The 144,179-nt window shown below is 42.0% G+C and overlaps 2 protein-coding genes across 2 annotated transcripts; both read left to right on the top strand.

Moving 5' to 3' along the window:
- Positions 1-14,896: 14,896 nt before the first annotated feature.
- LOC147889268 (cyclin-dependent kinase-activating kinase assembly factor-related / CDK-activating kinase assembly factor-like protein) lies at positions 14,897-76,340 on the top strand. The gene is made up of 5 exons (XM_087391728.1): positions 14,897-15,040; positions 52,950-53,023; positions 63,531-63,634; positions 72,979-73,053; positions 75,829-76,340. Exons 1-5 carry the CDS (start codon positions 15,000-15,002, stop codon positions 76,072-76,074), a joined length of 540 nt encoding a protein of 179 aa, XP_087247854.1. The 5' UTR covers positions 14,897-14,999; the 3' UTR covers positions 76,075-76,340.
- A 31,297-nt stretch (positions 76,341-107,637) lies between these two features.
- Positions 107,638-109,011, top strand: LOC147889269 (zinc transporter 5-like). The gene is made up of 3 exons (XM_087392025.1): positions 107,638-108,165; positions 108,362-108,514; positions 108,616-109,011. The coding sequence occupies exons 1-3, from the start codon at positions 107,638-107,640 to the stop codon at positions 109,009-109,011; spliced, it is 1,077 nt and encodes a 358-aa protein (XP_087248151.1).
- Positions 109,012-144,179: the final 35,168 nt, after the last annotated feature.

A 144,179-nucleotide genomic window follows, 5' to 3' on the forward strand; every position in this document is an offset into this window, starting at 1 on the left:
CTTTCAATCCCTTTTGCTTAGGGGACCTCAACAGCAATACGGTCATCATGTAGGGTATGCCAAGTGTGTGGCATATTGGGATCCATGGGTGTAAGAAACTTTATGATATATACTATTGAATCTTGCACAAGCTAGCCCTCTACCATGCTTGCTTCATGTCTTACTCTTTGCCTTATAAATCCCTTCAAAGTTTCATTAACCATTCAAGGAAAAACATCCAATGATGATTTCTAAAATGGCGACCTCATCAACTATGTGTACAAGCAAGTGCACTTGAGTCATCATTATGCTTGAGGGAAAGTGCTTCTCAAGAAAAACCAAAGCTTCGATGGAGTCCACCCTAGCCTTCTCAATGCTTGATAAAGAGATCTCTCTTTGAGGGATGTGGCCACCTATTTCATGTGTCCATGTAGGATTCACAATTTTCTACTGATCATTCAAAATTGAATGAAGTATAGTCAAGGTGATATGACAGTAAGCATACCTCAAAATGCCATTAATCTTGTAGATGGTTATTCTAACATCTTTTGATAAGAATCCTTTCACTGTAATTGGGACGATAAACTATCCAAGCAACAAAGGAAATATAATAATGCATCAAAGTCATAGCTATAATAAGCATGATGACAATCATAGTTCTAGTAAGCATTCAAGCATGTAGAATACATGTAACTTGTGCCAATCATAAGACTTGAGGCCACTAGGCTTATTGTCCTTTGGCAATGCTCCTTTCAAGAAACACATGTGTCTCATCAATGTTCAAAAGGAGGAAATGTCTGCCTACCTCCTCTCTCTTGGAGAGGATCCATGGTGCTTTTGGGAGAACCACTTTTGGACCACACATTCGGGGCCACAAGTCAGGCATCCTCTCCATGGCTCACAAGTCTTCTCACACTCGTCTTGTGCCTTTGCAACCAACCAACTGTGCCTAAATGAATGCCTCCACATTCTTGAAGATATGCATGGCATATAAGAGATGATTAATTTGCAACTGACCCTAATGTGAAAGCTCATGAAATATTGATAGCCGCTTCATACCATGACGAGGCTCCTCTCCATTCTCCCTCCAAGAGGTAATCCAATCACTTGCAAAGACCCCAAAAACCACATCATTTTTCTTTCTTGCAGTGCCTCACACTCTATTTCCATCATTTTGCCCTCCATTCGACTTCGTTTTGCATCCCCAACAATCCCTACAAACAAATATCTCTACCCACCTCCCACTTCTCCATCCTCTCCACAAATCTCCCTCTCTACTTCCAAGTCTTGCAACAAACCTCTTTCTCCCTTTCTCCTCTTTCTTTCATTTCTAAGCTCATGCTTTCTAAGTTATTCTTTTGCTATGTCTTCCCTCTACTTTCCCTCAATTTCTACTCTCCCTATAGTTTCCCTCGAGTATTTTTCCTCTAAGAATAACCATAAGGAATAGCAAGATGTGCTAAAGAACCATACCTCTTGTTTTGGTTTTTTGATTTCTCCTTTGCTCTAGTTTCTTGCTTGTAGTAGGGCTTTCCATTGCAAAGTTGCTCCATTCCCTCCATTTGTTGCTCCCACTAGTTTTTTCTTCACCCACTAGTTTTTTTATAAATGAGGTTTTTTTGCTTTGTCTTATAGGGGAGCCAGTCAAAACCTCTCTCTTCTCTCTCTCTCTCTCTCTCTCTCTCTCTCTCTCTTCTTCTCTTAATATCTTCTCTCTCTCTCTCTCTCTCTCTCTCTCTCTCTCTCTCTCTCTCTCTTCCTCTCTTTCTCTCTTTTTCTTGCTCTTCCTCTTTTTTCTCTCACTCTTTCTCTCTTTCCTCTTCCTCTCTCTCTCTCTCTCAGTCTTCCTCTCATTTTCTCTCCCTCTCTCTTCCTCTTCCTCTCTTCCTTTTTCTCTCTCGGTCTTCCTCTCATTTTCTCTCCCTCTCTCTTCCTCTTCCTCTCCCTCTTTTCTTGTCTTTCTCTCTCTTCCTTTCCTTCTCTCTTTCTTTCTTCCTATTTCTCTCTTTTCTTCTCTTTCTCTCTCTCTCTTTTCTTGTTTCTCTCTTCCTCTCTTTCTTTCTTTCTTTCTTTCTTGCTCCCTTCCTCTCTTTCTCTCACTCTTCCTCTCTTTCTCTCTCGCTCAATTTTCTCTTTTCTCTTCTTCTCTTTCTCCCTCACTCTTCGTCTCTCTCTCTTTCTCTCTGTTCATATTTCTTTGTTGGGGTGCGACGAGCTCCAGCGATGCTAGGGTTTTTGTGATAGAGTCAAACGTTATGAAGCTCAAATTGAAGTAGGTCTCATAATTTTTTGATCTTAGCACCGATGCCCTTTCATACCACATCCTTGTGTCACTTGTAATCCACAATTGTTCGTAGTATTTCAACCTTTGAGGAAGAGAAAGAGAGAGAGAGAAAGAGAGGACGAGAAATCTCAAGCGATGCTAGGGTTTTGGTGATAGAGTGATGCTAAGGAGAGGGAGTTGCTGCTATGGGGAGGAAAAAGTATAGGGTGCAGCTATCAATAGGGCAGAAGCAGAGGGAGAGACGGGGCAGAAAGCGAGGGTTTAGGGGAGGCATAAAACTTGGGTGTTGTCATTGAGTACCATGTTTGCGAAGAATTCTCTCCTTGTCTTTAGGGGCTCTTGAAAGACATCACAAGAGGATCCTATTCCATCATAGCATTTCACACACACGACATCGGCGGTGGAGGACCTACTTGATGAGGATTTCCTCCACTAATGTCTTCTTGTGTGTGACATCATCTGAATGGAATAGAATCCTCTTGCCATGTCTTTTGAGAGCCCCTAAAGACAGGTTCTTGAAAAACATGATGCTCAGTAATATGCAAAAATCAAGCTCTAGGCCTTCCCTAAACCCTCGCCCTTCATCTCGTCTCTCCCTTGGCTTCTGCCCTCTTGATAGCTACACCCTCTTTATCTGCCCTCCCCATAGTAGCACCTCCCTCTCCCGAACCTACACCAAGTGATCGAATGAATTGATCAGATGTCTCAAAGGTTGAAAACTATGAAAAGTTGTGGATTACAAGTGGCAAAATCATTGAATTTTCTCCCTATAATCGTGCTAAATTGCTTGAGCTCACTCTTCCTTGCTCTCTCTTCCTCTTTCCTCCCTTTCTCTCTTCCTTTCATTCTTTCATTCATTCATTCTTCTTTCTCCGTTCTCTCTTTCTTCTTCCTTCCTTTCTTTCTTCTTTCCACATTCTTTCTACTTTTTTCACATTCTTCTCCCTACTTCTGCACTCTTTCTGCATTTTCGCATTATATTTTGCATTTCCGCATTTTTTTTCGTATTTGCACATTTCTTCACCCTTTTCCTTATTTTCACATTCTATTCGCATTTTTGCATTCTTTTTCACATTTTTGCATTCTTTCGCATCGTTTTTCATATTTCTGCATTCTTTTCACATTTCCACTCTTTTTTGTATTACCACATTCTTTTCTACATTTTTGTATTCTTTTCCACAATTTTGTAATCTTTTCCGCATTTCCACATTCTTTTCCATTCTTTTATGCATTTCATTCTTTTCCATTATTTTCCTCTCTTTCTCTATTCTCATCTCCTCTCTTCTCCTCTCCTCTCATCTCCACTACTCTTTTTTGCATTCTTTTCTTCTCCTTTCCTCTTTTCTCTTCATCTCCTCTCTCTTTCCCCTTCCTCTCTTCTTATTTCGACATTATGAATTCACAATGCACATCTTTTGCTTTAGAGCAGCCCAGTCGTTTTAGGGCAGGCTATGGACTAATGAGTCCAGAGGACTTTGTGGCGTAGATGAGCCTGATTGACCTAGAGAGATATCAATCTCTTATCCAATCCAGATTACCTCATCTTACACCTCTCCTAGGGCATCGAGTCTCCTAAATGTTGGATCATCAGCATTGCCAACCCGACAGGGGTTGCCTACCACATTGAGTTAGGCATCGTTGACCTGGGGCCAACGTCTTGCCTCTAGGAAGAGTAAGAAAGGTAGTTGTTATAGTGGAGGTGCAGCTGTGCAAATGTGGATGAGACATCGCAGCTTACCACCGGCCCCTTCTCCACCCCTCGCTCCACCACCCCTAGCTATACCTCTCATCCTAACAATAGTAAGAGGGGCTCTTGTTGTATTGGGAGTGCAAATGTAGATGAGTCTACTCATTCCCTCCTCCCCACCCATGATGAGACACATCTTGTTAATGGCCTCATGTCCACCTGCTCCACTACCCCTGACTCCACCCTAGGTCGATTCGCCACCCCTTGCTCCACTGCCACTCCCAGCTCTAGCATTCCTTTCATACTAGGGTATCTTGACCCAAGGACCTTTCATACACTCTCAATGAGATGCAAAAGATTATTGAGGATAAGATGGAGAAAAAAGTCATTGGTTATATGAGGTGCTTGATGATATCATATTTTCATAGGGGTCATAGAATGGCACACACAGGATGAGACAATGAAGAATGTTGCGCTTAAGGATAGATTTCCAAACCCTCCGAGAGACAAGTTTAATGATAATTACATGAAAACCCGCATGGGCCTCATACTCCAACATCATAGGTTGGAGATAAGAGATAGGCTGAAGGCTGGTCATAATTAGCTTTTGTGGGTACACAAAGAAGATTGGATGCTTGCCAAGAATGAGCTCAGAGAAATGTTGGACAAGTTTGAGAATCTAAGGACGGAGGTGAGGAGACGTCTTGACACCATAGGTGCTTCGTACCTCAAGAGTAGTGAAAGGGCAAGCTATGAGGCATGGGTGGTAATTCTATTTCTTTTATAATTTATTTTTCTATTTTTTAAATTACCATATATGGCACTTCATCTAGCTCTCTTAATTTGGGTCTATAGGAATGTGCGATTCACCATTGTCTTACAGACAAGAAGGACAAATACGCATGAGTAGAAGTGAGGGCATTTTTCATCATAGAGTTAGATACGACATTGATTGGGCTACGATGGCCACTCATAGTGTAAGTCTACTCCAATCATCATTGTTCTCATGCATGTTTGATCGTACTATTGATTTTATAATTATGCTATAATATCATTTTTAAAATTGTTTCATTCTTAGGGTGGCCATGCGGAAACCCTAGGTGACACATAGGAGGAGGAGGAGGTGGTGGGGATGTGGAGGAGAGACAAGAGGGCAAAGAATCAGGAAGAGGGAGAGGTTGAGGGATCGGGAAGAGGCAGGGATGATTCCAAAGGTTTAGAGGAGGATTAGCAGTAGTTTTGCCATTTTGTATTTAGCATAACTTTGGCAAATTTGTCATTTTGTATCTCATCTTCAAATTTTGTACTACTTTCTTTAGAGGGAAAATTTTATAATAAGACATGAATTGAGAGATTTAGGCAATTTTGCACATTCCTACCTCAGATGACATGTTGTAACTCTTACCTTCTAATTAAACACATATAGTAGTGGGGCAAAATGGGTATGGAATAAGTCCTATTCTACCCCACAACTTTTTTTAAAAAGCTTATGTATTGTGCTGGTATACACCGATGCTTTATTAGTGTTAGTGTCAATATGTACCAACACTGATACCGATGGACAATTATCGACACTAATATCAATAATTTACCGATCCTTTGTGCCCCCGCAAAGAAACAATACTGTAATTTCTATCGAAAACTGATGAATACCTTGTAGTGCAACCCAAGTCTCAATTGACCCAATACATTAACGTAAATTTATTTTCTTTGGTTTAACTAGGAGTGGCTATAGCCCCCACTACTAAAATAACCAGCACGGTGGTCATACTAAGAGAACGTCTGCATGATGGTTGTAAACCTAGATTAGTAGGGACAAGCTATGAGTTGATGACTAGTGACAAGCTATGGATAAGTGATAGTTGGTGAACTATGGGTAGATGAAAGGTGGCGAGCTATGGGTAGATGACAGGATAGACTATGGATAGTTTGATGCATAAAGATGCAACACAAAGACTACATGAAGGAGGGCATAACTGCTCATATAGTGACATGCGTCAAGCTTTTCAATGTTCAAAACATCAAGTTTTGATAGATTGTGTCTCATAATTACATAAGGCAATCATTACGCTATAAAAAATTCCAACGAGAGCATAAGTCCACCTAAAATTCAAAGTATCGCCCATCAATGCAGCGCATGATGCCACAAAATTGCCCCTAAAATAGTTTTGTAATCGGCTACACTCGATCGTGTATTGACCCCTTTGGCTGCTTTGCATTTTTCTAATGAGAAGCAATTTACGAGCTTGATGGTGAGCTTGTTACTGGGAGGAATCCCCTAGTATAGTCTATGACAAAGTAGCTGACACTCATCCAAGAACTCAGGACATGGACCATGCAAAGGAAAAATTTTACTGCCCTTAATGTGGCTTCTTGTGAACACCATCAACCACCAAGTCTCTAAGAACATGTCATGCTGAATATTTAGTACAATGTCGATTGAACACTTCAAATGTGACATTTCGGTGAACAAATCTTACAATTCTTGTTTGTATAAAAAATGATCAAGATACTATGTATTAACAGATCCCAAATTTTGCACAGGTATTTCATTGGAAGGCAAAATCTCTCCATGACTTTCATATAGAAGGTTTAAATGGAAGAACCTTCAATGGGAAGCAATGGATGATGATTGGCATGATGGGACTCACAATATTAGAGACATGATGGCAGGTATTTCATAATATCCAGTTTCTTGGATCCTTAATACTTCAACAATGCACTTGGCAATGAGGCATCGGTACATGTATGAACAGAAATCATAAATAATACAAAGTGTTGTTTCATTTATTGTTAAGATTTTATTTATTAAGACTGCACCTCTAGATTGATGGCTCTCTATGGTCTATGAATGATAACGCGATAAAATATTTTTAATTTTCAATCTATGTGGATATTTGTATATCCGTATTATGCAGCAAGAGAGAGTGTGTGTGAGAGAGATAGATAGCAATTAGAGTGTGCGAGAGAGAGAGAGAGAGAGAGAGAGAGAGAGAGAGAGAGTGCAATAAGCGACACAAATAATGCACCTAGCCATGAGACAGACTTAGATGTATGAAGAGAGAGAGAGAGAGAGAGAGAGAGAGAGAGAGAGAGAGCAGTCAGGGACACAAAGGGAGGGAAAGAGACAGAGAGAGGGGGAGGGAAAGATGGAGGTGGAGATGGGGACAGAAGGAGGGAGACGAAGAGTGGGATAGAGAGAGAGAGAGAGGTCGAGAATGGGAGGGGAGAGAGAGTTAAGATTGTATTTATTCATTTGCACCTCTAAGTTGATAAAGACAAAAATAAGAAAGTTAATTAAGGTCTTTGAGATACTATGAAATTGAAAAAAAACCCAGATACGATTGATCCAAAGGGTGGAGCCACTAACAAAATACATGTCCCTGACATAGATAGCTAAGGACAACAAGGCAATAAGATGATCATCGGGTGTCACAGAGAGAGAGAGAGAGAGAGAGAGAGAGAGAGAGAGAGAGCAATGAGGAACACAAAGGGAGGGAAAGAAAGAAAGATATATTAACATCCTCGGAAGACCTTGCGGGTCTATGAGAAAGAGAGAGAGAGAGAGAGAGAGAGAGAGAGAGAGAGAGAGAAACACTTTCCAAAGAAAAAACAATAAATATAAAAATATTGTAATTAAGAGCATTTTTAAGGGCAATGCCCATTTTACAAAGTACACTTCTAAGGTAATTTTCACATTTTTAGTTTCCCACTCTTGAGTAACCTTGCATTCCACAGCCTCCTCTTTCGTCTTCTCGAGCATCCTCCTACACTCATGGCTTCCCCTAGAGAGGCTTTTGACCAATGGATTTCATCCACTGGTTCCCATGCCTCTGCAGATTAGGTTTATCCTATCTTCTGCAAGGCATTCCATCTTGAGTCACACTTGAGACCCCTCCTTCTTGCTGATAATCCCTCTCTTCAATTTTTTGATAGACTTATCCATGGGCAATCTGTCACGATTGCTAACTCCCCTCACGAATGGGTTTCATTGGATATTTTGAGCTCTTTTGACGAGAGTGCTAACTTTAAGAAGACACTAGGTAGGGCCATGGATAATGTCCCTATGTCTCTCTGTGAGTATGCTATTCCCATCGGGGATGATTCATCTTCCCCAATTCATTTGATTGAGAGAGATGCAGCCCTTACCATTCTCGACTAGCAAGTTTGATGAGGATGTTGGCGAGCAACCTGAGGGTACTACATCCACAAGTGGTGGAGCAGGTCCATCAACAAATGGTGGAGGAGATGACCTAAACCTAGACCTGGAGTCTGAGGAGAATACTATTAGCCTAGTTGAGGAGAAAGTTGAAAGCGAGCTCATCTTATCTTCATATCCAAATCATGCATATCCATCCTCTACCTATAATCCAATTGAGACAGCAACCAAGTCACACCTTGCTTCGGTTGATCCAATCAAGATTGAGGGTGAGGAATACCTTACTCTATTGGAGGTGATGGAAGAAACCGGTCTCCAAGAGGATGAGGTGCTATGTCAGCCCTTGAATAACACTTTTCATGATGTCATTGACTTTGATGCTCCAGCCAACCTTGCACTACACGTCCAAAGGCATGTGGGATTCATTCCATTATACCTTGCAACTCCTCCTACCCTCTCCTCCAACCTTGCAACCCCTGTCCTCCTCCCTCTTGCTCCCTTCTCTTCCCCTTCTCCTCCCTCCTCTGCCTTGCTCCTCCCTCTCCTCCTCCCTTTAACCCCCTTTTCCTCCCTCTCCTCCTCCCTCCTCCTCCTCCCTTCTCCTCCCTCTCCTCCTCCCTTCTCCTCTCTCTCCTTCCCCCCTATGCTCTTACATCTTCTTACTCCTCTCCCACTCCTATTCTCCACTAAACCCCGAGTCCCTCAACCCTTGACCTCCATGATCTACGAGGGAGACGAGTTATTAGCCATGTACTCTACCTTAAACCTTGGATCCTCCTTCTAATCCTTAAAACCTTTTCAAACCCTTGAACCTCTTCTAAACCTTGGAACCTCTTCTAAACCCTGGAACCTTCTTCTGAACCTTGGAACCTCCTCTTGAACCCTGAATCTCCCTCTAACCCTTAAACTCCTCCTGAACCCTAACCTCCCTCTAACCCTTAAACTCCTCCTGAACCCTTCAACCCCCAATGAAGGCAAAAGCCTTCATTACCCCAATCATGATAATGCACGTTCCTTTCACACATGCATGCACTATGTTTGCTTACCACACTTAAGCCTACGTCTCTCACCAGAACACGACTTGAGGTCCTAAGCTATACTTATACTATAAACGATGAGACCGATATATCTATACTTGACAAAAAGCCTCGGAACCCTGCATACTGAGAATACCTTGCTCTTCCTGTGGAAGCCATGGGAAAGAGCCAACACTAGCATTTTAAAATGCTCTTTAAAAGTGGCCAAATGACTGCTTCTCATGGGCTTTGGCCTAGCAATAGACAAGCATATGTATTCTTATTTGCCCAAGATTTTTCTATTTGACTCTAAAATTTGACGGTAGATTTGAAGCATTGGAGCTCAGGTTTTACCCCCAAAAAAGTGGTCAAGTCCACTTTCAATAAGCATTTTAAAATGCTTACTGAAAGTGGCCAAATGACCACTTTTTAGGGAGTCTTGTCCTAGCACCAGACAAGCATATTTATTATTGTTTGTCCAAATTTTATATGTTGATTCCAAAATTAGAGAGCAAATTGTAGCACTCTATAGACCCCCCAAAAAGTGGTCATTTGGACACTTTCACTTTCACTTTCATTTGGGCCCAAAATGCTTAGTGAAAGTGGCCAAATGACCACTTTTCAAGGGTCCCGACGTGGGCTCAGGACTTGCAAATGAGTCTCGATTTTATTCCAGTTTTTGAGGGCTTTGAAAAAAAGAAGTTGCATTCATTCAATTCTCTCTTCTTAATATTCAAGTTTGGTGTCAAAATGTATTAAAATTTTAAGGCATACTTTTTCTAATGGACCCAAGGCCCCCCCAAGGCCATACCCCCTACTCAATAACATAAAACATTAACTCTTGCATGAGCAATCCTTCTACTTTGCTATCCTCAAGTCATGCCTTTTGCCTTAAATACCTTTATGCATCTTTCCACACTCAAAAATCCATAAACTATGCATAGTCCTTGCATAAAGTTACTTTATCCACTACGTGCATGGTTAGATGCAAGCGGAGCTCCATAATACTTGTGATCCATCCAATGAATCCTAGATCTAGTCCTTGCATAAAGTAACTTTATCCACTACGTGCACATTAGATGCAAGTGCATCTCCATAATACTTGTGATGCATCCAATGAATCCTAGATCTTTTAAAAACTGTAGTAGCTCAACATGTATAATTGATTGAGAATGGTTTGTTACAATATAGAGAAAAAATTCAAAAGAAAATTCAAGTGCAATGAAAGCAATTATTTGATATGGTATGAAAACAAGTATTTTTTCAAAAACCATTGTATGCAATCACCATCCATTGGTGAGATTAGTGTGAAGCTTTTATGGAAGGAATATTTAATAATTTGACTTGCAGTTTTGGGATAATCAAAGCAAGAAAGGAAGCAACGGTTTCTTGAAATCCTTTGTGGAGGATTCTCAAAGTTGTTCGATGGCTATTATCCAGTGCTACAACTGCATTGGCTACCTTGCTGGCACTTCTTCATCAAGTTTCTTTCCATCTGCTTCCACTATGACAATAAATATGCTCGCAAAAGGGTATATAGCTATGCCAAATTTTTTAAAGGATTGTGTCTAAAGGAAGAACGAATAGAACATTACTTTGGATTCCTAGCTTCAGGGCTAACTCATAAGCCCTTGAAAGAATAGTAATTTGCTCTCATCATTTGAGTTCGGAATGAATATCAACTTCAATTGATCTTTCTTCTCTACGACACCACTCAAGCAGGACGCCAAGGTGGCAATCCCAATTCCAAGGTGGTGAGAGTAAGAGAAATTATCGGTGGTAGATATGTTAGTCCAACATCGCTCCTCCTCCCTCCTCGCTCACTTGAAATACTACTTCTAGACACTCCAATCGCTCTCCTCACATCGATATGCCTTGTATCCCTACGTAAAACTAGTTTGCATGGCCTTTGTAAAAATTCAACGTGCTTGCAATTTGAAAAAGTTTTGCATTTTGTCCACATGTCAAATGATTTTGTAATAAGGGATTGAAAAAATAGCATAATAAAGTTTCACAAAAATGATCTAGATAACAACAAGACTATGAAACATATAAGTTGTAGCTATACGAGCAAACTATGAAAAGCTAAAAATTATCATAATCCTAGAACATTAGTATATCAATACTTTTTCTTCAGCTTTAAATGTAATGAATCAAATATATATATCTACACTACATCATACATGCATGCATGTATGTATGTACACACTCACACACTTCCTATTCATTTTTCCTTTACATTTACTTTATTTTTTTCCCCCTTCCACCCCCCCTACCCCCCTTTTTATCATTAATGTTCCCCTTAACTTCTATCATTTATTCCCCGTAAATTCGCCTCATCCCCTTTTAAAATTTATTAATTAAAAATTTCCTCTTTTTTCTCCTAATTTTCTTGTATCCGTTCTCCCTAATTTTCCATTTTATTAAATCTTTTCTAATTTACACTTACTCTCCCATTTCCCCCCTTTTTTTATTAGTTCCACTATTCTAATATCTAAATCTAAAGTTAAATTAAACTCCTAAAGTTTTCCCTTAATTTATCTCTTTTAAGCCCTTAAACCCAAAACAATCCCCCTTCTCTTTCCCTCCCCTTTTTCAAAAATCTTCCTAACTTCCAAACTCTCTGGGTTTTTTTTTAAATAATAATTTTTTCTTTTCTTAGATCTCCTTGCCCTTCTGCGTATTTTATAAAACCTTTTTTACTACTTATTCCCTAATAGCTTCCTCTTGCCTATTGGAGTAAAGCTATCAATACAGCCGTACACATTCTCAGCAGGACCAAGACGAAGGCTGTCAAGGACAAGACTCGGCATTTTATGGTAAGAAGCCCTCTATCACTCATCTTTGCATTTTTGGTTCTAACGCATGGGTGCATGTGCACAAGGAAGACAGGACCAAGCTTGATTCCTGGAGCAGAAAATGTATCTTTGTTGGGTATAGCGAAGAATCCAAGGCCTATCGACTCTTCGACCTTGTAAAGAAGCAGATCTTTATCAGTCGGGATGTTGTCTTCGAGGAAAAGGAACCTGAACCCTAGGAGGAGCCTCAGATTAAGGAGGAGGAGATTATTCAAGCCCCAAACCCACCCTGCCCCAGGTTCACCATCCAAGAGGTGGCAAAATCAAAAGCTGATGTTTCACAAGATACTGAGGAAGAGCAAGATGTTCCAGAAGCAGTTCCAGTTCCTCCTCCCACTGAGAAGTAGAAAAGGTTGCCCCAATGGTACCTAAGGACATTGGAAGAGTCTCGGGTCATCGAATTACCTGAGAGTAGCAGTTCCGGATTGCGTCGATCTCAACGTCTTCAAAAGACCCCATCCATGAATTTTGCATTGGTGGCTCAGCTTGATGAGCCAAGGACCTTCAAGGAGGCGAAGGACAATCCAGAATGGCAAGCTGCCATGCAGGCAAAGATGGATGCTATCCTGAAGAACAATACCTGGGACTTAGTGGCCAGGCCCCCGTGACAGAAAGTTATCAGCACTAAGTGGGTACACAAACTTAAATATAAATCAGATGGCAGCTTGGATAAGTATAAAGCAAGGTTAGTGGTCAAAGTCCCAAACCCCACCCCTAAATAACTGCTTTTTTTCCCTAGTTCTCTTTTATCTAAACTACTCCTAAGAAAACCCGACTCCCTAGCAAAACCTGACCTACCCAACCATTGACTCTCCCTCGTTTCATGTTTGGGTTACCAACCTTTTTCCTAATTTCTAATTACCCCCGAATTATCTCATTTTTCTCACTATTTTTATTCCTAAAAAACTCCAACTTCGTCCTAGTTTTATCCTTATTTTTGCCCTTTTTTCCTTAACATTTTCTAAAATTCCCCCTTTTTTCAGTCTCGTCTTCCTTCCTCTTAATTTTTCATTTTTTCCTGTTTCCCCTAATTTTACTTTATTTCGTTTCAAGTTTTTATCTTCCTATTTCTCTCTAATTTTTTCCTAATTTTTTCTAAACTTTTCCTAATTATTCCCCTAGTTTTCCCTGTTTTATCCTCCCCAACTAAAAGGTGCTATTTCTCCCTACCTAATCACTGGCTACACTCATCTCCCTAAGTAACCCCCCGCAAACTACTTTCTCTCTAAAACGTTTTTTCACCGAACCTTTTTTAATTAAAAAAACCCCACACGTGCTCCCAACTTATGCCCTCCCTAACGCTCTGCTAGCTTGACTAAATCCTGACCATGATGCCCGACTGACCACGACTCTCTGCTAGCCCAACCCCCCTGACTAAGCAAGCTCCCCGCTATTTAATTGACCCTGCTCCCTTGTCTAACTCCCAGATCCCTTAAGACTTAGTGACCTACTGCTACTGGACCCCGGTTCCTCTTTGCATGTGTGTGTGTATGTATGCCATGTATATACACACAGACACACACACATGCATGCATGCACATGTGCACGTGCGTGCACACTTACACACACACACACACACACACATGAGCTTCTAGCTTTTAACTATTGTTGTCTTGGCAAACCATCTTTACTTGTTAAATAGAGTGACACATTAAAATTATCATAGGTTGTTGTCCACATGCTTTGATAGCAAACCACACGACATAAAACTTGTAGTTGTATTCAACTATGAGAATTCAAAGATTCACATGAACTTAGAACATCAAAATATTTATTATGTTTTTAATAAATGAAACTTGATATAGAAAGAAATAAACTCTAAAACATTTTAGCTTGTCAAGCGATTTTTATTCATGAATAGACAATATAAAGTTGCCATAAAGCTATTTTGAATGCCATAAAGAACTAAACGAGAAAGTTTTTATAAAAGTGGAGATTGTTACCAAAAATACAAAAGAACTCATTGGAGCTATACTAAATTATGATTTTATTTTCTTGATTGCGCAATGTGAAAAACAATTGACTACTACCTTTACTCAACCTATCATCATAAAATCATAATACCAAGCATAATGAACAAATCTATTCTGCTAAAATCACAAAAAGAAAATATGGGAAAAGGAATTTATTGCACAGACACACACAAACCTAATATATAACACAAGGTCACAAATTATAAATTGCAATTATGGAGCATGAGAGCATCTCGAATGTTGGAGGTAACACATATTAACACCAGTCCAAAAGACAATTAAGTAGACATTTCAAACAACATGCACATAAATTTAAAAGAGGGAATGATCACACATAAAAGTATAGAAGAAAGTTCATACTACATACAATAAGGTCAATATGCAAACAAAAAAAAAGTCCCAACAATGCACAAACATAGCAAAAATCGTGCATGCAATAAGATGATCTCCATAAATGGCAATTTGAAACACATGGCTTGATTAAAATTTTTAAAAATTACAAGTAAAAACTCACAAAAGCAGTCATCTCTTTGTTAGCACTACCTCCTAGGTGTTTAACACATATGAACTAAATCAGAATCAAAGATAGCTAAGGAGGACCTGATCACTTGACTTGGAGAATTGTAAAAAAAAACAAGAGTGCACGAGTGTGCGTGGGGCACTACCTCCTGGAGTAGTAGTAAAGCAAGGGCTTTTAGATGCAAGCTAAAAAGAAAAACGATTTTTTAAAAGGTAGTTAGGGAGAACGAGTCTCCATAAATGGCAATTTGAAACACACAATTTTTTTTTAAAAAAGAAAGGGCTAATGTTTTAAACTGTAACCACCCAACTAATCACTGACGAACCCTAGGGGATCCACTAATCTGGTCAAACTTGACCACCAAAAAAAAAAAAACCCTTTTCCCAACCCGAGGGCTTGGAGGGGAAAAAAATTAATAAGATGTGGCCTTGGCATCCATAAGCTAAATATTTGAACGCTTTGAAAATGGATAAGTACTAGGTGAATAGCGCGACTTGAGTTCAAGCTTCCTTCGGTTGCTAGAATGAGTAAGGAGATCGCCATTCGGCGCAGGATCTCAAATATGTGAGTTGAGGCGTGTTTCGTTAAGCAATAAAGTGAAATTTGCTCTATGATTAGTTTGATTAATCTCATGATGTCGGGAATTTTCGAAGGCATACTCTTGGTTTCCCTGGTGACACTCCTTTTTGGAAATAAGTGTTTGAAGCTTTCAAATGATTCGTTGGGTCAGTGAATGTCCCTGCATCCCAAAAAGTATAATAAATCACATGTCATTGTACGTCATAATTGAAAAGGGGTTCAGGGATTTAATCATAGGAAAGGAATAAGAATTGTTAAACTGATCGAGAAGAGGATATTCTTGGGAACCACCTTAGGGCAGCAGAAGATCGCTGTGACTTGCAGAGCAAGGAGATGCTCAACTAGAGTGCTGAAGACGGTACTTGGTACTTGGTGGCAGCCAGTAATTGCTGCAGGATGCCCAGAAGAAATGAAACTTGGCTAGAGAGAGATTACCAAAGGTTTCTGTATTTTCATAGAGTCCAAAGTGCCCAATAACGAACACAAGTGAAAAGAAGATCATATCCCTGCCTAACGGGGTGGACCCCAAATAACCAGAAGAGCTTGCTGAAGGAAACTGCCGGTAGAAGCTGCTGCAATAAGAATAAGAAGCTGTGGCTATGGCTAGGAATGAGTTAGGGTGGAAAGTGCTGACTTTGAGACTAGATAGAGGGTTTTGATGGAAATGGCCACATGCATGATTAAGGGAAAAGATTACCACAGATTTTGGATGGAGGTGATAATGTGTGCAACACACATTTTCAACAGATGCCCAACCAAGGCCTTTAAAACCATTACTCACTTCGAGGCTTCGTATAACAGAAAGCCCAAGGTTGACTACCTCAGGGTGTTTGGCTGCACAGCCTATGCAGATATGCCTAGTCACTAAGCCAGATGACAAGGCCATTAAATGCATTTTTGTTGGCTACAATAGTGAGAGCAAAGCTTACCGTCTCCACAATCCTTAGAGTAGAAGGATTTTGCAATGCCAGAAGAGATGGGCCATGGACTCTCTTGGGACCATATATTTGTGACAGGTAGCAGGAGCAATATGTTGACGTGCCAAGATCTTGCCATATGGAAGAATACGAAGCATAACCCACCACAAGAAAACCTGTGGATGAAGAGGGAGTGTGCAAGCCCAAAGTTGTTGCAATCTTTTTCGCCACCATGATGCATTACATGTCAAAGACCAGATGTGATTTGCATAGGTTGAAATCCAAGGGGGCAGAATACAGCCAGAATCATATGAAAGAAGAGCCCAGTGTTTGAGACGATGTGTGCTCAAGATAGGGTACTGATGTCATGGAGCATCTATGACAGTATATGCCAAAGGGCTGTCCCAAGCCAAATTGTCTGACTGCAGCAGGAAAAGACAGCACAGCACTTGCTTCATCAAGCACATTTGCCACAGCAAGGATCCCTTTACACCAAAGAAATTACCAGCATTTGGGCTCCTGCATTGCCAAAAGATGTGCAAACACCAAAGAAAATACGAGCATCTGGGCTCTTGCATTGCCAAAGGATGTGCAACTAATGTATTCTCTTTGCACGGAAAGAGTTACCATCAAGAGCATCCCGACCATGCCATTCCTATTAGAAAGCGTGCAGGTCACCAAAGGGCATCCCTTAACGTTGCCATCAATATGGCCAAGAAGAAAATCCCAGTGAGTTGGCCACTAGTGGCCGAATCACCTTGCATAAACTCGAGCACCGTTCACCCTTTGTGAGCCAGGATGTGTAAATGCATATTAAGAATATTTAGTCCCCCACGTGTACTTGGCGAGAGGAGGTGCTCTAAGGAAAGTAACCTCAAGCCTTTACCACCATGCTGAGACCGCTAGAAAGCCTCCAAGATAGTAGACATGAAGAAAGTGATATCTTGTCTAGCAAACATCAAAACCAAGATTAACTGTACTATACGGAATTGGACATGGAAGGGTGAAGTGGCTAACTTCCAATATTCCAACTTTTTAAGCTTGTGGTGAGGACCCAATCCGTTTGCAGACGAAGAGTAGCTTTCCATTCCAAAGGATAACTGAGATGACGTACGAGCTGCACAGATGAAACAATCTCCCTACGCCATAGAATGTTATGCCATGGACCTAGGTAATACCTTCTTGGGGGCGGGGGGGAGAGAGAGAGAGAGAGAGGTAGAAGCTTAGATTTTGAAAGTCTATCTCCAGTTGCCAAACCATACAATGATAAAGCACGCATGACGTGGGAAAGATCCTTCTCTTTGTTCTTGAGAATGAAGAAAGAGTCATCGGCATATACTTGTGCAATCATTGACCTCCCTTCATGCTTCTCTAGTCCATGCAAGCGACCTTAGCAACAAGATGATCTATGTAAAGAAGCATTGGATGAGTAGCTATTGCATATAATAATGCATTGAGAGGGGATCCTTGACGTACAAACGACGGGGAGTCCAATCCTTGGTTAGACCTCGAGAGAATACTTGATACAACCAGTAAATGATATGGTGCATCTTTTTCCCAAACCCCAATAATTGCATAGTCTATAAGATGAAATCCCATTGTAGTGTCAAAAGCTTTTGCAATATCCACTTGTAACAAGAGAACATCTTGTTGAGTGTATTTTGCTATCCCAACATAGGCACTAGCAATATTATCTGTAATATGTCTATGGGGAATGAACCCATGCTGAGTAGGATGTAGCCTATCATGTAGGAAACCTTTGATTCTGCCTTCTCAGCAACAAGCTTCTAAATGACTAGCATAAGTGTAATGAGCCTCTAGTCAATAAAATATTCACACAAGTTTTCTTAGGAGATAATTTGACCAACCATTTTTTCCAACTAGTTGGCTTGCTAGGTGAAAGGACATCCCAATACTTGAGAACATCCCAAGGACATCCCAAGGACAGCCTGGAGACTTTTATTTGCCACAAGAACGTATTGCATCGCTCAACTCCCTCTCTTTGAAAGGTGCCTTATTCTGTATGGCCTATTCATGGGACATAATTGGACACGCATGGCAGAGAATCTTTGGTCGTGCCGATAGTATATCTTGTGCTGGGAAAGTAACATGCCCAAACTGTTTGGCATAGTGGCTCACGCAAGCCTAGGCTAATTGTGCCAATGAGGTGGTCAGGTTACCATCAACATCTTTAACCCCGGCATATGCTTTCACAATATCTTTTATGGTGCGGGCTTTTGCAAAATTCCTTAGATGAGCAGCCCTTATTTCAAAAGCCTCGTTGCCTAGCCTTGGTTGTTGGCAGCCAATCAAAGGTTGCCACATGTCACAAGATGCACTGACTGCGAGGGTTTCCAATCCTTGGCCTCCTAGCCAGGCAAGGTCTACGCACCTCCCAAAAACGATATTGGGAGGGATGTGAGGAGGGAATGAAATATTATATCCAAGGATCACCAAAGTCCACATATGCTTGTGGGATTAATTCCCTTGCAAATACACGTGTCAAGCGTGAGTCCCTTCTACGAATAAACCATGCTCCACACCAAACGAGGGGTGAAGACCACCAGCTCCAACACGGGGACAAAGTCCGAAGTGCAATTCTAAAGGCAACCCCATGACCGAATCAAGGCGGGAGCCAACCAAACCAAGGCTATGTGAGACAAACCACATGGGGAAAAGCCGCCCCAAAGTCCACGTTAACCAACAAAGACCCACCTAGCACGGGTAGCTTGCTACCAAAGTCTACGAGGAATCACCAGGTGAGAACAATCGGGAAGCCGCCGTCGTCACACAATGCAAAAAAGTTACAAATAGTCTGCCGCCACACAGTCTCTGCCGTCGCCACGTGCCACGCTTGATGGAGAGGAGGTCTTATCGGAGAGCAACAAAGAAAGGGAGAACACCGAAATTGTGGGTGCTAACTTACCCAGAGCAAGGTAAGCTCTTATTATGTATGTATGGTACAAAGGGGTATATACTAGGCCATTGACCTTTACCCCAACAACCTCCCACTTAAAGGCCAATGCGCCTTTAAGGGAGAAGATGGGCATTCTAATGTCATCCGACACCCATCAATACTCTGCAATGTGTGCAAACCGCTCCGAGGAAAGACTCTTTGTAAGAAGATCTGCAGGGTTCTCATCTGTGTGAACCTTGACAAGCTGGATGCGCTTGTCCTCAATCACCTCTCTGATGAAGTGATACTTCACATCAATATGCTTTGTCTTCGCATGGAAGACAGGATTCCGTGCCAACTGGATGGCACTCTGACTATCACAGTACAAAACTGCAATGCTCATGTCTCCAATCCAAGGGTCTCATTCAAATTTATGGTAGAGCACTCCCAGCCATTAGATCAATTGGTAGATCCAAGGGAGGGGGGGATGAGGGGAAAGTGTGCTTCAATCTGGTCCATGGATCAAGGGGTAGATCCAAGGGAGACCAGATTAATGGCTAATAGGATTTAGGACAATGGGTTCCAAACCATGGGTGAGAGGTCTCCCCAACCATAAATGCTCAACATGTCCTTTTGTACAATACAACATACTAGTGTCCCACACAAAGAAGCCTTCTCATTGGTAACCTCAAATCCCTCTCTAATCCCTTGAAATTCTGCATATAGATGTTCTCATGAAGATCTCCATGTAGAAAAGCTGTTTTTACATCCATTTGGACAAGCTCCATGTCCTCTCTGGCAACCAATGCAAGCACTATACGAAGGGTAGTCATCTTCACCACTAGGGAAAAGATCTCATCAAAGTCAATACCCTTCTCCTGCTTAAAACCCTTGGCTACCAACCTTGCCTTATACTTAGGCAATGCATCTGCTGGAGACATCTTCAGCCTGTAAACCCATATGCATGGCAATGCATGCTTTCCCTTGGGCAAATAAGCCAAATCCCAAGTAGCATTCTTCATCAAAGAATCCATCTCTGACTGCATAGCCTTCTCCCACTTATGCTTGTCATTCCTAGACATAGCATCCTCAAAGCATGAAGGCTCACTGTCAACAATGGCATTCACTTCCTCTATATTGGCCAGGCTAGAGAGGCAATGCTTCCGCTCGCACTTTCAAGATTCACGTACCAAGGGATTGCTTTTTGACTCCTTAGCTCACCCAGCGGGGATGCACGGCAGCCCTTGTTGGGGGCCAGACTTGTCGGATACAGAGTGGGCCCGTGTGGAGCGGCTACAGGTTCTCATGTTATCACGAATGATTCGTGGTAAGTCATCTGTTCCTCACCAGAGCATTCAGGCTGAGTTTGGGTCACCCCCTTTATAGCTAGATGCTGCATTTCAGGTCATCACATATCTGTATCGAGTTAGGGAATATGGGGATTATACCTCGGGGCGTAGCAGGCTACCATGGATAGCTCTATCCTCTTCTATGGCACTCGCAGCAGGAGGAGATCAGAGGTGCTGGTATGCATGTACAGAGAGATGGTTTGAGCGACTGGGGCTCCACATGGATAGACTACCTCCCTTCCAGTATAACATGGATGCTCTGTTCTCTCCCCTCTTATCACACGAGGTCAACCGGGTTATCCATGAGGATCTACTACAGCTACACACTTTTTGGACCTAGTTGGAACCGAGTGAACTCCCAGTGAAGCTTAGCTTCTACAGAGATCACTTCTTACATATCACAGCGGAGGGTTTCATTGACCCACTAGGATACACACAGATTCACCCACCCCACTCGCTGAGGATCTCTCTTGGGCAGTTCCGGGTCTCTTCACACATACTTCGCATCGAGAGCGGCAGAGTAGAGCGACTACCCAGGGAGCGGCACATATGCACACTGTGTGACATATAGGAGGTTGAGATTAAGGAGCATTTTATCTTTAGGTGTCCTATGTACTATGAGATCCGAGGACATTTCCACTGCCTCTTTAGGAATAGTTATGGGATTTTAGCCCGTTTCCTCTCCTACCCAGATCAGCGGTGTTTGGCAGGTTTCATTCATGAGGCACTTAGACACCGTGAGAGGATACTCCGAGCACGGAGACAGGAGCAGACTTCTTCCTCGGTTGATCCCTCTCAGAGCTCTATCATGGAGTTTTTTCAGCTAGATCACATGGACCCCAACGAGACGAGGCCTCGACATGACCGTGACCCGGAGCCCGTGACCCGATAGCTCAGACAGAGGGTTGACACACAGATCACACTTGGAGACATCCCCTCCTTGTTTAGAGTCGGAGCCCGACCGGCGGGGGTCACAATAGCCCTGGTTAGACGCAGAGCTACGACCAGGAGACGTGCCAGGACTGCACCTCTGAGTGGCCGACAGCACTCTATTATCAGCTTCATGCCTCCATTGCCTCATCCATCTAGATATCTTGCTGTTGCTGGGGATGATGATGATATTGATGATGATGTTGAGATTGATATATAGTCGACCATCGACATGACTATGTTGTACTTAGGACTTAGTACTACCATTCTGCATTTTTGCATTTTTTGCATTTTGCATTTTGCATTGGTATGGATGCTCGTTTAGTAGCCCCACTACCACAGCTCGTTGTATCAAGATTTTCACAGTCTCATAGACCCATTGGTCTTCCGAAGACTTTAATAAACTTTCTTTCTTTCTTTCTTTCTTTCTTCTTGGGCTGCACATTAGCTTTGCCTTAGCCTTTATCGTTATTTCATTTGTAGCAATCTTTTTTGAAATGGCCTTTCTTCCCACAATAGAAGCTTTCCAAATCCTTTTTGGCATGGGATTTTCCTCTAGATTTGCTTCTAGACTTGCTTGTATTTCTGTCGTGGTATTTCCCCCTGGAATATGACCTCCCTCTCACATTGAGAGCACTTGAACTTTTAGTTCCAGCATTGTTCTTTCTATTTACCTCCTTAGTGAGAAGGCTACTCTCAACATCACTACTTGTCAAGCCTCCTGCACGGGCTGAATTGCTTATAGGCTTTGCGTTTTATAGGCTTTACTTGCTTCTTCCGGACTAGAACATTGTATTCCAATAGGAGAAGTTTGTGCCATGCAACTTCTCAATGTTAAACAATGCATTCTCTAATGCCGAAGCCATCACAATGGATGATAGAACAATCAGGATACACTGCACCAATGTACCAAACTCAAGTCCAAAAAATATCAATTGCAATGACAACAGCCACAGTATCACTGTCACAAATACATGTTCTGCTGTAAGTGACCTCAGGGCATCCCAAAACTAGCCAATAGCTTTTGCACGGTAGCTCCGATGCAAAAAGTGTAAACAGAAGAAATGTAGCTTGTAGAAAACTCTACAACTTCTCAGTTTACAGCAAGTCCAAAATCCTTACAGATTTCCTTATATCTGCTGTTGGAAACCACCACCTGCAAACTTTTACTGCTGTAATAACAGTCTGCAACAGTTTTGGCCTGTTTTGAACTATCAATATCTTCCCAACCGTAACTCGGTTGCCTTTGCTGTAAACACCAAAGTTGTAGATAACCAATAGATCTACAAACTTCTAGTTTACTGCAATTTTTTGATATTCACTGTTGAAAGCAGCCCCCTGCTCACTTTTTCTAGCTGCTGTCATAAACTGTCAAAACTGTAAATCATGGGCATACCGGGCATCATAACTTTTTCTCTAAATCTCGAATTGAAATGCTTTAAAAAACAAGATTGTAGATTGTCCAAAAAACTAAAACTTCTTATGGATTATCTGATATTCACTTCTGAAAACAGCCACTTGCTCACTTTTTACTGCTGTCACAAGACTGCAAACTGCCAATCACCAACTTTTCTTGAAGCATTTGAGGCATAAACTACAATGAAATAGCCCAACAATTTTGAAAATTGTTGTCCAAAAAATTCCGTTAGTGGGAAGAGTATTGCCCTCACAAAAAATAATCCCTTCCTGGGATACAAGACAGCTTCAGAAAAACACTGCTCACTTATGCTCACTTTCTCAGCTAAACAAAGGCTCAAAATGCATCAATTGTAAGCAATCACTTTCAGCTAACCTTTGGCTTGATATGCATCAACTTGAAGGTATAAACCCAACTGAAATCTGAATGTACCAGCCGCCTTTGATCAATTGGAGCGCTACAAGCAAAAGACGTTTTTGCTTTCGGGCCCCAAAAAAGCAACTTCCAGTGGTTGGAATTACAGAGCAGCAGGTCGTTTTTGACCATAGATGGATAATATTCCTTCTCCCCTGCTCAAACAAGGCAATAGACTGCTGGAACAGTCGAGGCAACTTGATATGTATGGCTGAAACAATAAGAACGAGCTAGTATATGTCAAAATACAGCTCCCAGGGGCAGCCCACGGGAAGCAGGAGACTCCACGTAACAAGTTCGGGCTCTTGGCTGATACCAGTTGATGGAGAGGAGGTCTTATCGGAGAGCAACAAAGAAAGAGGGAGAACACCGAAATTGTGGGTGCTAACTCACCCAGATCAAGGTAAGCTCTTATTATGTATGTATGGTACAAAGGGATATATACTAGGCAATTGGCCTTTATCCCAACAACGCCCACAATTAGTCATGCAGTCTACATAATCTTTACTGCTTTGATACCATGTTGGTAGCCAATCAAAGGCTCCCACATGTCACAGGATGGACTGAGTGCGGTGGGTGCCAATCGCCTGCCTCCTAGCCATGCAAGGCCTCCTCACCTCCCCAAAAGGATCCTGGGAGGGATTTGAGGAGGGTCTTCAAATGAGGCATTATATCCAAGGATCACCAAAGTCCACATATGCTTATGGGATTACTTTCTTTGTAAATACACGTGTCACAAGTGCAAGTCCCCCTTGCGAATAAACCATGCTCCACACCAAATGAGAGGTGAAGGCCACCAGCTCCAACACTTGGACAAACACCGAAGTGTAGTTGATCAAACCAATGGCTGAATCAAGGTGCGGGGCCAACCAAACCAAGGCTATGTGAGACAAACTACACGAAGGGCAAAGCTGCCCTAAAGTTCACGTTAACCAACAAAGACCAGCCTAGCACGGGAGTCACCAGGTGAGAGCAATCAAGAAGTTGCCGCAGTCACATAGTCCCCCGCCTCTGGCCACACAAGCCTCACCTCCCAACAAAATCTATGGAGGGATGCGAGGAGGGTCTTCAAATGAGGCATTATATCCAAGGATCACCAAAGTCCACATATGCTTATGGGATTAATTTCTTTGCAAATACATCAACAAGCGCAAGTCCCCCCTGCGAATAAACCATGCTCCCCACCAAACAAGGGGTGAAGGCCACCTGCTCCAACACGTGGACAAACACTGAAGTGCAATTGATGAAACCAAAAGCAACCCCATGACCGAATCAAGGCAGGGACCAACCAAACCAGGGCTATGTGAGACAAACCACATGGGGTAAAGCTGCCCCAAAGTCCAATTAACCAACAAAGATCAGCCTGGCACTGGGTAGCCTGTTGTAGAAGTCCACGGGGGTCTCCAAGTGAGAGCAATCAAGAAGCCGCTGCTGTCACACAGTGCAGTAAAGTCTCAAACAGTCTGCCGCTAGGAATAGTCTCTACCTTCGCCACGTGCCACACCCACGATAGCCGCGCCCACAGTCCGTCTTGCAGTCTGCAGAATCTTTTCAGCTTTGATACTATGTTGGTAGCCAATCAAAGGCTGCCACATGTCGCAAGCTGCACCAGTGCGGCGGATCCCAATCTCCCGCCTCCTAGCCATGGAAGGCCTCAAAAAGATCCCGTGAGGGATGTGAGGAGGGTCTTCAAATGAGGCATTATATCCAAGGATCACCAAAGTCCACATATGCTTATGGGATTAATTCCTTTGCAAATACACGTGTCACAAGCACGAGTCTCCCCTGTGAATAAACTGTGCTTCACACCAAAATGAGGGGTGAAGGCCACCACCTCCAACATGGTTTCCCATTTTTCAAATTTCTAGTTATCATTATATTTTAAAAGATGCCTAGCCTGACATAGACAGGCACCTTAGTAGGATATTAATCTTGTAAGTAACTACAATCTATCGAAACCTGACAGTTGTTTTTAGCCTTGGCAACATCCTTCCTAAGATGGTGCATGTAGTACTTCCCATATTCACGGATTACGTACTGCATGCGAGTGATAAATGCAGTCCATGCATATTCAACATTTATGAGACTTTGTGTCCAAAGAGGTGCAATGGCATTGGAGACCATGTCCTTGTATGCCTCATGCTGCAATTAAGTGTTATTCACAATAAGAGGCCTTTGATTGGGCAGCCTGTCATTTTGCATCTCATACAAAGACAGCTTTAATTAAAGCGGAGAATTATTCGAGTGTGGATATGCATAGTCGACCCAAAAGTGGCAAGTAAATGCATCATATTGGTGGATATTAACCACATACCAACGATCCAAGTGAGCTCGATAGGCTGACTGCGCATTGTGCTGGAATGTGTAACCAGGCATCAAAGCTCGTACTTTTTTCCATAGGTCAGCAAGTCTCAGCTGAAGTAGTAGGTGAGTCCAACGCTCACGCTCAGAAACCAGCATATGCATATTACTTAAGGTATTATCCCCTTGATGTAGAGCATTATTTCACAAATAAAAGCATGGTGTCTCCAAGGATATTGCCTCATGGCCTGCCATATCAATGCTGTGAATTGCGAAGATTGTGGAGCATATACCAAGGAAAACTAAAAAATCCCCCCTTCTACAAGACATTGCACCATCTACCTTCTCGATTATTAAAAGCCACAATAGGCTGAAGTGCATGTTTCACAAGAACTACCGCACTAGAGAAAGAACGCTCTTCCGCATAATATTATCATATCCTACAAAGTGCCCCGTCCGGCCTGCATATGCATGCTGTTAATGCTTTTGTAGAGTCACTATGTTCGGCTGGAATTTACCCATACCAGTCTCCATTTTCGTAAGTCACATAAGCCTTGCACATTATAAGTCAAGCATTTTATTTGTTCCAGCATATTTACAGATATGTGCGGGTTATATCTCTTCCAGAAAAGGCATTCAAGACTGCATGTCCACCTTAGGGTCCAAGATATGATCTTGATGTGGCATCGCATCATGCTGATTGGGCAACATAAGAGCCACATCATCTTCCGGGAATAAAATACGACGCTCAGTCACTGCAGCCCAAGTAATGCCTATGCCAGAGTTCTCGGCAGGAGTATGCCCATTAGAGGAAGCACCAGTTCAAGTGTGAGGTCGAAGGTTTTCCTAACCATAGCTGATTTTTCGGGGATTGCCAGCCATCATTGGCAACTTTTTCCTTGGCTTTTATTGAGTAGCAGAAGGCATCAAGCCATTAATATTACCAGCAGGAATGATTTTGCCTTTTCCTTTGTCTTGGACAGCGGGGGTTGGTTTCACTGATGTAGGAAGTGTTTCAGGGGCATCTTATGGAGCCATGTGCCAAAATTTACAGCATTCAAAACAAGCCCCAGCATTTGAGCTTGTAAAAGGCACTACCCATCGCAAAATTGTTGACGGTGATGGAATATAATTTTGGCGTAGGGATATCCGTATCCCACAAAATGCAAAAACAATTGGAATTCCCATGTTACCGGGGTGGACACGCCACGTTGCCCAAAGAAGCTGCAATTTTTGGCAACAAGCACTGGGGAAAGTCCATGAGGCATGGATGCCTAATCAGCGAAGGGTAGTCTCGTGTGGGAGACAATTCCAAGACATGTACTGTCTGCCGCTATATTATAGAGGAGAGTGCTCCACTAGCATATGATTATACCTTTCTTATGCCAAAATGACCTTAAAATAATCACTTGGCTGCATAGTACACTTTCACAACCCCAAAATCCTTGTCAACTAGTTTCCAACATCTGTTGCAACAGGCATGTGGCTTGGAAAGAAATTAATCACAGCATTATTTGCATTTAGGTGAAAGGGGTCAACAGTTTCATCTACCCTCAACTGATATGCCCATAGAAGGAGTAGGCTCGTTGCAACCCTTCCTGGTATCCTGAAATCCCTCATGCATGACCTCAAAAACCAGCTGGGCTTCATCTGAGGCTTGAACCGGGCCATCTGGACCCACAACCAACTTTTGCTTCTTATTCTGAGACGATTTGTCCCTGCTGTAAGTCTAATCTATTGAAAGTGCAGCTATCTTTATTCACAGCACCACTCAGAACTACCTCTCTAGAACACTACCAACCACTCCAACTGCGAGCTAGAAAGAAGCAAAGCCTATGGACAGCAAAAGAAACCAAGCAGCCAGCAAAGGAAAGAGCTCTATCAAGACACAAAATTTACAGATGCAAAAGTGGCTGTAAGAAAGAGGGCAGAACAGCATGATGGAGGGCGGGGAAGCACACAGCAAATCGATGTGTCCAAGAAGGGCACACAGCAGAGTTCTCTCTGACAGGGAACACCCTAGAGGGTGTTTGCGGAGCAGGAGAGCACTCCAGGAAGGTTGTGGGAGCAAGGAGCAGTCCAGAGGGGTCTCACAAGAACTTTTTCACAGCCGCGAGGCTCCCGGGGAGGTCATACAGCAGTAAATGAAACTCACAGCAGGAGCAGGATAGGCAGGGCAGCGATGTTACAGCGGCAAGGTCCCAAAGGTGGACGCACACGGGAGGAGAGAACCCCAGGGCGGTTGCACAGTAGGCGGGGAGCAGCCCTAGGTGTGCCTGCACAGAAATCGTCTTAGCTCAACTCTCCCCCTCACAAACACACACACACACACACACACACACACACACACTATAGATCACTCTCTCTCTATATATATGTGTGTGTGTGTGTGCGCATGCGTGTGTAAGTAGATATCTATATATATGTCTCTCTCTCTCTCTACACACACACATAAACACGTTTTTAATATTTTGTGCAAGAAGCAATATATACATTCATAGCTTTCTCAAAACGAGACAGCTACTACTCAAAGCTAAAAGCAGTAGTAAAAGACTTTTAATTGGGCCAAAGAAAGATCTCCAAGAGAATGTGCATCTTGGAGAGATTGATGCAAGGAAGAGATGACAAATACTGAGAGTGCTCGTACAGTCGAATGTTAAGAGCATGATATAATGACCACACAGCCCAATAACGGCACCAACAGAAGAATTGATGATAATCTGGCCTACATGCATATCTGCCAAATAACCAAAACTGCTTGCCAAAGGACATATATGCCAAACAGTATTTGCTCTGTCAGAAATCCAAGGCGGAAGTAATAACACTTTATACAGAGATGACAGTGTGATATGTGAGAGCTTCAAGGACGGGCTGAAGAGGAAGAAGAGTGTAAAATCCAATCCTCAAGCCTATTTTGAAGTTCCAAACGAGGTACCGGCAAGAACGGTTGAAGCATTGCTGAAATCCTATGCCATAAAGGACGATAATGAGCTCCCAAACCGTATTTGCTAGCAGCCATAGAAAAGGATAAAAGTGTGCCATCATCCTGAAGTACATCCGCCACAGATGAAATGCCTTTGAAGGAGAGAAAATAAGAACGTCTGGGTTCTTGTATGGCCAAAGAAGGGTGGAATACTTTAGATCAATAAATATTCTCAGACCTCAAAGAATTTCCCGACAGAGAATCTTGGCCATGCCATTCCAAGTGGGACAAAATATGTTTCCAATCAAGAAGCAGACAAGAGACAAAAGGGCAGTCTCTGATCTTGCCTTGGATAGAGCCAAATAGGAAATCCCATTGAGTAGGCTGCCAATGCCCAAAGGCAGAAGTATGAATATGTAATAAGAGAGAGCGGATCATGAAAGCCCAAGGCTGATCTCCTTGCATAAACTGCAACATCATTTTCCCTCTGTGTGTTAAACACAATCTACTATTTCCTACTGCAGATTACGGGAGCAGCACCGGAGTTAATCCACCCAGCCAACCTTGCTGAAGCTTTCAAGCAGACAGAGAATTCCAAATTAAACATACGTGAAAATCCACCTTTTCTTCTCTCTCTAGCTTTAACAACCCCATCTTCCTAGATGGATCTAGATGCTACATTTGATCATCATAGGGCCTTCCTAATGCAACATTTCACCCTTCTCTTGGGATGCATTAAAATCGTTTGCCCCTAGGCACATTCCTTGCATTATACCCTTAGCCTTAGATCGACCTAGTCTGGTGCTATCAACTCTCACCTAGGACCTTGACATTAATTCCCTCCTGATCATTTACATGAAGCGCAAACAAATAATTACAAACATAGATCCTTTAAGGGAAATGTCGAGTGATTCTTCCGAGGTCATGCTACCTCGGCTAGAGCGTAACATTCCTTCCCTCTTCAGACATCAGCGTCCTCGATGATAAAATCTGGGAACACTCTCTGCAACTGGTATACGGATTCCCAGGTAGCTTTGGATAGAGGCTGACCATGCCATGCAACCAACACCGTGGCTATCTTCCGATTTCGTATTTGCATTGTTCCTCGGTCCAGGATTCTTGTTGGTTTGCGCCTCGCAATATCCTCTATCTCCTGAAACAAAACCACACCTTCAATTAGTGAGTCACCTGTATGTAAAAATTTCTTTAAGCGCGAAACATGAAAAACCGGGTGCACCTTACATCCCTGTGGCAATTCTAATTTATAGGCTACCATGCCTATTCTCTTTAGAATTAACCACGGCCCACAGTATCGGGGTGATAACTTAGCACACTCTCCTGAAGTCAATGACTTCGAGTGCGAAGGAACTCTGAGAAAAACTTTGTCTCCTTCCTTAAATACTCTTATAGACTGGTTTTCATCCGCATACACCTTGGCTCTATCCATAGCCTGGCGGATATTAGCTCTCGCAAGTGCTAGCATCTCCCGCATGTGAACTACAAAGTTTGCGGCACTAGGCACTTTCTGAGGTACTCCAACTATAGTTGGATTTGCTGGTCTATAACCATAGTTCAGTTCAAAGGGACTAAACCCGGTAGAGGAATGTTTTCTATCATTGTAGGCAAACTCCAACAATGGCAATCACTTGTCCCATGTATGTTGCCTCAATGACACATATGCTCTCAACATATCCTCTAAAGTCTGGTTGACTCTCTCCGTCTGACCATCCGTCTCAGGATGATCCCCACTACTCATTCCCAACTCAGTCCTTAGGGTGTCAAATACCGCTGTCCAAAAATGACCGGTAAATCTGACATCTCTGTCTGACACTATAGATCTAGGCAATCCATGCAGACGAAATATATGTCTAATGAACAAATCCGCCACTTGCGGGGCACTAACAGACTCTCTAGTCGAAATGAAGTGAGCCATCTTGGTTAGACGATCAACCACCACAAGGATAGAATCATACCCTCCTTGTATTGTAGGCAGCCCTACAATAAAGTCCATGGAAATGCTCTCCCACTTAGTTAGTGGTATCTCCAAGGGCTGTAAAAGTCTGGGTGGCTTCACCCGCTCGGCCTTGCTTACCTGACACGAGAAACACCGTGTCACATATTCATGAATATGCTTTTTCATCTTTGGCCAAAACAAATCTCGCTTCACGAGATCATACGTCTTCTCGACTCCTGGATGTCCCGCACATGGGCTATCATGGCACTGTCGAATGACTCTCTGCCTGAGATCATTCTGACTAGGTACTACAACCTTGCCATTTCTTTTCAGCATACCATCCCTTATGGTATATCTTGCATAAGTTTGGCCTTTTCTGGATGCCTGGTCATCCTTTTCGTTTTCCCCGGGGTTTAACACATGAGCCTTAGGCCATAAGCTCTGGACAAACTCGTCCACCTTTCGAGTTTCTCTAATCTCGGTCATTAGAGCACTCTCTAATACCGTGAAACTCAGGTTGTGCATAATGCGAGACAACGCATCAGCAACCTTATTATCTTTTCCTCTTCGGTACCGAATCGTCAAATTAAACTCCTGCATGAGCTTTGCCCACCTAGCTTGGCGGCCCCTCAAGTCAGGTTGTTTACAAAAATGTTTCAGAGTATCATGATCCACATCCACATAAAACTCTGAACCATACAAATAATGCCTCCATGTTTTCAAAGCATGGATAACAGCATACAACTCCAATTCATGAGTTGGCCAATTCCTTTGAGAGGGAGAAAGCTTCTTGCTTTCAAAGGCTACTGGCCTTCCCTCTTGAAGGAGGACTGCTCCCACCGCAATGCCACTTGCATCGGTTTCCAGGAACAACGGTTTCTGGGGATCAACTATTTTTAACACCGGTCCTGTGACCACAGCTTGTTTTATGGTGTTAAAACTCTCTTGTTGATTCTGTTCCCATATAAAAGGTACTTTATCTGAGGTCAGATCAGTCAATGGCGATACTATTTCGGAATATCCTTTGATATGCCTTCTATAAAACTGGACAAACCCCAAGAATGATCGCAGCGCGGTTAGACTCTGAGGGATTGGCCAAGTTAGTATCGCAGCCACTTTCTTTGGATCCATTTCTACCCCTTGTGGAGTAATTATGAACCCTAAATATTCAAGCCTAACCATACACAGTATAGTTTTCTTTTTATTTACATAAAGACTGGCTTTCCTCAAAGTACTGAACACTACTCTTAAGTGTTCACGATGCTCAGTAATACTTTTATTGAATATCAGGACATCGTCAATAAAATGTACTACAAACTTTCCGATATATGGATGTAGTAAATCGTTCATAAGCATGACGAATGTCGTTGGAGCATTGGTAAGTCCGAAGGGCATTACCAAAAACTCATAATGTCCAAACCTGCTTCTGAAAGCGGTTTTATGCACATCCTCGGCTCTAATCCGGATCTGATGGTAGCCACACTTAAGATCTATCTTGCTGAAAATCACGGCTCCATGTAATGCATCTAGCAAATCATCAATCTGAGCCATCGGATACCTGTGCTTAACAGTGATATTATTCAATGCTCTGTAATCTATACAGAGGCGAAACGTATCATCCTTTTTCTTCTTTAATATCACTGGCGAAGCAAAAGGTGAGAAACTTGGTTGAATCTGCCCCAACTTGAGGTATTCTTTCAGTTGTCTACCCACCTCTGCCTCTTCAGTAAAACTCATTCTATAGGGAGGTCTATTTACAGGTTCTGCTCCCGGGATCAGTTCAATCTTATGCTGAACTTTCCGCTCTGGAGGTAACCCATAAGGTAGTTCATCCCTAAAACATTCAGAGAACTCCTCTGTTATAAGATTAGCCAGCTTGGCCATCTCACCACTTTGTGTAACATGAGTGCTAGCCGAAGAATCATCAACCGGCTCTACCGATGCTGTGTAAAGGAATAAAAACTCTTCTTGAGCTTTTTGGATTTCCATCACGGAAACCAACGGTCCCTGAAGTACATCTTTCTCACCTCGCAAGACATAAAGCACATCATCCATCTTGAATTGATATACGTGCTTTTTCCAATCAATGGCTGGATTCTTCTTAGAATGCCACGCCATACCCAGGGCTATATCTGCATGAGCAAGCTTGGTCATTTAAAAATCAAGCTTCTCAGCATAGTCCTGAATACGAAGTTCCAACTGGGTAACCCTTTGGTCCCATACTTCAGTTGAACTTCCATCTGTCATCTTGACTGTATACGCATAGTCAGATGGACTTGTCTTTAATTTCAGCCTCTTCACGAGCTTGGAGTTAATCACATTGTGAGTTGACGCCGAGTCAAACAACACAATGACATCATGATTAGCCACTTGCCCTTTCATTTTAATTAACTCCGTATCATTAAAGGCTGTATACCCCGTTGCTGCGGGTTTAGATAGGATGTTATCAGGTGCACTCGTCACTAGCTTAGCAATAGACACACATAACAAACAAGGTACTAACCTCTGAGAAGATCCGCTAGCTGAATCTGCATCTCTTCCGCTCTGGGACTTCCTTTCATCTCCACGTCGCATTCTGAGATCACCATCTCAGCCATCCGACGATCTTTGTTACGTGGACAATCCTTCCACTGATGAGGCTGAAGGCAACCAAAACATAAGCCTTCTCTCCTCGCTTTTTCCCTTTGTTCTGGGTTTAAGGGAGAATTAGACCAAGCCCGGGCTGCCATTGGGGTTACTTTCCTCTTCACTCCAATGGTGGTACGTGGTTTAGGAGTTTCAGCCGGTTTCGCCTGCTTGGCTTGACCACTCGGTTGAGAACCACTCCCTTTACTAATCCATTTCTTCTTAAACCCAGATTTCTTCGGATACCCATACTAGGTTCCGACCTGTGCAAACCCACTTGGCCTGTTGCCCTTGGCATCTTCATAGTTCAGGGCTATAGCTATTGCATCATCTAACGTGTTCGCGTACTTAGCCCGAACTTCCATTTTTATTCGATCATTCAATCCAAATATGAAATCTTTCACTTGGATTGATTGAGGCAGGGGTTCATCAACCTTCATCACACTCTCTTGAAACTTATCAGTGTATTCTGCCACCGATAAATTTCTCTGACGAAGGTTCCTATAATGATCCCAAGCTCGGGATGCTTCGTTAGGAGGTAAGAAGTGTTTCCTGAACTCTCTTTTAAACCCCTGCCAGGTAGTGGATGCTATACCATCTTTTTGTTGTTTAATCCACCACCGATCCGCTGCCTCACTAAACATGTGGGTGGCCTCACGGATCTTCTTGATGTCATTTCTGATTTCACAAATGGCGAACGCCTCGTCCCATTTGTGTAACCAGGTCTCAATGACATCGGAGCTACGGTCGTTCATCCGACCAGAATACTTTTCTGGCCTATAATTGGCAATATTTAGCACTTTAGCCTTCCTAGGCTCGACCGTATGGACACTAGACTCCGGTTCCATTGGAGCCTTTCCCTTCTCCTCTCGAGAAGGTCTGGCGGACATACTGTGTATCGCTCTCCTAAGTTCAGACTGCCCTGCATTGGCCTGTAACTGCTGCGCTAATAACTGTTGCAAGGCATCCTCAAGCAATGCAATCCTGCCAGATAAAGTATGAGCTACTGGGCGCGACACCTGCTGGGTCGGCCGGACTCCTGACTCACCAGGGTCCCTCTTGGAAGCTCCCTCTTCTGCTTCCATCCAGTCCAATGGGTGTTTTGTTTTGTTTTGTTTTAAAAAAAAAAAATAAATTTAAAACACCGCTAGAAAACTGTAATTACAAACTGACGCAATTCAGTCTACTTGCACTCTTACACAATTCCCTATACTAGGGAATTCCTGCAATCCCAAATTCACACTGACTAGGCATTTAACACAGGCATATATCTCAAATAGCGCTTTTCCCTATCCTAGGGAAGCTCCTGCAAACAAACTCATACTGTATGTAGCACATAGGCATAACCTCAAGCATAATCTGTCCCTGCTACAACATCAAAGCCTCATGCAGGCTGATCACTCACGAGATCCTGTCTATGAAAGTAGAGCATCAATCGACTAAATCAAGAAGAAAAAAAAAACACGAAACTAATGGAGGTCAAAGAGAGCTCCCTGGTCATGAACGATTTCGTCACAGCCTTCTTGGATTGCGTGGCCTCTTTCCTTGCCTACACTGCTCAAGGCCCTACGCTCCTGCGACAAATTTGCACTCACAGCTTACATGCTCTGTCCAAATCCTAAATACGGGGTCAGTTGCTCGTTGACTAGCGCTCCACGTTGTTCAATGTCACCATCGCCGAATCATCGAAGGCCTGTCGTCCGCTCTAGAATTCAGCGATCACACATTGCGTTATAGGCCTCCCCGTTCACGAACCACCACTCGTGCGTCCATCTACCCTGCGTTTCGTTACAGTCTTACGGTGTTAGGTTGATGGTTTGACGTTCGTCTAGCTTCGTGGTGGCAGTGCGGGATAACCACCGCTCGAAATCCGTCCGTCAAGGTTGATGAGCGCAGAACCTGCCCGTCAACCCACGAACCTTTATTCCCAACACACCGCAATTCCTGCTCGCCAGTGCCAGAGGACCACCGCGCTGTTCTGCCTGGAATCAGTCTCCTCGTCGTCACGTACCACCACCCAATAAACTAGATCAGCGTCGATCCCGTCAGGTACTAGCCATATGTCATCAGCCCACCACGAAGGTCGTCGTCACGTCGCAACGTCAATACAGTCTGTCCGTCGCATGGACTCTCCGTTAATTTGGCGCTTTGGTGCTTCGACGACCCAGATCGTCTCTCTTGATCTCCTCCCTTGCGCTCTGATACCAAATGTTAAACACAATCTACTATTTCCTACTGCAGATCATGGGAGCATCATTTACATGAAGCGCAAACAAATAATTACAAACATAGATCCTTTAAGGGAAATGTCGACTGATTCTTCCGAGGTCATGCTACCTCGGCTAGAGCGTAACACTGTGAGCAAGTAAATGCATTTGAATATTGAGAATGTTCAGACCCCTGTGCATCTTTGGAGAACAGAGACGATGCATAGAGAGTAATCTGAGACTTTTCTTGCCATTTTTTGAACACCAGAAAATTTCCATGATAGCTGACATAAAGGAAACTAGATCTGCCTTTGTGAACATAATGAGAGGTAGATAAAATTGTATGTATGCTATCACAATGGATTGTGTGATTCGCAAACGAACATGTAATGGCCAAGTTGCAAGCTTCAAATATTCAAGTTTTGCCCTCAACTTTGTTAGCACCCAATCAGTTTGTTGGGAACGGGTGAGTCCCCAACCTAGAGGATAGCCAAGATGTCGAATGAATTGAGAAGCGGGGACAATTTCCCCAGGCCACAAAAGACTGTGCCATTCCTGAGCATGCAACGGCAACAATTTTGATTTCTGAAAATTGACCCGAAGACCAGCAGCCAATCCATATGTAGAAAGAGCTTGCATAATCATGGATAGATCACTCCGAGTATTTTTTGGGGTAAAGAATGAATCATCAGCATATGCTTGAGCGATCATGCTATGACTGCTAGGAATCTCCAAACCGTGCAACTGGTCAGTGTCTAAAAGGTGGTCCAGATATTGAAGCATTGGATGAGTGGCTATGGCAAAAAGTAAAGCACTTAGGGGACATCCTTGCCTAACAGAACAACCAAGAGTCCAGGATGTAGAAATATCCCTTGAAAGTATGCAGGCAGCTTTACTATCTTGATATAGCCAAGTGATAACTTGCTGCATTTTTGTGCCAAATCCCAATGCCTGCATAGTCAATGAAATAAAATCCCACTTAACAGTATCAAAGGCTTTGGCAATATCAACTTGCAATAACAAAACATCCTGTTGCGTGTATTTGGCATATTCAATTCCAACATAGGCATTAGCAATGTTATCTGTGATATGCCTACGCGGGACAAAGCCATATTGGGCAGGATGGAACCCATCATGTAAAAACCTCTTTAGCCGATCGATAATCATTTTGGTAGTGACTTTGTAAATGACTGGCATAAGGGTGATAGGTCTCCAATCTGCCAAAGATTCACAAATTTGCTTTTTTGGAGGGAGTTTAACAAGACCTCTCTTCCATGTGTCTGGCATTTTCTGATTTTGCCATGCAACATTCACCATATGTAGCAATGTATGCTTCAAAAGAGGCCAATATTCTAGAAAAAACTCGACTGTAAGACCATCCCATCCTAGAGATTTCCATCTGCCACAGGATTTGATTGCATCTGACAATTCCCTCTCAGTAAAAGGTTCCTCCAATTCCAAAGCTTGAGTAGTGGAAATAATAGGAGAAACATGCTGTAAGAGTAAATTTCGTGCAACCAAAACCTGCTGTGAGGGAGGAACTGCAGAACCGACTGCAGAACCAAACTGCTGAGAGAAATGATGCACACAAACAGAAGCAAGCTGTGACCGTGAGGTGGTCCATGATCCATCAGGCATAAGCACCCTGCAAATTTCTGTTTTTAATCTCCTCTGATGCAAGCTTTTGAAAAATTAATTGGAAGAGCAGCCTTTATCTGTAAAGGCTCTTTGTCTTGCTCTAGTCTCCCATTTAGCCTGTTTCCTATGATCATTGAGTTTAAGACAATGTCTAGCCTGGCATAGTGTTGTTTGCTCATGCAGGGACAACGAACGGAGATGGCTAAGTTCAGTGAGGTCCTGACAAGTGAATTTGGCTTGAGCAATAGTTTCCCTCAGAGTCTTCATGTAAGACTTGCCATAACCTCTAATCACAACTTGCATTTTGGAAACAAAAGAATCCCAGGCATCATCAATATGAATATGGCTGCGAGAAGACAGAGAATGAGATGCTTCAGTAACCATGGCCTTGAAAGCAGCATGTTGCAAATAGCTGTTATTCACGATCAAATGTCACCTTTGTGGCAATCTATCATCTGGCATAGCATGAAAGGATAACCGCAACCATAGAGGTGCATGACCTGAATGCACAAAGGCATAGTCAATCCACATTTTGCATGTAAAATCACCATTTTGTTGCGGAGCTACACTATACCATCGATCCAGACGTGCCTGATAAGAAGAAAGGGCATTATGTTGGAAGGTGTATCCAGGTGACAAAGGCTGCAATTCCTTCCAAAGGTCAACCAAATCCAGATGCATCAGTAATTGAGACCATGCATGCCTTTCAGGGGTTAACATATGAGTATGTTTGGAGGTATTGTCACCCTATTGTGGAGCATTATTGAAACCCCCATATATAAAGGCATGATATCTCCATGGATATTGTTGCATGGCATCCCAAATTGCAGTTCTTTCTCTAGAGGATTGAGGTGCATAAACAGAAGCAAATTCAAACACCTCTTCTCGAATGATGCATTGAAGAACAAGCCATCTGCCTTTGTTGTCATTTAAAGCAATAACTGGTTGAAGCTCATGTTTGATCAGAAGGACTACCCCTGAGAAAGAGTGCTCCTCAGCATAGAAAATATCATAGCCACAGTAGTGTCCTGTCTTTCGTGCATAGACATGTTGGTTGTGTTCTTGTAATGCCACTATGTCAGGCTGAAATCTATTGATATACAGCCACACAGATTTCCATTTCCTACTGTCACACATCCCCTGGACATTGAGTGTAAAACATTTGATATGAGCAGTCATATTTACAGATATTTATAGTAATATAACAACTATGTACAACAGCAAACTTCATGATGTCAGCCCTGCATTTCTATCTTAGGGTCAAGGCCTCTCCCCTGAGAAGAAGTATGCACCTGAGGAGTAGACACCAAAGCAGCAACCTCTTCTTCAGGGAAGAGTTCTGCTAGTTGTCACTGCAGCTCATGTGATCCCAATTCCTGTATTGACCTCTGGGGTGTTTCCACTAGAAGACGCACCATTCCAAGTGCGAGGGGGTGGAAGTCTTCGAGCAGAAATAACTTTTCTTGGACTTTGTTATCCATAAGTTGGAGGTTGCTGTCCTTTTGTCGAGGGTTGAATAGCAGGAGGTGAATGTGAAGAAACATTCCCATTTGAAACCACTGGAGCTTTGCCTTTATCCTGAATTCCAGAAAACTGTCTACTACCTTTGTTTTTTTTTGCAATGGAGGTAGGAGCATCTTTAGTAGGCATTTGAACCGGCAAAGTAGCAGGAGGCATTTTATGCTGATTCATTGGACACTGTGAAGCCATGTGTCCAAATTTTTTGCAGTCAAAACAAGCCCCTGCAAATAATCCCCATTTCAGTTGATAAAAAGCACTTCCCATGTCTACATTATTCACCGTGACTGAATAAGAGTCTGGTGTGGGATTATCAGTATCCCAGAGAATGCAAAATCGATTCGAGTTGCCATTAGGCCGTGGTGGGCAGACCACTTTGCCTAAAGATGCTGCAATTTTAGGCAAGAGTGAGGCCATGCATTGTGGGAAGTCTACAACTTCAACCCAGACCGGACATCCGTGTCGGATTAAAGCCTGAAAATCCCTTGTGGGAGACCATGGCAATACTTGCACCATTTGCTGCCCAAAAAAGAGGGGCGAATGTTCCAAAAGCATTTGTATGTGTATCTCATCCACCATAATAACCTCAAAAAAACCCCTGGCTGCATAGTGTACTTTGCGAACAAATGAGCCAGCTAGTGTGCGAGTCAACCAGTTGCCTATCTTTGCAACAAGCGGCATCCAGCCTGGAAAAAATAAAATGACTGCATTTTTAGCATATTCTCTGACTGGATCCACAATTTCATCTACTTCAACCATGAGGCCAACCGATGGAACCGAGTCTTTCCACTCTTTCCTTGTGTCTGCAAATCCTTCATGCATGACATCATAGACCAGTTGGGCCTCAAGAGTATCATGCACCGGGTCATGCTGACCCTCAGCCTGCTTTTGCTTCTTGCAGTGAACCGAATGCTCCTTTTGAAAAGTTTTTTCATAGGAATATTCAGCCATAGCTTTGTAAAAAGTGGAACCCAGAAAGGAGGTACCTGTAAGTGATAGTGGAGGAAAAAAACCAGTCCCAAAAAAAGCCCTAGGAAGCCCACAGAGAAGAGGAAAAGAGTATATTTGTAAGGAGAAAGAAGGGAAAGAGGAATGTAGAGGTCGAGAGAAGATAAAAACAGTTTTGTAGAGGAAACAGAGGAAAAAAACCAGTAAAAAAACCCAGATGAACTATATTTCAGAGTAAAAGGGAAGATTTTGACGATGGGAAAGGTGCACCAGACCCAAAGACTCAAGAGGAGAGAAACGGAAGCAAAAGCCTTCAAAATCAGTGTGCGTAGATGTAGTCGGCAAGCAAATCCCTGTGTGGAAACGATCCAGGAACCGGAGATGAACTGGGAGCAGCAAACTGCAGCAGGCGGAACTGTCCGTACAGGCCGTACACCTGTATGGAATCTGTACGGGACTCTGGCGGGCTGTACGGGAGGTAATAACTGCTCCAAAACACCGGTTTTTGGGCTCTGATGCAGCGCAACAGGGAGCTGAGGCTTACGGGCTGGTTGCGGGAGGCTCTAGAGCTGTTGTGGAAGGCTGTCTCCTCTCACTCTCTCGCACCACAGAACCGCCGGAACAACACACACACACACTTTTTGTGAGAAGAAAGCTTTTATTTCTATATAATAATTACATTCATAGCTGCTTCAAAAAACGAAGTAGCTACTACTCAAGAAAAGATCTCAGTATAGGCTGTATACACATCCTGATCAATCAAACGAGTCTGAAAACAATTGTAGAATGATTGTTGCAGAGATCGTTTGAAAAAAAGAAAGGATGAAAATAGTGGATCACCAAAGACTCTATGATTTCTATCCATCCATAAAGTCCATAGGGTCCAATATCGCACCCATATAAAAAATAAATCAAAACCCTGTCTCTGGGGATGAAATCCAAACAACCAGAAAAATCTGCCAAAAGTAACAGTAGGAAATCGCTGTCGAAGCCTCTGTCTGATGAGAGCAATGAAATCAGAAGTATTTGGACAGGACCAAAAGATGTGGAGCACTGATTCAGTAGAGTGCGAGCATCTGTGACAAACAGCTGAAGCAATATGTCTGTGTGCGAGTAACTGTCCAGATGGAAAAATGCAAAGGAGAACTCGCCATAGAAAAAGCTGTTGTTGAAGAGGGACTTTGTAATGCCAAAGGAGACGCAGCCTTTTTCTCCACCACTTCATTGGACGATCCATATGCCAAACAATATTTGCTCTGTTGGAAATCCAAGGTGGAGGTAATAACACTCTATACAATGATGACACTGTGATATGTGAAAGCTTCAAAGGACGGACATATGAGGAAGGAGAGCGTAAAATCCAATCCTCAAGCCGATGTTGTATTTCTAAATGAGGTATCGGCAAGTACGGTTGGAGCATTGCTGAAATTTTATGCCATAAAGAACGATAATGAGCTCCCAAGCCGTATTTGCGAGCAGCCAAAGAAAAAGATAGAATTGTGCCATCATCGTGAAGTACATCCACCACAGATGAAATGCCTTTGAAGGAGAGAAAATAAGAACGTCGAGGTTCTTGTATGGCCAAAGGTGGGTGGAATACTTTAGACCAAAAGAGATTCTCTACCCTCAAAGAGTTGCCCAAGAGAGAGTCCCTGCCTTTCCATTCCAAGTGGGATAAAATGTGTTTCCAATCAAGAAGCAGAGAAGAAACAAATGGGCATCCTCTGATCTTGCCTTGGATAGAGCCAAATAAAAAATCCCACTGAGTAGGCTGCCAATTTCTAAAAGCAGATTTATGAAGATGTAATAAGAGAGAGCGAATCATAAAAGCCCAAGGCTGATCTCCCTGTAGAAATTGCATCATCATTTTCCCCCTGTGAGCAAGTAAATGCATTTGAATATTGAGAATGTTCAGACCCCCGTGCATCTTTGGAGAACAGAGACGATGCATGGAGAGTAATCTGAGACTTTTCTTGCCATGTTTTGAACGCCAGAAAATTTCCATGATAGCTGACATAAATGAAACCAAATCTGCCTTAGTAAACATAGTGAGAGGCAGATAAAATTGTATGTATGCTATCAAAATGGATTGTGTAATTCGCAGACGAACATGTAATGGCCAAGTTGCAAGCTTCCAATATTCAAGTTTTGCCCTCAACTTTACTAGCACCCAATCAGTTTGTTGTGAACGGGTGAGTCCCCATCCTAAAGGATAACCAAGATGTCGAATGAATTGAGAAGCAGGAACAATTTCCCCAGGCCACAAAAGGTTGTGCCAGTCCTGTGAATGTAAGGGCAACAATTTTGATTTTTGAAAATTTACCCGAAGGCCAGCAGCCAATCCATATGTAGAAAGAGCATGCATAATCATGGACAGATCAGCCCGAGTATTTTTTGGAGTAAAGAAAGAATCATCGGCATATGCTTGAGCAATCATGCTGCGACTGCCATGGATCTCCAAACCGTGCAGCTGGTCCGTGTCCAAGAGGTGATCCAGATATTGAAGCAGTGGATGAGTGGCTATGGCAAAAAGTAAAGCACTCAGTGGGCATCCTTGTCTGACAGAGCAAGCAAGAGTCCAGGATGGAGAAATATCTCCTGAAAGTACGCAGGCAGCTTCACTATCTTGATAGAGCCAATTGATGAGTTGCTGCATTTTTGTGCCAAAACCCAAAGCCTGCATAGTCGATGAAATGAAATCCCACTGAACTGTATCAAAAGCTTTGGCAATATCAACTTGCAATAACAGAACATCTTGCTGTGTGTATTTGGCATATTCAATTCCAATGTAGGCATTAGCAATGTTATCGGTGATATGCCTACGCGGGACAAAGCCATATTGCGCAAGATGCAACCCATCATGTAAAAACCCCTTTAGCCGAGCAACAATCATTTTGGTAGTGACTTTGTATATTACAGGCATAAGAGTGATAGGTCTCCAGTCTGCCAAAGACTCACAAATTTGTTTTTTAGGAAGGAGTTTAACAAGACCTCTCTTCCATGTGTTTGGCATTTTCTGATGTTGCCATTCACCATAGATAGTAATGGATGCTTCAAAATGGGCCAGTATGCTAGAAAAAACTCGACTGTCAAACCATCCCATCCAGGGGATTTCCATCTGCCACATGATTTGATGGCATCTGACAGTTCCCTCTCAGTAAAGGGTTTTTCCAATTCCAAAGCTTGAGTAGGGGAAATGATTGGAGAAACATTTTTCAACAGTAAATTTCGTGCAAGCAAAACCTGTTGCGAGGGAGGAGCTGCAGAGCCAAATTGCTGAGAGAAGTGATGCACACAAACAGAGGCAAGCTGTGACCGTGAAGTAGTCCATGATCCATCAGGCATAAGCACTCTGCAAATTTCTGTTTTGATTCTCCTCTGATGCAAACTCTTGAAAAATTCTTTGGAAGAGCAACCTTTATCTGTGAAGGCTCTTTGTCTTGCTCTAGTGTCCCATTTTGCCAGTTTCCTGTGATCATTTAGTTTAAGACAAAGTCTTGCCTGACATAATGTGGTTTGCTCATGCATGGACAGCAAACGATGATGACTGAGTTCAGTGAGGTCTTGACAAATAGACTTGGCCTGAGCAATGGTTTCCCTCAGAGTCTTCATGTAAGACTTGCCATAAACTTTAATCACCATTTGCATTTTAGAAATAAAAGAAGCCCAGGCATCATCAACATGAAGATGGCTGCTTGATGAGAGACAATGAGCTGCTTCAGTGACCATTGCCTTAAATTCAAATAACTGTTGTTGATGATTAAATGTCGCCTTTGTGGCAATCTATCATCTGGCATCTTATGAAAAGATAACCGCAGCCATAGTGGTGCATGGTCTGAATGCACAAAGGCGTAGTCAATCCACATTTTGCATGCGAAATCCCCATTTTGTTGGGGAGCAACACTATACCAGCGATCCAGTCGTGCCTTATAAGCGGAAAGAGCATTATGTTGAAAAGTATAGCCCAGTGACAAAGGCTGCAATTCCTTCCAAAGGTCCACTAGATCCAAATGCAAGAGTAGTTGAGACCAGGCATGCCTTTTAGGAGCTAACATATGATCGTGGCTGGAAGTGTTGTCTCCCTGTTGTGGAGCATTATTGAAATCCCCACATATGTAGGCATGAGATCTCCACGGGTATTGTTGCATAGAATGCCAAATTACAGTTCTGTCTCGAGATGACTGAGGTGCATACACACACACACACACACACACACACACACACACACACACTTACGTATGTATCTGTAAAAATATATTAGATATATAAATATCTAGGTAGATAGATAGATAGATATAGAATATCTACATACACATGCCTATATCACCATTGTATGTCTGCCGTACGTCCTCATGTCTTGGCCAAGGCAGAGGCTGCTTGCTAAAGACTGGAGTCCTTCTATATGGCTGAGCTTTGGACTCAGGCAAGATGTTCAAATAGAAAGAAAGACAAACTTTTAAAGATCTCCAACAAGAGATACAATTCATCAGTGAGATGGGATATGCTTCATTCTCGTCGCCATACCACAACCCTTCTTCTTAGTCCGAAATGGTTTGGCAAGAATCCACAACAAGATGCTGAAGTGATGGGAGGTTGGAGGCAGACTCTAGATACAGTGGGAAAGGATGTTGCAGAGAGGACTTTGATGAAGGATCAACTGTCAATGCATCTTGGCCAAGTGGGTGCATTTGGTGAGCTCTCTGCTTTGTTAGATAGAGAATTACTTTCTCCCATTGCTTGGTGGGAAAATTATGGTTTAGATACCCCTCAACTGCATAAGTTGGCAATCAGGCTTGAAATCATTTCCTACGCTGAATATGTTGTTGGGCTGGACCCCCTTGAAGGTATTTTATTCATTGAAAAATGCTGAGTACACAGAGAGTTCAGTGTGAAGCTCCTCATACAAAATCCAAAACGTGAATTAAAAATTACATGAGCTCTCAGGCTCTCCTTCTTGGCAACAAGCCACTTGTCGATTTCTACATTACTTTTCTAATTACATGCCACTAAGGGCAACTCTGGAGTCTTCGAAACACTTGGTCATGCGAACCGCCTCCTAGACTCTTGTTAGGCTCCATTGCGCTTAGGAAAATAACTCTTCCTAGTACCTGCAACAATTAATTAAAGTGCACCACCATGGCACCCATTAATTATTAGCGCTTTGCATGCAAATAATACACTGTGGACTAATTCGAGTCACGGTGGGCGTCCCCACTGAACACATGTGCACACATAACAAATATAAAAATATATTTATTCTCTGGTTGACCAAAGGCAATGCTCTTGATCATAATTAAGGGGCTTTGACCAAGGGTCGAGGCGCCTTAATTATAGTCAAGTCTCTCCAACCGAAGTTGGCACAACTCTCCAATCGAAGTTGGCACATCTTGGTTAATCGCAGTTAACCTTCTGGGTATAAACCAAGTCTTCTTGACTGGGATCAGGCTTACTTGACCGAAGTCAAGTATCTTTGACCGTAGTCAATTCTTTGACCCATAGAAAAACTCTTTTTACCATAATTAACCCAGATGGAAAACTCTTTAATTATGATCAAATAAATGGTCAACTGTACTTTGACTTAGGATATTTACATTGTGGTGACATCCCCTCGGCTTCTATTCAGTTGACCTCAACTGAAAAGCTTCCTTGTAAACATGCAAAAGCTGTGGATGATCAGACAACATGTCTTCATCCATCCACTTGGCATCCAATGCCGTATAATTCTTGAATTTTACAAGGTACCCGTAAAATTCCTTGCCCTAAGGGCCTTTGCGTACAGTATGGTACACAATTTGCTCTGGCTGAAGGACCTCCTCTAGCTCATCCACTCCTGGTGGATCCTCTGATATTGCCTCTGTAGCTGTAGGCTCTGGTCCTTGAAATTTCTTTAGAAGACTCACATGGAATGCATTGTTAATCCTCCAATGCTCTGGCAATGCTAACCTGTATGCAACCTCATTTATTCTTTCTGTAACCGTGAAAGGGCCATAGTACCTGGGAGATAACTTTGCATGCACTTTTTGTTTGCCTTTAAACTTGCGGAGCCTAGCTTTCTCGAACTTTAAAAGTACCCAATCCCCTTCCTTGAGATTTAACTGTCTCCTATGTTTATCTGCAGCTCTTTTATGCTTCTCTTGAGACCTTTCAGTTGCTGTCCGGACTTGGCTGTAAGCTGTATGGAGGTCTCTCACAAACTAATCAGCTGCAAATATTTCGTCCTTGGTCCTCAGGATGGGTGGCAGAATCACCTTCCATAGATGACCTCAAAAGGGGCTTTCCTTGTAGAGCTGTGTACTGTATTATTGTAAGCAAACTCTACCAATGGTAGGTACTTTTCCCAGTCTGAACCTTGGTCACCCATGTAGCATTTCAGCATATCCAATGCTGTGGAATTTGCTACTTCACTTTGACCATCTGTCTGGGGATGGAAAGAAGAAGAAAAATTCAGATTTGTCCCCATATTATCAAATAAAGCTCTCTAGAATAGACTGGTCATTCTGGCATCTTGATCACTGACAATGGACTTAGGCATACCATGATGCTTAAAGATCTGTGCCATGAAGAGCTTGGCCATATGATCTGCCTTTATGGTTTTGCGAACTGGAATGAAATGAGCTTGCTTGCTGAATCTATCAATGATAGTCAAAATCCCATCATTCCGTGACTTTGATCTTGGCAAATAAAAAATAAAGTCCATTGTAATACTTTCTCAGGGTGCCTGAGGCACGGGAAGAGGCATAAATAGGCCAGGTGCCTTCCGTCTATCATGCTTCACTTTCTGACACGTAAGACATTCGGTAACAAACTGATGTATATCTTTTCGCATCCCTGGCCAAAAGAAATACCTCTCTAGTGCTAGAGTTGTTGCTGTAATTCCTCTATGTCCAGCATAGGGAGGTGCATGGCATTCTTCCAAAATCTTTTTCCTCATCTCCTGGGTGATGCATAGGTAGTCATCTTTCATTAAATACCCATCTTTTAGGGAATAGTGACTGGTGGACTGCCCCTCTTGCATTTGCTGTAAAATCTCACTAAAATCTGCATCATTAGCATATTGCTCCCTCATGCCTTCCAGGTCTTGATGATAAGCAATGGTCACATTGTTGACCTGGGGTCTTTGGGACAAGGCATTTGCCACTTTGTTCCAAATTCCTGGGGTATGGACAATATGAAAATGATACATAGACAACATATTTGCCCATTTCATATGCTTCTCAGAAAGTTTTTTCTGAGTTAGAAAATATCTCAGACTTCGGTCATCTGTTTTAACAGTAAAATCCCAAAAGATAATGCTTCCATGTGTTCACAGCATGAACTACAGCCAACAATTCCTTTTCATAGATTCCCAGATATCTCTCAGCATCATGTCCATTTTGATGTAATGTAGCCCCAACACACTCTGCACAGGCATCGCAATCAACATCGAAAGGTTGATAAAGATCCGGGACTACAAGAATAGGCTCTGTAATCAACTTCTCCTTGAGTGTATTGAATGCTTTCTTCTGTGACATTCCCCATGTGAAGGCTGCATTTTTCTTAGTAAGGTCATGTAGTGGAGCTGTGATATCAGCAAAATGCCTAATGAATCTCCTGTTATAGGAGTAAGTCCCAAAAAACTACGGACCTCATGACAGTTTTCAGCTTAGGCCATTTTTGGATGGCTCGGATCTTTGCAGGATCCATCTGTATCCCATTCTTGGATATTATATGCCCCAGATAATGGATCTCTTCCAAAAAGAATTCACTTTTCTTGCTATTGGCAAAAGCTGATGATTTCGAAGTTTTTGAAATACCAAAGTAAGATGTTCCCTGTGCTCTTTAGTCTTTGAAAAGACTAGGATATCATCAAAGAAAGTACCCGTGAAGTGCATGTACTTTCGTAAGATGCGATCTGTCATTCTATTGAATGTGGCTGGAGCATTTGTCAACCCAAAAGGCATCACTAAGTATTCATACAACCCAAATGTAGTGTGAAAAGCTGTCTTATGCACATCTTGTGGTTGTATTCTGACTTGATGATAGCCACTCTTCAAGTCTATCTTGCTGAAAAGTGTTGCTCCTCTGAGCTGGTCAAGCACATCATCTATGCGTGGTATCGGAAATCTATTTTTGATGGTCATCTTATTCAATGCACGGTAATCAATGCACATTCGAAAAGAACCATATTTCTTTTGTACTAAAAGTATTGGTGAGCAAAAAGGAGATGAACTAGGCTGTATCAACCCTTTGGACAGCAAGTCCTGCACCTGAGCCATAATCTCCTCTCTTTGAGTCGCATTGACTCTATAAGGTGGTCTATTTGGTGGCTCACTACCAAGCATTAACTCTATTTGATGATCTTCTGGTCTCTCTGGGGGTAACTCCCCTGGCAAAGCATCGGAAAAGCAATCTTTAAAGTTTACAAGAAACTGAAATTTATCATTGTCTGCATCATTCATTTCAGCATGCATATCATTCTCTTTTTTATTTACAAAAACCATGTACGCGGAAATTGCAGACTTTATTGCTTTACCACATGTAACATCAGATACAATGGGGATAGTTTCCCCTTTATTCTTGGCAACTAAACGCTGGTTTTTCCCCCTATGGATAAAACTCAGCACCCTCTCAGGGTATTCTATTGTTACTTCCTTTCGATGGAACCACGGTGTACCAAGTACAACATCATGCTGCTTGAGAGGAGAAATTAAGAAGTCCTTCTGATCTACATAGCTTTGCACATGGACATGAAGCTTTCCAATCAAAGGAGTAACTTGCACTGGATTTCCGTGGAATATTTGCTTAGCATCAAGAGCTCTGCTTAGGGCTAAATCTTGTGATATGAAATTGTCTGTTTACCGTGGATCAAATAGGATTAATGCTTGCTGATCTCTTATCTTTCCCCATGATACCAAAAGTTCTTTTTCCTTTGGGCCTGAGGTACTACCCAAAACATCAGGGACTGCTCCCACCATTGGCCTCGGTGGTACTTGTGGCTTTTTCTGCTCCTTAGAACCCGAAGGCTTCTCAAGGCACTGGGCAGCCATATGCCCCTCTTTCCCACATCTAAAGCATTTTCCATCTCTGCGGAATTCAGCCATTTGTTCGGAGTGTATTGGTCCTTTCTCACTGTATTCTGCAGGTTAGGTGGGGGTCTGTACCATCTGGAACTGTAATGGTACCTTATGATCAGAACCAGGGAACTTCTCGGAATCCTATACAGGTCACGACATAGTCTTTTACATAGAGATACATCAGAGTCTAGAGCGCCCACTACCAGCAGTCAGCGGGTATATATGGGAGTCTGCCTACAGAGATGAGATGAGGGATACAAGAGGGGTTCAAGGATGAGGAGAAGTCGCAGTCCTTTACAGATCCACACTTTTGGGGACCATCTCAGTGGAGCGGAGAGATCCACACTCCAAGTTTCTCTGGATTTGGATCCGACACATGGATAGCCGAGATTTGTTTATCGCAGTTTGCTATTTCCCTCCCGAGACCTCCCGTTTTGCTAGAGATATTCGAGGGGAGGATGAGACATCCCCATTTGCTGCTCTGTATCAGTCCATCATTGACTTCTCTAGCCGCGGGAAAGTCCTCTTAGTTGGGGACTTCAACGCGAGAACAGGTGCTCGTCAGGCACCACTCCTCGACTTCAGGGATGATTCCACTCTACTGCCAGACATTGACCTTGAGGAGGTAGGTATGCTACGAGTTTTGGCTGACAGATGAGGACCGCTCACATCCTATGGGTAGGCCCTATTAGACCTCGGTAGGATGCATGATCTCATTATTTATAATGGTCTTGACAGATGGCCCACATCAGGTGGCTTCACTTGCTTTCCACATGGGGGAGGCTTCAGTGTTGTGGACTACATCATGGGATCCCCTGCCTTTACATCTCACATCACTGACTTTACCGTAGCACCTCTCCCTTCAGGGGCTGACCATACCTATCTTTTCTTTAGCATTTCTACCCCGCTGAGCTCTTACTCCACTTACCATGATATACGCTTTGATCATGATCACTCATCTACTTACTCTGGCCGTCTGTACATACATCTCGCATACATTGACTTTATACCCTTACTAGAAGACCGTGCTGCCCTAGTCACTCGCTCACTACACGAGGTCGCTCTTCACGTCTTTTCCCACACCACCCGCTCCACCCGCCCACCATCTCTTGGGACCGTACCTTGTAATAGCTAGTACGATGATGAGTGTAAGGCTTTACGTCGTCAGCTTAGATTCGAAACAAAAAACAGCCTTTCGAGCAAACCAGAGATGCTACGTGAGTACCGCCGTTTGGTACGCATGAAGAAACTTGACTTCGTGCGTCGGAACGAGGAGGAGCTACTGAACATTCTATTCAGTAACAACTCTAAGGACTTCTGGCAGGGATTTTTAGAGGGACGGTTCCCCCCACTACTCACCGACACTCACGTGTGGTCTGATTATGCATGCACGCTCTATGATATTCCAAATCAGTCCCCTAACCTATCACATATGCCATGCCCCACATCCTGCACCCTCTTCACTAAGGGGGAGGGAGTAAAGGATGCCGTAATGAAACTTCATAATGGCCGAGCGAAGAATCATGAGAGACTATGCACTGAGTTCATTGCATATGGGGTTAACCTCCTAGCCCCGATCTTAGCCAAGTTATTTAATGAAGCCATTTGCTTGCGGTTTTCACGCACGTGGACCATCAACACTATCTCACCCATCCACAAGGTAGGGGATTCCATGAACCTGGAGAACTACATGACCATCATGATTGGACATGCCATTTTCAAGATTTATGCATCAGTACTTGATTCTGAGGTCAGCAGATATGCGGAGTGTTGAGGACTGAGAGTAGTGAGAGCAGGCGGGATCATGGGACCATGGACCACATTCTCGTGCTCAGATGTATCATTGAGGAGGCGAGGGACATTTGACACATTTCTGAGAGCGTGCCTCATACGATGCCTACAGGATCTAGGTTACGACCAGGAGATCATTTGGGTTGTCATGGCACTTTATGAGCGAGTTTTAGGCAGAGTCCGGACAGGATCTGGATGGACAGACGAGATCATGAGCACTATCGGGGTTAAACAAGGATGCCCATTATCGCCTATCTTGTTTGATCTCTACATCGACGAGCTCGAGATAGTGATGCAAGCACAGTGTGGGGTAGGCTGCTCTCTCGCGGGCACGCTGATCCGGATATTACTTTATGCAGATGGCGTGGCTCTCTTGTCTTGCTTAGCAGAGGGACTCCAGAGACACCTTAACGCACTATAGTCCTTTTGTGAGTCTCATGATTTGAAGGTCAACTTGGGTAAAACCAAGGTTATGATCTTCAATACATCTCGAGTCATCATGAGCGATGAGCATTTCACATTTGATGAGTCCCCTATTGAGGTAGTTTCATCATACACTTCTCTGGGATCTTCACCATGAGACCCGCGATGCAGGCGTGCCTAAGTAGAGGATATGCTTCATTGGCTAGACTAGAGAGATAGTGCTTCCGCCCTCATTTTCAGGATCCACGGACCAAAGGGTTTCTTTTGGACTCCTTGGTCTGCCTTGCAAGGATGTATGGCAGCCCATGTTGGGGGCCAGATTTGTCGGATACAGAGTGAGGGAGGGTGGAGCAGCTACAGGTTCTCATGTTATCACGGATGATTCGTGGTAAGCCATCTGTCCCTCACTAGATCATTCAGGCAGAGTTTGGGTCACCCCATTACAGCTAGATGCTGCATTTCAGGTCATTACTTATCTGTACCGAGTCAGGGAGTATGGGGATTATACATCCGGATGTAGCAGCATACCATGGCTAGCACTGTTCTCTTCTATGGCACTTGCAGCAAGGGGAGATCAAAGGTGTTGGTATGCACGCACTGAGAGATGGTTTGCAAGACTAGGGCTCCACATGGACAGACTACCTCCTTTTCAGTACAATATGGATGCTCCTTTCTCTCCCCTTCATCAAACTAATAGAAAACTAAGCAAAGCTTTATTATCACATGTGACTAGCTACAAAGACAGCATGCAATGATAGGAAACAGCATATGAGATCCTCCTCATCTCGGCTGAGCTTGTTGGAGGATCAATTACATTCATATCATGCTTATGCAAATAATTACAAAGTAGAAAACAACTTCACATGCACAGTAGACCTTGGCATTGGGCTATTTGTAGATGAAGTCGCTTGGTAGATCTGATCCTTGTGCTGCAAACTGAGAGATTCCAGGAGAGAATCATAGAGCTGCTGAGCTCAGTGATGAGCTGAGTCTTCAAGGATCAGAGAAGCGTAGTGACGTGGCTGGTTGGCAACCTCATGGCTCCGAGAGGAAAGGAGAGATTCGTGGGCACGAGTATAGGTCTCCAATGAGGTCGATATGGTTTCTGATGCATAATGAGACCCTTGTTATGCATGCATGTTGAAAGCCCTACGTGAAGATTGCCTTTCCAACAATGGCATGAGATTTAACCCATTCCAAGCTTATTAATCTACATTGATCTAGCTGGTATTGCATCATCACTGCCCCAAAGATTATACATTCATGCCCTCTCTGTATAAATCCATTCATAGCATCAAAAAACATGCAGGTTTTTTACATATTACTAGGCTCCATGTCCCTATAGAGATCCTCCTCATCTCGGCTGAGCTTGTTGGAGGCTCAAATACATTCATATCATGCTTATGCAAATAATTACAAAGTAGAAAACAACTTCACACGCACAGTAGACCTTGGCATTGGGCTATTTGTAGATGAAGTCGCTTGGTAGATCTGATCCTTGTGCTGCAAACCGAGAGATTCCAGGAGAGAATCATAGAGCTGCTGAGCTCAGTTATGAGCTGAGTCTTCAAGGATCAGAGAAGCGTAGTGACGTGGCTGGTTGGCAACCTCATGGCTCCGAGAGGAAAGGAGAGATTCGTCGGCACGAGTATAGGTCTCCAATGAGGTCAATATGGTTTCTGATGCATCACGAGACCCTTGTTATGCATGCATGTTGAAAGCCCTACGTGAAGATTGCCTTTCCAACAATGGCATGAGATTTAACCCATTCCAAGCTTATTAATCTACAATGATCTAGCTGGTATTGCATCATCACTGCCCCAAAGGTTATACATTCATGCCCTCTCTGTATAAATCCATTCATAGCATCAAAAAACATGCAAGGTTTTTTACATATTACTAGGCTCCATGTCCCTTTACATGGCTTTTCAGTCATCTACATAATACAATTCTATAGTTCAATTTACAGTTGCTCTTAGCTTGGGTCAACGTTGACCATTTTATCCAGGGTATGAGCTTGACAAGAATGGCACTTTGTTTTGCTTATTTTTTGTTTTGGTTGGGAACTTTGTACTCGATTTGTGAAGCTCATCAGGCTGCACATGTTCATATTAAGCCCACTGCTTACCACTCTCCTATGTGGCTTTGTTAACTGCACAATAGGATCAAGCAACACTGTTCGTTATGGAAAGCTAGACACAAATGTATGAATAATCACCCTTTGGTGACATGAGGATGCATAAATATTATTGCACAAGCAGCCATGCGTATGGTGTTGAAGGGTCCCTGCTACCCTCAACTTAATTCTAATATGTTTAAAGGGAAAGATCTTGTTTGAGGTAGGACGACGCATACTCTTGAGTAACTTGCTTCACCTTTTTTTGTTCCCTTGATGTATTTGACAGAGGGATTCGGCTAGTAACCAGTCAATTAATGGATGAGTGCTGTTTAGTAAATCGCATGTCTATACATGTCTGCTGTTTGATTGAGATATCTTGTAGAAGCTTTTGCACACAGATGCTTGTTCATGAAATCCATTTTGTGACTTTCTGCAGGAGGTCATTTAATTTTATGTTCATGATTGTTGCAGATACAACAAGAGAGAAGATGACTTTCCTTCATTGCGAGAATACAATGACTATTTGGAGGATGTTGAGGATATAAGTGAGCCATTTTTCTTCAATTTTTTGCCTCTCAAAATTTGCAGCATAGTTTGAAGCATAAGAAATACACACTGCTGACATTACAGAAGACAAAAGTCACTTACCTCCACCATTTCTTTCTCAAACCTCAAGTGAAGGCATAGTTTGGAATTCCATAGGGATCCTTGGCATGTTTAGAAGGCTTGCTGGCATTACGTATTGAAGGTGTACACCACAAACATCTCCCAAACCTGCACATATTTGGGACAAATTACAGCTTATGTGGCCTTTATGACATTTGTTAGGGCAATCGGAGAGCATCCCATGATAGGCACAACAGGTTTCTCAAGACCTAGAGTTAGGACTTTAGTTTTACCAGCAGTAAGAGAGGCATGATTTGGCATTGTTCTTCTCCTAGGTTTCCTGGGTGGGTTTTTTTCATTCCCAGAGGTTGCTTTGACTACTATGGTTGTGATTTGTGCACAACCATGGATTTGTAGCTTTGCTCTCATATTAGTCAATCTTAGGTTGCTTTGGCCCATAAGTTAAGCTTTGTGCAACCAAGTATATGTCACTTAATAGAAGGATTTGTTGCAGAAAAATCAAGATGCCGGAATATTTTGAAAAGACCGCATGATAGAATGAGTGTGAGTACAAAAAGATGATGTAGGTCTTCTGGACGTTTTGAGGGAACTATTCGAACTTGGTGTGGCTACTTAAGGTTACTGCAACTAAACATTTCTTCCATTGCTGACAAGAAGTCAGATAGGAACCTTTTCTCCTCAAGAGCCCAGGTGTATACCTACAATTAAAAGGGCCTGACCCTTCTTCTAAATAAGAAAGACATATGAGAAGTATAGTGTAATAACGCTTTATAAACTAACTCTTGCACATGCGTGGTTTGCATTTGGTAGACCCTATATTGTGGCCTAGTTGGAACTTGGTGCATTGCTCCCGGCTGGAATGAGGCCGATTTCAGTTCCTTTGGTTGGTAAAGTGTCAACTCTTTTGACAGCACTTGTGAAATGCGATTAGTACACATTTTTTTGTAAGTTGAACCTTTTGAAACCACCCTATGCATTCTTGATAAGCCTACATTTAGTTTCAAAAGATGTAAACTTTACCAATTGTTCCAAAGGGATTGACAAGTAATGCATATCTTGCAGTGGAAGACATGGTTATGCTGAAACACGTTTCAGGGCCCTGAAATGCATTTCAGGAAAGGCCCCAACCAGAAATGGCGTTTCAAGACCCCTGAAACGGCTGGCTGAAACGTTTCAGCCCAGCTGAACCCGTTTCATAGGGCTGAAATGGGCCATTTCAAGTAACAGCCCCCTCCCTCTATTTCATGATTTCCGCCAGCGGGTTTATTCTCTGTCTGTGTTTTCATTTTGGCCTCCACTTGCAATCTTTCACTCCCTCCACCCCTTCAGCCTCACACTCTTGGAATTTTGAGGATTTTCTAGCCCTCAAGGCTTGAGCCCCATTCACTCCATGGGAGTCCTTTCTCTCCTACAGGCTGCTTCAGTGGCTCAGCCCCCCTCCATCATCCACTCCCCTTCAGCCCTCCTTCATAGCTCAGCCTCTACTCCTTCCCTTTTTTCTTAACCCCCCTTGATGACGTGGCGTTTTCCCATTTCAGCCCTCCTTAAAACCCCAAAATGTTTCCGTTTCCATTCCCCATTTCCCCGTTTCCGTTTCCCCTAACTACAGTGGAAGAGCATAGCTCACATTCAAATACACATCGTTGAAATTTTTTATGTAGGCTGACAGAATGACCTAACTTACTTAGTGTTACATCAATGATAGTAAGGTGTAATATGACCCCTAGGGGAGGGAGATGCCTTAGGTTACAAATATAGGAGTAAGACAATGGTCGTTGGTTAGGTTTAAGTAGCCTAACCATGGGCTTGAGTGGCCTAGAAGGTGGCAATGCCTAGTTAGGACAGCTAGGACTGTTGATATTAGTCATAGGTCCTAGGTGCACTAAGTGGACCGATGCATATTTAGAAGGTGGCCACTCGGACTAGGATAGTAGTTTGTGCATCCAAGAGCTTTGAGTCATGGCTTCTGCTTAATCTTCCATGGTTGCGTGATAAGACAAGAACTCCTATTGTAATAGTGAGCACACGATGCTTTGTAGATTCATAACATTGGTATCAGAGCGGTTTGCATTTCGGCTTGTGAGGGCTCTATATAGGGATAGTTGCGTAGTGAACAACGGATGTGCCTGCCTGTTGGCAAATGCCTATTGGCAACATTGATAGCGGTGCCATCAATCCCTTTTTATGTTTGTTAGAGAGCGTTGTGTATGAACAAATTGCATGTTCGTGTTGGTGGTGCGTCTGGGAGTATTTGGATAATGGAAGGTATAAACACTGCACTCAGACAGAGAGGTGAGCTCTCTCAATTTGTGTTAACTAGTGATGAATGGTGATGGATAGTTGGTCGTGATTGGTTGAGACCTTGTAGTAATTTGTCAACGTGTGATGTGGGTCTTGTGCAAAGGGCTTCCACGTGTTTGACCCTATAGTAAAGGTGACTGTACAGTGTACATGTGCACAGTGGGTAAATGTTGGTGGGTGTTGACAGTGCGTGAGTGGCTGGACACTTGCAGCTGTAATAGTGTGTGCCGGAGTTTGAGCAGGAGACGGGGTTATGGACACCGTCTGATAGGCAAAAAGAAGAGCCCATTCTCTGCTTAGTAGTCGACGAAACCCTCCTCACCGGGCGTAGGTATTAGTCAGGGCATAGTTCGTTTTGAAGTGCTTCTTACAGAGTATTCTGTCTGGTATACATCTGCATCCAGTATAGCTGTGATTTATTAGTGCAAGTATTTCAAGCCTATCAAATCTATATGACAGGGATGTTATCTCAAACCAGCCTTGAATTTGGTTTTCGAAGGGCTGTGAGATAAGACAGAAGCTGTCTTGATTGACTAGCAAACATGCCATGAGTTCATTGCTGATCAAATATGTTTGCTACAGCTCCAAACTTGTTTTACATTGAACTGTCAGATTTATTTTGAGAGCCCTTTGTTTTGATTTGCATTCGTGAAAGTTTGAGGTAAAGTTAGTATGCTAGTAAACCAGATGTGCTATTGTTGCAACAATAATCTGGATATTAGCTGAGTTAGCCATCTCAAAAGACCCTTGTTTTGGGCGTTATTTGGAACCTAATTGCCACATTCTTTGAAGCTAAGTTTGGCAAAATTTTATGAACAAATTCAGATAGAAGTTTCATATACAATTCTGATTGTTTGAATTCTAGCTGCTTGCTTATAATCTAAATTTGCATTCCATTTGTCTACAATGCAATCTTCTCATACATGTTGGGTTAGTGCTGCGCATGCTTATATTGAGGCTGTCCATATGCTAGATTTGGACCATAATCCATCTATGGCCCAATCCTGAGTGCATAGTGCAAAACCTTTACATATGGATCCTGCTCCTCTTGAAGAATTCTATAAAATTCCTTAAAGTGAATTCCGCCAGCTTGAGAGTCTCTCAGAAAGAAAATAACTTAACATGATGACTTACGTTCTGAAACAAAGATAATCTCTACACCTTTTTCCAAAAGTTGCAAGATTTTCATAAATTGGAATCAACTCCTTTGAGTTGCAAGTCACTAAGGCAAGTTTGTCTCTTGGCAAGCAAAGCTAACACCTGGTGGATGAACTTGCACGATAGCAAGTAAGTTTCTAGTAATTGGTTGGAGTCTGAAACGATATTTCTCAAGGAAATCTTTCAGAGAATGAATAAGAAAAGTAGGAGGCATGGGATTCTTTGAGTATGGGAAAATTTCCATTGAATCAGTATGTCGTCAATTCTTTGAGTATGGGAAAGTTTCCGTTGAATCAGTATTTTGTGAGGCTCTTCTAAGTTAGAGGAGCTCATTGAAAATCAAAGATTTTATACATCGTCTTAAAGATGATTACAAGGTAGAAGTCCATAGAAACTCGAAGTCCAAAGAAACTCGAAATCTTTCGATGAGTCTATTAAACTTGTTCATATCTACGATTATTCTATAGCAAACTTTAAAGTCCCAGTTGAAAATCATGCCTTTCAAGCCGGTTAGGCTATAAAACCTTCTTTCAAACTAAAGCTAAGGTTGAACCCTGCGGTCCTCAAAAAGTACAGAAGGAATTTGCAAGCAAGGGATTTATGTTACCTCTTTACCAATATAGAAAGGCAATGATGGATTGGCTATGTTTTCAGTGTTCAAGTAAAAATCTCATAGTTGTGAATTTGTCTTAATCAACCACAGGGGAATAGAACTCTTTGATAAGGGTAAGCAACGAATGAAGTGAGCTCTCCAATGTATAGATCTTTTTCAACTTTCCAAATACAAGGAAGTTGGAACTCTTTCATGATGAAGAGCATGCTTGCTTCATTCTTTGGCCATGTGGTAGTCCACTTTTGGTCCCCATGATTTGGTTTGGATGCATGGGATTCCTAATGGAAAGAGGGTTTGAGTAATGATGGATGATAGTGCCACTTATAATTTCTTTAACTGCTCACTTGCGAAGAAATGTAAGTTGCTAGAGAGTCCTAGTGCTCATAAGTATGTGGTCTCATTGATGATTGGCCAAGGGCCAAGACAAGAAACTCGGGGTCATGATGGTCAATGATGTAAAATTTGAAAATACAAGGTTATGAAGATACTCTTAATTTCCAAATTATGCATCTTGACATGACTGATGGGGTCCTGGTAGTGAATGGTTCTATAAAGCTGGGTCATACCCTATAGAGGAGTTAAGTTCCTCCTTTGTAGGGTATGACCCACCTTCATTGTGAACATGGTATTCATGACAGTCCTCTTAGTAGTTGTATGTAGTTGGAGCACCTGGTCGAACATGATGATGCTAAGGTATTTCTTTGTGATGTTTTCTTTGTTGCTCTTCTTTGTGATGTTTTCTTTGTTGCTCAAAGTTCTTTCCATTCAATTGAAAAGAAAAATGAAAGGGCTCAACTTTTGTTGTATGAGTTTTTTGATGTTTTTCTTGACGACCTTCTTCATGGTTTACCTATACATAGAGCAGTAGATTATAGGATAGTGTTAGTTTCAGTTGCTACTGTATTTCCAAAGTACCTTACCATTTAAGAAAAATGGAAGAGGAGGAAGTAGAGCACTAGTTAGAGTACCTTAGGAAAGGGCAGATTTAGCCCAACAGCTCTCCATGGGTTGCTCTAGTTCTTTTTGTAAGAAAAAAAGATATATCTATGCGTTTGTGCATAGATCATCGTGCCCTTAATACGCTAACAGGTAAAAATAAGTATCCAATGCCTCGCATTGATGCGCTCTTTGACCAATTGCATGGGGCTAAGTGCTTTATGTAAAATTGATTTACGTTCATCATGACATACCTGAATCGCATATTGAACCGGTAAAGGTCTTTTTCAATTTTAGAGTAATGGCTTTTCGGTTATCTAATGCTTTTGCTACATTGATGATTTTAATGAACAATGTTCTTGGACCCTATCTAAGCAATTTGTAGTTGTCTTTTTGGATGATACTCTTATCTGTAGTAAGGCTAAGCATAAGCATTAGAAACACTTGAAGTTAGTTCAAGTAGCATAAGTTGCATGCCAAACAATCTAAATGTGACTTCTTTTGTAAAAGTGGTCAGATATTTGGGTCATATTATCTCTACGGAGGGGATATGTTGGATGTAGACAACTTTGGAAAAACTCCAAATATTCGTTGGTCTTTCTAGTTTCTATCAATGATCTGTCAAGGATTATGTTAAGGTTACAGTGTCTATGACAGTTTAGCTTTTGAGAAAGACAAGCACCTTCACCTAGACTGAGGAAGCTAAAAGCGATTTTCAGCTCATTAAACAATTGATAGCAATTGATCCCAGTTTTGAAAGTGGTAGACCCTAATGAACCTTTCATAGTTGATTTGATGCAAATGATAGATCTATGGGTACTGTGTTAATCTAAGATGGATGACTTATTGCTCTTGAAAGCAAGAAACTAGACCCAGCTGAGAAAAATTACTCAGTATATGAGAAGAACTCTTTGCTATTATCTAATTTGTGAACCATGGGGCTTAAGTGGCCTAAAAGGTGGCGGGGCCAAGTTTAGGATAGGTAGGACAATTAGTACTTGTAGCGGGAGATAGACTATGCTCACTCTATCTCCTGCTCAATACTAACTGCAACTGCAAGATGATGCACTCAATACACAAAGTGATGCTGTGGATGTGAGGGAGGGAATCAGAGGGAGAGAATGTAGTGGACCTCCGAAGAGGAAATAGATACAATTGAATAATGAATGCCCAAAGGGCTGAATACAACTGTATGAAGGGGCTGAAACCCTCACTGAAAAACTAGAAGACTAGACTACCTAGAGGAGGTGAATCCTGACTAGATCCCTGAAGAGGCTAAGGCTACCCTGCCAGTCTGTTGCAGGGAGGCTTGGGCTCTGCTGCTCTGAAGGCTTGAAGGCGTGAGGAGTGGATGAAGAATGAGGGCCAAAGGCTTCCCTTTTTATAGATGTTAGGTCAGCTTGGCCGACTTGGTCAATGCCGACCGTTGACCTTGGTCGGATGGACAACGCCGACCATTGACCTTGGTCGGATGGTCAACGCCAACCGTTGACCAAGTCAACATCGGCCAAAAAAGTTGATGCGTTGACTTTTGACCAAAAAGTCAACTCTGTGTTTTTTGACCTGTGATGACGTGGTGTTGATTGTTTGTTGACTTTGTGTTGATTGTTGAGTGCGCAGGGTAGCTTGTATGGCTGTATGAACGCTTGCGTGGCCGTTGACCTGGTTGGCTACGTTGGCATTAGCTAGCATGGCCACGGGCTTGTGGATGCCCTTGACATCCCCTTCTGCTGAAACTCGAACTAGGGTATGAAAGGGGCTTCCCATCGTGCTGACAGAGGTGACTGTCTGTGATATACTTGGATGATAAATCTTGATTTGAATGCTTGGTTCATGAATCCGGAAATGGTTGCTAAATCTTGATTCGAATGCGGTGGCAGGAACCGTGATCGAGGATCTTTCACGAATTCTGTCCAGTTGTAGGGAGGTGTCTCCTCGTCTGGGTCCTTCTGCCACTTGAGCCACCAGGTGACCGCCTCGCTTGTGAGGTGCATGAATGCTAGGATGCACCACTCGTCCTCCTTTGTAGGCATCATTGAAAAATAGCTTTCAAACTGATTGAGCCACGAAGTCAACACCAAGGGTTCCTGCTTACCATTGTACCGTGCGAAGTTGAGCTTCCTCGGAAAGGAAGGCTTGGCTGGAGGTGGAAGTCTCTCCTTTTCCTCCCCCCTTGGTCGGAGTAGAGAAATGAGAAGATGCTGATCCCGTTCTTCCTTAGCTTCCCAAGCCTCTTGATTGCGCTCCTCTTTTGCTGCCCAAGCTGCCCTTTTGACTTCTCGAGCTTCCTGATCGCATTCTTCTTTTGCTTCCCGAGCCTCCCGATCACGTTCTTCTTTTGCCTCCCGAGCTAGCCTTTCGTGCTCTCTGGTGGCCTGCTCACGATTTTCCCGCATCTCCTGAACTGGGTCATGCGGGTGAAGAGAGCCTCGGACTGTTGTCGCTGCATCTGCATCATAGCCTGCAACATGGCTGTCATGGCAGACATGGAATTGTCTGCAGGGTTCTATGGACTAGTGCAAATTCAGAAGGTGGACATTGGGAGTGTCTGCAGGGTTTTGTGGACTAGGTCCTAGGTATCCTAAGTGGACTAGTGCATATTTAGAAGGTAGACATTGGGCTTAGGGTTGGCAGCTTGTGCTTTAGGAGCTACGAGCCTTGGTTTTTGGCTGGGTGGTAACATAGGGACTCCTATTGTTAGTCTGTATTGGGATGTGTAGAGTGAAACTACCACAAAACATCGGAGCATCTATTTTTCAGATTTATTATGAGGACAGGGCGTCGGTGGGATCACGTGATTTATGTTGCAACAAAAATGACTTTGAAGTTGGAGTAAACTCAAAATCTAATGCATGCAATGAGAGAAATAACTTATATATTAAACAATGCAATGATAGAAAAGAGTCACCCACTCATATGAAAACTGAACTGAACTATATTGCAAGTATAAGCCAATAGAAGATTATTGACCCTCCTCATCCCTACTAAGCTTGTTGGAGGACTACATAGAGAAGATGGTCACAGGTAGCAACCGAGATGTTCACAGATTGATGGATGGAATGCCAGCCAATAACAACAAAGATAATCTCGCCATAAAACAAACCACCAAGTGTTCTACCAAACTAAGTCAACGTCCTTCTCAAATATCTGTATGCACTACCATAACATTGCCACACGCCCAATTGACAGCCTTAACCCCTTTATTTGATTTATTTGATGCTAACCAAACTAACTCCTACCAAAGGTTTGCTTCTCTTCAACACTCCCCTTAAATTGAAGATAACAGACAGACTATGACAGTAATCCAAAAATGACCATATCCGAAAGAGAGTGTAGTCTTAAAACACAAAGTCTCACCACTCTAAATCGGATTATCAGTGTTACGAGAGTTTGAATTCACACTCTCACAAAAACAAGAGAGAGTGTCATGAAAAAGAGACTTAATAGCATGATTCCAAACCATGAAATGGCAACCATAGAATCCTAGAAACCAAAACTGAGATATAAACCTGAACTACTATGATCATCAATTCCTTTAGAAAGCAAATTCGTCGTCTCACGTGTCTAGTCCAACAACGCAACGACCCGCATATTCATCTGCCGCCAAGTTCGCTGCAGTTGCATTCTTCACCTTGTTTCTTGAAGCAGAACTCTTCTTTATTGCCTGATTTACCACAGTATTGACACTTGATGTTCTAATACTCGACACCTCACTAATGTAAGACCACTCTTCATACAGACTAACTGCATGATGACAGTCCTCTTCTGGAAAGGTAGATATCATCTCGTTCAAGGTTACGTCATTGTTGATTTGAAGAATCTTGACTAAGTTGCTATAAGTCGGGGGTAAGCTAGGTAAGGCCACTCCTTTAGAGTTGTCCTCAACTCTGACACTGAGATCAGTGAGTTGCTTTATGATAGAGCGTGGTTTACTCAGATGTTCACCCAAAGAAGTGTTTTCCAACATTTCGAAACCAAAGGACTCTTGCTTGAGTATTACCTTGGAGTACTTCAATGGCGACCCAAACAATGTATATATGGGAACCCAAATTTTACTCGCAAGCTTTGAGAGATCCAACTGGTGATTATACTTGCTCCTGGGAGCTCTCCCAAGATTTCTAAGTGCATTTTCATTCTTAGCCTCCCATTGCGAGGCCTTCTCAGCTGTATCATTCTTGCCAGGCTTCTTCTGAATTCCATCAACTATCGACCACAATCCTTCCCCCATGAGGTACAGTCGAACCCCAAGCTGCCATGCAGGGAAATTAGAGCCATTGAACTTCTTTGGTCCTTCATGCATGGTCTCCGTTAACTAGGCTCTGATACAATATGAAGGAGTAAACTAAAAAATTAATGCGTGCAATGAGAGAAAGAATCAGATATCAAACGAGAGAGAAGAGTTACCCACTCATATGAAAACTAGACTGAACTATATTGAAAGTATAAGCCAATAGAAGATTTGCAGGACTGAATCTCCTCATCCCTAGTGGGCTTGTTGGACTACATTGTGAAGCAAAGACTGTTGCAGCTTACAATGAGAACGAGCCATGATATAGAAACTGGGATAGGCACAGGTAGCAATCGAGATAGTCATGGAGTGATGTTTGGATTCTGGAATGCCAGCTGATAACAACAAAGATAATCTTGCCATAAACCGTTAAGTCACAAACCACCAAGTGCTCCATTAAACATCCTACAATATATGCATCCAATACCTTGCAACTGCCACGCTCCTAATTGGCTGCCTTAACCCCTTTATTTGATGCTAATTAAACTAACTCCTACCAAAGGTTTTCTGCTCTTCAACAGGAGTGGTCTCCAAAAAATTTATTCCTGTCTTGAGGTGATGAATGAACAGATTCTTTAAAGTTCCAACTGGTGGTGATTTTAGAAATGCTGCCTCTAATTGTAGTAGGGTTGTTGCAGTTTTTTCTAATTTTATCTTTTGCAGAATATTGAGCCAAATTGGATTGCAAGTCTATCTATGACCTCTCAATGTATATTTAACAGTTCTGCAAACCTCAGGATTCCAAATCAGAGAGATACTATTGCCATTTGTTAGCAATTATAGCATTGATGGAGTCATCAGGAGACAGAGGGCTCGTGTTGAGGCAGTATCTGTAATCTTGATGCAGTACCAAATGGAACAAGTCGTTTTTGATGCAAAATCTGTAGTCTAACTATTTGATAAAGAATGAATTGATATCTTGGGCACATACCTCACCTAATGTGAATGTTTTGCTTTTATTGCTCCATGATTCATTGCTCTGAATTTCTGTGCTTGCAGCAGTTGTTCTTTTGAGCTCAAAGCTCATGTTCTAGGCTCTGTTATGGTTGTATGTATATTCAAGGTCTGTCAATGTGACATTTGACATGGAATTTTCTACAATATCAGATTGACATTGGTATCCATGCAGTTTTCAGTTTGGTAGAAGGAGTAAATGCTCAGAGTACAGAAGAGAAAATTAGATTGTATCAAGAAGAGAATGCAGACCAGATAATAGCATCGAATGCACGGAAGGTGAGTGACATTGTTCTCATGTTTCTGTTGTTTGGATAATTGACAGTGGTTTTCTTCTTTAGGCTGTTCTCTAATGGAAGATGACTTATATACAAAGAAAGAAAGAAAAATAAAGAAAGATGTATTAATGCCTTTGAGAGGCCTTGCGTGCCTATGAGACAAAGTACAGTATCAAAGTGACTCATGCTCATGGAAGCCGCTATGTGCTGAGGCAAAGGGATCAATAAGACCCTTTGCTGAGTATTATACTAGACTAAAATCAGAAATACAAACTCAAAGTCCAAAACTATGGACTAATAGCTAGACTCAATCTCAGACATAGCCAGGTACCATGTTGGCTCTCCTGTGAGCTGCGAAAATGTCTCATATCTGTGTCTGTCTGGTCATCTCACGCTGTGGTGGGGGGTGTGGTCTCAAAGAGAGAGAGAGAGAGAGAGAGAGAGAGAGAGAGAGAGAGAGATTATTGTATGCGAAAGGCCAAAGAGTCCCATGAGACCAAATGGAATTAAAGTTGTCTAGTTCACCCCTAATAATCTAACACACAAATGAGTAATAGAAAAACACAATCTGGATGTGTATGTCATGATCCTGTGGTGCTCATGTCCTCGACCCAGCCATGGTCGAGTCAAGTTGTGCTTATGCCTGGTTGGGATCCCACTGGGAGTCTTGGTGTCCCCAAAACATGTTAGAGATTTGCTGCTGTCCACCTCTTCTCTGCTCAGTAGGATGGCCACTTGGATGACGTTAGGCAGCCTGTAGGTAGGACTCAGGAGGCGCAGCTAATGTGCCACAAATGGGACGGGAAATCATAGGGTTGGCATCCAACCTCTTACTGGTCTGGTGACTCTGCGTGGTAAGCTTTGGGTCTCTTGTCTTTTGGTTGTCACTTCGTGTGGATGCATCTCCCATGATGAAGAAATCTGTGATCGCCTGTTGTTGAGGTCTCAATACCCTCATGGTCGTTCTTATATTTAACATTCAAAAGTGAAATTTCTTCAACTGTTTTTGATTCTTGAAAATATTGGCTCTCAAAACTACCTCTGAACAAAGATGCCAAAGAGGATGTGATTATGGGTGACAAAACACCGTATTAAATGGAAGGAATTGGTAATGTACCACTCTAAAGTGATACAGGTATTGTGGAAAGTATTGGTGATGCTTTCTATGTGCCAACTATGGTACAAAATCTTCTTTCCATTGGTCAAATAGCTGAGCATAATATGGAAGTTGTTTTCAACAAGTATCAATGCATAGTTAAGATTGTTAGACACTTCATCACCTTCTTTTTTTTTTGCAAAAAAGAGACTTCTATTAAGTATTAAAGAAAACCGTTAGAGCAAGCTCCATAGGGGAATATGGGATACACCATGCAATGCATGAAAAGCTCGAGCCAAAAAGAAAGGATTGGGGCTGATAGTGCCATCTCAATCCGGTAGCAACCTCCGAGAAAAAGGGAGAACCCCTCCAAACTCGAAGAAATACAGTCCTCCTAGAAGAGGCTGCCTGTGAAGGGCCCTGCATGCTAGCCCATATGGCTATCAAAGTGTGAACCGTGTCACTCCAAATACCAGTGAACACCTGTGATGGGTGTATCTGGGTGTCATCCAAGGCCTCTGTGCATCTGGCTCTCCAAATGTGCCAAGAGGAAATGCTAGCTAAAATCTCCCAAGAGGTGTCCACTAAAACATGTGAAGCTATGAAAGGAGTATGTGGTACATCTTGAAGAAGCAGGGCTCTATCTCCTATCGGCGGATCGAGAGTGCCCAAGAAGAAGGCTCACCTTCATAAAGCACCTGGGGCCCAGTAAGGGATAACCATGCGACCGAGTCCCAAGTCATGAAGAAAGGGGAAGTATGAAAAATGCTGAGTATCCGAGCAACTCCTTTCGAAACAATTCTCGCTTGATTGCAGTCCCAAAGGCAATGTCGCACTGATTCCTCTCAGAATGACAACGAGGGCAAGTGGGATCAGCCCCAAATCGTGATCTCCACAAGTTCACTGCAATCCCTCCATGAATAGAAAGCCAAAAGAAAAGAGTGATCTTTCTATTTTTGAGGGATTTCCAGAGCCTCCTCCAGAAATTCCTACGCAAATCTGCGGTGATGAAGAAGCTATCCCAATGGGGGGCTCTGGAGGAAATCCAACCTCTACTGCTCAGCTGAAATCTCCTGGCATTACCAACCGTGAAACGAAAGAAGGGAATCTATCTACTCCCACTCTCACCTGGGTCCCACTGCAAGCACTTGATAGGTGCACCTCCATATAACCACACCCTCCAGGATCCCAGGGCCAAGAGCAGAGGGTCGGGGTCTAAGTACCACTGCAAGCCCGCTCCGTTGTCCACAAAACCAGCAATCCTGACAGGCTGAAAGGCAACCTCTAGAAGAATATCATCCGTGGATCTAGAGAGTATACCTCCATCCCCAACGTCAAAGACCAAAGCATCTTCCCCGAAACCTCGAAGAGCGATCACCTGTAGAGGAACTGCTGTCCTCGAAAAAGCTTCCATCCAAGTGGTGGAAGTAATAGGCACCTCAATTGTCCATTCCATCGGGATGGTTGCATCTATCTGCTGAATCCTGCGTGCTACCCCTCTGAGGTGACTCACGGACTGTAGTCTCTGATCCTCAGGTAGGCTGATAAAAGCCTTCCAAGTGCCTAGTGTGTAGGCAGGGCTCTCTCCCATCCAGACCACTGCATATAATGGGAAGTGCATCCAGACCACTTCATCACCTTCTTATTTCAGAAACACTTGGATATATTTTTTGAAACATAAATCAGATATGCTGAATGCATTCAAGGATTTCAAAGCAATTGTGGAAAAACAAAGAGGCAAATTCATCAAGATCCTCCACTGTGATAATAGAGGTGAATATAAGTTAGCTAAATTAGACACTTATGAAAAGACAATTCACATGCAGATACATCCCAAAGCAGAAAGAAAAAATAGTAGTTGCAGAATGATTCAACTACGTGAATGGCAACATGCCACAGATGAAGAGTACAATGCTCTCATCAAGGATCACAATTGGTATTTATCAGATCTTATAGTAGAGAAAAACTCTTTTGATACAAGTGGGTATACATAGTAAAATCGAATCAAGAGTGTACCGTTGTAGTATTCCGCTGGCAAAGAACCTAGTGTTTGATGCCATAACAAAAGAACCTAGTGTTTGATGCCATAACAAAATATATTGAAGTGCATTGTCACTTCATGTTGAGAAAATCCTCAGTGAACGTAAGATAGATCTTGTTCATGTTCTGAGAACAAGTTGCGGATATCTTCACCAAACCGCTTTCCCTTGACAAATGCAACTACTTCCGACAATAGCTTAGCATTCTCCAGAACCAGCTACAAATTAAGACGGGGAATGGGTTAAGTTGTACATGCTTTTTTCGCTGCACTATTTTCACATAGTATACATGCTTTTTGATTTTCTTTATACTCCAAAAACATATTTTTAAAAGCCCCCTGCTTATCCAATGCAATTTAGGAGGTTGTGCTGAGAATAACTAGACAAGGTTCGTGGGAAACCGTGAATCTAACCCTAAGGAATGACCATATATATGTATATTTTCATTTTCTTTCATTTCATCATAGTGTATAGTTAGCTATGTAGTTGTGCACTCCTCTCTTTCTCTCTTCTACTGTTTTCTTCTTTTAAATGGCAGCGAGCAAGAAATGACATATAACATTTGGCTTTGTTGGGACCTATGGCATTAATGAATGTGTGGGGTATCTCGAAGAACGGACATACTATGAGTCCCAGCAATTGCAAAATACTTTGTGAAGTTGTTACTTGATGTAATTTTACCAATTGTCATGTATGATTGATCCTAATCAAGCCATCATGAAGTTGATGAAGTGCCATGATAGAAAGAAAGAAAGAAAGATGCATTAACGTCCGAGGGAGGCCTCGCAGGCCTATGGGACAAAGTACAAAGTACACCAAAAAAGGAAAAACTCATACAAGCCTCAATGGGCTGGAGCAAAGGGTGCACTAGGGTCCTTGTGAGTGCTAAACTGATCTACAGAGCTCAATAGCTTGAGCGAAAATAAGATATAAATCATAGACTAGCTGAAGAAGGCTGAGAGCTGGGACTAAAAAACTGAAGCCCGACACTGTGGTGGCTTGTCTATGAGCGGCGAAAATGTCTCGGATCTGCGTCTGTCAGGCTGTCTCACACTGTGGTGGCGGGAGAGGGCATGGTCTCCCCGATCTCTGAACCCACTGGGCTATGTTTAGAGTGACCCCTCGTCTCAAGCGGTCTCCCTTGAGGGAAGCTATAATAGGCTAGACCTCAATAGAGTGTGCTCTAGTCACTCTTCATGCTGCAGGTGGTCTCTGCGTCCCTCTCTCAGTGATCCAGGCTGCCCGCATATTAGCTAGCTCCTCCTCCACCCCGCTGTGTCCTAGAGCTGACTCAAATGCATAAAAGTTTGTGACGTGTCGCTTTGCTCCATCAGCCTCTATATCTTGTGGTATGGTCGCCTCCTGTTGCTCTCTAACCTATCGTAATAGAGTCTCCCTGTGTCGGCGCATCTCAAGTAGATATAGGCCAATGCAGACCTGGTCATGGAAGTGGATCAATCGTGAGAGTGGGCCGAAGCCGCTCCCCTCCTCCATAATAGGCTAGGCAGGCACATAGAAAATGCTTGTCTGTCTCAACCACTCCCAATGTGCATAGCGCGCGCGCACACACACACACACAGAATGCAAATATGGGAGAAACCAAGAGGGAATTAAAAATGGGATGGCCTAAATGCTAATCTTGGAGTACTAAACCACAACAAGCTATTTCCCAATAGAGTGCATGGACCAATACCTTTCTCATGCAACAAGATACATGAAAGATGCAAGTAACTTTCTTGATTGGGGGACTTTCCTCGATGACTCTTTCTACCTCTTTCCTCAAGAATATAATACGTTTAGAAGAATGGTCTAAGGTGGCCACAGTAAGGGACCTGACCTTTAGCCATACCTTGTCATGACCATGGACATCTAGAAAGGTCCTTTTATAACTGAAACAACCCATCATTGAGTCAGGAATATGGGCCAATCCTTGAGGGATTGGACAAAGGCTAGGTATAAGGGGGGGACTTGAGCTAAGTCTTTCTAGATCAGAGCATCCTCTTGGCAGATCTTTCACGGATGTCAAAAGCACATGTATTACGAATCTAAGAAGGATCAATAGTAGTATTTTAGCTAGGCTTTGCTAGGATACTTTCTTGAAGAAGGTCAAGGTTGTTAGAGTTATATGAGAAAAGGTGTCATTGTAAGTAAATGGGTCTCAAAACTCAGCTTGCTATATTTGATGGGTGACATGTCCTCTTTCATGAGGGATGGAGTAATACTTGTAATCATTGGAAGATTGACAAAACTAGATTTAAAATTGTCCAAAGGGTGCACAAGGTAGGTAGATTCTATGTGTCCTATCATTCTTATTACTATGTAGATTAAAAAATGTTATAGGTATCAAGCAATTTAGGTAGTTGCAACTTGCATGCAATACATGTTAGCTTTTAGGTTGGATGTGAGATTTGTGCCGATAATCAATAATTCCTTTTGAAATTAGATACGTAAATACACATGATGCCTTTGTAAGATTGCAACATCAAATATCTCATCTACACATTATGGAATCACATATTAATACACATGATCACTCCACACATAAATTGAAATACTTAGAACATGAAATAGAGAATTGCGACCAAGGGACTTACAAAATATACCGTGTGAAGTCCCACTAGGATTGGAGAGCCAGAAAACAAGATTTGGGACTCTTGGACGGAATTCTAATGAATGTATGGACGCTTGAGATGCTTGACTATCTAAATACATTTGAGTAGAGAATCATGCAATTTTGGATTCCTTACAAATTGGCTTTGACTATGGCCCAAAGGTAGATTTCAAAGAAGACTATCCTATAGGAGTTCTTGAATCCGCCAACGCTTAGAAGTGCATGAATTAATAGAGAAAAAGATAGATAGCAAGTGAATGGATAGTCAGAGAAAAAGTAGATAGCAAGCTTATAAGTGCATGGATAGTCAGAGAAAAAGCTAGATAGCAAGCGAATCCACGATGGTTTTGCATAAAGAACCACATAGAACATGATTAGAACAATTCACAAGCACTATCTATTTGCATGCATGCATGCTTAATTCTTCAAGGAATTTATCTTGAGTAGATAATAACTACAAACATTCAATGTTTGGATAGGAAACAAGTGAAGAACGCCACCTAAGATTAAATTGTTCGACAAGGAAATATAGGAAGCTTTGGAACAAGTTGCAACCATAATAGAGCCTTGCAGGCTCTGTAAATTTGTTCCCTCTTTTCTTTTAATATGACTTTCTAAATTTTCCCAAAAAAAAAAAAAAGTTGCAACCATTAAAGAGTGTTTTGGTCACCCAAAAGTTGCAGCCCTATGGTTGGATCTGTGAAGTTGTTCCCTCTTTTCTTTTAATATGACTTTCTAAATTTTCCCCCCCAAAAAGAAAACAAGTTGCAGCCATAAAAGAGTGTTTTGGTCACCTGAAAGTTGCAGCCCTATGGTTGCAACTTGGAAAAAACACACTTATCCCTTGTAAAAGCATCCTTTGGGCATATCCATGGATCCAATGTTCCTAGAAATTGAAGAAGTAGAGATAAGGTTTATTTCTAGATAAATTGGGGTTTACTTAGGTGTGATAGGGCTAATCTAATCCCTAACTTCGTAATCTAATTGGGTTAAGGTTAATTAATATACTCCTCACAGCTCAAGTTAGATGTTGAATGAATTTTTAACTAGATCTTGTAAAGTTACCAGGTGACCCGTGTACCGTTATGCTTGAAGTAATTTTTACAGAAATGTCAAACTTAGAGGTTGATTACACTACTAACTCAAACACTAAGCTGGAAGTTTCAGATTTTACCCAAAATTGGAACATGTGTTCTATGTACTTGAGGTTTAATTTTTTGCCAAAAAGTGATCTACTATATATAGGATAAACCATGATCCTGCTCTCTCCTGAAGGATGCTCTCCTAGTCGTTGTTGCAGCTTGTGAGGAGCCCTGAATCTTGCCGTGGGTGGCCATGAGGGTAATTAAAATTGGCTAGATGGTGAATGCCTGAGTCCCATCTAAGGCCTGCATGCATCTAAATGCCCAAATTTGCCATGCTGCAAAGATCTCCCAAGTCGAGTCAGTAGAAGGAGATTGTCTATGCAAAGAAGCATGCACTGCATATGTAGTGATAAGCTAAGGAGCTCCTTTGGCAGTGAGGATGGCCTTGTCTGAGTCTGCTTCTGCATAGAAGATCTGGGTACCTAACTATGTGAGCCAAGCCATAGATCCCTACTTGATGCAACAAGTGCCTCTTCTCATCTTGGTGAACAAGTATGCGATGCCCTGTCGAACCCTCTAGGCCTATCTACAACAACAATTGCCAATGCTGAACGGACTTTGAGGCAATGAGGCATCATGGGCGCTGAATATCTATCTTCAAGCATTGACCGAGAGTCCGTTGTGCTGGGAGAGCCACAAGAACATGGAAATGTTCTCTTTCTGTAGGATCTTCACAATCCTGTGCCAAGGTGATGCCATGGGTCTCCCAATGTGCTCTTTGGGTGTGTGTCCATTGTAGGCTATGAATCTGGCCTCGTCTGGCCTTTTGGACTATGTAGTCATAGAATGATAGTGTCATGTTGGGAGCTGGTGCATCAATCCAATGCCACTATCTAGGATCCCATGGTAGGTGCTAGATTGGAAAACCACCACAGAGCCAAAGATGCCAAGGATGGCCCATGACAAGGGGACGGATGATGATGTATCCGACGTTTCGACCGCCATTGAAGCTAACCACTTTGATTGTGTGAAGAACAGCATACTGGGGAAAGTTCCTGCATTTGGGGGTTCTTAAAGGTCTAATCTGGTCCACATTCCTGAGCAGTAGTTGTGCCTAGACACTGTCAAGGTTTTAATTGCTTTAATGATCCAAGAAGCTGACAGCTGCTTCGGAGCTTGGTCAGTGTCAACTACCCCAAGCCTCCCTTCTTCCTTGGGTTTTTTGCAAAATACCCATCTTACTTTTGAGTTGCTAGAGTCACCTCCCCACATAAAATATGTATAGAGTCTAATAAAGTTGTCAAGCCCCACTTTAAAGGGAGACCAACAAGAAAGGTAGAAGATGCCCATAGCATATATGCAATGGTTTAAGACCATTTTTCTTCTAGCAGATAGGTACTCTGTCTTTTGGTCAAGAAGGTGTTGCTGCTCTTGGCATGCGACCATGAGTCTCTCATGAATCCAGGGGTCTGCAGGGCGCTTCCCCTCCTCTCTTTGGAGAGTAGCTAGTCTGCATCTTAATACCTATTGCCTTCTTCTCTCTCCCCTCTATTGCTATTCGATGGTAGAGATCCTTCGTAAATTGATGTGCTGTAGTGACGCTCTGGAGCCGTTTCCAATCTGAAGTCTTGGCTGTTCTAAATATCCACTATTTATGCTAAAAGCTCCTCGTCCTAGTACATGGAATAGTGGTATTGTCCAATATGAAAGTGCAACCTCCTCTGTCCAAGGTCCAGTCATCAATGTAGAAGCTATCCATCTTGGGATGGATGGTCCCTCTGAGTCTCTTCTTAGATCAAGAGTATGGGAGACTGATCTCACTGATCTGAAACTGTAGATAGGCCAAGAGTAAGTTGATCTGGAACTCATCCTAGAACCAACCACTCTCTCTCAAAAGGGAGCATGCTACCTTCCTTTCTCCCCTCTTGTCAGCAGAAGCGCGGGGATGGGCCTACATCCCAGCAAGTGAGAGCTAAGGAGCAGGAAGAGGTCTAGTGAGAGGTGGAAAGTTGGATATGGTGGAGACCGAGTTAGAGCAACCCAGCATCCAAAAACATTTTGCGGAGAATGCTCCAATGCTTTTTTTGGAAATGCTTGTACGTTTTATGTGTATCTGGAACACAATTTAGGGTAAGTTTTCATTTCAGCAAATTTCATGAAATTTGCTTTGCATACTAGGTTTTCTTCTGTTTGCTCATCTGATGGGTCCTCCTTCTTTAGCATTCTTAGTCCTGCTTTGACTGTGTTTGTCTGTGTTGTAGGTATTTCGAATTTGGATTTGTACAGTTATCATTTTGCAGATACCATTGTCAGAAAGATGGTGTTGGAAAACCATCTGAGTAATTCAAAAAGTCCAAAAGATGAAATTTAACCACCAGCATCTTGAAGTGCCAAATATTAAGCACTGATATTCCTATTGGACTTTCTTTAGGATGTTGTGATCTTTTGTCCTTTTGGAAGGTCCAATGTTTCAGGATTCTATACACTTGTCAATGGATTGTTTTGATCTTGTAGGCTGAGGAACGATCGGCAGCTCTTAGAAGGCAAACTGTTGCACAAGATCCTGCTGTAGTAGCATCTTCTGAACAGGTAAACACTTTCTGAGTGACATTTGTGTAATGAAATATGAAATGAGCAATCTAATGATATTTGCTTATTTATTTAGTTTTTGCTATCAAGTGAAATGGCATGTAAATCAGTTTCAGACTGTTGTTTTTGAGCATGGAGGTTATGTTGTTTTTGCTGGTGATGCCATGTAAATGTATATTGAGTATCCCACCCCGTGCCCGATCCATCTATCTGTATATTTGTTCATATGCATGTATTGTGGTAAAAGTCTGCAACATATTTGGAATACAAGATCATGATATGGATATTAGTGTCCAAAATACTTAGCTTTGTGCATTAAGTCTTGGCGGCACCCTTAATCAAGGGTCCCATGCTAGCTTTGGTAAGAACCTATGGGTTCTATTAGGGGCCCGTGTGAGAGGGCAGATACACAACTCTTCGGAGAGGTTGACATGCCCTGTCATTTAGGAAGGTAGTTTTGGCCCCATTGGATGGATTGACCAACCATGAAGTGGCAAAAAGGGAATGACTGAGCTCATTGTTATCATCTTTGTGACTGGAGCACGTGTCTCCTCATAATTCATCCTCTTTTCTTGTGCATGAACCTTGGTCATTTGTGCATGTTCGCCCTCAACATTTCTCCCTTGTGTTTTCACTGTTCCATCATTGCCGTGATAAAAACTTCTTGCATCTTGCTGTCTCAGCCTTGGGGAGATCACTCTATAAAAATCCATAAGCACCTGCAACTAAGCTGTATTTAAAAATACCATCATATAAAGAACTTAACATTTTTAGCCATAGTTGGTCACTCCCTTCCATATGTATCCATGTTTGGATATTGGATGTATAGTTTCCCATTGTATAATGTTTGGATGGGATGGAAAGCCCCCCTCTGAATATTTACTTAAACTAGTCACATCAGATAAGTATTTTCCAGTAGCCCCCGTGTATCTAGACCACGTTTTAGTCTCCTGATTAAAAAAATCCCCCTTCGTTAAACAAGATCCTATGTTACATATTTGTAAGGTGACCCCCATAGAATCTCAACTATGGGTTGAATAACAGTTTGCATCTTGTAAAGCAAGAGGACGCTGTCCATCCTGAATTTGTTGCTGCAATTTTGAAGCAAGAGCATTTGCTTCATCATGTGACTGCTCTGCTCATGTGGCACGAGCGTGAACTACATGCTCTCACTCTTCTGAAAGATAAGACTTGAACTGAGGATAATGCATTTGATAGTGGAATTATCGTCTGAAACTTTTATTCTCACTATCTGTTTGTTAAAATTACATTTGACTCCATTAACATCAAACTTTGGCTTCTTTTGTCATGGAACGAAAGCATATGCCACTGATCAAAACACTCTCAGGTGACTGACTTTGTGCTTACATCTAAAAACTTTTATATCCAAAAGATGCCTGGGATACAGTGATATCCACCGATGCCTTTAGTGGGGCATCTTCCCAAATGCTTTTTATAACTGCTTGCACATAAACATGCATTTGGTTGTCTCCATGAGTGACGACTCTCCATTTTTTCCTTTAGCAAACACCATTCTGTTGTGTTGTGTCAGACACTAACCAAATAATACTTAGAAAAGGGAAAGAGTTTTTAGTCAGCTTAGCAAATAATCTCAAAGTAAAGGCTGAATTGATTTTGTGAATCAGATTATGGAAGGAATATTTTTTGACGTGGTTGATTCAAATTTGCCTTTGGGGGCTATCAGGATGACTTCTTTTTTAACAGTTTGCAGTCTTGTGCATGTATCCTGTAATGTCTTTCAGCTGGATACTTCAGCACAAGGTTGCATTTGCAGACAAATGTGGGTAGTACTTCATTAGAAACATTTTATAATAGCATAAAACTTATTGGTGAGGTGAGGTGTTTTAAAAAGACAATGCTGTGCTTCTTTATGAGGCCCACACTGCGGCTTTATGATAATTTCTCTTTCGAGAACTTTAGTTCAGGCTACATATCACTTTTTTCTGCATAGAAGAGATTCACCCTACCCTTTTTAGAGGCTCTGAGCAATACAAACGTAGGACCTTTTTCAGCAGCTTCCATTCTGCAGGGATTTTTGATATAGCCAGAGGTATGCCATTAATTTGAATAAACCTTCCAACTTTAAAGATATGAGAAGTTGTGTCCCAAAAGATGGTTCAGACCATGAGCAGATCACACGCCTGCTGTCTGGGACACCAACTTTTCTTTAGTGGGAGGATATGTCATTCCTTAGGGCTGATTTCGCAACTTTAAAGAGTTGAGAGGTCAAGTCGAAAGGATAATTCAGGTCATCTATCAGGATACACAACTCAGAATGAGATATCAGTGACATCACATAGCTCTTTTAAAGGTGTAATACTTAAGGAGTACCTCCTGGCTGTCTAGTTAATGGGGGAGAGTTTTTCATAATATCATACTCTTCACCTGCCTGTTCTACGTGTTTGTCTTCTGATGCTTCTTGGACCTTGCTTAATTTCTCTTTGTGATCTCTGATGCTGATTCATAATAAGAAAACATCCTATGCCCGTGGCTTTTTTTTCATTAGCCATAAACCTATCATTGTTCAGATTGTTGAATATACTTGTTGCAAGGTGATGCATTTGGCATCCTTTCTTACATGAACTTTTCCAGATAATGATATGCAAGAGTGCCCTTTTGCTAGCATACTTCATTTGATGCAACTAAATTCGAACAAGAGTGTGCAGAGCCCCTTGTTTGCATTGTTCATGGATTTTTGTAATTGCATCATTATAAGATTTAACTTGATGTGCTTACCAAAACTGGACTTTGCAGATGCAATCAGTTCCACAACCAGGAAGTGGTCTGTATGCGCCGGCTGTAGCAGCTGGAACTGTCTTCATGCAGCCCAAACCCACTGGTCCAGTATCACAGGCTGTTCATGATAGAGACAGCTTATTTGAAGATGAAGATGCAAAGAAGCTTAGAGAAGAACGGAGTGCCAGGGCAGGAGGCTGGACATCTGAATTCGGTCGGCGAAGGGCATTTGAAGAGGCATTTTCTAGCCTCTGGGTCAATTGAAGTACATGAACTCAGCAAGATTGCACCTTTGGTTATGCCTGCAGCCCTGTAAGAGCTCTCTAGTCATTTGATGTTTGGGAATTCACCTTTTCCTTTGATTGTGTTTTCCACTTTCAATCAAAGAACTTGTTCCATTTTTATTCATGTGTACTCATGAGAGGAGGCGATCGGAAAAAAGGGTGCTTTTTTTGTTGGGAAGACCGGAGGGGCAATTCGGAAGGTATCACGGTGTGCAGCCGTTATCAAAGTTGGAGCATTTTGTACTACTATGTGGACATGGAATCTCTCTCTCTCTCTCTCTCTCTCCCTCCCTCCCTCCCCCCCGCCCCCCACTCCTTACGAATGCACATCCCCTAGGGCCTAAGATGTGGGTAACAACCTTTCAATGGAATGGATGAGGATTTTCCAGGAACTTGAGATGTTATGATGCGTGCATGTGGGCAAGGGGGAAAATGAATGCTTGAGTGAGCACATGTAATGGGCAAGCCCATGCTAAGTTCGAAAGAGGTAAGTTAAGCTGGAAAGAGGGAAATCCTAATTACTACTAATGAATGTGATAATGTAAATATGATTTCAGTACGCTTTCCTAGCCAAGAAATGGAACCATACGACCATTACCATCTGAGTTAGCACTCAATATTAAAGAATAAGCTGCTTATTAGGATGTGTTGTATGTGCTTATGCTCATGTTGTGCAGGCATTACAAAGTTGAATATGCGTGTCTTTTGAAGATGCAGAATCATGCGTATTGTAATATGCATGTGAAGTACTAACATAGAAAACATACAAGAGTGGTGGAAAATAGAGTGTCAACAAACACAATGCCCTAATCGTTAATCCTATCAAATCTATATGTATAAATACTCATACATCAATAGTGGATGTACATTGGCAAGCTTATTGTGTATGTTGCTCTCACGATTTCTTGTCTCCCTCCACACTATTTTTTCATGGCACCATCGGATATGCTTTGCATGGTCGATCACGCATTATACACCATTTTTTCCCTAGTGATATGGACATCCGTAAAAAAACACGCCATTAGGTGTGTTATCTAATCAAGTACTTATCGGATGGGTATGCCTCATTGAGAACATTTGCAATACCACCTAGGTTGACGTGTACGAAAAGTGTTGCGTCCATGGGATATCCTTTGCATGGTCGATCGAGCATTAAATACTATTTTTGCTCTAGTGTCATGCACATCCGTAAAAAAACACGCTGCTAGGTATGTTATCCGATCAAGCACTTATGGGATGTTTGACCATAGTTTAAGTTGATCCTAACCCTTGAATGTGTGGCATGTGGTAGTGATCCAATGGCTCAAAGATTCTCGTGCCTATGATTAAAAAGCTAGTTAGCGCATCATGGCGACCGCGTGTGAGTCCTTAGATAGATGTAAAAATCTAATGGTAGAGCAGAGGCGTCTCACATGTTCTTGGTGGTTTAATCTAGTGATGCAAAATCGACGCATCGTGTAGAGCTATCACTTGGCTCGTGCATTGATATGGTAGCCACTTGACCATTGGATTGAGAGGCTAATCCAAGGGTGAGAAAGATGTACCTCACGCGCGCCCTTGATTGAGAGGTTGATCCCAGGGTGGGGGTATAGATTCGGTGTGTCACGCGTGGCTGTCAGTTGGCATGCGTGTTTAATGAGGCTGCCACTTGGTCCGTGGTAGCTTGTGAGCCCTTAGATGGGGAGGTTGATCTAAGGGTGAGTAGGCACCTCACATCTGGATGGGGATAAGATCGAAAGGTGGAGAGAAGGTGTTCCATGGGCACCTTTAAGTTGAATGAGATGATCCAATGGATCACAAAGCCCGACCATTATGCGCCATTGGGTCTAGTACTCACCATCCTCACTATTCAAATGTACATATTCAAATGTACACGACACATTACACCTCTCTTTAATAATTGTAAAACCTTCCCATTAATTGCATCTTATAATGCAATTAAAAGTGGCATTTTACAATGCCACGTTTAATTTAAGGATTATGAATTTACCATTTTCCTAATCACATCCTTATGAGGCCCCTTTGAGCCCAAACCTTCCCTAATTGTGCATTTCAGTGTGTGCCTTACGGACTATTGCATTGAGAGAAAAAGGAAGGGCTATTTTGTGAGATAGATTAAGCCATGTAACTTTGCTAGCTTGCTTGAGAGTAGGAGCGCAAAAATTTTATGCAATTGATGCAAGTTTAAAGAGTAGTAAGAGTAAGTGACATGTAAGTGCATGAGGGGGTTATGATGAGAAACGTACATGAGGAAGCAAGATCATGACATGCTTGACAGAGAGATGAAACCAAGTTTTTCCAAATGTGTGTAGTTAAGTGTGTAAAAAGAGGACTACTTTCAAGCACTCAATTGAATTGGCAAGGGCATTGTTAGTCTCCAAGAGAGCTCATGGCTCACAAAATTTTCAGCAGCCCAAAGTTACATGTGAGAAATCAGGGACATTCTCCAATGTGTTTGTTGCACCCATAGGTGCTTAATAGTGTCAATCAAGGCAATGTGAATGCCTTGATAACTTCCAAGAAGAAAAACTTAATTAAAGTTTGAAGAAGATGAAGTAAGAAAGGTCATAAAAGTGTATTTCAATGCTATTGCATATGAAGTGGGTAACATTGTGCACAAACAGAAATGAATGAACTATTCTCATTTTTGGGTTGAAAATTGAGAGGTTTTAATAACTTTTTTAAAAAATACCGCCATATCTAAAAAGGTATAAATTTTGAACAAATTGTAATTATGAGTTTTTTAAAATTTCATAATTTCATTCTTTAAAGCATAAAAGGGTCTTAGCATGGTTAGGTGTCATGCTTTTTGTGCTATATAACATTAATATCACACTACAGATAGCACAACTCCTCTACAATAAAGCATCAACCTTTTTTTTAGTCCAATGTTTTTTAATGAAGTTACAATATTGTGAGAGTCAAAAAGCACTTTTAATCATTGGAATCATTTTTGAAGGTTTGAAATAAATGTTTTATACTACTAAAAGCAATAAATGTCTTGGATAATGCTTTTTTGGTCACCTAATCATCCTTAGGTCCAAAAATTACACATGTGACTTTTCTTATAATCGCAACATGTGAATCTTTAAGCAATTTCCTAGCATAGTGTAACTTAAGCTATTATGTAACAATTGTTATTTTAACAAAACCAAAGACATCTAATATAATTGATTGGCATTCTCTAAAGATAAATAAACTTCTTATAAAGTTAAACCAAGGTATATGAAGTGTCCTATTGTAGAATTGTAACTACTTTGACTCAACGTTGATGACGTTACAGTAACAGAGAGCTCAAAGCTTCTACGTGTCAAAATAGATTAGACAGCTTTCAATTTATTAAATGATTCAACAAAGTATATAGAATATCTATATTAGTTTGATAGAGTCAAACCATTGTGTATAAACTAGACTTCGATGAAAAACTGAAAGAGTTTAAAAATGCACCATTGTATCTTTCATAAAAATATATTCTAAGAATGGGAAACAGCTTTTTGAAGCTTTACATAAGATCCTAAAATTTAAACGTCTCCCTACTCCTAGTACTCATGGCTTTTCCAACCCATGCTTGTAAACAATATGGGCTTAAATCCAAAGAAGCAAGCAGGTTAAAAAGGTTCATTTTGGTGCCTTCTGAATTTCATGCTCAAGAGACTTTACACAAATCGGATCCCAAGGATCGGATTAGTGTGCAGGCTCGCGCCAACCTAATCCCAGGGATTAAATTAGTTTTCAGGATATGCACTAATCTTGGGGATTGGATTGGCATTCAGGCTCATGCTTATCCAATCTCTGAGATTGCATTAACTTGCAGGTTGCACACTAATTTGATCCCAGGGATTGATTAGCTTGGAAACTAGTCAAATCTAATCCTAGGCATTAGAGTAGGCTACAGACTCATGTAAATGTAATCCCCAAGATCAAAATCTTGTATGCTAACCTAATCTCAAGGATCGGATTAGTGTGCATCTTGCAAGCTCATGCAAATCCAAACTTGGAGGTCAGATTTGCATAGGAATGCTAATCTGATGCCCGAGATTGAATTGGCTCATAGCGTGTAAACTAATCCGATCCTTGGAGATTGGATTTATGTAGCCTTAAAATTTGTACCTTTAGATTAAATAAACAAACAAAGAACTTTAAAAAAATATTAATTCAAAGTTAAAATTTAAAAACAAAAAAGTCATTTGTGATTAAGGTATACTAAATTTAACATATTGTAATAAATCTCTTACCTATATGCATACAAAAACGATGTAAACTTGAAAACCACACCTAGATGCTTAAACTTGACTAGTGATCATATATCATACATGAAAAGGGTTAGATTTTTTAATGAAAGGTCATGTAATTTTAACTCTCTTATTATTTTTTTCTTAATTAAAAAACTTAAAATTTTATGTTATTTCAAAAGACATTATAAATTTTAGCATACTTTGGAGATATTAGAAGAAATATGGTTTTTTGAAGGAAATCTTTAAAGTGCATAACTTGCAACAATTCTCACTTAATATGCAATAGTGTTTATTATGAAAGTAAACAAAGTTTGAACTTAATAATGATAAACTTGTACCAATCATGGGATCAACCACCATGACATAAATCGATAGCAATGTAATTAGAAGAATTGCTTGTACAAGGGTAGTGAAGGAAAAGCATTTGGACTAAAGAAAGGCATTTCAATTGCTTGTACAGGGGTAGTGAAGGAAAAGCACTAGGGGAGATTTGGACTAAAGGAAGGCCTTTCAATTAGAGAGTTAGTCAAAATGAAGATTCCACTAAAGAGGAGGCTCCTACATTTTAAACTTGGAGGAAACTCGACTCCTCATTGGTTGGGAAAAATGGCCCCACTCAACCTAACCCACTTTACCAAAGTAAGGGCGATTTAACCCTTCCAAAACATGTCTCCTTTGGCTTATGTGGCAAGCTACCCCTTTCCTATCAAGTCATTCTCACGGTTTCCTCACTTTATGTGCATTAAGATTCAAACCAAGATCTCATGGCTAGAAACAATTGCCTCATGTAGGCCCTTACATGCAAATTGGGATCTAATGGCTAGCAATTAGTGCCTCATGCGTTCACTTGGGTGCAAATCAAGATCTAATGGTTTAGAGATAGATGACTAATGCATGCCATTAGATATGATTTGGGATATAAGGTTTCAAAAGAGATGTCTAATGCACATCGTTGGATGAGATCTTAGGTTCGATGGTTGAAAACAAGTGCCTAGTTTGCATCATGGGATGAAGGATGGTTGTATCCACACCCTTCAAAATACCCAAAAATTTAAGAAACATCATTATAAATCCTTGTCACGTCCCATGCCTCATTATGCCTTCATTTAATGCCTGTTACCATGCCCAATCGACTACTACTATGCCCAATTGGCCTAAGGTTACCAAATTCACATGTCTCCTTAATCAAATTCTTGTGAGGCCCTTTTTGAATCCATTTCTCCTCTAATGGCACCTGTAATAACCAGTTAGAAGACCAAACATAGATGGATAAAGGTAGATTGAGTAAATAAGATTAAACAAATTGACACAGATTCCAAATAGCTTTGTGAATAATTTGGTTGATCGGGCGGTTCTACTACGTCGGGCTAGCTTCCCCACCCTGCTTCCCAGCCCTTGATTTTCTAAATCATAATGAGAATAATAAGCAATGTTTCACTAGTAAGAAATATTCCACTAGTGGATGATATTCTACTAGTAAGAAATGTTCTATGGACAAGTTACCACTAGTGGATGATATTCCACTAGAGACAAATGTTATGTGGACAAGTTACAAATGCACCACTGGTTAGTAAAAGGTGAATGAAGATGGAAGAAAGTTTCACCATAAATATGAATTATTAGTTCAAGCATGGCACACTTTCAATTGAGAAAATATGATTTATGTGAGGTAGTTTTAACTATGTTTGGTTATTCTTTAATTGTTCCTGTACATCAACGAAAGGAACATTATTGCTAAACCTTGATCTCATTGGTGGCTTTTCAAGGCATATGACAAATATTCATATCTTTTGAAAATGCCATTTGTGTCTAAATAGGATGCTACTAGTGTTTCTGTTTATGTCTACATATCTTTTAAAAATGTCATTTTTGTCATGCGAGGGTTTTGCAAGCATGAGAGCATGAAGACCATTTAAAGGGATGTGGAGAGTGCAGAGATTGAGCTCAACTTCATTTTAAGACTTATAGAATAGAGAAAGAATCCCCTCTACAGTAATAGTTTCACACCATGTAAATCACTATGAACATTGACAAAGATGACATGACCAATCAATTACTATAAAAGGACAATGAGCAAACTAGAGGGGTGATGGTGGAGCTGAACAAAAGCTTGAAAGCAAGACAAAGTGCCCAGGATTTAGATCAGGCAAAGAGTAGCCATGGGCTTCTCGGCGCACCCTATAAGAGACGTTGGATGGATCTGCACGTGAAATTGGCCTCTTGAAGGGATGAACAAGAGGAGAGATGGCCAGGTGGGGAACAACTGGTGCAACAAGAGGCCCGTAGAAGAAGGAAGTGCTGACAAGGGGGGGGAGGAGGAAACAGCAAGATAGATAGGGTCGGGGCTGGGGCACGACTGTTCTGCACAAAATCTTATTTTTTTGCTTCCATTAGTTCTGCCAGCACCTTGGCTTGGTCCAACAGAGTGGATTATTCATTTGCAAGTCTCTCCTCAACAGTAAAATAGTCGGGCTTGAGTGTGGAGAAGGCTGAGCTTTTTGACATTAGCTCTCTGTTCCTATAGTCAGGTATAAGGATTCAAAAACTCTTTTAGTATCCATTAGAACATTATTAACAACCTATTGCATCTCTGAAGCCAAATTGACCAAAGTGCTGCAGCTTTGATGACATTCCAGTTTTGCGGAGCCCTAGTCCCTAAGAAGAATGACCAATGAGTAACTAAGGGGGAAGGAAGCAATGCGCTTGTGCAGAAGATCCGATAATTCTCAGGAGAAAACACAATTGAGAAACAGATGTGGAATGTCCTCCCACGCTCTGTTGTAACGTTTACACCATCCATTCCCATTACCAATCTTTTGGGCTCAAGACTGCAGTTCAAATTCCCTGGTGTAAGACAAAAGCCATAATTTGAAACAAATAAGATTCTAAGATTCTCGTCCTTGGAATTTTCAAGCTTGTACAAGAAATTCATCAAGAGTTTTGTTAACTTGGTTCACTTATTTGGATCAGCTCTATCAATAAAGGAACAGAGATTTAATTGGAATGATGAGAGAAAATAGTATCTATGTTATTGAAGGAGATGAACATCAAAGATCCAATTTTAAGATAGCTAAACAAAGACGTCAATCACTATTAAATTTTATGTTAGTGCAACAAGTTTGGCTATTGTATCCATTTCAAGATAAGATGTAAAATTTCCTTTCCAATATCTTATGCTAGTCGAGTTCATGTAAATCAAGTGAAATTAACACAATTGAACGAGAGGATCTTATAATGGGCAATTATGCTCTCTCCAACTTCTTTCCCATCCTTGCATCTTCTATAAGACTACAACAAGATGCCATTTCCGTAAAGTATATTTGGTGTTGAAGCAGGGGCCATTGGGATTTTCCATGTACATATGGTGGGACATATGTGTATACATGGGGTAAGTGGTTACGAATATAGAGAACTCTAGAAGGTATCTAAGTAGTCTATCATGATTGGTGTCTTCTCCCTCCTTATCATTGTGTGTGTTGAGTATGTGAACTATATGTTCACTTTAACATCCAGTATTAGACTATAAAATTTAGCCTAGTAGGTGATGTTGATGCCTTTGACATGTGGCTTGAATGGTAGAGCTATGTACTAAGGGTGCCCCAACCCTCAGCCACCTAGCGACTCTAAGGACCTCTTTTAAAAAGATGGATCTAGGCTAATGAAGGTCCGTATCACCAAGGCTTCATATATCTTGGAACTAGGCATCCCATTTTGCTTATAGGGTTTTGTCCTTAACATTTGCCACATGTTGATTTCTCCTTGCTCCTCACGCACTCATAGTGACTCATGATGGTGCAATTTCTAATAGCTTGAGTGAGGTTCTAGTGCTAGGTCAATGTTTGCTTGGGTGTAGCCAATTGTGAAACTATTTTTAGGTCTATTTTGGGGTCGTGACACGATGTACTCCTGGGTGAGATTTTGAATTTGAAACGGACCTGTGCTCTCGCCAAAAAGTTTTCCACTGCTGTGTTGCATTGGTGTAATAATGAGATGCAATCTATCATTTTGAACACCCGCAAAGATCGATACATAGAAGCTCTACACTGCTTCGTGTAGTGTAGTCTTTGGCCTAGCTACATCATGCATCTCTACATTGTTTTGTCTTTGGCCTAACCATCTATCATCACATAGCCTTTTGCCATAGCTTTGCCACCTGTGATGAGCAATGCACCCATGCAGGTCATGAAAATTCAAGGTTGGCTTGGAGTAACCATAATGCTAGTTCTTGGCGTGATAATGAGACACAATCTATCATTCTAAACACTGCAGAGCTCAACACACGGCAGCTCTACCCTACTTCACACAACACGTTGACCACAGATGTCATCACACAGCCTTTTGCCATAGCTTTGCAACTTGTGATCGGGCAGTGCACCCATGCAGATCATGAAAATTCAAGGTTTGTGGAGCAACAACTACACTGGTTCTTGGAGTTATGGAGTTACCTAATTTTACTTATTGTGTAGAAGGAGATCTATGACAACCACTATGCTGGTTCTTGGAGTTATATATTAGTGCACTAAGGAAAATGTATTTCAAGCTTATGCAAACAAGGAAAATTCAATTGTCAATATGGCCCTTGAGGGGCCCCCTCTAGGGGTAAGGGCCATTTCGACATGCCATATATGTCTAGTGGCATCCTAGATATTGTATAATGCATGTTGATATGGCCCTTGCCCCTAGAGGGGACCCCTCAAGGGCCATAATGTCAATTGCGTTTTCTAAAAGTTTAATTGTATTTTCGGAGATGTATCTCCATGCAATCACCATGGTGGGTTGTTGGAGCTATTTTAGTGCTATTTTGGTACTAAACCAAGGAAAATCTAGTCCTTGTTGTAATAAATCCTAAATGAGGGCCAAAATATTCTAAGCCACTATGGTGACAGAGGTCGGGTGGTGCCATCCAGATAATCAACTACAATTCATTGAGTAGAAAGATTGAACAATAATAGGTTATTATAAAAATTAATGGAGGAAAAATTGAGCGAAAGATTGAACATCTACACCCAATAATAGGTTATATAAAAATTAACAACAATTTAAACTAAGAGCCTCATGGAGGAAAAATTGGACAAAAGATCTTACATTTATAAAAACTAAGCAATTACTGAGAGCCTAGGTCAAAAGATTACATCTAGTGAGCATGACCACTCAGGTATTGTTGAGTGGTTTATATAAAAATTAGCAATAGTTATACAGAGAGCCTCATGGAGCAAAAATTTAACAAAAGAGATTACATTTGTAAAAAAAACTCAGCAATTGGGCCTTAGAGACCAAAAGATTACATCCAGCGAGCCAAAAGATCGTTGAGAGCCTTATACAATGGAGAGGGTGTGAAAATCTGAGCACATCCATATAGAGGCCAGAGGTGTGCATGCCATTTAAGGTCATAACATGCAGATGTGGGGGGGATCAATAAAGGGAATGAAGAAATACCACAAGAGCGAGCATGAGTGGTTTATATAAAAATTAACAATAGTTTATATTGAGATCCTCATGGAGCAAAAATTGAACAAAAGAGATTACATTTGTAAAAACTCAGCAATTGAGCCTTAGAGACCAAAAGATTACATCTAGTGAGCCAAAAGATCATTGAGAGCTTGAGACGATAGAGAGGGTGAGAAAGGGAGCCGATGATTGATGAGAGTAGGAGGAGGGAGTGTGGAGCAAAGTAGAGCATGGGAGAAAGAGAGCTGGAGGAGGATGCGTGGAGAAAAGTAGCAAAGTAGGGGTGGATGAGAGCAATGTAGCAAAATGCCAAATGCCAAATGCCATGGACCTTATATATTACAAAGTTTGAGCCACTGTGGTGATTGGAGGCCTAGTGTTCCATCCAAATAGTTATGACTACCGCCTTAATTAATCAAAATCCTAGGAGGATGCCATCCAAATAATCATGAGCCATTTTAAAGAGAAGTAGCCAAATCCACAGACCTTATATTAATCAAATTTCGAGCCACTGGCCCCAATAATCTTCTTCTTCTCCCTTTTCACCTAGAGGCCCGGTATGCCATCCAAATAATCATGAGCCATTTTAAACCACTTATTTAATTAATCAAAATCTAAGGAGACTGCCATCCAAATTTAATCATGAGCCATATTAATTGCAGGCCACCATGGTGGATGGTAATTAACTACCAGCCCAGTGGAATCTTAGGCATCACCCTAGATGCCATCTCACCGTTGATGGCAGTGGTAATCAATTATAGCAGGGCTAGTAATCATGAAGCAGATGCCACCATCTTGGTAATTAACTAGTAATTAAGTGTGATAACTGCACTCTACCGAGCATGCAAGCCCAATAATTAACTGCACTCTATTGATCATGCAACCTCGGTGGTGGTAACTGGTAGGTGAGTAATTGTAGGCCACTGCGGTGGCTGGTAATTAGTTGCTAGCCTAGTGGAATCTTAGCCACCATAGACATGGCTGATGAGAGCCACCACCACCGACGAAAGGTGGCTATAATTACCACAAACGTAAGTCATGAAGCCTAATCACCTCTAATCACTCATTACCATGCACTCTACTGTGAGCATGCAAGCCTGATAGTGCCAACTAGTAGGTGAGTAATTGGAGGCCACCCCTCTAATACAAGATAAGTGGTTGGCAACATGGTGGTTGGTTGCACACGAGGATATTCTATCTTTTTTTAGTTTCGACTTTAACCTCAAAACCACTTTTTTATTTTGAGTAAACCAATTCAAAATGTATAAGAGTAAATCTTGGATATATATTACTTAGTCTTTTTTAGGGGTTGATCACCCCTCTAATACAAGATAAGTGGTCGCCACCGGGGTGGTTGGTTGCACACTAGGATATTAACTACCACCAACATGGTGGTTTGCTTCTATTATGACAATATGAATGTTATACAATTCATTTGTTTAGGAGTTCACATAGATTCTTGTGACATCACCCCATGTATTTGTGATTCTTTCTGTAACTTCCATGTATGGAAGTCATTGCTCACACATCATCTTTGCATATCTTTGCTAGAGTTCCAACACACTGACAGAAAAGCCTACCCACCTCAGCCAAAAGGTGGACATGTCAGGTCGTATGAAAGAATAATGAGAAGGCCAGGCATGCTCAATGAACTCTCTCCCTATTTTAGTGCAATGCAGACACAACTAAGAGCCCATTCTGAAATCTAGCCCCGAAACTCTGTAGACTGATTCACCTACTACAAATCAATGGCATGCCCAAAAGACTTTGGAATGCTCATGTTCTATTAAGAACATTTTTGGATGATGTCCATGTAGAACCAGACTCGGAGAAGAGCAAGGAGGCCATATAACCGCCATGTAACACAACATTTGCAAAAGCCTCGTGAGCACCGCTTCAACGACTTCCCGAGCAGCTCCAAAGCCCACATGTGACCCTACAGGATGCCCAAAGCTCAAGCATTTTCGACCTAAGCATCTTCATCAGCCAGTGTGCTCTCCAACGGGCCTCTCCAATGCTCTGCAATGAACCGCAGCCAATAGCTCTATCCTCAAGCATCTTTGACCCAAGCATCTCCTACGTCTAGCCTACTCTCAATATGTAGCAACAACGCACGCCCAGTGCTATGCCTACCCTCATGGGTAGTCTCCGACCTGTAGCATGCAACAAATGGCGTGCACCTCCAGCCTTCTTCAATAGCTAACTATGGTTTCCAACATCAAAGACACCGGCTTGCAGCAGAGATAGCAGCAATGGTTGCAACTTCACCAATGAACCAAGCTGCACCAACCTATGCTAGACAGCTGCTTCAACAATCGATGCCTTTGTCTCAACGAAGCCCGCTTTTGCAGCTCCATCATACTCCAAAGTGTACGAAAGCTTCAGTGCCTCCAACTGCCGACTACACACAACACTTCGACCATCGCCCGTAGATTCCAAGCTTCAAATGAGTGCACGAGCCCTACAAATGTCGAACGGTGAACGAAGACCTCCATCTTCTTCCAAGGTCTTTGCAAAGGAAAGAACCTTATCCCAGGGTGACCACACACCCTTGAGCCTTGGTCATCAAAATACCACATCACCTTATCTTGCTCACACGTGGCAGGTAGGGCTCAACCTAACTCAGGTTTCGTTGACCATGGTTAGATGTATTTGACCTAGGGTCAACCAAGGGATTGGGTTGGGTCAAGATATGGTAGGGTCAGGAGAGGATAGGGTTGGTCAAGTTAACCCAGGTTCAGTTTAACCCTTGATTGGATCACCACAGTAAGGTTTGGTCAAGATTTTGACATGTGGTAGTCGACAGCCACATCATCTCACCTGCCACCTCAGCATTGCCACGTGGTAGTCTCTTGACAAGCACTCTTACCTCCCGGCAAGCACTCTTACCCACAGACAAGCACACACAGTCCACTGCATGTGAACACAGGTGCCACCTTAGCACAGGGCTCCACACAGTCCCTGCTAGGCATAGTCACTGCATGTGACCCCTTGATTGCCACATCATCATTGAGCACATTTGCACTCCTTTTGCCCCTCCACCTATATCAAGTCATATCTCTTGATCCAAGACGAATTTGAGGGTGCTCCAAAAAGAAAAATCGATCAATTTTTAATGCTCTACATGCTCGTCACATCATGTGTACATTTTGGTGCAAGTATCACTCACTTTTGAACCTTGCCGAGACAAATCCACTTACTACACGCACATCAGCCTCTACATCGACGCATCTGACCCAACACATAAAAAGAACCAAAGAAAATAAATTATTTGCTATTCTTTCATCGATCGACGGTTGGTATGGATGTAGATTTGAGTAGACTAGATCTCCATAGAGGGGACACTTTGAATCTCCCCAACTTGCCAATCTAAGCCATGCCCGAAATTCCCAACTAGTTCCTACTTGGACTCAGCCCCTACGCTTAACATCATCACATTACCTGAAACCTGATGATTCATCAGTTCAATGAGCACACTTCAGAGTGTTCAGAGGAATTACCAATTGATCAGTGGTGGGTAGATAGCACATGATTTGATTTCACACACATGCCATCATGGTAAAGCCTATTTGGCTATTTCACGACATTGTGCAAATCATTTCAACCTTGTAAAGCCTCTTGGCTATTCCCAGCATCATTTGCCACAAACCTTGTAATTCATATTGGATTATATATATTGCAGTTCTACCTTTACCTATAGTTCAGATTTCACTTGCCACAATCAGTGTTTTGCAGTTGATTCAGACAATGATTTTCACGACACTTTGAGTACATTTCTTGCACCATGTCTACGACTAGCAACCTCAATCTAGAGGCATTTGCTAAGCTAGATAACTCCAATTACGGCACATGGAAATACCAAATGGAGACCATTCTTATATTTTAGGACAAATGGGAGTATGTCGATGGATCTACACCTAGACAATTGGACGATCCAACCAGAAGTAGCTCTACTCCACCTGATGTCACAACACCACCAACATGACGTACAGTAGAATCTCCAGCTACACAAATAGTTTTCGCACCTGTAGTAGATCTTGCCATTGCCTGAGCTTAGGCAGAATGGGATAAGAAAGATAAGTATGCATATCATCTGATCAAGTAGAATGTGCAAAATGTCATGCTAGGATAGCTCAACACTATCAAGACATCAAAAGAAGCATGGGATATGTTCACAGCTCTCTACTAGTCAAAGAACACTTCCAAGATTCTCACACTGAGAAACCAAATCAACCAAAGTTTTCACAATAGCAGTGAAGCTGGTCATGCTTACATACTCAGGATCAAAGACTACAACAGTCAACTCGCAGTAGCAAGAGAGACCATGAATCTAGCAGAAATGGTTCAAGTCATCCTGAACGGACTAGGAGAGGGATACGAGAATCTAGTCCAGAGTATTGCCATTCAACAGCAAATTTTGACAATGGAAGAACTTCAGTCAGTCTTACTTGGTGAAGAACTCGGGAGACAAGCCATTCATGCATGCAAAGGTCATTCTAATGATTAGGCATTCACAACTTCAGATAGAAGCATAGGCAAAGGAAGACCATTGCAGCAAAGTCATCATCATCAACAAATAACAGAGTCATCACAGCAAAGTTAGCATCAACATCAACATCAGAATCAACAAAGAGGAAATCATTCCAATCGAGGAAGATTTCAAGGACAAGGGAATGCATCCACCAACGTGTCAAACATCTAGTGTAACTAATTGTTGAGATATCAAGCTCTACCCCCGATATATCTCCTGGATGACTATCATTTATGTCACCGCCTATGTTAGTTGTACTCGTGGTGTAGTTAGACTACCACGTATGTTTTTGGTTTGGGTTCACATATGAACCACGTATTCTAGGGTTTGACATATAGGGTATTTCCCTCTTCTATTGTATTGTTGTTGTGTGCAAAAGTGAAGAAAGGCTTCACCCTCCAACCTTGTGTCCTCTCTCTTTTGTGTGTTGTGAAGAAAGCTGCACTTGAGTCTCCTATCTCTCTCCCTTATTCTTTACATGGTATCAGAGCCTTGTTCGTGGTAAGGAGCTCAAGAAAGCAAGCCAAGTTTGTGGTGTCCTGGTAAGAGGACCAGTGTTGCTTTCCTATTTCGAGTTTGGGAGCAAATCTCTGCAGGTAGCACAGCCAGAAGTGCAGGAGTGCACTGTTTCAGATTGAGAGGCCCTTCGTGGTGTGGCGAGAGCGCAGTATATGCTGCGGGTGAGGGCAAAACCCTCGGTGACTTTATTTTTTTGATTTGAGGCCGTTTCGGGGCCCGTTTTGAAGGCGGAAGTTCTTCGCAGGCACTCAGAAAAAGGCCCTGTTTTTCGCTGTGCGACCACTGCGCAGCTAGTCGGTGGAAAGGTGCCACAGAAATTGCATCGTATGCCTGTGTGCAGAGATATTGGGAGTTGCAGATTCATGCCTGTTGCCTGTTGATGCAAAATCGTCACTAAGAAGTGACTGTGTGGTGAAATACCACTTTCGTCAGTGTTGTGGATCTGCCCCTGTGAGGCTGTTTGCAGAAGTTTTGCTATTTGCCCTTGTGAGGCATTTGCTATGTTTACAGGTTGCTGTTGCAATTCGTGATTTGTAAAATGTCTAAGAATCTGTCTACCATTGTTAGTGAGAAGCTTGACAAGAACAACTTCCAAGCATGGAAGTTCAGGATGACAAACTTTCTTATGGGAAAGGGAGTTTGGGATTACATCAGTGGTGAAACTGCAGAACCAGTTTTGGGTGCTGCTTCCACTCCTGCTGAATTGAAGGCCTTTAAAGAATGGCATGAAAAAGCCAGAAAATGCTTGTATTGGCTGTCTGTTAGCATTTCAGATTCTATGATTGTGCATATACAGGATGTAGAGACGCCTAAGGAGGCATGGGATACATTGGTGAAGCTGTATAGCACAAATACCAAAGCACGAAAGATGCAGCTAAAGCAGGAGTTGCACAATGTGCAAAGGAAAAATCTGAATATAAATGAGTATTCCTTGAAGGTGAAAGGCCTTGCAGATTCTCTTGCCTCCATTGGAGCACCTGTTGATGATGAGGACTTAGTGTCCGTGACCTTGAATGGTCTTGGGAAAGATTATGCACAGTTTCGGAACATCCATTGGAGTCCGTGAAACATTTCCTGATTTTCAGGAACTTATTGCTCTCTTGCTGAGTGAAGAGCAAAGGAATGGTGGTTCAGCCACCTCAACTTCTCAAGAGACTGCTTTCTACTCGAATACAGGTAGAGGCAGGGGTAGAGGAAGAGGCCGTTTTGGTGGCCGTGCAGGAAATCAGAACCAACAGCAACAACAGGAAAACCAGTCCTATGGAGGAGGACGTGGTAGCTCTAGAGGCAGGGGGAGCCAAAGAGGCCGTGGTTCATGGCAAAGGAACCAGCAAGTAAATAGCAGCACAAAATGCTATTATTGTGGAAAGCCTGGACACAAGGAGAATACATGCTATAAAAAGCAGAATGACATCAAAAGTGGGAAGTTGCAGCAAAGCAACTATGCATCATCAAGTGGGCATGGTGACGACAGAAATGAGCACCTTTTTGTGATGCAGCATATGGTTAACTCCATGTCAGGAGATGCTGCAGCTTGCAATGATGTTTGGTATGTTGACTCAGGTGCCTCTAACCACATGACCAGTCATGGTGAGTGGTTTCATGATGTTAGAAATTTGGATAAGCCAGGTTATGTTGAAACAGGTGATGATACTGCGCACCCAATTACACAGGTTGGTAAAGTGCCATTGGCTATGCAGGATGGCAAAACGAAGTACTTGGCAGATGTACTTCATGTTCCAAAAATCACTAAGAACCTGGTTTCAGTTGGCCAGATGGTTGAGCAAGGTCTGCAGGTTAGATTTAATCCTGATGGATGCTTTGTTGAGAACTTGAAAAATAAGTGCCGCTTGGTTGCAAAAGGCAACAAAAATGGCAGAATGTTCACCTTGGATGTTGATATGCCTGAGGTGAAAGCTGCTATGTTTGCGCATGGGAGAGGTGTCATTGCAGATATTGAGATATGGCACAAGCGCATTGGGCACGTGAATATACAAAGGCTGAAATCTATGCAAATGAAAAACATTGTTGCAGGTTTGCCTAAATTCAGAGTTGAGGGAATGCAAAAGGTATGTGAAGCATGCCAAATGGGTAAGCAGGCCAGACATGCATTTCCAAAAATGCTAAGGTGAGCAGAAGACCTTTGGAAGTGATCCATTCAGATGTTTGGACAACCAAAGCTGCTTCTATTGGTGGATGCCATTATTATGTGACCTTTATTGATGACTACACTAGGAAGGTGTGGATTTATTTTATGAAGCACAAAAGTGAAGTGTTCAGCCATTTCAAGGCTTTTAAGGCCATGGTTGAAAAAGAGAAAGGTGTGCATATTAAAGTGCTAAGATCTGATGGAGGGGGAGAGTACTTTTCAGAAGAATTTTGTGAATATCTGAAAGAACAGGGAATTCAAAGGAAGTACTCATGCAGGTCTACCCCTCAGCAGAATGGGGTTGCAGAGAAAGGAAGAACAGACATATTGCAGAAGTAGGACGGGCGATCCTAAATGAGAAAAACATGCCTGATTATTTTTGGGCTGAAGCTGTAGCAACTGCTGTTTATATTATGAACAGAACCCCCACTGCAGCTGTCCATGGCATGACGCCTGAAGAAATGTATACAGGCCAAAAACCAGATATTTCTCACTTGAAGGTATTTGGTTGCATAGCTTATGTTCATGTTCCTGATGAGAAGAGAACAAAGCTGGATCCAAAGGCAGAAAAATGCATCTTTATTGGATATGCTCTGCACCAGAAAGGGTATCGCTGTTATAACCCTTCCACCCACAAAATGCAAGTGAGCAGAGATGTTGTTTTTGATGAAATGAGCAGCTGGTATGCACCAACTGTTATGGTAGGAGATGCAGATGCAGGAAATGGGAATGCTGCAATAAATGCAGAGCAGCAATCTCAAGCCTTGAGTGGACCCAGAGAGTCCTCTACTAGTGGATCTAATGCATGGACAGGGAGATTGAGATCTAGTGAATCGTCACATGGCAGTCTTGATAGTGTTGTGCAGGTATCACATAAGGGAAAAGAAAAAGTAGACAATGCTCCAGTGTTTGATGTGTCTGCTGGTAGCTCTCATGTTGATGGAGAGTCAAGTGGCTCTGAAATGAGCCTTGATGAGGAACTTGGGATTCCTTCTGTTGTTACACCTGGTGCAAGGAAAAGCAGGCATGATTTAAAGACTCCTGCAACTGATCCAGCTATACGGAGGTCCACTCGTATTAAGTATCCAGTTGACAGGCTGAGATATGATGGGTATACAGCACATCACTATGCTTACATGGTCAAGGTTCTAGAGGAGCCAGAGCCCACATGTTTTGAGGATGCAGCAGGGCATAAAAATTGGGAAGCAGCTATGGATGAAGAGATGGCTGCCTTGGATGCAAACCACACTTGGGATTTGATGCCTTTGCCTCATGATAAGAAGGCTATTGGCTACAAGTGGGTTTACAAAGTAAAGCACAATGCTGATGGGTCTGTTAGCAGGTACAAGGCAAGATTGGTTGCCAAAGGTTTTGCGCAGACATATGGAATTGACTATGAGGAAACTTTCAGCCCAGTTGCAAGGATGGCAACCGTGAGAGCAATAATTGCTATGGCTGCTGCAAAGGGATGGTCTTTGCATCAGATGGATGTGAAAAATGCCTTCTTGCATGGTGATTTATAGGAAGAGGTTTATATGATGCAACCAGAAGGTTATGAGGATAATTCACACCCTGATTTTGTATGTAGGTTGCGCAAAGCCTTGTATGGCTTAAAACAAGCGCCGAGGGCATGGTCAGACAAGATAGGGCAATATCTTGTCACTATTGGATTTCAGATTTCCAATTCAGATTTTTCACTTTATGTGAAAAGGACAAATAGAGGGATTGTGCTTATAGTCATCTATGTTGATGACTTGATTATTACAGGTGATAGTGATGCAGACATTAATGAAGTGAAGCTGCTGTTGAAGAGCAGAAATTTGAGATGAAGGATTTGGGAGAGCTGCATTACTTCTTGGGCATTGAGGTTATTAGATCCCCGAGTGGGATATGGCTGTTGCAAAGGCAATACGGTTTGGACATGCTGTCCAAATATGGGATGACAGGCTGTAAGCCTATCTCTGTTCCATTGGAGCAGAATGTGAAGCTCAATGTAGAGACAGGTGAGCTTCTTGAAGATATTACTATGTACAGGCGCATAGTAGGTAGCTTGATTTACATGACTATAACCAGACCAGATTTAAGCTATGCTGTGGGGCTGGTGAGTCAGTTTATGCAGGCACCGAGGAAGCCACATTTGGATGTGGCTAGGTGCATACTGCGGTATGTGAAGTCCACATTGCATTATGGACTGTTTTATGAAGCTGGGTGTGCATTACAGGTACATGGATACACAGATGCTGACTAGGCTGGTAGTATCTCAGACAGGAGATCTATTAGTGGTTTTATGTTTTCCCTTGGGAGTGGTGCCATCAGTTGGAGCAGCAAGAAGCAGCCAACAGTTGCCTTGTCGAGCACAGAGGCTGAGTACAGGGGTGCAGCAATGGCTGCATGTGAGGTAGCTTGGTTCCAGAAGCTACTTGTAGATATGGGACAGTCAATTCATGCAGCAGTTGTCATTCATTGTGACAACATTAGCAGCATCATGCTTGCTAATAACCCAGTTTATCATGCTAGAACGAAGCACATTGAGGTGCATTATCACTTTGTGAGAGAGAAGGTTCTAGCTGGTGAGATTGATCTTGTCTATGTCAGCACTGAGGAGCAAGTGGCTGATATTTTTACGAAGGCATTGGGTACCGAGAAGCTTCGCAGATTTAGGAGCTTGCTTGGTGTACGTGAGATGGATTTGAGCTTGAGGGGGAGTGTTGAGATATCAAGCTCTACCCCCGATATATCTCCTGGATGACTATCATTTATGTCACCGCTTATGTTAGTTGTACTCGTGGTGTAGTTAGACTACCACGTATGTTTTTGGTTTGGGTTCACATATGAACCACGTATTCTAGGGTTTGACATATAGGGTATTTCCCTCTTCTATTGTATTGTTGTTGTGTGCAAAAGTGAAGAAAGGCTTCACCCTCCAACCTTGTGTCCTCTCTCTTTTGTGTGTTGTGAAGAAAGCTGCACTTGAGTCTCCTATCTCTCTCCCTTATTCTTTACACTAATGTCATAAGTTTGGACACTATGAAAGAGATTGCTGCAAGAAGCAGTACGCCCAAGGCAGTCAATCCAATAGCAATCGAGGGAATTTTTGCAAAAAAGAAAATCATCATGGTGGATATTCTAGTCACAGTCATTTTGCAAATGAACATGGGAATATGTTTCTTGCAAATGAGGAAATGCAGCAAATTGATACAGTGTACCTAGAGTGTACCTAGACACTGATTGCAATTCAAAAGAGGATTTGGCTATCATGTCGACCAAGTAGATCAAGATCCTCGGTACATCAACAGTGGTGCATCATCTCACATGACAAATCATTAGGAATGGTTCACAGAGATGAAACCATTAGAAGGACAAAAGAATGTCATCTACATAGCAGATAATACAACAAATCCAGTTCAAGGGACATGCATTATCCCTATGAACAATTTCATTGGTACAAAAGGATTGGTGAAAGATGTGCTCTATGTTCTGAAGCTCAGCAAGTACCTCTTGTTAGTAGGTCAAATGACGAAACACAACTACCGAGTCATCTTCAACGGAGATGAATGTACTGTCAGAGACAAATCCAAAAGATTTTAGCTCTAGTAGGAAAAGGTGTCAAGGAAGGATGCTTGTATAGAATGCTAGCTATAGTACTAGATTTGCATGCCATGCTAACTCAACTGCAATAGATGCCACTATCTGCAAAATGGCACAAGAGATATGGTCATGTTAATTTCAAGATCTTGTTAGATCTCTCAGGAATCAGAATATGGCAATTGGGATTCCAAAGCTACAATTTCTTGGTAAATTTTGCAAAGCATGTTGCTTTGGCCAAAAAAAGCAAACCAACTTTGGCAAAAGTACCTCTCAAGCATGAGGTATTCTTGATTTGATGCATATAGATGTATGGGGTTATGCCCAGACCCACAGCATCTTTACTACTTAACTTTCATCAATGACTATAGCAGATATTGTTGGGTCTACTTTCTGAAAGAGAAATCTAAAGTGTTTTCCAAATTTTAAGAATTTAAAGCCATGGTAGAAAACCAAACAGGCAGAAAGATCAAAGCCATGAGATCACATAGAGTAGGTGAATACATGTCTTCAGCATTCATGAATTTTTGCAGAAGTCATGGAATTCAAAGACAATTCACATGTGTAGATACTCCTCAGTTGAATGCAAGAGCTGAAAGGAAGAATGGTACTTAAGCAGACAGTGCTAGAGAAATGCTTAGTGAGAAGTTTCTTTCGAATCAATATTGGGTAGAAGCAATAGCCACTACAAACTATTTGCTTGGCCAACTTCCTACCAAACCGATACAAGATATGACACCTTATGAAGCATTCACTAGACACAAGCCACCCATTGGGCATCTTCACATATTTGGTTGCATAGCATATGCCCACATACATGATGATCATCGTAGGAAATTGGATGCGAAGTCACACAAATGCATCATAGTTGGCTATAGTGAAGAAAGCAAAGCATACAAGTTGTATGATCCCATCAACCACAAGGTCATTTTCTCCAGAGATGTAATCTTTGATGAGGAGTCAAAATGTAAAACCTCAAACACACAAGAGATAGATGTACCGATTTCACAGTCATGTATAGAAAAAGTTGATGAAGAAGAGCAAGAATTACTAGAAACACCCCAAGTAAAGCCATAGCAGCTCAAACGGTCTATTAGGGAAAGCAGACCACCAGCCAAATTGACATATGCTCAAAAAGGCAAAGCAATTCAGGTTGAAACCACCAACTATGCTCTTATGACTACCATCATGGCTACAGAAGAGCTAGTGTACTTTGAAGATGTAGTAGACAAGCCAAAATGGCAAACTTCTATGAATGAAGAAATGGATGCTTTGTATAAGAATAATACTTGGGAATTATGCGACCTTCCACCAAGAAAGAAGGCCATAGCAAAAAAATGGGTATACACAGTGAAGTACAATCCAGATGGAAGCATACAAAGCCAGACTATTTGCAAAGGGATTTGCACAGCAATATGTTCAGGATTATGATGGCTTCAGTAGCAAAGATGGATTCCATACGGTTCTTGATATCACTAGTGACACTCAGCAGATGGAATGTGTATCAGCTCAATGTCAAGAATGCATTTCTCAATGGTTACATGGATGAGGAAGTCTACATGCAACAACTAGCAAGTTATGTTGAACCAGGAAAGGAGAAAAAGGTTTACCATCTTAAGAAAAGTCTCTATGGCTATTCACCTTAATGGTCTGATGTTGCTACCTCAAATGTTTCCACCAATGGTGACACCACATCTCACGTTCTTCGCTGTGATGGTAATGATCGAATGCATGCATTTGCTTCTTGCCTGTTGCTCTACAAGGAGTCTTCTTTCTTCTCGTTGTTTCTCCCTTCACAAACATTGCAAAATTGTCTTTTATTGCCATTTTGATACTGTGCCATTGCTTTTCTAAACCTACAATCTGTTCCTTATGTGCCTTGACCAAGCATTAGGGAAGAATCGGGGTCTCAAAAGGGCCTCATAATGAATGGATTAAGAAAGGGATTAAGTTAACAAAGAATGTCCTACTATGGTAACCCAAGGGGATAAGGGACCCCTAGCATTTACTAAGCTGGCATGGTTCATCTTGGCCCTTGGATGGAGAATGGATCAAGGGCCTAGGAGGCCTTAGATGGTGTGAGGTTGACTTTAGGGGCCTCCAAATCTGACAAGGGAAAGGCCTCATAGAGAGGGAAAAGGCATTTCATTGTAGACCATTGTATCTAATCAAGATCTATGGTGGAGGTAGAGGTACAGGGCTAGGATTGAGGAGCTTCATGGAGGGTGGAGATTAAAAGTTGAAGATGGATTGACCGGATTGAAGCACCATATTGGATGGCCCAGATTGAAGTGCCATTTTCTCCCTTGGATCCACGTTTGATCTATGGCCCAGCTTGAAGTGCCTTTTGCACTCATCCCCTCCCTTGGATCCATCCCTTGATCTATGGACCAGATTGAAGCACATTTTCCTTTCATCCTCTCCCTTGGATCCACCCCTTGATCTATGGCCCAGATTGAAGCACATTAATCTCTCATCCCGTCCCTTGGATCTACCCCTTGATCTAATGGCTAGGAGTAAATTTGAATGTGAAGGTCTTAGATATTAGATCAATGGCTAGGAGTGAGGACCATGGGTCTAACCATGGGTGAGAGGTCTCCCCACCCATAAATGCTCAACATGTCCTTTTGTACAACTCAACATACAATTGGCCCACAGAATCAAACACTCTCATTGGTATACCTCAAATCCCTCTCTAATACCCCAAAATTAGGAAACACTAATCGGAGGCCCTTTTGAGACTAACACCATATTAGGGAATGTAGGAATTTTCATGTAGTTTGGGAATTTGAAATATGGATAGCATTTGGCCACATAATCAAATATTAAGCCCTTACTTGAAATAGGAATCTATCCTTAACACTATATTATGGAGTCCTCCCACCTCCTACTTTCAAATAAAAGGTTAAGATCTAGCCACATGGTCAAATGTTAACCGATTATTTAAAAATGGGCCTTGGGAGATTCCCAAATTCTCTAACATAGTGTTGATCACCCCAAATCTCCCCTTATGCTTTTCAACTTTCCTATCTCACAACCTCTGTTTGCTTCTCTTGCAAGCCATAACGAGGTACATGTTGCCATTGATGCCATGCCCATAATTAGTCTAGAATAGACCTAGAGAAGCTAGCTTGTGAGGTGAGCAAAGAATAGAAGACAACTTACCCGAAAGAAGACAATGCCAAACCAAAGTCTACACAAGGTCATGTCAATGTGCATGTGGGTTGCAGGGTGTTTCCATGGCGAGGGCAAGTTGTAAGTACTTAATATTCCTAGATTCGATGGGTGGGAGGTTTGAAAATTTAAATTTGTGAGAGTAGTGAAATTTCCAGCCACTGGGTTTCCCTTGTTCGACGATACACAAGGGTGAATCTATATACCTATATCAACAACTATTAATGTTTCAAGACCACCATGCATTAGTCCCACTAGTTTGGATTCCAAATTTTCAATCCGTTTTGGTTTTCAACAAATCATAGAAAAGTTATGGAGCGTTCCCTCAAATGGGTGTGCATCACTTTAGAACAACATCGGAGGCTCGCTAAACCATACCTAATGTTCTCATTTAGGTGTGTCCTTGGGTTGAGGAGAAGATCACGTAGTGTACTTTTGAATGATTACTTGGTTGCATGTATATGCAAAACAAAATTTTGCTTTTTTTAAATAAATTGCTATTTCCTATACTCTTCAGCATGCATGCTTCACATGCAACATAGCACTTGTAATGCTTTAACAGTCTTGTTCCAAATCATGATTCCATAATTTTTTGGTCTCATGTTCAAGTTTGGAATGTGTACTACAACTTGAAGACAAAGTTTTCCGAATTTCATTGAGAATGCATAAGTTATGGGTCATGCAAGGTACCTATATATAGAATTTAGAAAAGTTCTTGAACCTAACGAAAAATGGTGACACCCAAGCAAACAATGACCCTACTGCTGTGCTGACTTTATCCTCACATGCTCCCTTTGTGATCCGTGGGTCCAATTCTATCATTAATCTTTTATGTTGTGGCTTCATTGTCCACTAGCTCTGACTATGTGCAAACCTTCCTTGGTACATGTGGATTATTACAACACTTCTTTTTTGCATGGGTATTTTTCTTAGACTTATGGTATCGCATTCTTATTTATGTGATTTTTCAACCTTAGGTATTTTTCGAGGCCTTTTTAGAGGACACAATTTTCCTTTATCCTTTAATTTATGTCCATTATTTCTCTACCTATCTTCTTTTTGCCACATATAATTTTTATGAATGCCACGTGTTGTGGAAATCCTTTTATGGTCTTGTGTAGCCTAGCATAATTGCCTCAACTTATGCATAAGAGGCCCTGAGTGCAACTTGAGAATAACATTTTGTAAGGTAGTGATATTTAAAAATTCACCATTAGAAGACCCCATTTCACAAGCCTCCATCACCAAAATTTGAATATCACCCCATGAAAATCCAAAAATTAGTGATCCAAAGTTTCAAAGGCAGAGGTTCCAAGGGTGATCCTATGTGAATAATATTTGTATTTTTTAATCCCTTTTACAAAATAAAAGATTCAAAGAGCTTGCCTCATCTTTGAGATAAAAAGGCATCAACATTTGGAGGGGCATAATTTTTTGCCCAAAAGTCTTAATTCATAGCTTTCTTAACTTGATCGAAGCCTCACACATTGCCCTTCATTGCGTCCATTAATGAGGCATCAATCAATTGGCATTTTGAGCAACTTGGTATAGCGGCATCAGAAGACCAACTATCAATCCACAAAAGTATATACAAGTGTTTGAGTCATCACCAAAATGATATAAGTGGCAAAATTTTGTGTGCTAGGCAACTCTAATGTTTTGTGGAAATGACTTTCGCATTTGAAAATGCTACATCAAGAATCTCTTTGTGGGATAGAAGTTATGGGCACGTCTGGGGGGACAAGTTCCTACTCTAGCACAAGATGCCACACAAGTGGAGAAGGATGGGTATGATTAAATGAATGCCAAATCTATAAACATTTTTATAATATAACTAAAGAATATGGTGCTTGTCCAAGTGATGCATTTGACTCTCACAAGCATCTGAGGTATGCACTATGTTGCTATCCATCCATGAGGGCAAGACATTGGTCACATATCTTAATTTGAAGATACAATTATCACATCTGAAAATGAAAGATGGAGATCTAATGATGGACCATCTAAGCAAGATGAAGGTCATGAATGGTAGATTGAATGAGATGGTTCTAAATGGAAGATAAAAGTTTGCTCAAATGATACTCTAAAGTTTGCCCCTGTCCTTTGATAGCCTCAAGTTGGGAGTCATTGCTAGAGGACTATCAAGTCTAAACACTTATTTCATTAATTTTGGACTTGTCAATGTACAAATTCATTTTTATAGATACTTTTGGACTAGGTTTTTGATAAAATTTAAGAAAAACCAACTCTTCAAAACACAAATGAAAACATAAAAACAAGTAATTTTTTAAAATGTTTTGAAGGAAATTAAATCAAAATTATAAAATTTAATGTGACACGGTTTACATAAAAAACACTTGTAAACTCTCATTAATAGTAGTTACATCAAAAGACTTAATTTTTTCTTAATTATTTACTTAATTTATTTTGAATGAATAAATTAATTAATGTATGTATGACATTAATATACCATAAGAGTCCTCTAAAATATTCAAGCTTTCATAACGGTATCAATAAACACCTTTTGAGAGTCTAAAAACTCTAAAATCTAGAAGATATGGTGTCACACACAATGCTACACATGCATGCATGGAACGTACATGTCCTTGGTTCATTGATGGAAGGCCATTAATACATATGGTGGGACCAGTGCAATGCACTTGTCAAAGGAGAGGGAGGGAGGAAGGGAAGGGGAGGGGAGGGGAATGGGGAGGGGGAGTGAGAGTGGAGGGAAAGGGAGAGGGGTGAGGAAGGGAAGGGGAGAGGAAGGGGGATGGGGAGGGGAGCGGAAGGGGGAAGGGAAGGGGAGGGGAGGGGAGGGGAGGGGATGGAAGGGGGAGGGGAGGGGAGGGGGAAGGGGAGGGGAGAGGCGAGGAAGGGAAGGATTGGTGAGGGGGGCTCCCTAATGCATGCTCTGGGAAGGGGAGGAGAGGGGTGAGGAAGGGGGGAAGGAGAGGGCAAGGGGCTCACAAATACATGTTCTGGCAATTGCGGCTGCCAAGCCCTTGCACCAATATATATATATAATAATAATAATAATAATAATAATAATAATTTTGCATTTGACAACCGTAACTGCGGCTGCCCAATTTGTGTTTTGGATTGGAAGCGGTAGGGGTGAAGGGAAGAGAGAGGGGAGGGAGAAGAGAGAGGGAAGAGGAAAGAGGAAGAAGAGAGAGAGGGGAAGGAGAAGAGAGAGAGACAGAGGAGTGGAAGGTAAGAGAGCGAGAAGAGAGAGGGAGAGGGGAGAGGAGAGAAAGAAGAGGGGAGAGAGGAAGGAGAGGGGACAAGAGAGGAGAAGAGAGAGGGACAGGAGAGGAGAGAAGGAGAGGGGAGAGGAAGGGGAAAGCAAAGGGAGGGGAATGTGAGAGTCTATATATAAGCCATGGAACCCTAAAGTTTTGAATTTCCCTCTCTTTTTTCTCTCTCCCTCTCCCTCTCCCTCTCCCTCTCCTTTCCGAGAATTCAAACATCTCACTCTCTCTCCTTGTCATTCTTTCGCTTCCTCTTCTAACTTCCGGCTCCTCTCTCCTCTCCCCGTTTTAAATAATAAATTTTAGGGTTTGATGCCATATATATCAACATCCCCCTCCCGTCTCCCTACCCTCTCACATTCCCCTTCCCTCTCCCTCCCTTCACTTGCCCTTCCTCTCCCCTCTCCCCTTTCCCCTTCTTCTCCCCTCTCATCTCCTCTTCTCCCTCTCTTCCCTCTTCTTCTTCTCCCCTCTCCCTCTCTCATCTCCCTCTCTTCCCTTTTGCTCCCCTCTCCCTCTCATTTCTCCCTCCCCTCTCCCTATTCTTCCTCACGCCTCTCCCTCTCTTCTCTTCCCCTCCCCTCTCCCTGTTCTTCCTCTCCCCTCTCCCTCTCTTCTCTTCCCCTCCCCTCTCCCTCTCTCTTCCCTTCACCCCTCCCCCTTCCAATCCAAATCACAAATTGGGTGCCCGTACCAAACACATTATGAAAAAATAATTTATTATATATATAATTTTTGTAGGGGCTTGGAGCCCATGACCGCTAGAGCATGTATTTGTGAGCCCCCTCCCCTCTCCTTCCCTTCCTCACCCCTCCCCTCCCCTTCCCCCTTCCCTCCTCTCCAATTTTCCTTTCCTTCTATTGTTTCTTTAGGTGCTCGGTGGCGGCCAAGGCAGCTAGAGAATGCATTAGGGAGAGCCCCTCCCCACCCCTTCCCTTCCTTACCCCTCCCCTCCCACTCCCCGCCCCCTCCCCCTCCCCTTCCCTCTACTCCCCTTCTCTCTTCCCCCTCCCCTCCCCTCCCCTTCCCCCTTCCCCTCCACTCCCCATCGCCCTTCCCTTCCTCACCCCTCTCCCTTTCCCTCCCCTCCCCCTCCCGTCCCCTCCCGTCCCCTCCCCTTCCTCCCTCCCCCTCCTCTCCCCTTCCCCGTTCCTCACCCCTCTTCCTTTCCCTCCCCCTCTTCCCATCCCCATTCCCCTTCCCTCCCCTCCCCTTCCTCCCTCCCCTTCCCCCTCCCTTACCCTGCCCTTCCCTTCCCTTCCCCTTCACCTCCCCTCCCCTTCCCCCTTCCTTCCCACAACCCCCCCCCCTTCTCTCTCTCTCTCTCTCTCTCTCTCTCTCTCTCTCTCCTCTTCCCTTCCCTTTCTCATTCCTTACCTTACCTTCGCCCTCCCCTTCCCTTTCCCCTTCCTTTTCCTCTCTTTCTTACCTCCCTCCCTTTCTCTCTTTCCCCCTCCCTCCCCTCCATCAATAGTTGTTGCAGCATGGATCCCACACTAACACAAATCAATTACAAGCCCTACAGGCATGCCCATGCCACGTGGACAAGGGTAGTACACTGGTCCCACCATATGTATCAATGGCCTTCCACTCATGAACCAAGGACATGTATGTTCCATGCATGCATGTGCAGCGTCGTGTGTGACTCCATATCTACCAAATTTTAGAGTTTTTAAACTCTCAAAAGATTTTTGTTACTAATGTTATGATATCTTGAAGATTTTAGAGGACTCTTATGGTAAATTAATGTCATGCAGGGCCATACATACATACATACATACATACATGCATGCATACATATAATTTTTTCATACATTTAATTTAAATGTAATAAAACTTTTATTTTTTATTAAATTGTTATTAAGTGCAACATTATAGAGAGATACTCTGAAATTTATTATGTCAAAATGACAGTGCATTCTTGAATGACATTTTCATAAAGTAAACATTCCATTTGGGAAGGAGTTTTAGGATTAGTCCAAATGTAGACATATGAGTCCAAAATTAATCAAATATGTGTTTCTAATGAAATGATAAGCCAATTGATCCAAAAGGAGGATCAAAGTAAAGGATTAAGGGAAGACCATGTGAAAGGCACATTGGTGGCAAAAATGCATCTTATGTAGCTCAAAGGCAAGAAGCCTCATAAGAATGCACAGCATGGTGGAAGTTCTTGGTCCAAGCCTAGACAAAACAAGAACAATTAAATAAAACAACAAAAACAATTCATGCCAAGAAAAAGCCATTTGCAAAGTAAAAATTGATGGTGGCAAGGTAGGCCACATTGCCAGAGATCACACCAGCAAGCCTACAATGGTAAGAAATCACTAAAACACGTGTAAGAAATAGCTCAAGGCACATGTAAAAAAACTAGAGTGTTTTTTAAAGGATGAGAGAGAGAGAGAGAGAGAGAGAGAGAGAGAGAGAGAGAGAGAGAGAGAGAGAGAGAGAGAGAGAGGTTCACTCTTTTACAAGAGACAAGCCCAATAGTTGAAATAGCGAGCTAGCTTCTTGGCCATTTGATCAACCATCTAGTTTAGTCCAACCACCAAAATGGTTACAAGCATTGTGCTAGTTCTAATCACTAGGATGGCTTAGGATCTAGACTGGCGGTTTGGGAATGAGCCACTCAATGATTGAAATAATAATCTTGCTAACTAGCTTAGTAGTTCTAAAAACAATTACAAATTACTTGGCCAACCAAACCAGTGATTGGAACAAAAATCTTTCTTGCCTTGTTTAGCTATCCTACTAATTTAGAGACAAGTATAATGGTCAAAAGAATAACCTTACTATGTTATGAATATATTTCACATGTATTGTGTGTTTTCTTATAGTGAGATACATGTATTGTGTATTTTCTTATAGTGAGATAATGCTCTTAAGCCCCTCGTTGGCTCTAGGTAGCCAGACTAGTAATTGTATTAGCAACCTACTTGACCAACCAACCTAATGGTTGGAACAACAAGCTTGCTGGCCCTACCTAGGTAGCTCATTGATTGACAAACTAGCCTGGCAGTTGAAAAATTAGTTAAGTGTTGTCATGTATTGTGGTTTCTTAAAAATAGTGAACTTAGTCTTCCCCCTCCCCCCCCCCCTCTCTCTCTCTCTCTCTCTCTCTCTCTCTCTCTCTCTCTCAGATCTTTCCATGAAATTCATTCTCCTTGTTGTGTTGCTTCTTATGGTGTGTCTAAGTGTTGCCATCTTTTAATACAATGTGTTTTCTCATTGGACTTTTCTTTTCCAATTGGAAGGAGGTGCATCTTACATTTTTTTGAAGTTCAAAGAAATATATTATGAAAATATACATGTGAAAATCCCCCCCCCTTGCCTCTCTCTCTCTCTCTCTCTCTCTCTCTCTCTCTCTCTCTCTCTCTCTCTCTTTCTCTCTTCCCTTGGGCACATGAGGTGAAATTCCTCTGATTGTGAGCCCTTCTTGTGGCTACTTGCTGATGTGGCAAGGTGGCTGGAGTGGGATTGCAAATGGAAGGCCAATCATTCCCTGACGGTGCTTATCGGACTACATAGACAGATAGCACAAGGCTCCCAACCCGATATCCAATCAAAAGGGTGCTACCCAACTCCAGCCCGCACTACAAAGAGCCCTTCACTTGCTGGATTCCTATCAGATCATGTGCTCGTAAATTCGATAAGGTCCGGCCAACTTCTGGCAACCATGTGCCCATAACTCTAATAGGCAGCATGACTACTGAAATGCAATGTCCGACAGACATGTACCCAATCTCTCTCTCTCTTACAATGTAGTGTCAATGAAATCATTCTTGCTTTTTCATCCAGCAAGGAATATCATGTCTATGTTTATTTCTTTTGCGTGTCCCTATTTACGTATTTTCTTTTTGTACTTCCATGTGCGAGACTACAAATTTCGAGACAATAATTTGAGAAAATGCAGTGCATAGGTGAATATAAAGGCAGTGGCGGCGCTTTTTATTCGAGATCATATCCATAGGTGAATAATATCTAAAGTTGGATGATGTTCAGGTGAGGCAAAGGTTGAGTTCAGGTGAGAGAAAGGTGCAGTCCATATACAATAGTGGAGAGTATAGGTGCAGTTCAATTATACAATAGTGGCAAGGTACCCAGTTATTCGAATTGATTTAGAAAACGCACTTCTTTGAAGTGCATTTGAAGCAGTGTGAGGGCGGCTTGGGCGTTAAGTTGCAGAGCTAGTAGATAATTGCAGCATATCGCATGTGATAAGGATTGCAAATGCTAGCAGCATATCGCATGTGATACATCTGCCAAGATTGCAAATGCTACTAGATAGTTGCAGCATATCGCATGTGATACAGGATTGCAGTTGCAGTTTTCTCTCTGCGAGGTGACACCCGCCTCTGAAACCACCTCAATATCAGGAAGCGTTAGCGCCTCGATTCGTTCGGGCAAAAACTCGCCTGACACATCTTTTGTGTAGGTGGGCGATGAAGCTGGAGTGGGCATAACGCCCCTTCGCCTTTACATATTGTTATTTACAACGTTTCCCAATGTCTTCCCACTTCAATGACTGCATTCTCGCCCTCGAAGAATACCAAGGTCCACTAAGCTAACGTTGGGACGCCCCAAGAGGGTCCTATCCCGAGCTCTTATTGAAGAAAGATCAGATGCAGGCGCAGCACAAGCGCACGAAATGAACTCGCATGCGTCTGAACCCTTCGTCTTCTTAGCTGTGAGTAGCTGCTGTGACCCGCTGAGGATATGTAGAGATGGGCCTGCCGTGACGTTCATAGCAGTAGCCTTTACGTTCATGCAAATTGCTTGGGCTACTGGTTTGTGGGTGGGCTGTGTTCAGTTGATGACACAGGTTGCCTGGGATGTCTGGCTCAGCGGTTTGCTCAATCTTGTGACAAGGTCCTTTGCTTCAGGATTCGGGTTAGCTGTTGCCCTTGTGTATCTGCAATCCGATCACGTCCCTTATTGCTCTCCAGAAGCTCTATGGAGCCGTTTTCCCTTTGTAGGGTTTGTGGCAACAGCGGTGGCATTCTTTCTTTTCGCGATTGATATGTGGGCTAGTCGAAGGATGCAAGCAGAGAACCCCTGTTTACTGCCAGATGTTCACAATGGTGGTGGTGACCCAGAAAACGTTGAAGACGACGCCGTCGCAGATGAAGTCCACCTTGACAGCCTCTTTTACTTCGATTGCTCTCGCGTAAAGCAGGTATCTCCTCCTCGCAATATAAGCAAGCGGCTTGCGCGCTTTTTGTAGACGCGGATGTAGTTGGCAAGAAAGATTCTACTTCTCTTTCACTTCATGAACAATTTGAAGTCGTGCACTGTGTAGGAGAGACTCGCTGCCTTGTACTACCAGTCTCGCCATGTTTTGACAATTCAGTTTTTGAAATCACATCGTGTAGGAGAGACTCGCTGCCTTGTACTCAATCATGCTTGCCATGTTCGTGGGTGCCTCTCAAACCCCCTGCACAATGGGACCGATGGTGGCCGGTTTGACTTTCAGGCAGTTTTTCCAAGGACTAGCAGCACTAGCCCGGGCTGTATCGCCAAAACAGGTGAAAAACCAAAACCAAGACCCTTCCCGCACAACTCACTGCCATTCGTATGAGCCATTCAAGCGATTTGTTCTCAAGAGGGTGCAACTTCCAAATTGCAGGTGATCACACCGGCGAGGTTCAGGTTGCAGCACCTAGCGAGTAACCTGGTCTGCAGCTTCTGCACGATGCCTGTTGGCGTTGCGGTAGGAATTGGCATTTCTACAAGCTTAGGGGAGGATGATGGAAGGGCTGAGATTGTGGAGGCGTTTTTGCAATGGACGGCAGCTTTCTTGCTGGCGTTTGAATCGTGTGAGGATCTGCTACATACTCACAATTGCTTGTGCAAACGGATACGGTGGAAGCACAAGCCTACAATACGAATTCTGTATTATGGGGCAGTCATGCTTGGAGCTGGCATCATGCCTCTCACAGCAAGCATGGGCCGTGAGAGAGTCTGCAATCTGAGAGGGCACATTGTAACCGTTTTTCTTGTAGCTATAAGTGGTGTAAACTAAGATTGGCACAAAATGATTCCAACGTTGAATTGGTTGTCTAGGCCATAGTATTTTTCTTAGCTGGGCTGGACCAACGTCGCCAACCCAAAAAGGTCAAATGACAGCCCCATCTCATGTTCATCCAATCAAATGGGTAGAAGGTGTTGCAATGTTCGGTCGTGTGCGAAATGCATCAACGCCCATTAAACACCATTTCTCACACTGCTTGAATGTCCTGTCACAGGTAAACTCACGACTTAAACCATGATTCAACTTTAGCTATAGGTGTCCCAATGCAAAAATACATGGAGTTCAACCCTGCAACCTTGCTACTCTAGGCAGCCTCTACTAGACTTTATAAAGTTTTGACAAGAGTAAATACTCCTCTAGGGATGGGATTGCAAGTTCTCTTCATTTAGGCACAATTTTCCCTCCCTTCTTGCCCACAAAAGGCATATGTTTGTTATTTGTTGCTTGTTAATATCTTATCATGTTATTCTGTTGTTTTTAGAGATGCAAAGATAGAGGAAACCTTCAGCCAAGATCTATGCAAATGGAGATGTGAATGAAGTGGAAATCTATATTAGGCAAGTGAGAGCTCTTGCAACTCAAAATTTTATCTTTTGTAAATTCGATGGATAATCTCATGCCTTGATATTTTCTTCAAGGATTCGGATGATGTTTTCATGCTTTACATATATTAGCAATTGATGAAATATAATTTGCACAAATTTAGTATGAATATAGCATAAGAACATAAACACTAACAAAAGTTCCATGGGAAATTGGCAACGACCATGGGCAATAATTACAACATTGATGTTAGTTTTTTCCCAAGTGTCATACATTAATAGCTTATGAGGTACTATTGATTAATTTAATAATATTGATGGTACCTATAGAATTACGATGATCATGTTCTTGCTTCTTGACAAATTAACATTGATAATGTTGTTTACCTTCGATTATAAATAATCTAATACTACCACCATAGTTACATGGGCTTCTATTTGTGATAAGTTTTTCATGAATTAATAGGGGTTTTATTATAGTAGTAGGAGGTGAGAGAACCTACAAGGGTGCTTCATTCGATGTGGTTGTGGTCCACAGCTCTTCGAATGACCATCTCGTAGGTTGGAGCAAAGTTAGACCATGATTTCATCCATGCGACATAAAGGGTGAGTGATCTCATTCACTGTGATCACAGGCACAGTTCATTGCTTTGATATCATGCTTAGCATAGAACACATAGACCACGAACATGAGCGCTAATGAATGCAATTATGAGTATAGAGTATTGAATTTATACTTATCATAATACTTTCCTCACGTTGCATTATCGTAGCAATGTTGATAGAGAAGCATCTGAGACATCCACATATGTGCATAATACTTTTCTACTGGTTGCATTATCATAGTAAAATTGATAGAGAAGAACCTCCAAGAAATCGATGTATGTGCTTAAGCACAAAGCAGAAGTTTATACATAAAGTACAACTTAGTTATTTATTGTTTCCCTCTCTTAAGTTGTAACTAGCATATTTCAAGTTGTTATCCAAAACATGAGAGCTTGGTGAAAGCATGGATAGGTGGTACCATTTTTCTCCTTTTTGGAAGGCTTTCACAAGTGGTTGTCTGGGTCTAAAATATGCATTTTCCAACATGGGGAGATGAAGTTTATGATTTCAAAAACAATATAATGAGAAGATGTGATGGGGTGTCCTAGATGTGCTACTTCACACTATTCTCTCTCACTCCAATGCACACATGCTTCAACAACTAGAGTGCTTCTTTCATTACAAAAAATTTGGACTCAAAAAGGGCCTTGTAAGGGAGCCCTTGGGATGGTGACATGGAAGAATAAGGTGAATAAAACCCAATAGAATATTGGCTGGTGGAGGGCAATAGAATATTAGAAGTGGCTTGACTTAGGCTATTTCTTTATTCAATGGCCCAAACAATGAGGTGGAGCACCCACTTGCTACCTCAACTCTCCCATCACGTTTTTTCACTGTAACCAAACTGAGAAACCTAGTTTCTCAACCAAACTTGTGCCATTTGGCCTGAAACGAAATCCTCCCATCCAACTATCACACTCCTTTCATTCTCTCTCATTCTTGTTACTTGCCCCTCATTTCTGAGCACCATTTCAAATTTTTCTTTGCTCCAGTCCTCTTTTCAAATTTCCTGCTGGCTCCTGAGTGGGAAGCTTCTCTCTCTATTCTCCCTCTCATGGGGATGGACTCTCACGGCAAAATCTCATCACTTCTCTTCTCTACCTGCATTTCCCTCCCATTTCACTCTCATTCTTTCAAAACGTTCAAGATTTTTGAATGGGATTCAACCTACCTTCTTCTTTCTCTATTTTGGGCGCTTCTCCTTCAATTCTCGCCACTTTCTCTCTCATCTGAGATTCTCCCATGATCTAAAATCATTTCATTTAGGAAGACAAGACAATCAATGTTCTAAGTGAGCCATGAATGATGTAGGGTGTTTGGAGCTTAGAAGGAGCTACTGGACGAGATTCTTTGAGAAAGGATCAAAGAAGATTGACTTTCAGGCATTGCAGTTACTGATGCATGAGAATCAATCTTTCTTTTGCCTATCTCTCAATACTAGTTACTTTCCCTACTGCAATCTCTAAGGGTGCATGATATTGAACCATTTGTGAAGGTTTGGGGTTCATCCAAACAACTTGTATGGAGGTTCAGGTGATGGATTTTTATCCTAGATTACAAGAGGAATCATTGAGGAGAATAAGTTTGATCATGTTTTTTCTTCAAAGATCCTTGTGAGGTATTGTTCATTCACATAATTTAACAATGTTTGATGATAAGTAAATGTTTTTTTGAATTTGTAGATTTCAATCGTTAGATTTTGCATGTAATTGGGGTTTTCATTTTTGCTTGGTTTGATACTTTTCTAAAGCATGTCATATTTGTATATTATTTGTTGATGTCAATGTTATATTATATTAGGTGGAAAGTGCATGAAATCATGTAACCCACTCGGAATTAAAAAAAGATGGATATCCATTTTCAAATAGATGCAAAGAATGCACCATTTTTAAAGAGGAATGAATCCTCCTTAGCAAGTGAAAGTGATTTAGTAGCTCTTTGAAATCAAGGAAAAGCACATATGGATTTGTGGTTAGAAGGAAAAATATATCTAGTAGATCCACAAACTTGTCAGACTCCTCAATTCCATGGATTGATGTGGGATTGACCAGCTTAATAAAGTTCCTATATAAGGGTGAGAATGGTTTGTTAGGATATTGTCGAAGGTTGATTGGTCATGAAGCAAGTAGTCTTCACAGCCAATATCAATCTTTGCTTCATGAAAGAGACAAAAGGATCGCAATGTTGGAGGCTTGGAATCAACATTTGGTATCATCTATGCAAGCTACAAGTGTTCAAATGTCTGCATATGATGGTATAGAGAAGAAAAATTAAGAATTACACAGGTAAAGGTTCAAACATTAGATGCTCAATTGGGAGAGAGCACTATAAATGTAATTCACTTATAGATGCAAAACACAGTTCTGAAGGATGAGATCAAGAAGTTAGAAAAAACATTATCATTCATGAAGGATACTCCAATGGGTCCAAGACTACGTAAGAGGAAATTGCATCCAATGGATGAAATATCCAAGAAAAGTGGTCACTAGAAGCATCGACTCAAGCTTGTAGGAGTGTTTTAGAACTCATGTTTATCCATGATGGACATATGGTGCTATGGGTGAAGTGTTTACAAAAAAAATACTGGAGTCTGTTATACAATAGCATCCAAAATTCAAAAGTCTAAAATCAGAGATAACATCTGACTCAATGAACAAAGTTGTGGAGCATTTCAATGCAACTAGTGCATAGGGAGTTTGTGATACTACAGGGATAAGTACAAGGGCATATCAGCTCATATTTAAGAGCTTAAAAACAACATATTTTTTTGTGGAAGCAAAAGTTAAAGCCCCACTTCCTAAACCAACTAATGTTGATAAGACCATGCATGCACTCAATTTGGGCATACTTGATTTAGTTAGTGAAGCTCTAGCATGTATGGAGGATTACCAAAAAGCGAGCGAGGAAAAGTGAGCGAACCAAAAAAAGCGAGCAAGAAAAAGTGAGCGAGGCAAGAAAAACAATCAAAATAAAAAAATAATAGATTCAAAAATCTTGATTTTAGCAACTATCTACGTTCTTGAAAAGTCCATGAGAGTTGGACCTATGCAATGCCAAGGCATCATTAGCAAAGACACACCCTATCTTTGCTCACTTTTACTCATTCAATTTTTTGTAATCGTCCATAATCAAGTTCTCTCTCTCCACCAACATAAGTAAGATCACCAACGAAATCTTTCACACGAGTCAAAAGTTTCATAGGACTTCTTGAATGGAATAGTCCACATTACATGCATGTGCAAATGGTTTTTGAAACTCTATTAACTCTTGGAACAAAACCCATGTTTTTTTGTTTGCAAAAAAACCATCCCTAATGAATCACTCTTACATCCTACCAAACCAAAAAAATCTAAAGAGTAAGTACATCCCTTTCTTTAAAATGAATTAAATTCCAAAACAAATCAATCTTTGCTTATAGAAATCAATGGTAGAACCAAAATAGACAACATATTGACATGGTCCCTATTAGTTAACTTTCGTCTGGATCCAATGTAAGAAATCAACAAATTGTTTGTTAAATTCACATTTTGATGCATGGATATCTACTAAATGGTGCAAAAGTTCATGATAATCATCTAAATCATGCCTTGCCATTCGTTTTGATATGTAACATGAACCCATTTGGATTTGTAAATCAAAAGATACAAAACATTGAAATTCTCATCTTTTGAGCCAAAAGAGGGAGCACGTTAATGCGGTGCTTGCTTTGGCCCAAAAGATGAGAATTTAGCCATCCTAAATTCTCATCTTTTGGGCCAAAATAGACAGCACCCTGTTTGGTCCAAAAGATGAGAATTTTGACATCCTATATCTTTTGATTTACAAATCCAAATGGGATCATGTTACATATCAAAACGAATGGCAAGGCATGATTTAGATGATTATCATGAACTTTTGCACCATTTAGTAAAACTCCATGCATCAAAATGTGAATTTAATGGAATTTTTGCTAGTTTCTTGCACCTAATTTAAAGCAAGGCTGCACGTAATAGGAGCATGTTAGAACTCTATCTATATATTGGGAAGAAACCAATCAAATGTTTTTTATGCAAGTTCTTCTGATGAAAATATATAGAATACTTTTACCAAGGTAGACTTTCAATAACATGTTATGATCATGTTTGATGTTGAAGTTTCTATTGAATGATACACTTCAACTATATACTACTTTGTTAGTAGCCAAAGCATTTCTATGCAAGCTCATCTCATGAGAATAAATAACACTATTACTAATGTAGACTTACAAGCTTATGTTATAATCATCTTCAAAATTATGGTGATACTATAAAGCCTTATTAACAATTAGTACATACATATAGTGAGGTTATGTTTTTCTCAAGTGATGCACTTCAACTATATAGTCCCTGTTGTTGATAGACAAAGTATTTCTATTTAAGCTCATCTCATAGAATATAGAACACTATTACTAATGTGCACTTGCAATATTATGTTATAATCACATTCAATATTGAGGAAGCACTACAAATCTTTATTAATGATGAGTACATGCATACAATGAGATTATGTATTGGTAGCCCAACCATTTCTGCTTTGCTCCCTTTTTCTTCTTGGCTTATTTAGTCTTGCTCGCTCGACATTGCTCGCTTGATCAACTGCCTCGCATGTATGTAGTACACTAACTTTGAAAACAAAGGCTGGAGAGTCTAAAGAATTGGAATTTACAGTCAACAATAACTTTGTGATGGATGTTCAAAGAATTCTGCAAGCCATGGTGAAGTTTTATGATATGCCTATGGAGGAATGCAATGATAAACTGAAGATTGTACTAAAGCTTGATGAAAATGAGGTGGTCAAAGGTCAAAAATTAGAAAGAGTTACTTTGACAATGATGAATAGAATACTGGACCTTGAAGTTGAGCTTAATGATGCAAGATGTTCAGTGTGCAATGCAATCAAAACAGGAGATTTGGTGGATGGTTGCCTTTGAGGTATGATGGAAATTTGAATTTTAATGCAATAATGCAAAAAGACTTAGAATATTTGAAATAACATGTGAGTTTTTTTTGCAAGTGCCGAAAGAGTCACATTCAATTTTAAAGTGGTTTTTTGACCAAACTGATATCCCAAGTGTGATCAAAGGTCATAACAATGGTGAGCTACTTGAAGTTGAGGGCTATGGATCCTACCATGTGGAATGGCACATAAGGAAAAAAGGGAGCTCATTTTGGGGCCCTAAGAGAAATTCACGATTTCTTCATTTTTCTTTCCTCTAAAATAATAAAAAATGACAGAACTCCACTAACATACGGTGTAGAATTTGGTATTTCTGACATCACTGGCACATTTGAAGTGGGCCAAAACCCTTGGAAAAGCTTTTGAAATGCCAAAAACGGCCCCTTAGAAGCCCATAAAAGGCCAAAAAGGCCCGAAAAGCAACCCGTACGAATGAAGGCCCAAAAAAGGCCAAGAAGGCCCAAAAAAGGCCAAAAAGGCCTAGAAAGTAACCCGCACAAATGAAAGCAATTTGATAAGTTGGACTCGTAGAATTTTGTATTTTTGACATTACCGGTGCATTTAGAGCGGGCCAAAACTCCCGGAAAGGCTTTTGAAATGCCAAAAATAGGCCCGTCTAACTTGTCAAATCGCTTTCATTTGTACGGGTTGTTTTTCGAGTCTTTTTGGCCTTTTTTGGGCCTCTAAGGGCCCGTTTTTTATGTTTCAAAATCCTTTTCAAGGGTTTTAGCCTACTTTGGACGTGTCGATGATGTCCACAATACTAAATTCTACACCGTACATCAGATATAATAAAGTAGCTCAAGTGTCCTCATTGAATGTAAACTTGATCACATTTCTTTTGTTTTCCTTTTTCTAAAATTTTCAACGTTACATTGGTCCTTCTTTGATTGGTGGAGGGCTCTTTTCTTTCTTTGCCAAAAGGCCCCAAAATGAGCTCCCTTTTTTCCTAATGATCTAGCTGCTGCTAACATCAAGACTATAAAATGGAGATTAAATGTATGTTTGATGTGGCACATGGAATAAATACAAGCCATCCTTGTCCACTGTGCATGCAAACGAGAGTACCTACAAAGGGTGGTAAAAAGAATCAAAAGCAATGGGCCTCTGAACTTGTAGAGATAGATCAAACTAAGGCACCAGATAGGGATGCTCTAGGGAAAAATCATGGAGCCCAATTCTTGAAATTCCTCTTGAGCGAGTATACATTTGTGTGCTTCATGCTATTGTGAGAATAAGTTGGTCATCTATACATCATTGATGCATATAACTTGAAGCCCCAACAAGAGAGTGAGAGGATGATTGCAAGAATTGAAAAGGTTCTTTCAGATGTGGGACTACACTCTGGGCAAGTAAAGATTACAAAAGATGAGAAAAGATCTGGAAAAGTAGACAATGTTCCTTGTAAGCCAAGCTTTGGTGTTGTCAAGGCTTTAAAATTCCTTTCTACAAAGAAGAAGAATTACAAGCTCAAACGTGCTATTGAGTTTGATGTATGGAGAAAGTTACACAATGCTTATTGTGAACCAGGGGGGAAGGGACAAAAAAGACTGGAAAAGGCATGAGTGTGGTTAGCTCATAATAGCTTGGTACCTTTACTACAAAAAAAAAGACTCGAAGATGATGATGCATAGTGTTTCATCAATGTTGTGAATGACTTTAGCCGCCGGAATATGGAGATAGCTTGGGGAAAGAATTATTTCACACAGTACATGGTAATCTCTAACTTGGACGTTGAGATGTGCATATTGAATGGTCCTATATTTACTAAATTTTTTTCCTATTTGGCAGCACATTTTATATGCTCATACACCATACATGGCATGGAATTATGGAAGCATCGGAGTGTGGTCCACTCAGGGCATGGGCATGGAAAGATCAAATTGGCAAGCACGTTGTGCATATAATAGAGCGACCCAACACGGGGGTGGTAGAACTAAGTCAAGCCCAATGGTTCAATTTGTTCAATGGTGGTACAAGCGTATCAAAATAAGAGTAGGTGCAACACTAGCATTCAAAGAGTCCTTAGTGTCCCATGTAGTCCAAGATGTTAACACGGAACATTGAAGAAGAATATATAACTCATCAAATGCAAGATAGAATCATGCAAGGTGGCATGCAACCCATCATAGACAAGGGCGCATATGGGTGGAGACAGATGAAAATGATGGTGTAGACTCTTCCAATGTGGATGCCCATGCATAAGTTTTAGAATTTCTTTGTAATTTTAGTTATGTGATTTTCAATAAAGCCAACGTATAATGGCCATAGTTAGTAGTTTAAATGAGAAATTTTGTGTTATTGGATGTTAATTATAAGTATTTGGCTCAAGATTGCACTAATTTTACTTTTATTAGAGTTTTTATTGAAACAAGTATTTTTAAAAATTAGGGTTTTGGGCCCTATATAAAAGCATGTGTCCTCATTTTCATTTAATTGTTCAAAGATCTCTCCACTATCTCTTGCACCCTCACCATTTCTCTCGCACACACTCTCCATTCCCCATGGCTAGGCCTGAGATTAAGGCACCATGGAGACTGGCACAGCTAGACCCACCTCTAGACTCAGAGACAGAGAATGATAGCCTGCCCCCCTCTCCCCTTGATGATCCCCATCAAAGGGAGAAACTGCCAATCCGAAAGCCAAACAGGGAGTAAGAGGGACAAGGGAAGGCACAAGAAGAGAGGGATAGAGGAAGGCACAAGAGGGATAGAGGAAGGCACAAGAAGATCCTTATGTAGAGACCGATGAACAACGAAGGACAGAGTAGAGGAGGAGTGCGAGAAAGATGAACAACGAAGGACAGAGTAGAGGACCAAGGCAAGAACAAACAATCAGGGTCCACGCCAATGGGGGAGAGGTGCCCGAGCTCCAAGTATAGGGCAAAGAGGCCCTCCACATCCGGGAAGAGGCCCTCCACATCAAGGGCAAAGAGGCCCTCCTCCAATGAGGTGATACAGATTCAAGTTAAGGACAGTGGCACTTCAGGAGATCAGAAAGTTTCAAACGTCCATCAATCTGCTTATCTCGATGGCGAGCTTCACAAGGGTGGTATGCGAGGTCATGCAGGACGTCAACCTTAGCTCAACATCCCAGTTTTATAGGTGTAGAGTTGTGGAGGCTCCCGGCATATTTCTAGAGATGCCTTGCTTCCCATGCAGCCATGCAGTTGAGGCCTACCTAGTAGACCTCATGGATGACACCCAGCTGGCTGTCATCCATAAGAAAAGTGTCATGGTGACCACCACAGACATGCATTTTATTGTCCGTCTTAGGAAGCTTAGGGATTTTGTATGCTCTGCCTTGGGCCATAGTTAGAGTTCATGTACTCTGCCTATGGGCATCTATCTTGTATTAGCCTCTTTTTAATATAATAAAATGTCTTTTTTTTGAATTGTCTTTGTATGTGCAATCTCAAATTTATTTTTAGTGTATTTGCAATCTATTAATTTACTTACATGCAATCTCAATTTACTTATTTACAAAAGACTTTTTTATGACATATACAACAGCAAAATGAAATAATAAACCTCAAATCTCAATAAAACATGCAAAAGGAAATAATACTCAATTTTACTTAACATGGAAAAGGAAACAATGTTCTATAGCGGGAAGAGAAAATAAATTGAAAATGGTATTCTTTATTGACATAGAGTAGTATTACAAAGATCACCCACGTGAACGCACAAGCTACTCTAGTCTACACTTCTTCTTGCTTGGCTCAGATCCCTTTTTTACTTGTTGAAGTAGAGAGGGTTGCACAATTTCATTCTCTATAGCCTAGGGATCTGTAATGCCAGGTAGCCCTACAATAGCTATGATCCTATGGAGAGAACCGGATCGTGTGTCTGAGAACAAATATAAAGCTACACTATGCCTAACCAGAACAACACGATCTGCAGTAGGATGGATGGGCCTCATCTTCACCATCCGACTGAGGACCCTGAACTTCATGATATTCATCTTTCCATCTCGCGATAATTGTTGATGGAGCACCAAAATGTGTTGAGCCACTCTATTGATGTAGTGGCTAATCGAAGCCATCCCCCCATCAGAAGACCCTTTGGTTCCACCCTTGCATCTGGTATATTTATCAACCCATAAGAGATCCTACAACCAACATATTACATTAAAACCCAAAGATTATATAAATTAATAAAACATCATTTTTCAAGAATTAATAAGAATAAGTGTTTTTCACAGATGAAAAATATTATCTTTAAAAAATCATATTTGGGAGGCCACTGAGACCCTAGCAACAATGTGCATCAATTTTATGCAAAAAAAACTCTGGTCGCACGATGTTGGATTTTGGGCTTACAGGGGTTTTTTTTGCATAAAATTGATGCACATTGTTGCTAGGGCCTCAGTGGCCTCCAAAATATGATTTTTTAAGGATATTATTTTTCATATGTGAAAAAACCATAACCCTACTTGTTTCCACAAATGGAGTGGTAGGAGCATGTGTCAGGGGCAAGTGGCATTGACAGGATGTCCTGGGTTTAAAATCATAAAATTTTGTGGGTTTTGTACTCTAAACACTAAACCCTGATTTTTATTAACTTTTGGTAGACAATTGCTTGGAATACCAAAGTAGAACGCAACACAATGCCCCATTGAGTGTGGGATTCATTCCATTATGGGATATTTATACAAGTTGGAGAGCTTCTCTCTCTGCATGTAGGAATTGTAAGACATTCTCTCTCTACATATAGAACTTGTATCTAGAAGTTGCATGTAGGAGTTGCATGTTGGACTTGCATGTAGGACTTTCAATGTAACATGCATGTAGGAGTTGCATGTAGAACATGCATGTAGGAGTTGCATGTAGAACTTGCATGTAGGAATCGCTTGTAGAACTTGCATATAGAGAATGCATGCTGGAATCACATGTAGAACTTGCATGTAGAACATGCATGTTGGAATCACATGTAGAACTTGCATGTAGAACATGCATGTTGGATTCCTAAGAGAGATTATTCCTAGCCTTATGCAAGTACAAGTGGAGTTTTTCCACTACTCTACACACATTCTATGCTACCTAAGTCCTTTTTGGTAGAGAGACAACATAGTCCGAGATCCATTTTATTACCCATCCTTGGGTCATGGCTTATTTTGATTTCAAAGTTGGGTTGCATGCATCTAACCTAGTGTGGCTGTTGAACTTGTGACATGCTAGTCGCTCCTGCTGTAAGCTTATTCAATTTCTGGTTTGTAGCCAGGAAGCTTATATCCACTTGAGGAGAGGTCGATGGCTATAACTTTTGGAGGGGATCTTGTTGCTAAGGATTAGGACTCTATCGTCAAATCTTTTGGGGAAGAGGTTTGGTGGGGGTTTCGTTGTTGCTGAGGTTGGCATTTCTTGCTATCTTGCATTCATAGTGGATCGGATTGCACCTGAATCATTTAACTTGTAGATCAATTTGTATGCAAGTGTGATATTTGTGCATTTAAGAGATGGCTATGATGTTTGGCGGGGGTGTCATTGCTGAGGTTGCAGACTCTTTTGTCGAATCATCTTGAGATTTGGCATAGCTTCTTGTCCTACTTGTGAATTCATTACATGCTTTGAGAGTATGGAATGAAAGTGTGTGATACTATTATTGATGCAAGCTATTATGTACCTATGCAAAATCGTGTGAGTGCACGTGATCTGTCGACTAGGTAGGGACTAACTATATGCTTATTTGTGGGATTTCATAGGGCGACTAAGACTAAATCATCCCTAGATGGAAATTGATTAGGTCTACCTTTATGTGCAAAAACATGCATATGCCAGTGAGTGTGCATGTAACAATCTAGTGCAAACTATATGTGCAAAAACGTGCATATGCTAGGGTAAGGGGGTTGGTACTATGGAGGGCTAACTTTTTAGCACTAATCCATGGTGGAAATGGCCTTTCTAAAATCAGAATTCAAATTTGAAGCTATCACAGTCATCGGGTCATAATAGGGAGCTAATTTTTATTTTCAAACTTTTCAAAAAAATTGTGGAAGATAGAAATCTATGAGTGCCAGTGCTTAGGTCAGGTGAGGCCCATTACTAAGGCACTGTGTGTCCAAAAAATTGTGAAAGGAGGGCTTGACACATCTGTTAGATATCAATGCTCCACTCTCGTGTAACTACACGAGAGCAAACTAACTCTACTTGTAAGGCCCCCATATGAGGAGAAGGCATTTGAGTAGCTCGGTTATTTGGTAGGTCCTAGTTTGGACACCAGATGGGGGCCATGTGTGGCCTTATGGCTAGACGGCTTTAGATAGAGTTGGCACACCACCAACTAGGCTACATGCAAGTGTGGGAACACATCCCTTGACTGATCGCACTGAGGGTAGATGGAGCATTTCCCGGGGCAGCCCACTCTTGAGTTGCAATGTCCGTTTGGAGCCTCAGATGATCCCGGATGGCTGTGGGCCGAACGGCGATCGTAGGTCGATTGCTTTGTTTTGCACATCAATTCTATAGTATGGTCGGTGGCCTATTTTGGGACGGACCCCCAGTCGACTGTTTTGGGTGGACTGGGTCGGCCACCCAATTGAGCCTAACTGACTACGACTGGTGGGGCTATATAAGAGCAAGCCCGTGAAGCCCATTTCATCACTGGCTACAGTAACCCTAATTCCTTAGCATCCAGCCTTCGTCTTCTACTATTTCTGGCATGCCATCGAAGCTTCTTTCACAGGAGTGCACGGTTGGGAGGCAGTGCCATCTATTGTATCAGCTCTACAGTAATCAAAATTTTGATTCTCCATACTATCTTGTTTTCTCTCTTGCGTACGAGGTCCTATTAATTGTTGAGCACAGATGTATTATTTTCTTACATGGTATCAGAGCCTGGACTCTAGCAAGAAGATTTTGTAGTGTGTTTTTGTTTGCGAGCAGATTGTGAGAGATGGCCCAGCTCGCAAGACTGTGAATCCCACCGTTCGGTGAAAGTGAAAAGTTGGACGGCTCTAACTATCCTCTCTGGAAGTTCAAGATGAAGACCATCCTAAGCGTATATGAGTTTTGGGACACTGCTACTAGGATGGACGTGGGGCCGGTTCCAAGACCGGTTCCAAGACCAGATCCAGCCAATGCAGGACAACAGATAGTACCAATTGTGGATGAGATTCTTGCATGGACAAGAAGAAATACAGATGTGCTGTGTTCTATTTTCTGCAGTGTTAGTGATTCAATCGTGGTGTTAATTCAACATGTCACCATAGCGAAGGAGGCATGGACGGTCTTGAAAAATCAGTATGAGGCCATGAATCAGATGCGGATTCAGAATCTAGAGACTCAACTCATGAATGAAAAATTGTCTAAGTCTAAAGTGGCAGAGAGGTTCATCACTAGGGTAAAGAATCTGCTGATCAGACGACTGCGATTGGCATCACCATCACCAGTGAGAATCTAGCACGAAGGTGCATACGGATTCTCCCACCAAACTATGACGGTCTTGTTATGGCGTTGAATATGCAGAACAGAAATCCACCCCTTAACTTTGAGGATTTCAATGCGATGCTTTTGGAGGAGGAGATGCGTCAAAAGATGAGGACTGGAGAAGATTCGGCTTTCTAGACCGGAAAAGGTAAGGGTAAGGACTCTGGTAACCCATCTTCTTCTGATGATAAAAAGAGAAAGAAGATCAAGTGCTTCTATTGCAACAAGGGAGGGCACAAGTAGAATGAGTGTCGTAAGAAGATTGCAGATGAGAAGAACGGAGTAAAGAAAGAGTCCAGCAACACTGCGCAGGCAGTACCAATAGAGCTATTCATCGCAATTGAGGAGATTTGCACGGAGGAAGTTCATGTATCTGCGAATGAACCGTGGATCATTGACAGTGGTGCATCGCACCACATGACCAGTCAGAAGGATTGGTATACCTCTCTACAGCCGGTAGGGAATGACATCATTGTAGCAATCAGCAATGATGCAAAATGTCCAACAAAAGGAAAAGGTACAATTGCTCTCAAGTCAGATGGAGCTGTAAAACAGTTGTCCGATGTTCTTTTGTGGCATGAGAGGTTTGGTCATCTAAACCTTAGTTCTTTGAAGGAGATGCATAAAAGTGGAATGATTGCAGACCTACCAGAAATTTTAGATCTGCTCAATGTATGTGAAGCTTGCATGATGGGCAAGCAGCATCAGCAACCCTTTCCTAAAGAGGCCAACAGGGTAAAGGCTCCTCTAGAGCTCGTTCACATGGACCTCTGCGGAAAGATGGAGACGGAAGCTTTGGGTGGTTCCTACTATTTCATGACACTGATCGACGACTATAGTAGAAGGATATGGATATACTTCCTAAAGAGGAAAGACAAGGCTTTCAGTAGGTTCAAGAAATGGCATGTAATGGTCGAGAAAGAATTAGGGAGGAAGGTGAAGAAGCTGAGATCAGACAGAGTTGGAGAGTTCACATTGACTGAATTCAAAAGTTACTGCAAAAGTCATGGAATCAAGAGGCAGAAACCCCCGCCACATACATCACAGCAAAATGGAGTAGCAGAATGCAAGATACGCATCATCTGTGAAATGGGCCGGAGTATGATTAAAGGGAAAGATTTGCCAAAGACGTTCTGGGCTGAATCATGTAACACTATATTTTACATCCTCAATCATAGCTACACGAGGGCTGTGAATGGGATGACTCCACTGCTAGCCTTTTTTGGTAAGAAACCTTTAGCTGTACATTTCAGAGTTTTTGGATGTGACTGTTTTGTGCATGTCCCTGATGCTACTAGGACCAAAGGGGAACCGAAGAGCCGGAAGTGTATTTTCTTAGGCTACAGTGAAGAGGCAAAGGGTTACCGCCTCTATAAACCTGTTACCAAGAAGGTAATTGTAAGTTGCGATGTGGTCTTCTTAGAATAGCCACATCAATTGGAGGAGGATGCTTCCTTCCCAGACAACCAGGACCAGGATATCCATCCAGTACCACCACCAATAGCAGAGCGAACTCCCCCAATGGTGCTTGGGAGGATTCAAGACAAAGAAGATGAAGAAGAGCCTGTAGAACCACAACGGGAGAGGCTGAAGCCCTCAGTGACTTTATGTGAGGCAAAAGCTATGTTTTTTTGTAGTGACAGAATATTTTGCAGTGTTCTGTAATGGCGTCTAATTCTCTTTCACAGATTGTCACTAAAAAGCTTGACAAGAACAACTTCCAGGCATGGAAGTTTAGAATGATGAATTTCCTTATGGGAAAAGGCTATTGGGAGTTCATTACAGGAAATGAAGAAGAACCAGTTCTTCCTAATGTTCCCAATCAATAGGAAATGCAGGCATTTAAAGGATGGCATGAGAGAGCCAGAAAAGTTATGTACTGGCTGTCTATCAGTATTTCAGATTCTATGATTGTGCATATTCAGGATGCAAGTATGCCAAAGGAGGCAAATTCAAGGTTGCAGAAATGCATAAGGTTTGTGAAGCCTGTCAATTTGGAAAACATGCAACGAAACCATTTCCTAGGCATGTTCAAGAGAGTAAAAAGCCATTGGAATTAATCCACTCTGATGTGTGGACTACTAAAGCTGCATCTATTGGAGGCTGTCACTATTTTGTCACTTTTATTGATGACTTCAGCAGAAAAGTTTGGGTGTATTTTATGAAAAAGAAAAGCGAAGTGTTTGGGCACTTCAAAGCTTTTAAAGCTATGGTTGAAAAAGAAACAGGCCTACAAATAAAATGCCTAAGGTGAGATGGAGGGGGAGAGTACCTCTCAAATGAGTTTGCAAGGTTCCTGCAGGAGCATGGCATAAAGTAGCAATATTCATGCAGTCATACCCCACAGCAAAATGGACTTGCAGAAAGAAAAAACATGCATATTGTAGAGGTATCTTGGGCCATGCTAAATGAAAAAGATCTACCAGATTATTATTGGGCTGAAGCAATTGCTACAGTAGTTTACATAATGAACAGGACTCCCACTGTAGCAATACATGGCATGACGCCAGAGGAGATGTATACTGGTAGGAAACCAGACATTTCTCATTTGAAATTTTTTGGTTGCATTGCCTATGTTCATGTGCCAGATGAGTCGAGGTCCAAGTTGAGAGTGCTCTCAACGGAAGCAAGAACGGAAGAAGGAGAGAGAGAGAGAGAGAGAGAGCCACACAAGTTTTGGTGGGTGCAGAACCACCCTAATCTTCTTTTTCATTCATTTATATATGTGTTTGAGTATTGTACATAACCAGGGTTCAGGCACAGTGACGTTTAACCCCCACAACCTCCCACTTAAAGGACAATGTGCCTTTAAGGGAGAACAACCAGTGAGCATATTATCCAATGCCCATCAATACACGACAATACTCAAACCGCTGACTAGGTAGACTCTTCGTCAGCATATCTGCAGGGTTATCATCTGTATGAACCTTGACAAGCTCTATGCGCTTGTCCTCAAGTACCTCCCTGATGAAATGGTACCTGACCTCAATGTGTTTGGTCTTTGCATGAAAGACCAGATTCCGTGCTAGCTGAATAGCACTCATGGAATCACTATGCAATGTCGGTACACCTGTATGAATCCCCAAATCTCCCACTAGCCGATCAAGCCATATAGCCTCCTTGCAACCCTCTGTGGCTGCAACATACTCAGCCTCTGTGGTAGACAAAGCAACGCACTTCTGTGCACGAGACATCCACGACACTGCACCACCTGCAAAGGTGAACACATAACCAGAAGTGGATCTCCTACTATCCACATGCCCTGCATAGTCTGAATCTGTGTACCCAAGTTCACGCATGTCTCCTTTACCAAAGCAAATGCACATCTCCTTGGTACCCTTCATGTACCTCATGATGCACTTAACTGCCTCCCAATGCCTCTTTCCTGGATTAGCCATATACTGGCTAACAACTCCCACTGCAAATGCAATGTCTGGTCTAGTAGCTATCATAGCATACATAAGACTCCCAACTGCTGATGCATAAGGAACCTTGGCCATAATGGCCCTCTCCTCATCTGATTTGGGACTATCTGTATGACTCAGTTTCACGTATGGAGGCAATGGAGTACTCACTGCCTTCCCCCCCTCCATATTGAAACGCTGAAATACTTTTGTAACATACTCTTTTTGTGAAAGCCAAAGGAGTTTCCTACTCCGATCACGCGTGATGCGCATACCAAGAATATGACCTGCAAATCCCAAATCCTTCATATCAAAGGCCTCATGCAACTTGGCCTTTACTGCATCTAGCTCATAAGTATTCTTGCTAGCCAATAGCATATCATCCACATATAGTGCCAGGATTATCAGGCTACTATCCTTAGCCCTTTTAGTGTAGAGGCAGTGATCAATTTCACTCCTTCTAAAACCCTGGGACCGAATGAAAGCATCAAACTTCTGATACCATTCTCTAGGTGCTTGCTTAAGACCATAGAGACTCTTTTTCAGCTTGCAAACTAAATGCTCTTTGCCCTTTTCTTCAAAGCCTTCCGGCTACACCATGTAAATGTCCTCATGCAAATCCCCATGCAAGAAAGCTGTCTTGACATCCATTTGCATAAGCTCCATATCCTCTACTGCCACTAGTCCAAGCATGCATCTAAGTGTGGTCATCTTCACAACCCGAGAGAATATCTCATCAAAGTCCACACCTTTCTCTTGCTTGAACCCTTTAGCAACCAAACGGGCCTTGTACCTAGGCACATCATCACCTGTGACCTTCATTTTGTAGACCCATTTACATGGCAATGCTTTCTTTCCATGTGGCAAAGAAACCAAGTCCCAAGTCTTATTCTTCATAAGTGAACTCATCTTTGATTGCATAGCATACTCCCACTTGCGTTGATCCTCACGCATCATAGCCTCTTTGTAGCAAGAAGGCTCCCCGCAATCAGTAAGCATCACATAGTCTACCCCTGGAACAAATTTATCAGGTGGTCTAGACACTCTAGATGATCTTCTCAAGGGCATTTCAGCTTGCTGTCCCACTTGCATATCAGCCACATTTGGCTCATCATTTCCACCAATAGATGATCCATCATCTACCCTTGATTGTATACCTGTGGGAGTACTTGGTTGTACCATTTCTTGCACATTTGGTGCATGGACAGCTTGCTGCCTATCAACATATGCAGGTGGATTCACATCCTGGAAAGTGATTCTCCTCATTTCCACATCCCTCATGGGTGCCTTATGCATCTTCTTCTCATTGAAGACCACATCATGGCTGCGTATGATCTTCTTTGCTTCTGGATCCCAGAGACGATAGCCCATCTCTCCACTTTCACCATAACCTAGAAAGATGCATTTCCTAGACTTAGGATCTAGCTTCTTTCGAAGCTCTTTTGGCACATGTGCATATGCCTCACACCCAAATATACGCAAATGAGAGTAAGAGGGCTTCTTGCCACTCCATGCCTCTTCAGGAATACCACCATCCAAACTCTTACTAGGTGATCTATTGATCACATGCACTGCAGTCTTCATTGCCTCAGCCCAAAAACCACCAGAAAGACTTGCATTGGAAAGCATGCATTGCAACCTTTCTTGAATGGTACGATTCATCTTTTCTGCAACTGGATTTTGCTCTGGAGTACGAGGGGATGTGAGCTCCCTCTTAATCCCACGTGTATCATAGAAATGCTGAAAGTCATGAGAGAGATACTCTCCACCATTGTCAGTCCGTAGGCATTTAAGCGTTCTACCTGACTGATTCTCAACCAAGGCCAGCCATTTCTGAAATACCTGGAACACATCACTCTTCCGAGCTATAGCATAAGCCCATACTTTCCTAGTTGCATCATCAATGAATGTCACATAGTATTCAGCCCCGCCTAATGACCGTGTAGGCATGGGACCACATACGTCTGAATGCACCAAATCAAGCATTTCAAACTCTTTCTTTCCCCTTCTTTTATGGGCTGATTTAGTCTGCTTCCCATAGAGACAGTGCTCACAAAATTCAAAATCAGAGAAACTCAAATGCGGTACATAACCCAAACGGCATAAGAGTTTCATTCCATTCTGGCTCATGTGCCCCAACCTGCAATGCCACAAAGAAGTGCTTGGCTGCTCGGTTATTGCAACAACATGATCAAATACCCCTGATACATGTAAGGGATACAAAGTCCCACACTTGGCACCCCTGGCCAAAAGCATAGAGCCCTTTTGAATTTTCCAACTCTGAAAGCCAAAAGTGGTGTGAAAACCAGCATCATCTAGCTGACCCACTGAAATAAGACTCTTGGTTAGCTTAGGCACATGTCTCACATGTTTCAAAACAAATGCAGACCCATTTGCAAAAGAAAACTTTATGTCACCTGCTCCCACTATGTCACATGCATAGTCATTTCCAAGATGCACACAACCTGTCTTTCCACTATCATAAGTGGAGAACCATTCCCTATGGGGAGTAACATGGAATGAAGCACCAGGAGCCAAAATCCAATCCTGGGAATATGCATCATCTGAAGTGGTAAGCAACTCTGCAGATAAACTAGACATGAAGAGAACATCATTGTCACTATCACGTGTGACTGCATTGATTTCCTCGATCTTCACTTTTCCTTTGTCCTCCCTTGGACTCTCTTCCTTTTGATTTGCACCCCAATTTGCATTCTTTTTCTTATCCTTTTGCTCTCTTTTCAGCTTTCTCTTTTCAGCTTGTAGCAATCCTTTTTCATATGGCCCTTCTTACCACAATGGTAACACTCAATGTTCCGTGCCCTGGATTTGCTACGAGACTTCCCTCTTTCTTGGGACTTCCCCCTGAACTGTGATCTACCCCTTTGCACATTTAAGGCTGCATCCTGCTTGTTGCCATCCATAGACTTCCGTCTAATCTCCTCGGCCAACAAGCTACCCACAACATCATCAAATTTCAGTACTCCACCAGGTGCAGAGTTACTGACAGCTGTACGGAAGGTATCCCATGAGGATGGCAATGAACATAAGAGAAATATTGCCTTAGTCTCCACATCAAAATTCATTTTCTGAGCCTAAAGCTGGCTGAAAATAATATTGAATTCATTCAAGTGAGAAACAATGGAGACCCCTTCCTTCATTTGCAGCTCAAACAACCTCTTCATGAGGTAAACTTTATTAGAGGCAGTTTCCTTCTCATAAGTGGCACACAGTTTCTTCCACAAATCTTCTGTAGTCTGCTCATTTACTACTGTGAAATAAACTGACTCTGCAAGATGAAGTCTAATAGTAGACTTTGCTAATGCATCCAACTCATTCCAATCATCCTCAGACATATTTGTAGGCTTAGCTTCAATCCCTGCCAAGGGTTTAATCTGCTTCTTTTGAATAAGCACATCCCTTATTTGTTCTTTCCACAAAGAAAAGTTTGTCCCATCAAACTTTTTAATGCTGAAAAACTCCTTTTCAGGCATGGAAGAGGATGCCATGATGCAAATAAAGCAAAATCCCAAATGCTAGTGCCTGCAAGAGAGAATCACACCAAATACCAGGTGCACCCAAATGTGTATGCCACAATAGAGTGAAATATCACCAAAATTCAAAGCTCAAAGCATCAAAAGATGCATCTGACTCATGTGCATATACTATGCATCCATATGAGCAAATCTGGCCCAAAAGAAAATGCCAATAAGTGCCAAATGACTCAAGCATAAACACTGTCCACTGGCATATGCATCAATAATGTCTCATCCAAGAGAGCATAGCACTATCAGTGCGTCACCTGCAATGTGTCAAAGCTGTCCCTCAGCATAAAATAGCATCCATGTGCAAAGCGTCCATAAAAATAGCATCCCACAAGGCAATTTGGGCCTATCAGCGCATCCAACAAGGACCGCAATGCATCCAAATGGCCTATAAATCATCCACTGCAACCCAATGCATACCACGAATGAGCGCACACTGCTCAAACTGCAACCAGAGTGATCTGCATAAGGTATGCTCAAGAAATCATAGTCCCACAGTAATGAGCGCTACTGAAAATAGAACCTGAGATGCTTCAAAACATGGGCGCCATTGCATAATCGGACTCAGCAAGAAAATCTGCAAATATCTCTCCTCTGCTAGAACTCCAAAATCCCAACCGATGAGTGAGAAATGGGAGTCAACACTTATCCACTGCCATGTGGCATAAATCTAAGGTTTCAAAACCTTAGAATGAAAAATGCATAACAGAGAGACGAAATCGAATACACAGAGATTTATAACTCTGAAAATCCTCCACCGAATCATGCAAGAATTGATAGGTAGGGGTTTTTGGGCGTCCGGAACGCAATGGGACAGACGGTTTTGGAAACCGTGGTCTCAATCACTGGGTCCAACACACGGACTGAAAAACGTTTTTTGAAACAGAGCTATCTGTAAACTCCACCGGAGTGCGAATGATGAGCAACATAGAAGTTTTAGGACCTCCTGAGTCCATTGGAACTGACAGATCTGCAAATGGTTGCTCCAAACTTGAGTTCGAACACCCGGGCAAAAAACGCAGGAACTGACACAGAGAGCCAGAAATCCAATGAAATGATCCCAGATTTAAGAATGAAGGTGTTTCCAAGCTCTTGAAGTAATGTGGACACCAAAAGCAAGTAATAGTTGCCTCTACAAGTCAATACGGAGTCTCTGTCATCGAACGGAACAGGGAAAAGCTCAAAAAACGACTTTTTCTTTGAAAGCTCTTAACAGGCTCTCAAAACCACTTCGCAAAGCCAAAGTGACTTTTCCAAAGGTTCCTACAAGGTCTCTGCACACTCGGATGCAAGTAAAGTCACTCACAAAGCTTCCCACAAAGCTTCTCCTTCCTCCCACAGAGTTGCTGAGCTTCCAAGCATTCACGCACGCTCAGCTAGATCACCCGAGCTCTGATACCAGTTGAGAGTGCTCTCAACGGAAGCAAGAACGGAAGAAGGAGAGAGAGAGAGAGAGAGAGAGCCACACAAGTTTTGGTGGGTGCAGAACCACCCTAATCTTCTTTTTCATTCATTTATATATGTGTTTGAGTATTGTACATAACCAGGGTTAAGGCACAGTGACCTTTAACCCCCACACAAGTTGGATCCAAAAGCTGAGAAGTGCATCTTTATTGGTTATTCATTGCAGCAGAAAGGGTATAGATGATATAACCCTTCTACTCATAAGTTTACAGTGAGCAGAGATGTTGTTTTTGATGAGATGAGCAGATGGTATAAACCAATAAATGTGATGATTGATGTAGATGCACAAAATGGTAATGCTGCATAGAATTCACAGCAGCAATCACAAAATATTAGTGGACCTGCAGTGTCCTCTAGTAGTGGTTCACATACTTCACCATGGACAGGCAGATTGAGATCAGGAGAATCTCCCAAAAGCAATGTAGATAGTGGTACATAGGTATCACGAAAAGGAAAAGAAAGGTAGATCAGCCCATGTTTGATGTGAATGCAGGTCACTCTTATGTGGATGGTGAATCCAGTGGCTCAGAACAGAGCATTGATGATGAGTTGGGTATTCCTTCTGTTGTTACACCTGGAGTAAGGAAGACCAGGCATATTTTGAGAGCACCCGGAAGTGAGCCTATTTTGTGAGGTCTACCAGAGCTAGGTATCCTATGGATAGGCTGAAATATGATGGATTTATAGCCATTCACTATGCTTATATGGTCAAAGTGATACAGGAACTAGAACCCACTTCTTTTGAACAAGCCATGGGAAATGAAAAATGGGAGAAAGCCATGGATGAAGAAATGGATGCCTTGGAAGCAAATGCTACATGGGAATTGGTGCCTTTGCCTAAAGACAAGAATGCAATTGGCTGTAAGTGGGTTTATAAGATCAATCACAATGCAGATGGTTCTATGAATAGATACAAGAAGGCAAGATTAGTTGTCAAGGGGTATGCACAGACATACGGCATCGATTATGAAGAAACATTCAGTCCAGTTGCAAGGATGGCAACTGTAAGAGCAGTCATTGCTATGGCTGCATCAAAGGGATGGTCTTTACATCAGATGGATGTAAAGAATGCCTTCTTGCATGGTGATTTGCAAGAAGAGTTCTTTATGGAGTAGCCACCAGGTTATGTTCATGCTATTCATCCTGAGTTTGTTTGCAAGTTGAAGAAAGCCTTGTATGGCTTGAAGCAAGCACCTAGAGCATGGTCTGACAAGATAGGACAGTATCTTGTCACTATTGGCTTTCAGATTTCCAAGGAAGATTTCTCACTCTATGTGAGAAAAACAGAGAAAGGTATTATGCTGCTTGTCATTTATGTTGATGATTTGATCATCACAGGTGATAGAGATGAAGATATCCTTCATGTGAAAATGCTATTGAAGCAGAAGTTTCAGATGAAGGATTTGGGACAGCTGCATTATTTCTTGGGCATTGAGGTGATTAGATCACCAAGTGGGATACAGCTCTTGCAGAGGCAGTATGGATTGGACATGCTGTCCAAATATGGGATGACAGGCTGTAAGCCTATTTCAGTTCCTTTGGAGCAGAATGTGAAGCTGAGCACATATGCAGGTGAGCTTCTGGAAGACCCTACTATGTACAAACGCATAGTAGGAAGTTTGATTTATATGACTATTACCAGGCTAGATTTAAGCTATGCTATTGGATTGGTAAGTCAGTTTATGCAGGCTCCAAGGAAACCACATTTGTATGCGGCTAGATGCATACTCAAGTATGTGAAGTCCACACTGCATTATGGACTATTTTATGAGACTGGGGTTCAGATACAATTGCATGGATACACTGATGCTGATTGGGCTGGTAGTACTTCTAATAGACGATCTACCAGTGGATATGTGTTCTCTTTTGGGAGTGCTGCAGTCACATGGAGCAGTAAGAGACAACTTACAGTTGCCTTGTCGAGCACAGAGGCTGAGTACAGGGGTGCAGCAATGGCTGCATGTGAGGTAGCTTGGTTGCATAAGCTACTTTATGATATGCATCAGTCTACAGATGGGCCGGTTGTCATTTATTGTGACAACATGAGCAGTATACACTTGGCAAATAACCCAGTCTATCATGCTAGGACAAAGCACATTGAGGTGCATTATCACTATGTGCGGGAGAAGGTTTTACTAGGTCTTATTGATCTAGTTTATGTTAGCATAGAGGATCAAGTCACTGACATATTCATGAAGGCATTGGGCGTAGAGAAGCTGCGCAAGTTCAGAGACCTGCTTGGTGCGCAAGAATTGGGATTGAGCTCGAGGGGAGTGTTGAGATATCGAGCTCCACTCGTGATATGTCAGGGTGACCATTGTGTATTTATGTCATCGACTTGTTAGCTACAGATGCGGTTGGTACACCGCCCATGAATAATAGCTGGATGACAGCTATCCTTATCTACTCTAGTTTGTGGCTCAGTTAGTATGCCACCTTAGTTAGTTGAGTTTGGTTTGAGACCCACATATAGGGTTCTTCTATTTCTTTGTACGAGAGTTCTTTTGGCTTTCACAACTAAGAAGAGGAAAACTGTTTTCAGCCTCCACCTGTGTGTGTATTCCCCTATTGTGTATGTGAGAAAGCTGCAAGTGAGACTCCTTCCCTCTCTCCCACTATCTTCACAGTCTACATTTTGGTTTTGGTGTAATGACATCTTGGATCTTGCAATTTGACAGAGCATAAAGCCCTCGACCAAGGCCACTGGTATCGGTGTAAAGCCCACTTCACCAAGGGGTGAGGTTGAGAGTGCTCTCAACGGAAGCAAGAATGGAAGAAGGAGAGAGAGCGAGAGAGAGAGACAGAGAGCCACACAAGTTTTGGTGGGTGCAGAACCACCCTAATCTTCTTTTTCATTCATTTATATATATGTTTGAGTATTGTACATAACTGGGGTTAAGGCACAGTGACCTTTAACCCCCACAACCTCCCACTTAAAGGACAATGTGCCTTTAAGGGAGAACAACCAGTGAGCATACTATCCAATGCCCATCAATACACGACAATACTCAAACCGCTGACTAGGTAGACTCTTCGTCAGCATATCTGCAGGGTTATCATCTGTATGAACCTTGACAAGCTCTATGCGCTTGTCCTCAAGTACCTCCCTGATGAAATGATACCTGACCTCAATGTGTTTGGTCTTTGCATGAAAGACCGGATTCCGTGCTAGCTGAATAGCACTCATGGAATCACTATGCAATGTCGGTACACCTGTATGAATCCCCAAATCTCCCACTAGCCGATCAAGCCATATAGCCTCCTTGCAACCCTCTGTGGCTGCAACATACTCAGCCTCTGTGATAGACAAAGCAATGCACTTCTGTGCACGAGACATCCACGACACTGCACCACCTGCAAAGGTGAACACATAACCGGAAGTGGATCTCCTACTATCCACATGCCCTGCATAGTCTGAATCTGTGTACCCAAGTACACGCATGTCTCCTTTACCAAAGCAAATGCACATCTCCTTGGTACCCTTCATGTACCTCATGATGCACTTAACTGCCTCCTAATGCCTCTTTCGTGGATTAGCCATATATCGGCTAACAACTCCCACTGCAAATGCAATGTCTGGTCTAGTAGCTATCATAGCATACATAAGACTCCCAACTGCTAATGCATAAGGAACCTTGGCCATCATGGCCCTCTCCTCTTCTGATTTGGGACTATCTGTATGACTCAGTTTCACATATGGAGGCAATGGAGTACTCACTGCCTTCCCCCCCTCCATATTGAAACGCTGCAATACTTTTGTAACATACTCTTTTTGTGAAAGCCAAAGGAGTTTCCTACTCCGATCACGTGTGATGCGCATACCAAGAATATGACCTGCAAGTCCCAAATCCTTCATATCAAAGGCCTCATGCAATTTGGCCTTTAATGCATCTAGCTCATAAGTATTCTTGCTAGCCAATAGCATATCATCCACATAAAGTGCCAGGATTATGAGGCTATTATCCTTAGCCCTTTTAGTGTAGAGGCAGTGATCAATTTCACTCCTTCTAAAACCCTGGGACCGAATGAAAGCATCAAACTTCTGATACCATTCTCTAGGTGCTTGCTTAAGACCATAGAGACTCTTTTTCAGCTTGCAAACTAAATGCTCTTTGCCCTTTTCTTCAAAGCCTTCCGGCTGCACCATGTAGATGTCCTCATGCAAATCCCCATGCAAGAAAGCTGTCTTGACATCCATTTGCATAAGCTCCATATCCTCTACTGCCACTAGTCCAAGCATGCATCTAAGTGTGGTCATCTTCACAACCGGAGAGAATATCTCATCAAAGTCCACACCCTTCTCTTGCTTGAACCCTTTAGCAACCAAACGGGCCTTGTATCTAGGCACATCATCACCTGTGACCTTCATTTTGTAGACCCATTTACATGGCAATGCTTTCTTTCCATGTGGCAAAGAAACCAAGTCCCAAGTCTTATTCTTCATAAGTGAACTCATCTCTGATTGCATAGCATACTCCCACTTGCATTGATCCTCACGCATCATAGCCTCTCTGTAGCAAGAAGGCTCCCCGCAATCAGTAAGCATCACATAGTCTACCCCTGGAACAATCCTATCAGGTGGTCTAGACACTCTAGATGATCTTCTCAATGGCATTTCAGCTTGCTGTCCCACTTGCATATCAGCCACATTTGGCTCATCATTTCCACCAATAGATGATCCATCATCTACCCTTGATTGTATACCTGTGGGAGTACTTGGTTGTACCATTTCTTGCACATTTGGTGCATGGACAGCTTGCTGCCTATCAACATATGCAGGTGGATTCACATCCTGGAAAGTGATTCTCCTCATTTCCACATCCCTCATGGGTGCCTTATGCATCTTCTTCTCATTGAAGACCACATCATGGCTGCGTATGATCTTCTTTGCTTCTGGATCCCAGAGACGATAGCCCATCTCTCCACTTTCACCATAACCTAGAAAGATGCATTTCCTAGACTTAGGATCTAGCTTCTTTCGAAGCTCTTTTGGCACATGTGCATATGCCTCACACCCAAATATACGCAAATGAGAGTAAGAGGGCTTCTTGCCACTCCATGCCTCTTCAGGAATACCACCATCCAAACTCTTACTAGGTGATCTATTGATCACATGCACTGCAGTCTTCATTGCCTCAGCCCAAAAACCACTAGAAAGACTTGCATTGGAAAGCATGCATTGCAACCTTTCTTGAATGGTACGATTCATCTTTTCTGCAACTGGATTTTGCTCTGGAGTACGAGGGGATGTGAGCTCCCTCTTAATCCCACGTGTATCATAGAAATGCTAAAAGTCATGAGAGAGATACTCTCCACCATTGTCAGTCCGTAGGCATTTAAGCGTTCTACCTGACTGATTCTCAACCAAGGCCAGCCATTTCTGAAATACCTGGAACACATCACTCTTTCGAGCTATAGCATAAGCCCACACTTTCCTAGTTGCATCATCAATGAATGTCACATAGTATTCAGCCCCGCCTAATGACCGTGTAGGCATGGGACCACATACGTCTGAATGCACCAAATCAAGCATTTCAAACTCTTTCTTTCCCCTTCTTTGATGGGCTGATTTACTCTGCTTCCCATAGAGACAGTGCTCACAAAATTCAAAATCAGAGAAACTCAAATGCGGTACATAACCCAAACGGCATAAGAGTTTCATTCCATTCTGGCTCATGTGCCCCAACCTGCAATGCCACAAAGAAGTGCTTGGCTGCTCGGTTATTGCAACAACATGATCAAATACCCCTGATACATGTAAGGGATACAAAGTCCCACACTTGGCAGCCCTGGCCAAAAGCATAGAGCCCTTCTGAATTTTCCAACTCTGAAAGCCAAAAGTGGTGTGAAAACCAGCATCATCTAGCTGACCCACTGAAATAAGACTCTTGGTCAGCTTAGGCACATGTCTCACATGTTTCAAAACAAATGCAGACCCATTTGCAAAAGAAAACTTTATGTCACCTGCTCCCACTATGTCACATGCATAGTCATTTCCAAGATGCACACAACCTGTCTTTCCACTGTCATAAGTGGAGAACCATTCCCTATGGGGAGTAACATGGAATGAAGCACCAGAATCCAAAATCCAATCCTGGGAATATGCATCATCTGAAGTGGTAAGCAACTCTGCAGATAAACTAGACATGAAGAGAACATCATTGTCACTATCACGTGTGACTGCATTGATCTCCTCGATCTTCACTTTTCCTTTGTCCTCCCTTGGACTCTCTTCCTTTTGATATGCACCCCAATTTGCATTCTTTTTCTTATTCTTTTGCTCTCTTTTCAGCTTGTAGCAATCCTTTTTCATGTGGCCCTTCTTGCCACAATGGTAACACTCAATGTTCCGTGCCTTGGATTTGCTACGAGACTTCCCTCTTTCTTGGGACTTCCCCCTGAACTGTGATCTACCCCTTTGCACATTTAAGGCTGCATCCTGCTTGTTGCCATCCATAGACTTCCATCTAATCTCCTCGGCCAACAAGCTACCCACAACATCATCAAATTTCAGTACTCCACCAGGTGCAGAGTTACTGACAGCTGTACGAAAGGTATCCCATGAGGATGGCAATGAACATAAGAGAAATATTGCCTTAGTCTCCGAATCAAAATTCATTTTCTGAGCCTGAAGCTGGCTGAAAATAATATTGAATTCATTCAAGTGAGAAGCAATGGAGACCCCTTCCTTCATCTGCAGCTCAAACAACCTCTTCATGAGGTAAACTTTATTAGAGGCAGTTTCCTTTTCATAAGTGGCACACAATTTCTTCCACAAATCTTCCGTAGTCTGCTCATTTACTACTGTGAAATAAACTGACTCTGCAAGATGAAGTCTAATAGTAGACTTTGCTAATGCATCCAACTCATTCCAATCATCCTCAGACATATTTGCAGGCTTAGCTTCAATCCCTGCCAAGGGTTTAATCAGCTTCTTTTGAATAAGCACATCCCTTATCTGTTCTTTCCACAAAGAAAAGTTTGTCCCATCAAACTTTTTAATGCTGAAAAACTCCTTTTCAGGCATGGAAGAGGATGCCATGATGCAAATAAAGCAAAATCCCAAATGCTAGTGCCTGCAAGAGAGAATCACACCAAATACCAGGTGCACCCAAATGTGTATGCCACAATAGAGTGAAATATCACCAAAATTCAAAGCTCAAAGCATCAAAAGATGCATCTGACTCATGTGCATATACTATGCATCCATATGAGCAAATCTGGCCCAAAAGAAAATGCCAATAAGTGCCAAATGACTCAAGCATACACATTGTCCACTGGCATATGCATCAATAATGTCTCATCCAAGAGAGCATAGCACTATCAGTGCGTCACCTGCAATGTGTCAAAGCTGTCCCTCAGCATAAAATAGCATCCATGTGCAAAGCGTCCATAAAAATAGCATCCCACAAGGCAATTTGGGCCTATCAGCGCATCCAACAAGGACCGCAATGCATCCAAATGGCCTATAAATCATCCACTGCAACCCAATGCACACCACGAATGAGCACACACTGCTCAAACTGCAACCAGAGTGATCTGCATAAGGTATGCTCAAGAAATCATAGTCCCAAGGTAATGAGCGCTACTGAAAATAGAACCTGAGATGCTTCAAAAACATGGGCGCCATTGCATAATCGGACTCAGCAAGAAAATCTGCAAATATCTCTCTTCTGCCAGAACTCCAAAATCCCAACCGATGAGTGAGAAATGGGAGTCAACACTTATCCACTGCCATGTGGCATAAATCTAAGGTTTCAAAACCTTAGTATGAAAAATGCATAACAGAGAGACGAAATCGAATACACAGAGATTTATAACTCTGAAAATCCTTCACCGAATCGCGCAAGAACTGATAGGTAGGGGTTTTTGGGCGTCCGGAACGCAATGGGACAGACGGTTTTGGAAACCGTGGTCTCAATCACTAGGTCCAACACACGGACTGAAAAACGTTTTTGGAAACAGAGCTATCTGTAAACTCCACCGGAGTGCGAATGATGAGCAACATAGAAGTTTTAGGACCTCCTGAGTCCACCGGAACTGACAGATCTGCAAATGGTTGCTCCAAACTTGAGTTCCAACACCCGGGCAAAAAACGCAGGAATTGACATAGTGAGTCAGAAATCCACTGAAATGATCCCAGATTCAAGAATGAAGGTGTTTCCAAGCTCTTGAAGTAATGTGGACACCAAAAGCAAGCAATAGTTGCCTCTACAAGTCAATACGGAGTCTCTGTCATCGAACGGAACAGGGAAAAGCTCAAAAAACGACTTTTTCTTTGAAAGCTCTTAACAGGCTCTCAGAAACACTTCGCAAAGCCAAAGTAACTTTTCCAAAGATTCCTCCAAGGTCTCTGCACACTCGGATGCAAGTAAAGTCACCCACAAAGCTTCCCACAAAGCTTCTCCTTCCTCCCACAGAGCTGTTGAGCTTCCAAGCATTCACGCATGCTCAGTTAGATCACTCGGGCTCTGATACCAGTTGAGAGTGCTCTCAACGGAAGCAAGAATGGAAGAAGGAGAGAGAGCGAGAGAGAGAGACAGAGAGCCACACAAGTTTTGGTGGGTGCAGAACCACCCTAATCTTCTTTTTCATTCATTTATATATATGTTTGAGTATTGTACATAACTAGGGTTAAGGCACAATGACCTTTAACCCCCACAGAGGTATGTGGGGGTTAAAGGTCACTGTGCCTTTACCCCGATTATGTACAATACTCAAACACATATATAAATGAATGAAAAAGAAGATTAGGGTGGTTCTACACCCACCAAAACTTGTGTGGCTCTCTGTCTCTCTCTCTCTCTCCTTCCGTTCCTTCTTCTGTTGAGAGCACTCTCAACTAGTATCAGAGCCTGGGTGACCTAGCTGAGCATGCATGAATGCTTGAAGCTCAGCAGCTCTGTGGAAGGAAGGAGAAGCTATGTGGGAAGCTTTGTGGGTGACTTTACTTGCATCCGAGTGTGTAGAGACCTTAGAGGAACCTTTGGAAAAGTCACTTTGGTTTTGCGAAGTGGTTTTGAGAGCCTGTTAAGAGTTTTCAAAGAAAAAGTCGTTTTTTGAGCTTTTCCCTGTTCCGTTCGATGACAGAGACTCCGTATTGATTTGTAGAGGCAACTATTGCTTGCTTTTGGTGTCCACTTCACTTCAAGAGCTTGGAAACACCTTCATTCTTGAATCTGGGATCATTTCATTGGATTTCTGACTCAGGTCCTAAAACTTCTATGTTGCTCATCATTCGTACTCTGGTGGAGTTTACAAACAGATCTGTTTCCAAAAACGTTTTTCAGTCCGTGTGTTGGACCCAGTGATTGAGACCACGATTTTCAAAACCGTCTATCCCATTGCGTTCCGGACGCCCAAAAACCCTTACCTGTCAGTTCTTGCGGGATTCAGTGGAGGATTTTCAAAGTTATAGATCTCTGTGTATTCGATTTCATCTCTCTGTTATGCATTTTTCATTCTAAGGTTTTGAAACCTTAGATTTATGCCACATGGCAGTGGATAAGTGTTGACTCCCATTTCTCACTCATCGGTTGGGATTTTGGAGTTCTGGCAGAAGAAAGATATTTGCAGATTTTTTTTCTAAGCCCGATTATGCAATGGCGCCCATGTTTTGAGGCATCTCAGGTTCTATTTTCAATAGCGGTCATTACCGTGGGACTATGATTTCTTGAGCATACCTTATGCAAATCACTTTGGTTGTAGTTTGAGCAGTGTGCACTCATTTGTGGTATGCATTGGGTTGCAGTGGATGATTTATAGGCCATTTGGATGCATTGCGTTCCTTATTGGATGCATTGATAGGCCCAAATTGCCTTGTGGGATGCTATTTTTATGGACGCTTTGCACATGGATGCTATTTTATGCTGAGGGACAGCTTTGACACATTGCAGGTGATGCACTGATAGTGCTATGCTCTCTTCGATGAGATATTATTGATGCATATGCCAGTGGACGGTGTTTATGCTTGAGTCATTTGGCACTTATTGGCATTTTCTTTTGGGCCAGATTTGCTCATAGGGATGCATAGTATATGCACATGAGTCAGATGCATCTTTTGATGCTTTGAGCTTTGAGTTTTGGTGATATTTCACTCTATTGTGGCATACACATTTGGGTGCACCTGGTATTTGGTGTGATTCTCTCTTGCAGGCACTAGCATTTGGGATTTTGTTTCATTTGCATCATGGCATTCTCTTCCATGTCTGAAAAGGAGTTTTTCAGCATAAAAAAGTTTAATGGGATAAACTTTTCGTTGTGGAAAGAACAAATAAGGGATGTGCTTATTCAAAAGAAGTAGATTAAACCCTTGGCAGGTATTGAATTTAAGCCTACAAATATGTCTGAGGATGACTGGAATGAGTTGGATGCATTAGCAAAGTCTACTATTAGACTTCATCTTGCAGAGTCAGTTTATTTCACAGTAGTAAATGAGCAGACTACGGAAGATTTGTGGAAGAAACTATATGCCACTTATGAGAAGGAAACTGCCTCTAATAAAGTTTAACTCATGAAGAGGTTGTTTGAGCTGCAGATGAAGGAAGGGGTCTCCATTGCTTCTCACTTGAATGAATTCAATATTATTTTCAGCCAGCTTCAGGCTCAGAAGATGAATTTTGATGTGGAGACTAAGGCAATATTTCTCTTATGTTCATTGCCATCCTCATGGGATACCTTCCGTACAGCTGTCAGTAACTCTGCACCTTATGGAGTACTAAAATTTGATGATGTTATGGGTAGCTTATTGGCCGAGGAGATTAGATGGAAGTCTATGGATGGCAACAAGCAGGATGCAGCCTTAAATGTGCAAAGGGGCAGATCACAGTTCAGGGGGAAGTCCCAAGAAAGAGGGAAGTCTCGTAGCGAATCCAAGGCATGGAACATTGAGTGTTACCATTGTGGCAAGAAGGGCCATATGAAAAAGGATTGCTACAAGTTGAAAAGAGAGCAAAAGGATAAGAAAAAGAATGCAAATTGGGGTGCAAATCAAAAGGAAGAGAGTCCAAGGGAGGACAAAGGAAAAGTGAAGATCGAGGAGATCAATGCAGTCACACATGATACTGACAATGACGTTCTCTTCATGTCTAGTTTATCTGCAGATTTGCTTACCACTTCAGATTATGCATATTCCCAGGATTGGATTTTGGATTCTGGTGCTTCATTCCATGTTACTCCCCATAGGGAATGGTTCTCCACTTATGATAGTGGAAAGATAGGTTGTGTGCATCTTGGAAATGACTATGCATGTGACATAGTGGGAGTAGGTGACATAAATTTTTCTTTTGCAAATGGGTCTGCATTTGTTTTGAAACATGTGAGACATGTGCCTAAGCTGACCAAGAGTCTTATTTCAGTGGGTCAGCTAGATGATGCTGGTTTTCACACCACTGTTAGCTTTCAGAGGTGGAAAATTCAGAAGGGCTCTATGCTTTTAGCCAAGGGTGCCAAGTGTGGGACTTTGTATCCCTTACATGTATCAAGGGTATTTGATCATGTTGTTGCGATAACCGAGCAGCCAAGCACTTCTTTGTGGCATTGCAAGTTGGGGCACATGAGCCAGAATGGAATGAAACTCTTATGCCATTTGGGTTATGTACCACATTTAAGTTTCTTTGATTTTGAATTTTGTGAGCATTGTCTCTATGGAAAGCAGACTAAATTAGCCCATAAAAGAAGGGGAAAGAAAGAGTTTGAAATACTTGATTTGGTGCATTCAGACGTATGTGGTCCCATGCCTACACGGTCATTAGGCGGGGCTGAATACTATGTGACATTCATTGATGATGCAACTAGGAAAGTGTGGGGTTATGCTATATCTCGGAATAGTGATGTGCTCCAGGTATTTCAGAAATGGCTGGCCTTGGTTGAGAATCAGTCAGGTAGAACGCTTAAATGCCTACGGACTGACAATGGTGGAGAGTATCTCTCTCATGACTTTCAGCATTTTTGTGATACACGTGGGATTAACAGGGAGCTCACATCCCCTCGTACTCCAAAGCAAAATCTAGTTGTAGAAAAGATGAGCCGTACCATTCAAGAAAGGTTGCAATGCATGCTTTCCAATGCAAGTCTTTCTAGTGGTTTTTGGGCTGAGGCAACGAAGACTGCAGTGCATGTGATCAATAGATCACCTAGCAAGAGTTTGGATGGTGGTACTCCTGAAGAGGCATGGAGTGGCAAGAAGCCCTCTTACTCTCATTTGCGTATATCTGGGTGTGAGGCATATGCACATGTGCCGAAAGAGCTTCGAAAGAAGCTAGATCCTAAGTCTAGGAAATGCATCTTTTTTGGGTTATGGTGAAAGTGGAGAGATGGGCTATCGTCTCTGGGATCCAGAAGCAAAGAAGATCATACGCAGCCATGATGTAGTCTTCAATGAGAAGAAGATGCATAAGGCACCCATGAGGGATGTGGAAATAAGGAGAATCACTTTCCAGGATGTGAATCCACCTGCATATGTTGATAGACAGCAAGCTGTCCATGCACCAAATGTGCAAGAAATGGTACCACCAAGTACTCCCATAGGTATACAATCAAGGGTAGATGATGGATCATCTATTGGTGGAAATGATGAGCCAAATGTGGCTGATATGTAGGTGGGATAGCAAGCTGAAATGCCCTTGAGAAGATCATCTAGAGTGTCTAGACCACCTGATAAGTTTGTTCCAGGGGTAGACTATGTGATGCTTACTAATTGCAGGGAGCCTTCTTGCTACAGAGAGGCTATGATGCATGAGGATCAACGCAAGTGGGAGTATGCTATGCAATTAGAGATGAGTTCACTTATGAAGAATAAGACTTGGGACTTGGTTTCTTTGCCACATGGAAAGAAAGCATTGCCATGTAAATGGGTCTACAAGATGAAGGTCACAGGTGACGATGTGCCTAGGTACAAGGCCCATTTGGTCACTAAAGGGTTCAACCAAGAGAAGGGTGTGGACTTTGATGAGATATTCTCTCCAGTTGTGAAGATGACCACACTTAGATGCATGCTTGGACTAGTGGCAGTAGAGGATATGGAGCTTATGCAGATGGATGTCAAGACAACTTTCTTGCATGGGGATTTGCATGAGGAAATTTACATGGTGCAGCCGGAAGGCTTTGAAGAAAAGGGCAAAGAGCATTTAGTTTGCAAGCTGAAGAAGAGTCTCTATGGTCTTAAGCAAGCACCTAGAGAATGGTATCAAAAGTTTGA

This window comes from Dipteris shenzhenensis, chromosome 20, assembly GCF_047967505.1.
Source record: "Dipteris shenzhenensis isolate YYH24624 ecotype China chromosome 20, Dip_SZ_1.0, whole genome shotgun sequence".
NCBI classification, from domain to species: domain Eukaryota; kingdom Viridiplantae; phylum Streptophyta; class Polypodiopsida; order Gleicheniales; family Dipteridaceae; genus Dipteris; species Dipteris shenzhenensis.

What these genes read in the sequence shown, in the direction of transcription:
- LOC147889269 (XM_087392025.1), top strand. Translation starts at nt 107,638, where the DNA reads ATGAACTCGCATGCGTCTGAACCCTTCGTCTTCTTAGCTGTGAGTAGC. An exon ending in ATTGCTCTCGCGTAAAGCAG is followed by an intron (nt 108,166 to 108,361) that starts GTATCTCCTCCT and finishes CACATCGTGTAG; the next exon opens with GAGAGACTCGCTGCCTTGTA. An exon ending in GGGCTGTATCGCCAAAACAG is followed by an intron (nt 108,515 to 108,615) that starts GTGAAAAACCAA and finishes TCCAAATTGCAG; the next exon opens with GTGATCACACCGGCGAGGTT.
- LOC147889268 (XM_087391728.1), top strand. Translation starts at nt 15,000, where the DNA reads ATGAGTAAGGAGATCGCCATTCGGCGCAGGATCTCAAATAT. An exon ending in CGGCGCAGGATCTCAAATAT is followed by an intron (nt 15,041 to 52,949) that starts GTGAGTTGAGGC and finishes TGATTGTTGCAG; the next exon opens with ATACAACAAGAGAGAAGATG. An exon ending in GGAGGATGTTGAGGATATAA is followed by an intron (nt 53,024 to 63,530) that starts GTGAGCCATTTT and finishes GTATCCATGCAG; the next exon opens with TTTTCAGTTTGGTAGAAGGA.